This window comes from Pristiophorus japonicus, chromosome 9 (genome assembly GCF_044704955.1).
Source record: "Pristiophorus japonicus isolate sPriJap1 chromosome 9, sPriJap1.hap1, whole genome shotgun sequence".
NCBI classification, from domain to species: Eukaryota; Metazoa; Chordata; class Chondrichthyes; family Pristiophoridae; genus Pristiophorus; species Pristiophorus japonicus.
Genome location: NC_091985.1, coordinates 112,825,392 through 112,969,570, shown reverse-complemented (window position 1 = coordinate 112,969,570; position 144,179 = coordinate 112,825,392).

The following is a 144,179-nucleotide window of genomic DNA, read 5'->3' as shown; positions in this document are numbered from 1 at the left end:
TCACACACCTGTCCAAGAGCACAAGGAAACTAGCCACCATTCACACACCTGTCCCAAAGCACAAGGAAACTTGTGACCATTCACACACCTGTCCCAGAGCATAAGGAAATTAGCCACCATTTACAAACCTGTCCCAGAGCACAAGGAAACTGGTGCCCATTCACACACCTGTCCCAGAGCACAAGGAAACTGGTGACCATTCACACACCTGTCCCAGAGCACAAGGAAACTGGTGACCATTCACACACCTGTCCCAGAGCACAAGGAAAGTGGCCACCATTCACACACCTGTCCCAGAGCACAAGGAAACTGGTGGACATTTACACACCTGTCGCAGAGCACAAGGAAACTGGTGACCATTCACACACCTGTCCCAGAGCACAAGGAAACTGGTGACCATTCACACACCTGTCCCAGAGCAGAAGGAAACTAGCCACCATTCACACACCTGTCCCAAATCACAAGGAATCTGGTGACCATTCACACACCTGTCCAAGAGCACAAGGAAACTAGCCACCATTCACAAACCTGTCCCAGAACACAAGGAAACTGGTGACCATTCACACACATGTCCCAGAGCACAGGGAAACTGGTGACCATTCACACATCTGCCACGGAATACAGGGAAATTGGTGACCATTCACACACCTGTTCCACAGCTCAAGGAAACTGGTGACCATTCACACACCTGTCCCAGAGCAGAAGGAAACTAGCCACCATTCACACACCTGTCCCAGAGCACAAGGAAACTGGTGACCATTCACACACCTGTCCTTGAGCACAAGGAAACTAGCCACCATTCACACACCTGTCCCAAATCACAAGGACACTGGTGACCATTCACACACCTGTCCAAGAGCACAAGCAAACCAGCAACCATTCACACACCTGTCCCAAAGCACAAGGAAACTGGTGACCATTCACACACCTGTCCCAGAGCATAAGGAAATTAGCCACCATTTACAAACCTGTCCCAGAGCACAAGGAAACTGGTGCCCATTCACACATCTGTCCCAGAGCACAAGGAAACTCGTAACCATTCACACACCTGTCCCAGATCACAAGGAAAATGATGACCATTCACACACCTGTCCCAGAGCAAAAGGAAACTGGTGACCATTCACACACCTGTCCCAGAGCACAAGGAAACTGATGACCATTCACACACCTGTCCCAGATCACAAGGAAAATGATGACCATTCACACACCTGTCCCAGAGCACAAGGAAACTGGTAACCATTCACACACCTGTCCCAGAGCACAAGGAAACTGATGACCATTCACACACCTGTCCCAGAGCAAAAGGAAACTGGTGACCATTCACACACCTGTCCCAGAGTACAAGGAAACTAGCCACCATTCACACACCTGTCCCAGAGCACAAGTAAACTGGTGACCATTCACACACCTGTCCCAGAGCACAAGGAAAGTGGCCACCATTCACACACCTGTCCCAGAGCACAAGGAAACTGGTGGCCATTTACACACCTGTCCCAGAGTACAAGGAAATTAGCCACCATTCACAAACCTGTCCCAGAACACAAGGAAACTGGTGACCATTCACACACATGTCCCAGAGCACAGGAAAACTGGTGACCATTCACACATCTGCCACGGAATACAGGGAAATTGGTGACCATTCACACACCTGTTCCACAGCTAAAGGAAACTGGTGACCATTCACACACCTGTCCCAGAGCAGAAGGAAACTAGCCACCATTCACACACCTGTCCCAGAGCACAAGGCATCTGGTGACCATTCACACACCTGTCCTTGAGCACAAGGAAACTAGCCACCATTCGCACACCTGTCCCAAATCACAACGAAACTGGTGACCATTCACACACCTGTCCAAGAGCACAAGCAAACCAGCAACCATTCACACACCTGTCCCAAAGCACAAGGAAACTGGTGACCATTCACACACCTGTCCCAGAGCATAAGGAAATTAGCCACCATTTACAAACCTGTCCCAGAGCACAAGGAAACTGGTGCCCATTCACACACCTGTCCCAGAGCACAAGGAAACTGGTGACCATTCACACACCTGTCCCAAATCACAAGGAATCTTGTGACCATTCACACACCTGTCCAAGAGCACAAGGAAACTAGCCACCATTCACACACCTGTCCCAAAGCAAAAGGAAACTTGTGACCATTCACACACCTGTCCCAGAGCATAAGGAAATTAGCCACCATTTACAAACCTGTCCCAGAGCACAAGGAAACTGGTGCCCATTCACACACCTGTCCCAGAGCACAAGGAAACTGGTGACCATTCACACACCTGTCCCAGAGCACAAGGAAACTGGTGACCATTCACACACCTGTCCCAGAGCACAAGGAAAGTGGCCACCATTCACACACCTGTCCCAGAGCACAAGGAAACTGGTGGACATTTACACACCTGTCGCAGAGCACAAGGGAACTGGTGACCATTCACACACCTTTCCCAGAGCACAAGGAAACTGGTGACCATTCACACACCTGTCCCAGAGTACAAGGAAACTGATGACCATTCACACACCGGTCCCAGAGCACAAGGAAACTGGTGACCACTGACACACCTGTCCCAGAGCACAAGGAAACTGGTGACCATTCACACACCTGTCCCAGAGCACAAGGAAAGTGGCCACCATTCACACACCTGTCCCGGAGCAAAAGGAAACTGGTGGCCATTTACACACCTGTTGCAGAGCACAAGGAAACTTTTGCCCATCCACACACCTGTCCCAGAGCACAAAGAAACTGGTAACCATTCACACACCTGTCCCAGAGCACAAATAAACTGGTGGCCATTCACACACCTGTCCCAGAGCACAGAGAAACTGGTGACCATTCACACACATGCCACTGAATACAGGGAAATTGGTGACCATTCACACACCTGTCCCAGAGCACAAGGAAACTGGTAACCATTCACACACCTGTCCCAGAGCACAAGGAAACTAGCCACCATTCACACACCTGTCCCAAAGCTCAAGGAAACTGGTGATCATTCACACACCTGTCCCAGAGCACAAGAAAACTAGGCACCATTCACACACCTGTCCCAGAGTAAAAGGAAACTGGTGACCATTCTCACACCTGTCCTTGAGCACAAGGAAAATAGCCACCATTCACACACCTGTCCCAAAGCACAAGGAAACTGGTGACCATTCACACACCTGTCCCAGAGCACAAGTAAACTGGTGACATTTCACACACCTGTCCCAGAGCACAAGGAAACTGGTGACCATTCACACACCGGTCCCAGAGCACAAGGTAACTGGTGACCACTCACACACCTGTCCCAGAGCACAAGGAAACTGGTGATCATTCACACACCTGTCCCAGAGCACAAGGAAAGTGGCTACCATTCACACGCCTGTCCCAGAGCACAAGGAAACTGGTGGCCATTCACACACCTGTCGCAGAGCACAAGGGAACTGGTGACCATTCACACACCTGTCCCAGAGAACAAGGAAACTGGTGACCATTCACACACCTGTCCCAGAGCAAAAGGAAATTGGTGACCATTCACACACCTGTCCCAGAGCAAAAGGAAATTGGTGACCATTCACACACCTGTCCCAGAGCACAAGGAAACTAGCCACCATTCACGCACCTGTCCCAGAGCATAAGGAAACTGGTGACCATTCACATACCTGTCCCAGAGCACAATAAAACTGGTGACGGATCACACACCTGTCCCAGAGTACAAGGAAACTAGCCACCATTCACACACCTGTCCCAAAGCAAAAGGAAACTGGTGACGATTCACACAACTGCCACTGAATACAGGGAAATTGGTGACCATTCACACAGCTGTTCCACAGCACAAGAAAACTGGTGACCATTCACACACCTGTCCCAGAGCACAAGGAAACTAGCCACCATTCACACACCTGTCCCGGAGCACAAGGAAACTGTTGACCATTCACACACCTGTCGCAAAGCACAAGGAAACTGGTGACCATTCACATACCTGTCCCAGAGCACAGTTAAATTGGTGACCATTCACACAGCTGTTCCACAGCACAAGGAAACTGGTGACCATTCACACACCTGTCCCAGAGCACAAGGAAATTAGCCACCATTCACAAACCTGTCCCAGAGCAGAAGGACACTGATGACCATTCACACACCTGTCCCAGAGCACAAGGAAATTAGCCACCATTCGAAATCCTGTCCCAGAGCACAAGGAAACTGGTGACCATTCACATACCTGTCCCAGAGCACAAGGAAACTGGTGCCCATTCACACACCTCTCCCAGAGCACAAGGAAACTGGTGACCATTCACACACCTGTCGCAGAGCACAAGGAAACTGGTAACCATTCACACACCTGTCCCAGAGCACAAGGAAACTGGTGGCCATTCACATACCTGTCCCAGAGCACAGTTAAATTGGTGACCATTCACACACCTGCCACTGAATACAGGGAAATTGGTGACCATTCACACACCTGTTCCACAGCTCAAGGAAACAGGTGACCATTCACACACCTGTCCCAGAGCTTAAGGAAACTGGTGACCATTCACACACCTGTACCAGAGCACAGCAAAACTGGTGACGATTCACACACCTGTCCCAGAGCAGAGGGAAACTGGTGACCATTCACATACCTGTTCCAGAGCAAAAGGAAACTAGCCACCATTCACACACCTGTCCCAAAGCAAAAGGAAACTGGTGACCATTCACACACCTGCCACTGAATACAGGGAAATTGGTGAACATTCACACACCTGTTCAACAGCACAAGCAAACTGGTGACCATTCACACACCTGTCCCAGAGCAAAAGGAAACTAGCCAGCATTCACACACCTGTCCCAAAGCACAAGGAAACTGGTGACCATTCACACACCTGTCCCAGAGTACAAGGAAATTAGCCACCATTCACAAACCTGTCCCAGAACACAAGGAAACTGGTAACCATTCACACACATGTCCCAGAGCACAGGGAAACTGGTGACCATTCACACATCTGCCACGGAATACAGGGAAATTGGTGACCATTCACACAGCTGTTCCACAGCTCAAGGAAACTGGTGACCATTCACACACCTGTCCCAGAGCAGAAGGAAACTAGCCACCATTCACACACCTGTCCCAGAGCACAAATAAACTGGTGACCATTCACACACCTGTCCTTGAGCAAAAGGAAACTAGCCACCATTCACACACCTGTCCCAAATCACAAGGAAACTGGTGACCATTCACACACCTGTCCAAGAGCACAAGGAAACTAGCCACCATTCACACACCTGTCCCAAAGCACAAGGAAACTGGTGACCATTCACACACCTGACCCAGAGCACAAGGAAATTAGCCACCATTTACAAACCTGTCCCAGAGCACAAGGAAATTGGTGCCCATTCACACACCTGTCCCAGAGCACAAGGAAACTGGTGACCATTCACACACCTGTCCCATAGCAAAAGGAAACTGATGACCATTCACACACCTGTCCCAGAGCACAAGGAAACTGGTGACCACTGACACACCTGTCCCAGAGCACAAGGAAATTGGTGACCATTCACACACCTGTCCCAGAGCACAAGGAAACTAGCCACCATTCACACACCTGTCCCAGAGCATAAGGAAACTGGTGACCATTCACACACCTGTCCCAGAGCACAACAAAACTGGTGACGCTTCACACACCTGTCCCAGAGCACAGGGAAACTGGTGACCATTCACATACCTGTCCCAGAGCACAAGGAAAGTAGCCACCATTCACATACCTGTCCCAGAGCACAAGGAAACTGGTGACCATTCACACACCTGTCCCAGAGCACAAGGAAACTGGTGACCATTCACACACCTGTCCCAGAGTACAAGGAAATTAGCCACCATTCACAAACCTGTCCAAGAACACAAGGAAACTGGTGACCATTCACACACATGTCCCAGAGCACAAGGAAACTAGCCACCATTCACACTCCTGTCCCAGAGCACAAGGAAACCGGTGACCATTCACACACCTGTCCCAGAGCACAAGGCAACTGGTGACCATTCACACACCTGTCCCAGAGCACACGGAAATTAGCCACCATTCACACACCTGTCCCAGAGCACAAGGAAACTGGTGGCCATTCACACACCTGTCCCAGAGCACAGGGAAATTGGTGACCATTCACACAACTGCCACTAAATACAGGGAAACTGGTGCCCATTCACACACCTGTCCCAGAGCACAAGGAAACTGGTAACCATTCACACACCTGTCCCAGAGCACAAGGAAACTGGTGGCCATTCACACACCTGTCCCAGAGCACAGTTAAATTGGTGACCATTCACACACCTGCCACTGAATACAGGGAAATTGGTGACCATTCACACACCTGTCCCAGAGCACAAGGAAAGTAGCCACCATTCACACACCTGTCCCAGAGCACAAGGAAACTGGTGACCATTCTCACACCTGTCCTTGAGCACAAGGAAACTAGCCACCATTCATACACCTGTCCCAAAGCACAAGGAAACAGGTGACCATTCACACACCTGTCCCAGAGCACAAGGAAATTAGCCACCATTCACAAACCTGTCCCAGAGCATAAGGAAACTGTTGACCATTCACACACCTGTCCCAGAGCACAAGGTAACTGGTGACCATTCACACACCTGTCCCAAGCACAAGGAAACTGGTGACCATTCACACACCTGTCCCAGAGCAGAAGGAAACTAGCCACCATTCACACACCTGTCCCAAATCACAAGGAATCTGGTGACCATTCACACACCTGTCCAAGAGCACAAGGAAACTAGCCACCATTCACAAACCTGTCCCAGAACACAAGGAAACTGGTGACCATTCACACACATGTCCCAGAGCACAGGGAAACTGGTGACCATTCACACATCTGCCACGGAATACAGGGAAATTGGTGACCATTCACACACCTGTTCCACAGCTCAAGGAAACTGGTGACCATTCACACACCTGTCCCAGAGCAGAAGGAAACTAGCCACCATTCACACACCTGTCCCAGAGCAAAAGGAAACTGGTGACCATTCACACACCTGTCCTTGAGCACAAGGAAACTAGCCACCATTCACACACCTGTCCCAAATCACAAGGACACTGGAGACCATTCACACACCTGTCCAAGAGCACAAGCAAACCAGCAACAATTCACACACCTGTCCCAAAGCACAAGGAAACTGGTGACCATTCACACACCTGTCCCAGAGCATAAGGAAATTAGCCACCATTTACAAACCTGTCCCAGAGCACAAGGAAACTGGTGCCCATTCACACACCTGTCCCAGAGCACAAGGAAACTGGTAACCATTCACACACCTGTCCCAGAGCACAAGGAAACTGATGACCATTCACACACCTGTCCCAGAGCAAAAGGAAACTGGTGACCACTGACACACCTGTCCCAGAGCACAAGGAAACTGGTGACCATTCACACACCTGTCCCAGAGCACAAGGAAAGTGGCCACCATTCACACACCTGTCCCAGAGCACAAGGAAACTGGTGGCCATTTACACACCTGTCGCAGAGCACAAGGGAACTGGTGACCAGTCACACACCTGTCCCAGAGCACAAGGAAACTGGTGACCATTCACACACCTGTCCTAGAGCACAAGGAAATTGGTGACCATTCACACACCTGTCCCAGAGCACAAGGAAACTAGCCACCATTCACACACCTGTCCCAGAGCATAAGGAAACTGGTGACCATTCACACACCTGTCCCAGAGCACAACGAAACTGGTGACCATTCACACACCTGTCCCAGAGTACAAGGAAACTAGCCACCATTCACACACCTGTCCCAGAGCACAAGGAAACTGGTGACCATTCACACACCTGTCCCAGAGCACAAGGAAAGTGGCCACCATTCACACATCTGTCCCAGAGCACAAGGAAACTGGTGGCCATTTACACACCTGTCCCAGAGTACAAGGAAATTAGCCACCATTCACAAACCTGTCCCAGAACACAAGGAAACTGGTGACCATTCACACACATGTCCCAGAGCACAGGGAAACTGGTGACCATTCACACATCTGCCACGGAATACAGGGAAATTGGTGACCATTCACACACCTGTTCCACAGCTAAAGGAAACTGGTGACATTCACACACCTGTCGCAGAGCACAAGGAAACTGGTAACCATTCACAGACCTGTCCCAGAGCACAAGGAAACTGGTGGCCATTCACATACCTGTCCCAGAGCACAGTTAAATTGGTGACCATTCACACACCTGCCACTGAATACAGGGAAATTGGTGACCATTCACACACCTGTTCCACAGCTCAAGGAAACAGGTGACCATTCACACACCTGTCCCAGAGCATAAGGAAACTGGTGACCATTCACACACCTGTACCAGAGCACAACAAAACTGGTGACGATTCACACACCTGTCCCAAAGCACAGGGAAACTGGTGACCATTCACATACCTGTCCCAGAGCAAAAGGAAACTAGCCACCATTCACACACCTGTCCCAAAGCAAAAGGAAACTGGTGACCATTCACACACCTGCCACTGAATACAGGGAAATTGGTGAACATTCACACACCTGTTCAACAGCACAAGCAAACTGGTGACCATTCACACACCTGTCCCAGAGCAAAAGGAAACTAGCCAGCATTCACACACCTGTCCCAAAGCACAAGGAAACTGGTGACCATTCACACACCTGTCCCAGAGTACAAGGAAATTAGCCACCATTCACAAACCTGTCCCAGAACACAAGGAAACTGGTAACCATTCACACACATGTCCCAGAGCACAGGGAAACTGGTGACCATTCACACATCTGCCACGGAATACAGGGAAATTGGTGACCATTCACACAGCTGTTCCACAGCTCAAGGAAACTGGTGACCATTCACACACCTGTCCCAGAGCAGAAGGAAACTAGCCACCATTCACACACCTGTCCCAGAGCACAAATAAACTGGTGACCATTCACACACCTGTCCTTGAGCAAAAGTAAACTAGCCACCATTCACACACCTGTCCCAAATCACAAGGAAACTGGTGACCATTCACACACCTGTCCAAGAGCACAAGGAAACTAGCCACCATGCACACACCTGTCCCAAAGCACAAGGAAACTGGTGACCATTCACACACCTGACCCAGAACACAAGGAAATTAGCCACCATTTACAAACCTGTCCCAGAGCACAAGGAAATTGGTGCCCATTCACACACCTGTCCCAGAGCACAAGGAAACTGGTGACCATTCACACACCTGTCCCATAGCACAAGGAAACTGATGACCATTCACACACCTGTCCCAGAGCACAAGGAAACTGGTGACCACTGACACACCTGTCCCAGAGCACAAGGAAATTGGTGACCATTCACACACCTGTCCCAGAGCACAAGGAAACTAGCCACCATTCACACACCTGTCCCAGAGCATAAGGAAACTGGTGACCATTCACACACCTGTCCCAGAGCACAACAAAACTGGTGACGCTTCACACACCTGTCCCAGAGCACAAGGAAACTGGTGACCACTGACACACCTGTCCCAGAGCACAGGGAAACTGGTGACCATTCACATACCTGTCCCAGAAAACAAGGAAAGTAGCCACCATTCACACACCTGTCCCAGAGCACAAGGAAACTGGTGACCATTCACACACCTGTCCCAGAGCACAAGGAAACTGGTGACCATTCACACACATGTCCCAGAGCACAAGGAAACTAGCCACCATTCACACTCCTGTCCCAGAGCACAAGGAAACCGGTGACCATTCACACACCTGTCCCAGAGCACAAGGCAACTGGTGACCATTCACACACCTGTCCCAGAGCACACGGAAATTAGCCACCATTCACACACCTGTCCCAGAGCACAAGGAAACTGGTGGCCATTCACACACCTGTCCCAGAGCACAGGGAAATTGGTGACCATTCACACAACTGCCACTAAATACAGGGAAACTGGTGCCCATTCACACACCTGTCCCAGAGCACAAGGAAACTGGTAACCATTCACACACCTGTCCCAGAGCACAAGGAAACTGGTGGCCATTCACACACCTGTCCCAGAGCACAGTTAAATTGGTGACCATTCACACACCTGCCACTGAATACAGGGAAATTGGTGACCATTCACACACCTGTCCCAGAGCACAAGGAAACTAGCCACCATTCACACACCTGTCCCAGAGCACAAGGAAACTGGTGACCATTCTCACACCTGTCCTTGAGCACAAGGAAACTAGCCATCATTCATACACCTGTCCCAAAGCACAAGGAAACAGGTGACCATTCACACACCTGTCCCAGAGCACAAGGAAATTAGCCACCATTCACAAACCTGTCCCAGAGCATAAGGAAACTGTTGACCATTCACACACCTGTCCCAGAGCACAAGGAAACTGGTGACCATTCACACACCTGTCCCAGAGCACAAGGAAACTGGTGACCATTCACACACCTGTCCCAGAGCAGAAGGAAACTAGCCACCATTCACACACCTGTCCCAAATCACAAGGAATCTGGTGACCATTCACACACCTGTCCAAGAGCACAAGGAAACTAGCCACCATTCACAAACCTGTCCCAGAACACAAGGAAACTGGTGACCATTCACACACATGTCCCAGAGCACAGGGAAACTGGTGACCATTCACACATCTGCCACGGAATACAGGGAAATTGGTGACCATTCACACACCTGTTCCACAGCTCAAGGAAACTGGTGACCATTCACACACCTGTCCCAGAGCAGAAGGAAACTAGCCACCATTCACACACCTGTCCCAGAGCACAAGGAAACTGGTGACCATTCACACACCTGTCCTTGAGCACAAGGAAACTAGCCACCATTCACACACCTGTCCCAAATCACAAGGACACTGGTGACCATTCACACACCTGTCCAAGAGCACAAGCAAACCAGCAACCATTCACACACCTGTCCCAAAGCACAAGGAAACTGGTGACCATTCACACACCTGTCCCAGAGCATAAGGAAATTAGCCACCATTTACAAACCTGTCCCAGAGCACAAGGAAACTGGTGCCCATTCACACACCTGTCCCAGAGCACAAGGAAACTGGTAACCATTCACACACCTGTCCCAGAGCACAAGGAAACTGATGACCATTCACACACCTGTCCCAGAGCAAAAGGAAACTGGTGACCACTGACACACCTGTCCCAGAGCACAAGGAAACTGGTGACCATTCACACACCTGTCCCAGAGCACAAGGAAAGTGGCCACCATTCACACACCTGTCCCAGAGCACAAGGAAACTGGTGGCCATTTACACACCTGTCGCAGAGCACAAGGGAACTGGTGACCATTCACACACCTGTCCCAGAGCACAAGGAAACTGGTGACCATTCACACACCTGTCCTAGAGCACAAGGAAATTGGTGACCATTCACACACCTGTCCCAGAGCACAAGGAAACTAGCCACCATTCACACACCTGTCCCAGAGCATAAGGAAACTGGTGACCATTCACACACCTGTCCCAGAGCACAACGAAACTGGTGACCATTCACACACCTGTCCCAGAGTACAAGGAAACTAGCCACCATTCACACACCTGTCCCAGAGCACAAGGAAACTGGTGACCATTCACACACCTGTCCCAGAGCACAAGGAAAGTGGCCACCATTCACACACCTGTCCCAGAGCACAAGGAAACTGGTGGCCATTTACACACCTGTCCCAGAGTACAAGGAAATTAGCCACCATTCACAAACCTGTCCCAGAACACAAGGAAACTGGTGAGCATTCACACACATGTCCCAGAGCACAGGGAAACTGGTGACCATTCACACATCTGCCACGGAATACAGGGAAATTGGTGACCATTCACACACCTGTTCCACAGCTAAAGGAAACTGGTGACCATTCACACACCTGTCCCAGAGCAGAAGGAAACTAGCCACCATTCACACACCTGTCCCAGAGCACAAGGCATCTGGTGACCATTCACACACCTGTCCTTGAGCACAAGGAAACTAGCCACCATTCACACACCTGTCCCAAATCACAAGGAAACTGGTGACCATTCACACACCTGTCCAAGAGCACAAGCAAACCAGCCACCATTTACAAACCTGTCCCAGAGCACAAGGAAACTGGTGCCCATTCACACACCTGTCCCAGAGCACAAGGAAACTGGTGACCATTCACACACCTGTCCCAGAGCACAAGGAAACTGATGAACATTCACACACCTGTCCCAGAGCAAAAGGAAACTGGTGACCACTGACACACCTGTCCCAGAGCACAAGGAAACTGGTGACCATTCACACACCTGTCCCAGAGCACAAGGAAAGTGGCCACCATTCACACACCTGTCCCAGAGCACAAGGAAACTGGTGGCCATTTACAAACCTGTCGCAGAGCACAAGGGAACTGGTGACCATTCACACACCTGTCCCAGAGCACAAGGAAACTGGTGACCATTCACACACCTGTCCTAGAGCACAAGGAAATTGGTGACCATTCACACACCTGTCCCAGAGCACAAGGAAACTAGCCACCATTCACACACCTGTCCCAGAGCATAAGGAAACTGGTGACCATTCACACACCTGTCCCAGAGCACAAGGAAACTGGTGACCATTCACACACCTGTCCCAGAGCACAAGGAAACTGGTGACCATTCACACACCTGTCTCAGAGCACAAGGAAACTGGTGGCCTTTCACACACCTGTCCCAGAGCACAAGGAAACTGGTGACCACTCACACACCTGTCCCAGAGCACAAGGAAACTGGTGACCATTCACACACCTTTCCCAGAGCACAAGGAAACTGGTGGCCATTTACACAACTGTCGCAGAGCACAAGGGAACTGGTGACCATTCACGCACCTTTCCCAGAGCACAAGGAAACTGGTGACCATTCACACACCTGTCCCAGAGCACAAGGAAATTGGTGACCATTCACACACCTGTCCCAGAGCACAAGGAAACTAGCCACCATTCACACACCTGTCCCAGAGCATAAGGAAACTGGTTACCATTCACACACCTGTCCCAGAGCACAAGGAAATTAGCCACCATTCACAAACCTGTCCCAGAGCATAAGGAAACTGTTGACCATTCACACACCTGTCCCAGAGCACAAGGAAACTGGTGACCATTCACACACCTGTCCCAGAGCACAAGGAAACTGGTGACCATTCACATACCTGTCCCAGAGCAGAAGGAAACTAGCCACCATTCACACACCTGTCCCAAATCACAAGGAATCTGGTGACCATTCACACACCTGTCCAAGAGCACAAGGAAACTAGCCACCATTCACAAACCTGTCCCAGAACACAAGGAAACTGGTGACCATTCACACACATGTCCCAGAGCACAGGGAAACTGGTGACCATTCACACATCTGCCACGGAATACAGGGAAATTGGTGACCATTCACACACCTGTTCCACAGCTCAAGGAAACTGGTGACCATTCACACACCTGTCCCAGAGCAGAAGGAAACTAGCCACCATTCACACACCTGTCCCAGAGCACAAGGAAACTGGTGACCATTCACACACCTGTCCTTGAGCACAAGGAAACTAGCCACCATTCACACACCTGTCCCAAATCAAAAGGACACTGGTGACCATTCACACACCTGTCCAAGAGCACAAGCAAACCAGCAACCATTCACACACCTGTCCCAAAGCACAAGGAAACTGGTGACCATTCACACACCTGTCCCAGAGCATAAGGAAATTAGCCACCATTTACAAACCTGTCCCAGAGCACAAGGAAACTGGTGCCCATTCACACACCTGTCCCAGAGCACAAGGAAACTGGTAACCATTCACACACCTGTCCCAGAGCACAAGGAAACTGATGACCATTCACACACCTGTCCCAGAGCAAAAGGAAACTGGTGACCACTGACACACCTGTCCCAGAGCACAAGGAAACTGGTGACCATTCACACACCTGTCCCAGAGCACAAGGAAAGTGGCCACCATTCACACACCTGTCCCAGAGCACAAGGAAACTGGTGGCCATTTACACACCTGTCGCAGAGCACAAGGGAACTGGTGACCATTCACACACCTGTCCCAGAGCACAAGGAAACTGGTGACCATTCACACACCTGTCCTAGAGCACAAGGAAATTGGTGACCATTCACACACCTGTCCCAGAGCACAAGGAAACTAGCCACCATTCACACACCTGTCCCAGAGCATAAGGAAACTGGTGACCATTCACACACCTGTCCCAGAGTACAAGGAAACTAGCCACCATTCACACACCTGTCCCAGAGCACAAGGAAACTGGTGACCATTCACACACCTGTCCCAGAGCACAAGGAAAGTGGCCACCATTCACACACCTGTCCCAGAGCACAAGGAAACTGGTGGCCATTTACACACCTGTCCCAGAGTACAAGGAAATTAGCCACCATTCACAAACCTGTCCCAGAACACAAGGAAACTGGTGACCATTCACACACATGTCCCAGAGCACAGGGAAACTGGTGACCATTCACACATCTGCCACGGAATACAGGGAAATTGGTGACCATTCACACACCTGTTCCACAGCTAAAGGAAACTGGTGACCATTCACACACCTGTCCCAGAGCAGAAGGAAACTAGCCACCATTCACACACCTGTCCCAAATCACAAGGAATCTGGTGACCATTCACACACCTGTCCAAGAGCACAAGGAAACTAGCCACCATTCACAAACCTGTCCCAGAACACAAGGAAACTGGTGACCATTCACACACATGTCCCAGAGCACAGGGAAACTGGTGACCATTCACACATCTGCCACGGAATACAGGGAAATTGGTGACCATTCACACACCTGTTCCACAGCTCAAGGAAACTGGTGACCATTCACACACCTGTCCCAGAGCAGAAGGAAACTAGCCACCATTCACACACCTGTCCCAGAGCACAAGGAAACTGGTGACCATTCACACACCTGTCCTTGAGCACAAGGAAACTAGCCACCATTCACACACCTGTCCCAAATCAAAAGGACACTGGTGACCATTCACACACCTGTCCAAGAGCACAAGCAAACCAGCAACCATTCACACACCTGTCCCAAAGCACAAGGAAACTGGTGACCATTCACACACCTGTCCCAGAGCATAAGGAAATTAGCCACCATTTACAAACCTGTCCCAGAGCACAAGGAAACTGGTGCCCATTCACACACCTGTCCCAGAGCACAAGGAAACTGGTAACCATTCACACACCTGTCCCAGAGCACAAGGAAACTGATGACCATTCACACACCTGTCCCAGAGCAAAAGGAAACTGGTGACCACTGACACACCTGTCCCAGAGCACAAGGAAACTGGTGACCATTCACACACCTGTCCCAGAGCACAAGGAAAGTGGCCACCATTCACACACCTGTCCCAGAGCACAAGGAAACTGGTGGCCATTTACACACCTGTCACAGAGCACAAGGGAACTGGTGACCATTCACACACCTGTCCCAGAGCACAAGGAAACTGGTGACCATTCACACACCTGTCCTAGAGCACAAGGAAATTGGTGACCATTCACACACCTGTCCCAGAGCACAAGGAAACTAGCCACCATTCACACACCTGTCCCAGAGCATAAGGAAACTGGTGACCATTCACACACCTGTCCCAGAGTACAAGGAAACTAGCCACCATTCACACACCTGTCCCAGAGCACAAGGAAACTGGTGACCATTCACACACCTGTCCCAGAGCACAAGGAAAGTGGCCACCATTCACACACCTGTCCCAGAGCACAAGGAAACTGGTGGCCATTTACACACCTGTCCCAGAGTACAAGGAAATTAGCCACCATTCACAAACCTGTCCCAGAACACAAGGAAACTGGTGACCATTCACACACATGTCCCAGAGCACAGGGAAACTGGTGACCATTCACACATCTGCCACGGAATACAGGGAAATTGGTGACCATTCACACACCTGTTCCACAGCTAAAGGAAACTGGTGACCATTCACACACCTGTCCCAGAGCAGAAGGAAACTAGCCACCATTCACACACCTGTCCCAGAGCACAAGGCATCTGGTGACCATTCACACACCTGTCCTTGAGCACAAGGAAACTAGCCACCATTCACACACCTGTCCCAAATCACAAGGAAACTGGTGACCATTCACACACCTGTCCAAGAGCACAAGCAAACCAGCAACCATTCACACACCTGTCCCAAAGCACAAGGAAACTGGTGACCATTCACACACCTGTCCCAGAGCATAAGGAAATTAGCCACCATTTACAAACCTGTCCCAGAGCACAAGGAAACTGGTGCCCATTCACACACCTGTCCCAGAGCACAAGGAAACTGGTGACCATTCACACACCTGTCCCAGAGCACAAGGAAACTGATGAACATTCACACACCTGTCCCAGAGCAAAAGGAAACTGGTGACCACTGACACACCTGTCCCAGAGCACAAGGAAACTGGTGACCATTCACACACCTGTACCAGAGCACAAGGAAAGTGGCCACCATTCACACACCTGTCCCAGAGCACAAGGAAACTGGTGGCCATTTACAAACCTGTCGCAGAGCACAAGGGAACTGGTGACCATTCATCCACCTGTCCCAGAGCACAAGGAAACTGGTGACCATTCACACACCTGTCCTAGAGCACAAGGAAATTGGTGACCATTCACACACCTGTCCCAGAGCACAAGGAAACTAGCCACCATTCACACACCTGTCCCAGAGCATAAGGAAACTGGTGACCATTCACACACCTGTCCCAGAGCACAAGGAAACTGATGACCATTCACACACCTGTCCCAGAGCACAAGGAAACTGGTGACCACTGACACACCTGTCCCAGAGCACAAGGAAATTGGTGACCATTCACACACCTGTCCCAGAGCACAAGGAAACTAGCCACCATTCACACACCTGTCCCAGAGCATAAGGAAACTGGTGACCATTCACACACCTGTCCCAGAGCACAACAAAACTGGTGACGCTTCACACACCTGTCCCAGAGCACAAGGAAACTGGTGACCACTGACACACCTGTCCCAGAGCACAGGGAAACTGGTGACCATTCACATACCTGTCCCAGAAAACAAGGAAAGTAGCCACCATTCACACACCTGTCCCAGAGCACAAGGAAACTGGTGACCATTCACACACCTGTCCCAGAGCACAAGGAAACTGGTGACCATTCACACACATGTCCCAGAGCACAAGGAAACTAGCCACCATTCACACTCCTGTCCCAGAGCACAAGGAAACCGGTGACCATTCACACACCTGTCCCAGAGCACAAGGCAACTGGTGACCATTCACACACCTGTCCCAGAGCACACGGAAATTAGCCACCATTCACACACCTGTCCCAGAGCACAAGGAAACTGGTGGCCATTCACACACCTGTCCCAGAGCACAGGGAAATTGGTGACCATTCACACAACTGCCACTAAATACAGGGAAACTGGTGCCCATTCACACACCTGTCCCAGAGCACAAGGAAACTGGTAACCATTCACACACCTGTCCCAGAGCACAAGGAAACTGGTGGCCATTCACACACCTGTCCCAGAGCACAGTTAAATTGGTGACCATTCACACACCTGCCACTGAATACAGGGAAATTGGTGACCATTCACACACCTGTCCCAGAGCACAAGGAAACTAGCCACCATTCACACACCTGTCCCAGAGCACAAGGAAACTGGTGACCATTCTCACACCTGTCCTTGAGCACAAGGAAACTAGCCATCATTCATACACCTGTCCCAAAGCACAAGGAAACAGGTGACCATTCACACACCTGTCCCAGAGCACAAGGAAATTAGCCACCATTCACAAACCTGTCCCAGAGCATAAGGAAACTGTTGACCATTCACACACCTGTCCCAGAGCACAAGGAAACTGGTGACCATTCACACACCTGTCCCAGAGCACAAGGAAACTGGTGACCATTCACACACCTGTCCCAGAGCAGAAGGAAACTAGCCACCATTCACACACCTGTCCCAAATCACAAGGAATCTGGTGACCATTCACACACCTGTCCAAGAGCACAAGGAAACTAGCCACCATTCACAAACCTGTCCCAGAACACAAGGAAACTGGTGACCATTCACACACATGTCCCAGAGCACAGGGAAACTGGTGACCATTCACACATCTGCCACGGAATACAGGGAAATTGGTGACCATTCACACACCTGTTCCACAGCTCAAGGAAACTGGTGACCATTCACACACCTGTCCCAGAGCAGAAGGAAACTAGCCACCATTCACACACCTGTCCCAGAGCACAAGGAAACTGGTGACCATTCACACACCTGTCCTTGAGCACAAGGAAACTAGCCACCATTCACACACCTGTCCCAAATCACAAGGACACTGGTGACCATTCACACACCTGTCCAAGAGCACAAGCAAACCAGCAACCATTCACACACCTGTCCCAAAGCACAAGGAAACTGGTGACCATTCACACACCTGTCCCAGAGCATAAGGAAATTAGCCACCATTTACAAACCTGTCCCAGAGCACAAGGAAACTGGTGCCCATTCACACACCTGTCCCAGAGCACAAGGAAACTGGTAACCATTCACACACCTGTCCCAGAGCACAAGGAAACTGATGACCATTCACACACCTGTCCCAGAGCAAAAGGAAACTGGTGACCACTGACACACCTGTCCCAGAGCACAAGGAAACTGGTGACCATTCACACACCTGTCCCAGAGCACAAGGAAAGTGGCCACCATTCACACACCTGTCCCAGAGCACAAGGAAACTGGTGGCCATTTACACACCTGTCGCAGAGCACAAGGGAACTGGTGACCATTCACACACCTGTCCCAGAGCACAAGGAAACTGGTGACCATTCACACACCTGTCCTAGAGCACAAGGAAATTGGTGACCATTCACACACCTGTCCCAGAGCACAAGGAAACTAGCCACCATTCACACACCTGTCCCAGAGCATAAGGAAACTGGTGACCATTCACACACCTGTCCCAGAGCACAACGAAACTGGTGACCATTCACACACCTGTCCCAGAGTACAAGGAAACTAGCCACCATTCACACACCTGTCCCAGAGCACAAGGAAACTGGTGACCATTCACACACCTGTCCCAGAGCACAAGGAAAGTGGCCACCATTCACACACCTGTCCCAGAGCACAAGGAAACTGGTGACCATTCACACACCTGTCCCAGAGTACAAGGAAATTAGCCACCATTCACAAACCTGTCCCAGAACACAAGGAAACTGGTGAGCATTCACACACATGTCCCAGAGCACAGGGAAACTGGTGACCATTCACACATCTGCCACGGAATACAGGGAAATTGGTGACCATTCACACACCTGTTCCACAGCTAAAGGAAACTGGTGACCATTCACACACCTGTCCCAGAGCAGAAGGAAACTAGCCACCATTCACACACCTGTCCCAGAGCACAAGGCATCTGGTGACCATTCACACACCTGTCCTTGAGCACAAGGAAACTAGCCACCATTCACACACCTGTCCCAAATCACAAGGAAACTGGTGACCATTCACACACCTGTCCAAGAGCACAAGCAAACCAGCCACCATTTACAAACCTGTCCCAGAGCACAAGGAAACTGGTGCCCATTCACACACCTGTCCCAGAGCACAAGGAAACTGGTGACCATTCACACACCTGTCCCAGAGCACAAGGAAACTGATGAACATTCACACACCTGTCCCAGAGCAAAAGGAAACTGGTGACCACTGACACACCTGTCCCAGAGCACAAGGAAACTGGTGACCATTCACACACCTGTCCCAGAGCACAAGGAAAGTGGCCACCATTCACACACCTGTCCCAGAGCACAAGGAAACTGGTGGCCATTTACAAACCTGTCGCAGAGCACAAGGGAACTGGTGACCATTCACACACCTGTCCCAGAGCACAAGGAAACTGGTGACCATTCACACACCTGTCCTAGAGCACAAGGAAATTGGTGACCATTCACACACCTGTCCCAGAGCACAAGGAAACTAGCCACCATTCACACACCTGTCCCAGAGCATAAGGAAACTGGTGACCATTCACACACCTGTCCCAGAGCACAAGGAAACTGGTGACCATTCACACACCTGTCCCAGAGCACAAGGAAACTGGTGACCATTCACACACCTGTCTCAGAGCACAAGGAAACTGGTGGCCTTTCACACACCTGTCCCAGAGCACAAGGAAACTGGTGACCACTCACACACCTGTCCCAGAGCACAAGGAAACTGGTGACCATTCACACACCTTTCCCAGAGCACAAGGAAACTGGTGGCCATTTACACAACTGTCGCAGCGCACAAGGGAACTGGTGACCATTCACGCACCTTTCCCAGAGCACAAGGAAACTGGTGACCATTCACACACCTGTCCCAGAGCACAAGGAAATTGGTGACCATTCACACACCTGTCCCAGAGCACAAGGAAACTAGCCACCATTCACACACCTGTCCCAGAGCATAAGGAAACTGGTTACCATTCACACACCTGTCCCAGAGCACAAGGAAATTAGCCACCATTCACAAACCTGTCCCAGAGCATAAGGAAACTGTTGACCATTCACACACCTGTCCCAGAGCACAAGGAAACTGGTGACCATTCACACACCTGTCCCAGAGCACAAGGAAACTGGTGACCATTCACATACCTGTCCCAGAGCAGAAGGAAACTAGCCACCATTCACACACCTGTCCCAAATCACAAGGAATCTGGTGACCATTCACACACCTGTCCAAGAGCACAAGGAAACTAGCCACCATTCACAAACCTGTCCCAGAACACAAGGAAACTGGTGACCATTCACACACATGTCCCAGAGCACAGGGAAACTGGTGACCATTCACACATCTGCCACGGAATACAGGGAAATTGGTGACCATTCACACACCTGTTCCACAGCTCAAGGAAACTGGTGACCATTCACACACCTGTCCCAGAGCAGAAGGAAACTAGCCACCATTCACACACCTGTCCCAGAGCACAAGAAAACTGGTGACCATTCACACACCTGTCCTTGAGCACAAGGAAACTAGCCACCATTCACACACCTGTCCCAAATCACAAGGACACTGGTGACCATTCACACACCTGTCCAAGAGCACAAGCAAACCAGCAACCATTCACACACCTGTCCCAAAGCACAAGGAAACTGGTGACCATTCACACACCTGTCCCAGAGCATAAGGAAATTAGCCACCATTTACAAACCTGTCCCAGAGCACAAGGAAACTGGTGCCCATTCACACACCTGTCCCAGAGCACAAGGAAACTGGTAACCATTCACACACCTGTCCCAGAGCACAAGGAAACTGATGACCATTCACACACCTGTCCCAGAGCAAAAGGAAACTGGTGACCACTGACACACCTGTCCCAGAGCACAAGGAAACTGGTGACCATTCACACACCTGTCCCAGAGCACAAGGAAAGTGGCCACCATTCACACACCTGTCCCAGAGCACAAGGAAACTGGTGGCCATTTACACACCTGTCGCAGAGCACAAGGGAACTGGTGACCATTCACACACCTGTCCCAGAGCACAAGGAAACTGGTGACCATTCACACACCTGTCCTAGAGCACAAGGAAATTGGTGACCATTCACACACCTGTCCCAGAGCACAAGGAAACTAGCCACCATTCACACACCTGTCCCAGAGCATAAGGAAACTGGTGACCATTCACACACCTGTCCCAGAGTACAAGGAAACTAGCCACCATTCACACACCTGTCCCAGAGCACAAGGAAACTGGTGACCATTCACACACCTGTCCCAGAGCACAAGGAAAGTGGCCACCATTCACACACCTGTCCCAGAGCACAAGGAAACTGGTGGCCATTTACACACCTGTCCCAGAGTACAAGGAAATTAGCCACCATTCACAAACCTGTCCCAGAACACAAGGAAACTGGTGACCATTCACACACATGTCCCAGAGCACAGGGAAACTGGTGACCATTCACACATCTGCCACGGAATACAGGGAAATTGGTGACCATTCACACACCTGTTCCACAGCTAAAGGAAACTGGTGACCATTCACACACCTGTCCCAGAGCAGAAGGAAACTAGCCACCATTCACACACCTGTCCCAGAGCACAAGGCATCTGGTGACCATTCACACACCTGTCCTTGAGCACAAGGAAACTAGCCACCATTCACACACCTGTCCCAAATCACAAGGAAACTGGTGACCATTCACACACCTGTCCAAGAGCACAAGCAAACCAGCAACCATTCACACACCTGTCCCAAAGCACAAGGAAACTGGTGACCATTCACACACCTGTCCCAGAGCATAAGGAAATTAGCCACCATTTACAAACCTGTCCCAGAGCACAAGGAAACTGGTGCCCATTCACACACCTGTCCCAGAGCACAAGGAAACTGGTGACCATTCACACACCTGTCCCAGAGCACAAGGAAACTGATGAACATTCACACACCTGTCCCAGAGCAAAAGGAAACTGGTGACCACTGACACACCTGTCCCAGAGCACAAGGAAACTGGTGACCATTCACACACCTGTACCAGAGCACAAGGAAAGTGGCCACCATTCACACACCTGTCCCAGAGCACAAGGAAACTGGTGGCCATTTACAAACCTGTCGCAGAGCACAAGGGAACTGGTGACCATTCATCCACCTGTCCCAGAGCACAAGGAAACTGGTGACCATTCACACACCTGTCCTAGAGCACAAGGAAATTGGTGACCATTCACACACCTGTCCCAGAGCACAAGGAAACTAGCCACCATTCACACACCTGTCCCAGAGCATAAGGAAACTGGTGACCATTCACACACCTGTCCCAGAGCACAAGGAAACTGGTGACCATTCACACACCTGTCCCAGAGCACAAGGAAACTGGTGACCATTCACACACCTGTCTCAGAGCACAAGGAAACTGGTGGCCTTTCACACACCTGTCCCAGAGCACAAGGAAACTGGTGACCATTCACACACCTGTCTCAGAGCACAAGGAAACTGGTGGCCTTTCACACACCTGTCCCAGAGCACAAGCAAACTGGTGACCACTCACACACCTGTCCCAGAGCACAAGGAAACTGGTGACCATTCACACACCTTTCCCAGAGCACAAGGAAACTGGTGGCCATTTACACAACTGTCGCAGAGCACAAGGGAACTGGTGACCATTCACGCACCTTTCCCAGAGCACAAGGAAACTGGTGACCATTCACACACCTGTCCCAGAGCACAAGGAAATTGGTGACCATTCACACACCTGTCCCAGAGCACAAGGAAACTAGCCACCATTCACACACCTGTCCCAGAGCATAAGGAAACTGGTTACCATTCACACAACTGTCCCAGAGCACAACAAAACTGGTGACGATTCACACACCTGTCCCAGAGCACAGGGAAACTGGTGAACATTCACACACCTGTTCCAGAGCACAAGGAAACTAGCCACCATTCACACACCTGTCCCAAAGCAAAAGGAAATTGTTGACGATTCACACACCTGCCACTGTATACAGGGAAAATGGTGACCATTCACAGACCTGTTCCACAGCACAAGCAAACTGGTGACCATTCACACACCTGTCCCAGAGCACAAGGAAACTAGCCAGCATTCACACACCTGTCCCAGAGCACAAGGAAACAGGTGACCATTCACACACCTGTCCCAAAGCACAAGGAAACTGGTGACCATTCACACACCTGTCCCAGAGTACAAGGAAATTAGCCACCATTCACAAACCTGTCCCAGAACACAAGGAAACTGGTGACCATTCACACACATGTCCCAGAGCACAGGGAAACTGGTGACCATTCACACATCTGCCACGGAATACAGGGAAATTGGTGACCATTCACACACCTGTTCCACAGCTCAAGGAAACTGGTGACCATTCACACACCTGTCCCAGAGCAGAAGGAAACTAGCCACCATCCACACACCTGTCCCAGAGCACAAGGAAACTGGTGACCATTCACACACCTGTCCTTGAGCACAAGGAAACTAGCCACCATTCACACACCTGTCCCAAATCACAAGGAAACTGGTGACCATTCACACACCTGTCCAAGAGCACAAGGAAACTAGCCACCATTCACACACCTGTCCCAAAGCACAAGAAAACTTGTGACCATTCACACACCTGTCCCAGAGCATAAGGAAATTAGCCACCATTTACAAACCTGTCCCAGAGCACGAGGAAACTGGTGCCCATTCACACACCTGTCCCAGAGCACAAGGAAATTGGTGATCATTCACACACCTGTCCCAGAGCACAAGGAAACTGGTGACCATTCACACACCTGTCCCAGAGCACAAGGAAAGTGGCCACCATTCACACACCTGTCCCAGAGCACAAGGAAACTGGTGGACATTTACACACCTGTCGCAGAGCACAAGGGAACTGGTCACCATTCACACACCTTTCCCAGAGCACAAGGAAACTGGTGACCATTCACACACCTGTCCCAGAGCAAAAGGAAACTGGTGACGATTCACACACCTGCCACTGTATACAGGGAAATTGGTGACCATTCACACACCTGTTCCAAAGCACAAGCAAACTGGTGACCATTCACACACCTGTCCCAGAGCACAAGGAAACTAGCCAGCATTCACACACCTGTCCCAGAGCACAAGGAAACAGGTGACCATTCACACACCTGTCCCAAAGCACAAGGAAACTGGTGACCATTCACACACCTGTCCCAGAGTACAAGGAAATTAGCCACCATTCACAAACCTGTCCCAGAACACAAGGAAACTGGTGACCATTCACACACATGTCCCAGAGCACAAGGAAACTAGCCACCATTCACACTCCTGTCCCAGAGCACAAGGAAACCGGTGCCCATTCACACACCTGTCCCAGAGCACAAGGAAACTGGTGACCATTCACACACCTGTCCCAGAGCACACGGAAATTAGCCACCATTCGCAAACCTGTCCCAGAGCAGAAGGAAACTGATGACCATTCACACACCTGTCCCAGAGCACAAGGAAATTAGCCACCATTCGCAAACCTGTCCCAGAGCACAAGGAAACTGGTGACCAGTCACATACCTGTCCCAGAGAACAAGGAAACTTTTGCCCATCCACACACCTGTCCCAGAGCACAAGGAAACTGGTAACCATTCACACACCTGTCCCAGAGCACAAATAAACTGGTGGCCATTCACACACCTGTCCCAGAGCACAGGGAAACTGGTGACCATTCACACACCTGCCACTGAATACAGGGAAATTGGTGACCATTCACACACCTGTCCCAGAGCACAAGGAAACTGGTAACCATTCACACACCTGTCCAAGAGCACAAGGAAACTAGCCACCATTCACACACCTGTCCCAAAGCTCAAGGAAACTGGTGATCATTCACACACCTGTCCCAGAGCACAAGAAAACTAGGCACCATTCACACACCTGTCCCAGAGTAAAAGGAAACTGGTGACCATTCTCACACCTGTCCTTGAGCACAAGGCAAATAGCCACCATTCACACACCTGTCCCAAAGCACAAGGAAACTGGTGACCATTCACACACCTGTCCCAGAGCACAAGGAAACTGGTGACCATTCACACACCTGTCTCAGAGCACAAGGAAACTGGTGACCATTCACACACCGGTCCCAGAGCACAAGGAAACTGGTGACCACTCACACACCTGTCCCAGAGCACAAGGAAACTGGTGATCATTCACACACCTGTCCCAGAGCACAAGGAAAGTGGCTACCATTCGCACGCCTGTCCCAGAGCACAAGGAAACTGGTAACCATTCACACACCTGTCCTAGAGCACAAGGAAACTAGCCAGCATTCACACACCTGTCCCAGAGCACAAGGAAACAGGTGACCATTCACACACCTGTCCCAAAGCACAAGGAAACTGGTGACCATTCACACACCTGTCCCAGAGTACAAGGAAATTAGCCACCATTCACAAACCTGTCCCAGAACACAAGGAAACTGGTGACCATTCACACACATGTCCCAGAGTACAGGGAAACTGGTGACCATTCACACATCTGCCACGGAATACAGGGAAATTGGTGGCCATTCACACACCTGTTCCACAGCTCAAGGAAACTGGTGACCATTCACACACCTGTCCCAGAGCAGAAGGAAACTAGCCACCATCCACACACCTGTCCCAGAGCACAAGGAAACTGGTGACCATTCACACACCTGTCCCAGAGCACAAGGAAACTGGTGGCCTTTCACACACATGTCCCAGAGCACAAGGAAACTGGTGACCATTCACGCACCTTTCCCAGAGCACAAGGAAACTGGTGACCATTCACACACCTGTCCCAGAGCACAAGGAAATTGGTGACCATTCACACACCTGTCCCAGAGCATAAGGAAACTAGCCACCATTCACACACCTGTCCCAGAGCATAAGGAAACTGGTTACCATTCACACAACTGTCCCAGAGCACAACAAAACTGGTGACGATTCACACACCTGTCCCAGAGCACAGGGAAACTGGTGAACATTCACATACCTGTTCCAGAGCACAAGGAAACTAGCCACCATTCACACACCTGTCCCAAAGCAAAAGGAAATTGGTGACGATTCACACACCTGCCACTGTATACAGGGAAATTGGTGACCATTCACAGACCTGTTCCACAGCACAAGCAAACTGGTGACCATTCACACACCTGTCCCAGAGCACAAGGAAACTAGCCAGCATTCACACACCTGTCCCAGAGCACAAGGAAACTGGTGACCATTCACACACCTGTCCCAGAGTACAAGGAAATTAGCCACCATTCACAAACCTGTCCCAGAACACAAGGAAACTGGTGACCATTCACACACATGTCCCAGAGCACAGGGAAACTGGTGACCATTCACACATCTGCCACGGAATACAGGGAAATTGATGACGATTCACACACCTGTTCCACAGCTCAAGGAAACTGGTGACCATTCACACACCTGTCCCAGAGCAGAAGGAAACTAGCCACCATCCACACACCTGTCCCAGAGCACAAGGAAACTGATGACCATTCACACACCTGTCCTTGAGCACAAGGAAACTAGCCACCATTCACACACCTGTCCCAAATCACAAGGAAACTGGTGACCATTCACACACCTGCCCAAGAGCACAAGGAAACTAGCCACCATTCACACACCTGTCCCAAAGCACAAGAAAACTTGTGACCATTCACACACCTGTCCCAGAGCATAAGGAAATTAGCCACCATTTACAAACCTGTCCCAGAGCACAAGGAAACTGGTGCCCATTCACACACCTGTCCCAGAGCACAAGGAAAGTGGCCACCATTCACACACCTGTCCCAGAGCACAAGGAAACTGGTGGACATTTACACACCTGTCGCAGAGCACAAGGGAACTGGTCACCATTCACACACCTTTCCCAGAGCACAAGGAAACTGGTGACCATTCACACACCTGTCCCAGAGCAAAAGGAAACTGGTGACGATTCACAAACCTGCCACTGTATACAGGGAAATTGGTGACCATTCACACACCTGTTCCAAAGCACAAGCTAACTGGTGACCATTCACACACCTGTCCCAGAGCACAAGGAAACTAGCCAGCATTCACACACCTGTCCCAGAGCACAAGGAAACAGGTGACCATTCACAAACCTGTCCCAAAGCACAAGGAAACTGGTGACCATTCACACACCTGTCCCAGAGTACAAGGAAATTAGCCACCATTCACAAACCTGTCCCAGAACACAAGGAAACTGGTGACCATTCTCACACCTGTCCTTGAGCACAAGGAAACTAGCCATCATTCATACACCTGTCCCAAAGCACAAGGAAACAGGTGACCATTCACACACCTGTCCCAGAGCACAAGGAAATTAGCCACCATTCACAAACCTGTCCCAGAGCATAAGGAAACTGTTGACCATTCACACACCTGTCCCAGAGCACAAGGAAACTGGTGACCATTCACACACCTGTCCCAGAGCACAAGGAAACTGGTGACCATTCACACACCTGTCCCAGAGCAGAAGGAAACTAGCCACCATTCACACACCTGTCCCAAATCACAAGGAATCTGGTGACCATTCACACACCTGTCCAAGAGCACAAGGAAACTAGCCACCATTCACAAACCTGTCCCAGAACACAAGGAAACTGGTGACCATTCACACACATGTCCCAGAGCACAGGGAAACTGGTGACCATTCACACATCTGCCACGGAATACAGGGAAATTGGTGACCATTCACACACCTGTTCCACAGCTCAAGGAAACTGGTGACCATTCACACACCTGTCCCAGAGCAGAAGGAAACTAGCCACCATTCACACACCTGTCCCAGAGCACAAGGAAACTGGTGACCATTCACACACCTGTCCTTGAGCACAAGGAAACTAGCCACCATTCACACACCTGTCCCAAATCACAAGGACACTGGTGACCATTCACACACCTGTCCAAGAGCACAAGCAAACCAGCAACCATTCACACACCTGTCCCAAAGCACAAGGAAACTGGTGACCATTCACACACCTGTCCCAGAGCATAAGGAAATTAGCCACCATTTACAAACCTGTCCCAGAGCACAAGGAAACTGGTGCCCATTCACACACCTGTCCCAGAGCACAAGGAAACTGGTAACAATTCACACACCTGTCCCAGAGCACAAGGAAACTGATGACCATTCACACACCTGTCCCAGAGCAAAAGGAAACTGGTGACCACTGACACACCTGTCCCAGAGCACAAGGAAACTGGTGACCATTCACACACCTGTCCCAGAGCACAAGGAAAGTGGCCACCATTCACACACCTGTCCCAGAGCACAAGGAAACTGGTGGCCATTTACACACCTGTCGCAGAGCACAAGGGAACTGGTGACCATTCACACACCTGTCCCAGAGCACAAGGAAACTGGTGACCATTCACACACCTGTCCTAGAGCACAAGGAAATTGGTGACCATTCACACACCTGTCCCAGAGCACAAGGAAACTAGCCACCATTCACACACCTGTCCCAGAGCATAAGGAAACTGGTGACCATTCACACACCTGTCCCAGAGCACAACGAAACTGGTGACCATTCACACACCTGTCCCAGAGTACAAGGAAACTAGCCACCATTCACACACCTGTCCCAGAGCACAAGGAAACTGGTGACCATTCACACACCTGTCCCAGAGCACAAGGAAAGTGGCCACCATTCACACACCTGTCCCAGAGCACAAGGAAACTGGTGGCCATTTACACACCTGTCCCAGAGTACAAGGAAATTAGCCACCATTCACAAACCTGTCCCAGAACACAAGGAAACTGGTGAGCATTCACACACATGTCCCAGAGCACAGGGAAACTGGTGACCATTCACACATCTGCCACGGAATACAGGGAAATTGGTGACCATTCACACACCTGTTCCACAGCTAAAGGAAACTGGTGACCATTCACACACCTGTCCCAGAGCAGAAGGAAACTAGCCACCATTCACACACCTGTCCCAGAGCACAAGGCATCTGGTGACCATTCACACACCTGTCCTTGAGCACAAGGAAACTAGCCACCATTCACACACCTGTCCCAAATCACAAGGAAACTGGTGACCATTCACACACCTGTCCAAGAGCACAAGCAAACCAGCCACCATTTACAAACCTGTCCCAGAGCACAACGAAACTGGTGCCCATTCACACACCTGTCCCAGAGCACAAGGAAACTGGTGACCATTCACACACCTGTCCCAGAGCACAAGGAAACTGATGAACATTCACACACCTGTCCCAGAGCAAAAGGAAACTGGTGACCACTGACACACCTGTCCCAGAGCACAAGGAAACTGGTGACCATTCACACACCTGTCCCAGAGCACAAGGAAAGTGGCCACCATTCACACACCTGTCCCAGAGCACAAGGAAACTGGTGGCCATTTACAAACCTGTCGCAGAGCACAAGGGAACTGGTGACCATTCACACACCTGTCCCAGAGCACAAGGAAACTGGTGACCATTCACACACCTGTCCTAGAGCACAAGGAAATTGGTGACCATTCACACACCTGTCCCAGAGCACAAGGAAACTAGCCACCATTCACACACCTGTCCCAGAGCATAAGGAAACTGGTGACCATTCACACACCTGTCCCAGAGCACAAGGAAACTGGTGACCATTCACACACCTGTCCCAGAGCACAAGGAAACTGGTGACCATTCACACACCTGTCTCAGAGCACAAGGAAACTGGTGGCCTTTCACACACCTGTCCCAGAGCACAAGGAAACTGGTGACCACTCACACACCTGTCCCAGAGCACAAGGAAACTGGTGACCATTCACACACCTTTCCCAGAGCACAAGGAAACCGGTGGCCATTTACACAACTGTCGCAGAGCACAAGGGAACTGGTGACCATTCACGCACCTTTCCCAGAGCACAAGGAAACTGGTGACCATTCACACACCTGTCCCAGAGCACAAGGAAATTGGTGACCATTCACACACCTGTCCCAGAGCACAAGGAAACTAGCCACCATTCACACACCTGTCCCAGAGCATAAGGAAACTGGTTACCATTCACACACCTGTCCCAGAGCACAAGGAAATTAGCCACCATTCACAAACCTGTCCCAGAGCATAAGGAAACTGTTGACCATTCACACACCTGTCCCAGAGCATAAGGAAACTGGTGACCATTCACACACCTGTCCCAGAGCACAAGGAAACTGGTGACCATTCACATACCTGTCCCAGAGCAGAAGGAAACTAGCCACCATTCACACACCTGTCCCAAATCACAAGGAATCTGGTGACCATTCACACACCTGTCCAAGAGCACAAGGAAACTAGCCACCATTCACAAACCTGTCCCAGAACACAAGGAAACTGGTGACCATTCACACACATGTCCCAGAGCACAGGGAAACTGGTGACCATTCACACATCTGCCACGGAATACAGGGAAATTGGTGACCATTCACACACCTGTTCCACAGCTCAAGGAAACTGGTGACCATTCACACACCTGTCCCAGAGCAGAAGGAAACTAGCCACCATTCACACACCTGTCCCAGAGCACAAGGAAACTGGTGACCATTCACACACCTGTCCTTGAGCACAAGGAAACTAGCCACCATTCACACACCTGTCCCAAATCACAAGGACACTGGTGACCATTCACACACCTGTCCAAGAGGACAAGCAAACCAGCAACCATTCACACACCTGTCCCAAAGCACAAGGAAACTGGTGACCATTCACACACCTGTCCCAGAGCATAAGGAAATTAGCCACCATTTACAAACCTGTCCCAGAGCACAAGGAAACTGGTGCCCATTCACACACCTGTCCCAGAGCACAAGGAAACTGGTAACCATTCACACACCTGTCCCAGAGCACAAGGAAACTGATGACCATTCACACACCTGTCCCAGAGCAAAAGGAAACTGGTGACCACTGACACACCTGTCCCAGAGCACAAGGAAACTGGTGACCATTCACACACCTGTCCCAGAGCACAAGGAAAGTGGCCACCATTCACACACCTGTCCCAGAGCACAAGGAAACTGGTGGCCATTTACACACCTGTCGCAGAGCACAAGGGAACTGGTGACCATTCACACACCTGTCCCAGAGCACAAGGAAACTGGTGACCATTCACACACCTGTCCTAGAGCACAAGGAAATTGGTGACCATTCACACACCTGTCCCAGAGCACAAGGAAACTAGCCACCATTCACACACCTGTCCCAGAGCATAAGGAAACTGGTGACCATTCACACACCTGTCCCAGAGTACAAGGAAACTAGCCACCATTCACACACCTGTCCCAGAGCACAAGGAAACTGGTGACCATTCACACACCTGTCCCAGAGCACAAGGAAAGTGGCCACCATTCACACACCTGTCCCAGAGCACAAGGAAACTGGTGGCCATTTACACACCTGTCCCAGAGTACAAGGAAATTAGCCACCATTCACAAACCTGTCCCAGAACACAAGGAAACTGGTGACCATTCACACACATGTCCCAGAGCACAGGGAAACTGGTGACCATTCACACATCTGCCACGGAATACAGGGAAATTGGTGACCATTCACACACCTGTTCCACAGCTAAAGGAAACTGGTGACCATTCACACACCTGTCCCAGAGCAGAAGGAAACTAGCCACCATTCACACACCTGTCCCAGAGCACAAGGCATCTGGTGACCATTCACACACCTGTCCTTGAGCACAAGGAAACTAGCCACCATTCACACACCTGTCCCAAATCACAAGGAAACTGGTGACCATTCACACACCTGTCCAAGAGCACAAGCAAACCAGCAACCATTCACACACCTGTCCCAAAGCACAAGGAAACTGGTGACCATTCACACACCTGTCCCAGAGCATAAGGAAATTAGCCACCATTTACAAACCTGTCCCAGAGCACAAGGAAACTGGTGCCCATTCACACACCTGTCCCAGAGCACAAGGAAACTGGTGACCATTCACACACCTGTCCCAGAGCACAAGGAAACTGATGAACATTCACACACCTGTCCCAGAGCAAAAGGAAACTGGTGACCACTGACACACCTGTCCCAGAGCACAAGGAAACTGGTGACCATTCACACACCTGTACCAGAGCACAAGGAAAGTGGCCACCATTCACACACCTGTCCCAGAGCACAAGGAAACTGGTGGCCATTTACAAACCTGTCGCAGAGCACAAGGGAACTGGTGACCATTCATCCACCTGTCCCAGAGCACAAGGAAACTGGTGACCATTCACACACCTGTCCTAGAGCACAAGGAAATTGGTGACCATTCACACACCTGTCCCAGAGCACAAGGAAACTAGCCACCATTCACACACCTGTCCCAGAGCATAAGGAAACTGGTGACCATTCACACACCTGTCCCAGAGCACAAGGAAACTGGTGACCATTCACACACCTGTCCCAGAGCACAAGGAAACTGGTGACCATTCACACACCTGTCTCAGAGCACAAGGAAACTGGTGGCCTTTCACACACCTGTCCCAGAGCACAAGGAAACTGGTGACCATTCACACACCTGTCTCAGAGCACAAGGAAACTGGTGGCCTTTCACACACCTGTCCCAGAGCACAAGGAAACTGGTGACCACTCACACACCTGTCCCAGAGCACAAGGAAACTGGTGACCATTCACACACCTTTCCCAGAGCACAAGGAAACTGGTGGCCATTTACACAACTGTCGCAGAGCACAAGGGAACTGGTGACCATTCACGCACCTTTCCCAGAGCACAAGGAAACTGGTGACCATTCACACACCTGTCCCAGAGCACAAGGAAATTGGTGACCATTCACACACCTGTCCCAGAGCACAAGGAAACTAGCCACCATTCACACACCTGTCCCAGAGCATAAGGAAACTGGTTACCATTCACACAACTGTCCCAGAGCACAACAAAACTGGTGACGATTCACACACCTGTCCCAGAGCACAGGGAAACTGGTGAACATTCACACACCTGTTCCAGAGCACAAGGAAACTAGCCACCATTCACACACCTGTCCCAAAGCAAAAGGAAATTGTTGACGATTCACACACCTGCCACTGTATACAGGGAAAATGGTGACCATTCACAGACCTGTTCCACAGCACAAGCAAACTGGTGACCATTCACACACCTGTCCCAGAGCACAAGGAAACTAGCCAGCATTCACACACCTGTCCCAGAGCACAAGGAAACAGGTGACCATTCACACACCTGTCCCAAAGCACAAGGAAACTGGTGACCATTCACACACCTGTCCCAGAGTACAAGGAAATTAGCCACCATTCACAAACCTGTCCCAGAACACAAGGAAACTGGTGACCATTCACACACATGTCCCAGAGCACAGGGAAACTGGTGACCATTCACACATCTGCCACGGAATACAGGGAAATTGGTGACCATTCACACACCTGTTCCACAGCTCAAGGAAACTGGTGACCATTCACACACCTGTCCCAGAGCACAAGGAAAGTGGCCACCATCCACACACCTGTCCCAGAGCACAAGGAAACTGGTGACCATTCACACACCTGTCCTTGAGCACAAGGAAACTAGCCACCATTCACACACCTGTCCCAAATCACAAGGAAACTGGTGACCATTCACACACCTGTCCAAGAGCACAAGGAAACTAGCCACCATTCACACACCTGTCCCAAAGCACAAGAAAACTTGTGACCATTCACACACCTGTCCCAGAGCATAAGGAAATTAGCCACCATTTACAAACCTGTCCCAGAGCACGAGGAAACTGGTGCCCATTCACACACCTGTCCCAGAGCACAAGGAAATTGGTGATCATTCACACACCTGTCCCAGAGCACAAGGAAACTGGTGACCATTCACACACCTGTCCCAGAGCACAAGGAAAGTGGCCACCATTCACACACCTGTCCCAGAGCACAAGGAAACTGGTGGACATTTACACACCTGTCGCAGAGCACAAGGGAACTGGTCACCATTCACACACCTTTCCCAGAGCACAAGGAAACTGGTGACCATTCACACACCTGTCCCAGAGCAAAAGGAAACTGGTGACGATTCACACACCTGCCACTGTATACAGGGAAATTGGTGACCATTCACACACCTGTTCCAAAGCACAAGCAAACTGGTGACCATTCACACACCTGTCCCAGAGCACAAGGAAACTAGCCAGCATTCACACACCTGTCCCAGAGCACAAGGAAACAGGTGACCATTCACACACCTGTCCCAAAGCACAAGGAAACTGGTGACCATTCACACACCTGTCCCAGAGTACAAGGAAATTAGCCACCATTCACAAACCTGTCCCAGAACACAAGGAAACTGGTGACCATTCACACACATGTCCCAGAGCACAAGGAAACTAGCCACCATTCACACTCCTGTCCCAGAGCACAAGGAAACCGGTGCCCATTCACACACCTGTCCCAGAGCACAAGGAAACTGGTGACCATTCACACACCTGTCCCAGAGCACACGGAAATTAGCCACCATTCGCAAACCTGTCCCAGAGCAGAAGGAAACTGATGACCATTCACACACCTGTCCCAGAGCACAAGGAAATTAGCCACCATTCGCAAACCTGTCCCAGAGCACAAGGAAACTGGTGACCAGTCACATACCTGTCCCAGAGAACAAGGAAACTTTTGCCCATCCACACACCTGTCCCAGAGCACAAGGAAACTGGTAACCATTCACACACCTGTCCCAGAGCACAAATAAACTGGTGGCCATTCACACACCTGTCCCAGAGCACAGGGAAACTGGTGACCATTCACACACCTGCCACTGAATACAGGGAAATTGGTGACCATTCACACACCTGTCCCAGAGCACAAGGAAACTGGTAACCATTCACACACCTGTCCAAGAGCACAAGGAAACTAGCCACCATTCACACACCTGTCCCAAAGCTCAAGGAAACTGGTGATCATTCACACACCTGTCCCAGAGCACAAGAAAACTAGGCACCATTCACACACCTGTCCCAGAGTAAAAGGAAACTGGTGACCATTCTCACACCTGTCCTTGAGCACAAGGCAAATAGCCACCATTCACACACCTGTCCCAAAGCACAAGGAAACTGGTGACCATTCACACACCTGTCCCAGAGCACAAGGAAACTGGTGACCATTCACACACCTGTCTCAGAGCACAAGGAAACTGGTGACCATTCACACACCGGTCCCAGAGCACAAGGAAACTGGTGACCACTCACACACCTGTCCCAGAGCACAAGGAAACTGGTGATCATTCACACACCTGTCCCAGAGCACAAGGAAAGTGGCTACCATTCGCACGCCTGTCCCAGAGCACAAGGAAACTGGTGACCATTCACACACCTGTCCTAGAGCACAAGGAAACTAGCCAGCATTCACACACCTGTCCCAGAGCACAAGGAAACAGGTGACCATTCACACACCTGTCCCAAAGCACAAGGAAACTGGTGACCATTCACACACCTGTCCCAGAGTACAAGGAAATTAGCCACCATTCACAAACCTGTCCCAGAACACAAGGAAACTGGTGACCATTCACACACATGTCCCAGAGTACAGGGAAACTGGTGACCATTCACACATCTGCCACGGAATACAGGGAAATTGGTGGCCATTCACACACCTGTTCCACAGCTCAAGGAAACTGGTGACCATTCACACACCTGTCCCAGAGCAGAAGGAAACTAGCCACCATCCACACACCTGTCCCAGAGCACAAGGAAACTGGTGACCATTCACACACCTGTCCCAGAGCACAAGGAAACTGGTGGCCTTTCACACACATGTCCCAGAGCACAAGGAAACTGGTGACCATTCACGCACCTTTCCCAGAGCACAAGGAAACTGGTGACCATTCACACACCTGTCCCAGAGCACAAGGAAATTGGTGACCATTCACACACCTGTCCCAGAGCATAAGGAAACTAGCCACCATTCACACACCTGTCCCAGAGCATAAGGAAACTGGTTACCATTCACACAACTGTCCCAGAGCACAACAAAACTGGTGACGATTCACACACCTGTCCCAGAGCACAGGGAAACTGGTGAACATTCACATACCTGTTCCAGAGCACAAGGAAACTAGCCACCATTCACACACCTGTCCCAAAGCAAAAGGAAATTGGTGACGATTCACACACCTGCCACTGTATACAGGGAAATTGGTGACCATTCACAGACCTGTTCCACAGCACAAGCAAACTGGTGACCATTCACACACCTGTCCCAGAGCACAAGGAAACTAGCCAGCATTCACACACCTGTCCCAGAGCACAAGGAAACTGGTGACCATTCACACACCTGTCCCAGAGTACAAGGAAATTAGCCACCATTCACAAACCTGTCCCAGAACACAAGGAAACTGGTGACCATTCACACACATGTCCCAGAGCACAGGGAAACTGGTGACCATTCACACATCTGCCACGGAATACAGGGAAATTGATGACGATTCACACACCTGTTCCACAGCTCAAGGAAACTGGTGACCATTCACACACCTGTCCCAGAGCAGAAGGAAACTAGCCACCATCCACACACCTGTCCCAGAGCACAAGGAAACTGATGACCATTCACACACCTGTCCTTGAGCACAAGGAAACTAGCCACCATTCACACACCTGTCCCAAATCACAAGGAAACTGGTGACCATTCACACACCTGCCCAAGAGCACAAGGAAACTAGCCACCATTCACACACCTGTCCCAAAGCACAAGAAAACTTGTGACCATTCACACACCTGTCCCAGAGCATAAGGAAATTAGCCACCATTTACAAACCTGTCCCAGAGCACAAGGAAACTGGTGCCCATTCACACACCTGTCCCAGAGCACAAGGAAAGTGGCCACCATTCACACACCTGTCCCAGAGCACAAGGAAACTGGTGGACATTTACACACCTGTCGCAGAGCACAAGGGAACTGGTCACCATTCACACACCTTTCCCAGAGCACAAGGAAACTGGTGACCATTCACACACCTGTCCCAGAGCAAAAGGAAACTGGTGACGATTCACAAACCTGCCACTGTATACAGGGAAATTGGTGACCATTCACACACCTGTTCCAAAGCACAAGCTAACTGGTGACCATTCACACACCTGTCCCAGAGCACAAGGAAACTAGCCAGCATTCACACACCTGTCCCAGAGCACAAGGAAACAGGTGACCATTCACAAACCTGTCCCAAAGCACAAGGAAACTGGTGACCATTCACACACCTGTCCCAGAGTACAAGGAAATTAGCCACCATTCACAAACCTGTCCCAGAACACAAGGAAACTGGTGACCATTCTCACACCTGTCCTTGAGCACAAGGAAACTAGCCATCATTCATACACCTGTCCCAAAGCACAAGGAAACAGGTGACCATTCACACACCTGTCCCAGAGCACAAGGAAATTAGCCACCATTCACAAACCTGTCCCAGAGCATAAGGAAACTGTTGACCATTCACACACCTGTCCCAGAGCACAAGGAAACTGGTGACCATTCACACACCTGTCCCAGAGCACAAGGAAACTGGTGACCATTCACACACCTGTCCCAGAGCAGAAGGAAACTAGCCACCATTCACACACCTGTCCCAAATCACAAGGAATCTGGTGACCATTCACACACCTGTCCAAGAGCACAAGGAAACTAGCCACCATTCACAAACCTGTCCCAGAACACAAGGAAACTGGTGACCATTCACACACATGTCCCAGAGCACAGGGAAACTGGTGACCATTCACACATCTGCCACGGAATACAGGGAAATTGGTGACCATTCACACACCTGTTCCACAGCTCAAGGAAACTGGTGACCATTCACACACCTGTCCCAGAGCAGAAGGAAACTAGCCACCATTCACACACCTGTCCCAGAGCACAAGGAAACTGGTGACCATTCACACACCTGTCCTTGAGCACAAGGAAACTAGCCACCATTCACACACCTGTCCCAAATCACAAGGACACTGGTGACCATTCACACACCTGTCCAAGAGCACAAGCAAACCAGCAACCATTCACACACCTGTCCCAAAGCACAAGGAAACTGGTGACCATTCACACACCTGTCCCAGAGCATAAGGAAATTAGCCACCATTTACAAACCTGTCCCAGAGCACAAGGAAACTGGTGCCCATTCACACACCTGTCCCAGAGCACAAGGAAACTGGTAACAATTCACACACCTGTCCCAGAGCACAAGGAAACTGATGACCATTCACACACCTGTCCCAGAGCAAAAGGAAACTGGTGACCACTGACACACCTGTCCCAGAGCACAAGGAAACTGGTGACCATTCACACACCTGTCCCAGAGCACAAGGAAAGTGGCCACCATTCACACACCTGTCCCAGAGCACAAGGAAACTGGTGGCCATTTACACACCTGTCGCAGAGCACAAGGGAACTGGTGACCATTCACACACCTGTCCCAGAGCACAAGGAAACTGGTGACCATTCACACACCTGTCCTAGAGCACAAGGAAATTGGTGACCATTCACACACCTGTCCCAGAGCACAAGGAAACTAGCCACCATTCACACACCTGTCCCAGAGCATAAGGAAACTGGTGACCATTCACACACCTGTCCCAGAGCACAACGAAACTGGTGACCATTCACACACCTGTCCCAGAGTACAAGGAAACTAGCCACCATTCACACACCTGTCCCAGAGCACAAGGAAACTGGTGACCATTCACACACCTGTCCCAGAGCACAAGGAAAGTGGCCACCATTCACACACCTGTCCCAGAGCACAAGGAAACTGGTGGCCATTTACACACCTGTCCCAGAGTACAAGGAAATTAGCCACCATTCACAAACCTGTCCCAGAACACAAGGAAACTGGTGAGCATTCACACACATGTCCCAGAGCACAGGGAAACTGGTGACCATTCACACATCTGCCACGGAATACAGGGAAATTGGTGACCATTCACACACCTGTTCCACAGCTAAAGGAAACTGGTGACCATTCACACACCTGTCCCAGAGCAGAAGGAAACTAGCCACCATTCACACACCTGTCCCAGAGCACAAGGCATCTGGTGACCATTCACACACCTGTCCTTGAGCACAAGGAAACTAGCCACCATTCACACACCTGTCCCAAATCACAAGGAAACTGGTGACCATTCACACACCTGTCCAAGAGCACAAGCAAACCAGCCACCATTTACAAACCTGTCCCAGAGCACAACGAAACTGGTGCCCATTCACACACCTGTCCCAGAGCACAAGGAAACTGGTGACCATTCACACACCTGTCCCAGAGCACAAGGAAACTGATGAACATTCACACACCTGTCCCAGAGCAAAAGGAAACTGGTGACCACTGACACACCTGTCCCAGAGCACAAGGAAACTGGTGACCATTCACACACCTGTCCCAGAGCACAAGGAAAGTGGCCACCATTCACACACCTGTCCCAGAGCACAAGGAAACTGGTGGCCATTTACAAACCTGTCGCAGAGCACAAGGGAACTGGTGACCATTCACACACCTGTCCCAGAGCACAAGGAAACTGGTGACCATTCACACACCTGTCCTAGAGCACAAGGAAATTGGTGACCATTCACACACCTGTCCCAGAGCACAAGGAAACTAGCCACCATTCACACACCTGTCCCAGAGCATAAGGAAACTGGTGACCATTCACACACCTGTCCCAGAGCACAAGGAAACTGGTGACCATTCACACACCTGTCCCAGAGCACAAGGAAACTGGTGACCATTCACACACCTGTCTCAGAGCACAAGGAAACTGGTGGCCTTTCACACACCTGTCCCAGAGCACAAGGAAACTGGTGACCACTCACACACCTGTCCCAGAGCACAAGGAAACTGGTGACCATTCACACACCTTTCCCAGAGCACAAGGAAACCGGTGGCCATTTACACAACTGTCGCAGAGCACAAGGGAACTGGTGACCATTCACGCACCTTTCCCAGAGCACAAGGAAACTGGTGACCATTCACACACCTGTCCCAGAGCACAAGGAAATTGGTGACCATTCACACACCTGTCCCAGAGCACAAGGAAACTAGCCACCATTCACACACCTGTCCCAGAGCATAAGGAAACTGGTTACCATTCACACACCTGTCCCAGAGCACAAGGAAATTAGCCACCATTCACAAACCTGTCCCAGAGCATAAGGAAACTGTTGACCATTCACACACCTGTCCCAGAGCATAAGGAAACTGGTGACCATTCACACACCTGTCCCAGAGCACAAGGAAACTGGTGACCATTCACATACCTGTCCCAGAGCAGAAGGAAACTAGCCACCATTCACACACCTGTCCCAAATCACAAGGAATCTGGTGACCATTCACACACCTGTCCAAGAGCACAAGGAAACTAGCCACCATTCACAAACCTGTCCCAGAACACAAGGAAACTGGTGACCATTCACACACATGTCCCAGAGCACAGGGAAACTGGTGACCATTCACACATCTGCCACGGAATACAGGGAAATTGGTGACCATTCACACACCTGTTCCACAGCTCAAGGAAACTGGTGACCATTCACACACCTGTCCCAGAGCAGAAGGAAACTAGCCACCATTCACACACCTGTCCCAGAGCACAAGGAAACTGGTGACCATTCACACACCTGTCCTTGAGCACAAGGAAACTAGCCACCATTCACACACCTGTCCCAAATCACAAGGACACTGGTGACCATTCACACACCTGTCCAAGAGGACAAGCAAACCAGCAACCATTCACACACCTGTCCCAAAGCACAAGGAAACTGGTGACCATTCACACACCTGTCCCAGAGCATAAGGAAATTAGCCACCATTTACAAACCTGTCCCAGAGCACAAGGAAACTGGTGCCCATTCACACACCTGTCCCAGAGCACAAGGAAACTGGTAACCATTCACACACCTGTCCCAGAGCACAAGGAAACTGATGACCATTCACACACCTGTCCCAGAGCAAAAGGAAACTGGTGACCACTGACACACCTGTCCCAGAGCACAAGGAAACTGGTGACCATTCACACACCTGTCCCAGAGCACAAGGAAAGTGGCCACCATTCACACACCTGTCCCAGAGCACAAGGAAACTGGTGGCCATTTACACACCTGTCGCAGAGCACAAGGGAACTGGTGACCATTCACACACCTGTCCCAGAGCACAAGGAAACTGGTGACCATTCACACACCTGTCCTAGAGCACAAGGAAATTGGTGACCATTCACACACCTGTCCCAGAGCACAAGGAAACTAGCCACCATTCACACACCTGTCCCAGAGCATAAGGAAACTGGTGACCATTCACACACCTGTCCCAGAGTACAAGGAAACTAGCCACCATTCACACACCTGTCCCAGAGCACAAGGAAACTGGTGACCATTCACACACCTGTCCCAGAGCACAAGGAAAGTGGCCACCATTCACACACCTGTCCCAGAGCACAAGGAAACTGGTGGCCATTTACACACCTGTCCCAGAGTACAAGGAAATTAGCCACCATTCACAAACCTGTCCCAGAACACAAGGAAACTGGTGACCATTCACACACATGTCCCAGAGCACAGGGAAACTGGTGACCATTCACACATCTGCCACGGAATACAGGGAAATTGGTGACCATTCACACACCTGTTCCACAGCTAAAGGAAACTGGTGACCATTCACACACCTGTCCCAGAGCAGAAGGAAACTAGCCACCATTCACACACCTGTCCCAGAGCACAAGGCATCTGGTGACCATTCACACACCTGTCCTTGAGCACAAGGAAACTAGCCACCATTCACACACCTGTCCCAAATCACAAGGAAACTGGTGACCATTCACACACCTGTCCAAGAGCACAAGCAAACCAGCAACCATTCACACACCTGTCCCAAAGCACAAGGAAACTGGTGACCATTCACACACCTGTCCCAGAGCATAAGGAAATTAGCCACCATTTACAAACCTGTCCCAGAGCACAAGGAAACTGGTGCCCATTCACACACCTGTCCCAGAGCACAAGGAAACTGGTGACCATTCACACACCTGTCCCAGAGCACAAGGAAACTGATGAACATTCACACACCTGTCCCAGAGCAAAAGGAAACTGGTGACCACTGACACACCTGTCCCAGAGCACAAGGAAACTGGTGACCATTCACACACCTGTACCAGAGCACAAGGAAAGTGGCCACCATTCACACACCTGTCCCAGAGCACAAGGAAACTGGTGGCCATTTACAAACCTGTCGCAGAGCACAAGGGAACTGGTGACCATTCATCCACCTGTCCCAGAGCACAAGGAAACTGGTGACCATTCACACACCTGTCCTAGAGCACAAGGAAATTGGTGACCATTCACACACCTGTCCCAGAGCACAAGGAAACTAGCCACCATTCACACACCTGTCCCAGAGCATAAGGAAACTGGTGACCATTCACACACCTGTCCCAGAGCACAAGGAAACTGGTGACCATTCACACACCTGTCCCAGAGCACAAGGAAACTGGTGACCATTCACACACCTGTCTCAGAGCACAAGGAAACTGGTGGCCTTTCACACACCTGTCCCAGAGCACAAGGAAACTGGTGACCATTCACACACCTGTCTCAGAGCACAAGGAAACTGGTGGCCTTTCACACACCTGTCCCAGAGCACAAGGAAACTGGTGACCACTCACACACCTGTCCCAGAGCACAAGGAAACTGGTGACCATTCACACACCTTTCCCAGAGCACAAGGAAACTGGTGGCCATTTACACAACTGTCGCAGAGCACAAGGGAACTGGTGACCATTCACGCACCTTTCCCAGAGCACAAGGAAACTGGTGACCATTCACACACCTGTCCCAGAGCACAAGGAAATTGGTGACCATTCACACACCTGTCCCAGAGCACAAGGAAACTAGCCACCATTCACACACCTGTCCCAGAGCATAAGGAAACTGGTTACCATTCACACAACTGTCCCAGAGCACAACAAAACTGGTGACGATTCACACACCTGTCCCAGAGCACAGGGAAACTGGTGAACATTCACACACCTGTTCCAGAGCACAAGGAAACTAGCCACCATTCACACACCTGTCCCAAAGCAAAAGGAAATTGTTGACGATTCACACACCTGCCACTGTATACAGGGAAAATGGTGACCATTCACAGACCTGTTCCACAGCACAAGCAAACTGGTGACCATTCACACACCTGTCCCAGAGCACAAGGAAACTAGCCAGCATTCACACACCTGTCCCAGAGCACAAGGAAACAGGTGACCATTCACACACCTGTCCCAAAGCACAAGGAAACTGGTGACCATTCACACACCTGTCCCAGAGTACAAGGAAATTAGCCACCATTCACAAACCTGTCCCAGAACACAAGGAAACTGGTGACCATTCACACACATGTCCCAGAGCACAGGGAAACTGGTGACCATTCACACATCTGCCACGGAATACAGGGAAATTGGTGACCATTCACACACCTGTTCCACAGCTCAAGGAAACTGGTGACCATTCACACACCTGTCCCAGAGCAGAAGGAAACTAGCCACCATCCACACACCTGTCCCAGAGCACAAGGAAACTGGTGACCATTCACACACCTGTCCTTGAGCACAAGGAAACTAGCCACCATTCACACACCTGTCCCAAATCACAAGGAAACTGGTGACCATTCACACACCTGTCCAAGAGCACAAGGAAACTAGCCACCATTCACACACCTGTCCCAAAGCACAAGAAAACTTGTGACCATTCACACACCTGTCCCAGAGCATAAGGAAATTAGCCACCATTTACAAACCTGTCCCAGAGCACGAGGAAACTGGTGCCCATTCACACACCTGTCCCAGAGCACAAGGAAATTGGTGATCATTCACACACCTGTCCCAGAGCACAAGGAAACTGGTGACCATTCACACACCTGTCCCAGAGCACAAGGAAAGTGGCCACCATTCACACACCTGTCCCAGAGCACAAGGAAACTGGTGGACATTTACACACCTGTCGCAGAGCACAAGGGAACTGGTCACCATTCACACACCTTTCCAGAGCACAAGGAAACTGGTGACCATTCACACACCTGTCCCAGAGCAAAAGGAAACTGGTGACGATTCACACACCTGCCACTGTATACAGGGAAATTGGTGACCATTCACACACCTGTTCCAAAGCACAAGCAAACTGGTGACCATTCACACACCTGTCCCAGAGCACAAGGAAACTAGCCAGCATTCACACACCTGTCCCAGAGCACAAGGAAACAGGTGACCATTCACACACCTGTCCCAAAGCACAAGGAAACTGGTGACCATTCACACACCTGTCCCAGAGTACAAGGAAATTAGCCACCATTCACAAACCTGTCCCAGAACACAAGGAAACTGGTGACCATTCACACACATGTCCCAGAGCACAAGGAAACTAGCCACCATTCACACTCCTGTCCCAGAGCACAAGGAAACCGGTGCCCATTCACACACCTGTCCCAGAGCACAAGGAAACTGGTGACCATTCACACACCTGTCCCAGAGCACACGGAAATTAGCCACCATTCGCAAACCTGTCCCAGAGCAGAAGGAAACTGATGACCATTCACACACCTGTCCCAGAGCACAAGGAAATTAGCCACCATTCGCAAACCTGTCCCAGAGCACAAGGAAACTGGTGACCAGTCACATACCTGTCCCAGAGAACAAGGAAACTTTTGCCCATCCACACACCTGTCCCAGAGCACAAGGAAACTGGTAACCATTCACACACCTGTCCCAGAGCACAAATAAACTGGTGGCCATTCACACACCTGTCCCAGAGCACAGGGAAACTGGTGACCATTCACACACCTGCCACTGAATACAGGGAAATTGGTGACCATTCACACACCTGTCCCAGAGCACAAGGAAACTGGTAACCATTCACACACCTGTCCAAGAGCACAAGGAAACTAGCCACCATTCACACACCTGTCCCAAAGCTCAAGGAAACTGGTGATCATTCACACACCTGTCCCAGAGCACAAGAAAACTAGGCACCATTCACACACCTGTCCCAGAGTAAAAGGAAACTGGTGACCATTCTCACACCTGTCCTTGAGCACAAGGCAAATAGCCACCATTCACACACCTGTCCCAAAGCACAAGGAAACTGGTGACCATTCACACACCTGTCCCAGAGCACAAGGAAACTGGTGACCATTCACACACCTGTCTCAGAGCACAAGGAAACTGGTGACCATTCACACACCGGTCCCAGAGCACAAGGAAACTGGTGACCACTCACACACCTGTCCCAGAGCACAAGGAAACTGGTGATCATTGACACACCTGTCCCAGAGCACAAGGAAAGTGGCTACCATTCGCACGCCTGTCCCAGAGCACAAGGAAACTGGTGACCATTCACACACCTGTCCTAGAGCACAAGGAAACTAGCCAGCATTCACACACCTGTCCCAGAGCACAAGGAAATAGGTGACCATTCACACACCTGTCCCAAAGCACAAGGAAACTGGTGACCATTCACACACCTGTCCCAGAGTACAAGGAAATTAGCCACCATTCACAAACCTGTCCCAGAACACAAGGAAACTGGTGACCATTCACACACATGTCCCAGAGTACAGGGAAACTGGTGACCATTCACACATCTGCCACGGAATACAGGGAAATTGGTGGCCATTCACACACCTGTTCCACAGCTCAAGGAAACTGGTGACCATTCACACACCTGTCCCAGAGCAGAAGGAAACTAGCCACCATCCACACACCTGTCCCAGAGCACAAGGAAACTGGTGACCATTCACACACCTGTCCCAGAGCACAAGGAAACTGGTGGCCTTTCACACACATGTCCCAGAGCACAAGGAAACTGGTGACCACTCACACACCTTTCCCAGAGCACAAGGAAACTGGTGACCATTCACACACCTTTCCCAGAGCACAAGGAAACTGGTGGCCATTTACACAACTGTCGCAGAGCACAAGGGAACTGGTGACCATTCACGCACCTTTCCCAGAGCACAAGGAAACTGGTGACCATTCACACACCTGTCCCAGAGCACAAGGAAATTGGTGACCATTCACACACCTGTCCCAGAGCATAAGGAAACTAGCCACCATTCACACACCTGTCCCAGAGCATAAGGAAACTGGTTACCATTCACACAACTGTCCCAGAGCACAACAAAACTGGTGACGATTCACACACCTGTCCCAGAGCACAGGGAAACTGGTGAACATTCACATACCTGTTCCAGAGCACAAGGAAACTAGCCACCATTCACACACCTGTCCCAAAGCAAAAGGAAATTGGTGACGATTCACACACCTGCCACTGTATACAGGGAAATTGGTGACCATTCACAGACCTGTTCCACAGCACAAGCAAACTGGTGACCATTCACACACCTGTCCCAGAGCACAAGGAAACTAGCCAGCATTCACACACCTGTCCCAGAGCACAAGGAAACTGGTGACCATTCACACACCTGTCCCAGAGTACAAGGAAATTAGCCACCATTCACAAACCTGTCCCAGAACACAAGGAAACTGGTGACCATTCACACACATGTCCCAGAGCACAGGGAAACTGGTGACCATTCACACATCTGCCACGGAATACAGGGAAATTGATGACGATTCACACACCTGTTCCACAGCTCAAGGAAACTGGTGACCATTCACACACCTGTCCCAGAGCAGAAGGAAACTAGCCACCATCCACACACCTGTCCCAGAGCACAAGGAAACTGATGACCATTCACACACCTGTCCTTGAGCACAAGGAAACTAGCCACCATTCACACACCTGTCCCAAATCACAAGGAAACTGGTGACCATTCACACACCTGCCCAAGAGCACAAGGAAACTAGCCACCATTCACACACCTGTCCCAAAGCACAAGAAAACTTGTGACCATTCACACACCTGTCCCAGAGCATAAGGAAATTAGCCACCATTTACAAACCTGTCCCAGAGCACAAGGAAACTGGTGCCCATTCACACACCTGTCCCAGAGCACAAGGAAACTGGTGACCATTCACACACCTGTCCCAGAGCACAAGGAAACTGGTGACCATTCACACACCTGTCCCAGAGCACAAGGAAAGTGGCCACCATTCACACACCTGTCCCAGAGCACAAGGAAACTGGTGGACATTTACACACCTGTCGCAGAGCACAAGGGAACTGGTCACCATTCACACACCTTTCCCAGAGCACAAGGAAACTGGTGACCATTCACACACCTGTCCCAGAGCAAAAGGAAACTGGTGACGATTCACAAACCTGCCACTGTATACAGGGAAATTGGTGACCATTCACACACCTGTTCCAAAGCACAAGCTAACTGGTGACCATTCACACACCTGTCCCAGAGCACAAGGAAACTAGCCAGCATTCACACACCTGTCCCAGAGCACAAGGAAACAGGTGACCATTCACAAACCTGTCCCAAAGCACAAGGAAACTGGTGACCATTCACACACCTGTCCCAGAGTACAAGGAAATTAGCCACCATTCACAAACCTGTCCCAGAACACAAGGAAACTGGTGACCATTCACACACATGTCCCAGAGCACAAGCAAACTAGCCACCATTCACACTCCTGTCCCAGAGCACAAGGAAACCGGTGCCCATTCACACACCTGTCCCAGAGCACACGGAAATTAGCCACCATTCGCAAACCTGTCCCAGAGCAGAAGGAAACTGGTGACCATTCACACACCTGTCCCAGAGCACAAGGAAACTGGTGACCATTCACACACCTGTCCCAGAGCACACGGAAATTAGCCACCATTCGCAAACCTGTCCCAGAGCAGAAGGAAACTGATGACCATTCACACACCTGTCCCAGAGCACAAGGAAATTAGCCACCATTCGCAAACCTGTCCCAGAGCACAAGGAAACTGGTGACCAGTCACATACCTGTCCCAGAGAACAAGGAAACTTTTGCCCATCCACACACCTGTCCCAGAGCACAAGGAAACTGGTAACCATTCACACACCTGTCCCAGAGCACAAATAAACTGGTGGCCATTCACACACCTGTCCCAGAGCACAGGGAAACTGGTGACCATTCACACACCTGCCACTGAATACAGGGAAATTGGTGACCATTCACACACCTGTCCCAGAGCACAAGGAAACTGGTAACCATTCACACACCTGTCCAAGAGCACAAGGAAACTAGCCACCATTCACACACCTGTCCCAAAGCTCAAGGAAACTGGTGATCATTCACACACGTGTCCCAGAGCACAAGAAAACTAGGCACCATTCACACACCTGTCCCAGAGTAAAAGGAAATTGGTGACCATTCTCACACCTGTCCTTGAGCACAAGGCAAATAGCCACCATTCACACACCTGTCCCAAAGCACAAGGAAACTGGTGACCATTCACACACCTGTCCCAGAGCACAAGGAATCTGGTGACCATTCACACACCTGTCTCAGAGCACAAGGAAACTGGTGGCCATTTACACACCTGTCCCAGAGCACAAGGAAACTGGTGGCCATTTACACACCTGTCGCAGAGCACAAGGGAACTGGTGACCATTCACACACCTGTCCCAGAGCACAAGGAAACTGGTGACCATTCACACACCTGTCCTAGAGCACAAGGAAATTGGTGACCATTCACACACCTGTCCCAGAGCACATGGAAACTAGCCACCATTCACACACCTGTCCCAGAGCATAAGGAAACTGGTGACCATTCACACACCTGTCCCAGAGCACAACGAAACTGGTGACCATTCACACACCTGTCCCAGAGTACAAGGAAACTAGCCACCATTCACACACCTGTCCCAGAGCACAAGGAAACTGGTGACCATTCACACACCTGTCCCAGAGCACAAGGAAAGTGGCCACCATTCACACACCTGTCCCAGAGCACAAGGAAACTGGTGGCCATTTACACACCTGTCCCAGAGTACAAGGAAATTAGCCACCATTCACAAACCTGTCCCAGAACACAAGGAAACTGGTGACCATTCACACACATGTCCCAGAGCACAGGGAAACTGGTGACCATTCACACATCTGCCACGGAATACAGGGAAATTGGTGACCATTCACACACCTGTTCCACAGCTAAAGGAAACTGGTGACCATTCACACACCTGTCCCAGAGCAGAAGGAAACTAGCCACCATTCACACACCTGTCCCAGAGCACAAGGCATCTGGTGACCATTCACACACCTGTCCTTGAGCACAAGGAAACTAGCCACCATTCACACACCTGTCCCAAATCACAAGGAAACTGGTGACCATTCACACACCTGTCCAAGAGCACAAGCAAACCAGCAACTTTCACACACCTGTCCCAAAGCACAAGGAAACTGGTGACCATTCACACACCTGTCCCAGAGCATAAGGAAATTAGCCACCATTTACAAACCTGTCCCAGAGCACAAGGAAACTGGTGCCCATTCACACACCTGTCCCAGAGCACAAGGAAACTGGTGACCATTCACACACCTGTCCCAGAGCACAAGGAAACTGATGAACATTCACACACCTGTCCCAGAGCAAAAGGAAACTGGTGACCACTGACACACCTGTCCCAGAGCACAAGGAAACTGGTGACCATTCACACACCTGTCCCAGAGCACAAGGAAAGTGGCCACCATTCACACACCTGTCCCAGAGCACAAGGAAACTGGTGGCCATTTACAAACCTGTCGCAGAGCACAAGGGAACTGGTGACCATTCACACACCTGTCCCAGAGCACAAGGAAACTGGTGACCATTCACACACATGTCTCAGAGCACAAGGAAACTGGTGGCCTTTCACACACCTGTCCCAGAGCACAAGGAAACTGGTGACCATTCTCACACCTGTCCCAGAGTACAAGGAAACTGGTGGCCATTTACACAACTGTCGCAGAGCACAAGGGAACTGGTGACCATTCACGCACCTTTCCCAGAGCACAAGGAAACTGGTGACCATTCACACACCTGTCCCAGAGAACAAGGAAATTGGTGACCATTCACACACCTGTCCCAGAGCACAAGGAAACTCGCCACCATTCACACACCTGTCCCAGAGCATAAGGAAACTGGTTACCATTCACACAACTGTCCCAGAGCACAACAAAACTGGTGACGATTCACACACCTGTCCCAGAGCACAGGGAAACTGGTGACCATTCACATACCTGTTCCAGAGCACAAAGAAACTAGCCACCATTCACACACCTGTCCCAAAGCAAAAGGAAACTGGTGACCATTCACACACCTGTCCCAGAGCACAAGGAAACTAGCCAGCATTCACACACCTGTCCCAGAGCACAAGGAAACAGGTGACCATTCACACACCTGTCCCAAAGCACAAGGAAACTGGTGACCATTCACACACCTGTCCCAGAGTACAAGGAAATTAGCCACCATTCACAAACCTGTCCCAGAACACAAGGAAACTGGTGACCATTCACACACATGTCCCAGAGCACAAGGAAACTAGCCACCATTCACACTCCTGTCCCAGAGCACAAGGAAACCGTTGCCCATTCACACACCTGTCCCAGAGCACAAGGAAACTGGTGACCATTCACACACCTGTCCCAGAGCACACGGAAATTAGCCACCATTCGCAAACCTGTCCCAGAGCAGAAGGAAACTGATGACCATTCACACACCTGTCCCAGAGCACAAGGAAATTTGCCACCATTCGCAAACCTGTCCCAGAGCACAAGGAAACTGGTGACCAGTCACATACCTGTCTCAGAGAACAAGGAAACTTTTGCCCATCCACACACCTGTCCCAGAGCACAAGGAAACTGGTAACCATTCAAACACCTGTCCCAGAGCACAAATAAACTGGTGGCCATTCACACACCTGTCCCAGAGCACAGGGAAACTGGTGACCATTCACACACCTGCCACTGAATACAGGGAAATTGGTGACCATTCACACACCTGTCCCAGAGCACAAGGAAACTGGTAACCATTCACACACCTGTCCAAGAGCACAAGGAAACTAGCCACCATTCACACACCTGTCCCAAAGCTCAAGGAAACTGGTGATCATTCACACACGTGTCCCAGAGCACAAGAAAACTAGGCACCATTCACACACCTGTCCCAGAGTAAAAGGAAACTGGTGACCATTCTCACACCTGTCCTTGAGCACAAGGCAAATAGCCACCATTCACACACCTGTCCCAAAGCACAAGGAAACTGGTGACCATTCACACACCTGTCCCAGAGCACAAGGAAACTGGTGGCCATTTACACACCTGTCCCAGAGCACAAGGAAACTGGTGGCCATTTACACACCTGTCCTAGAGCACAAGGAAATTGGTGACCATTCACACACCTGTCCCAGAGCACAAGGAAACTAGCCACCATTCACACACCTGTCCCAGAGCATAAGGAAACTGGTGACCATTCACACACCTGTCCCAGAGCACAACGAAACTGGTGACCATTCACACACCTGTCCCAGAGTACAAGGAAACTAGCCACCATTCACACACCTGTCCCAGAGCACAAGGAAACTAGCCACCATTCACACACCTGTCCCAGAGCATAAGGAAACTGGTGACCATTCACACACCTGTCCCAGAGCACAACGAAACTGGTGACCATTCACACACCTGTCCCAGAGTACAAGGAAACTAGCCACCATTCACACACCTGTCCCAGAGCACAAGGAAACTGGTGACCATTCACACACCTGTCCCAGAGCACAAGGAAAGTGGCCACCATTCACACACCTGTCCCAGAGCACAAGGAAACTGGTGGCCATTTACACACCTGTCCCAGAGTACAAGGAAATTAGCCACCATTCACAAACCTGTCCCAGAACACAAGGAAACTGGTGACCATTCACACACATGTCCCAGAGCACAGGGAAACTGGTAACCATTCACACATCTGCCACGGAATACAGGGAAATTGGTGACCATTCACACACCTGTTCCACAGCTAAAGGAAACTGGTGACCATTCACACACCTGTCCCAGAGCAGAAGGAAACTAGCCACCATTCACACACCTGTCCCAGAGCACAAGGCATCTGGTGACCATTCACACACCTGTCCTTGAGCACAAGGAAACTAGCCACCATTCACACACCTGTCCCAAATCACAAGGAAACTGGTGACCATTCACACACCTGTCCAAGAGCACAAGCAAACCAGCAACTTTCACACACCTGTCCCAAAGCACAAGGAAACTGGTGACCATTCACACACCTGTCCCAGAGCATAAGGAAATTAGCCACCATTTACAAACCTGTCCCAGAGCACAAGGAAACTGGTGCCATTCACACACCTGTCCCAGAGCACAAGGAAACTGGTGACCATTCACACACCTGTCCCAGAGCACAAGGAAACTGATGAACATTCACACACCTGTCCCAGAGCAAAAGGAAACTGGTGACCACTGACACACCTGTCCCAGAGCACAAGGAAACTGGTGACCATTCACACACCTGTCCCAGAGCACAAGGAAAGTGGCCACCATTCACACACCTGTCCCAGAGCACAAGGAAACTGGTGGCCATTTACAAACCTGTCGCAGAGCACAAGGGAACTGGTGACCATTCACACACCTGTCCCAGAGCACAAGGAAACTGGTGACCATTCACACACCTGTCCTAGAGCACAAGGAAATTGGTGACCATTCACACACCTGTCCCAGAGCACAAGGAAACTAGCCACCATTCACACACCTGTCTCAGAGCACAAGGAAACTGGTGGCCTTTCACACACCTGTCCCAGAGCACAAGGAAACTGGTGACCACTCACACACCTGTCCCAGAGCACAAGGAAACTGGTGACCATTCACACACCTTTCCCAGAGCCCAAGGAAACTGGTGGCCATTTACACAACTGTCGCAGAGCACAAGGGAACTGGTGACCATTCACGCACCTTTCCCAGAGCACAAGGAAACTGGTGACCATTCACACACCTGTCCCAGAGCATAAGGAAATTAGCCACCATTTACAAACCTGTCCCAGAGCATAAGGAAACTGGTGACCATTCACACACCTGTCCCAGAGCACAAGGAAACTGGTGACCATTCACACACCTGTCCCAGAGCACAAGGAAACTGGTGACCATTCACACACCTGTCTCAGAGCACAAGGAAACTGGTGGCCTTTCACACACCTGTCCCAGAGCACAAGGAAACTGGTGACCACTCACACACCTGTCCCAGAGCACAAGGAAACTGGTGACCATTCACACACCTTTCCCAGAGCCCAAGGAAACTGGTGGCCATTTACACAACTGTCGCAGAGCACAAGGGAACTGGTGACCATTCACGCACCTTTCCCAGAGCACAAGGAAACTGGTGACCATTCACACACCTGTCCCAGAGCACAAGGAAATTGGTGACCATTCACACACCTGTCCCAGAGCACAAGGAAACTAGCCACCATTCACACACCTGTCCCAGAGCATAAGGAAACTGGTTACCATTCACACAACTGTCCCAGAGCACAACAAAACTGGTGACGATTCACACACCTGTCCCAGAGCACAGGGAAACTGGTGAACATTCACATACCTGTTCCAGAGCACAAGGAAACTAGCCACCATTCACACACCTGTCCCAAAGCAAAAGGAAATTGTTGACGATTCACACACCTGCCACTGTATACAGGGAAATTGGTGACCATTCACAGACCTGTTCCACAGCACAAGCAAACTGGTGACCATTCACACACCTGTCCCAGAGCACAAGGAAACTAGCCAGCATTCACACACCTGTCCCAGAGCACAAGGAAACAGGTGACCATTCACACACCTGTCCCAAAGCACAAGGAAACTGGTGACCATTCACACACCTGTCCCAGAGTACAAGGAAATTAGCCACCATTCACAAACCTGTCCCAGAACACAAGGAAACTGGTGACCATTCACACACATGTCCCAGAGCACAGGGAAACTGGTGACCATTCACACATCTGCCACGGAATACAGGGAAATTGGTGACCATTCACACACCTGTTCCACAGCTCAAGGAGACTGGTGACCATTCACACACCTGTCCCAGAGCAGAAGGAAACTAGCCACCATCCACACACCTGTCCCAGAGCACAAGGAAACTGGTGACCATTCACACACCTGTCCTTGAGCACAAGGAAACTAGCCACCATTCACACACCTGTCCCAAATCACAAGGAAACTGGTGACCATTCACACACCTGTCCAAGAGCACAAGGAAACTAGCCACCATTCACACACCTGTCCCAAAGCATAAGAAAACTTGTGACCATTCACACACCTGTCCCAGAGCATAAGGAAATTAGCCACCATTTACAAACCTGTCCCAGAGCACAAGGAAACTGGTGCCCATTCACACACCTGTCCCAGAGCACAAGGAAATTGGTGACCATTCATACACCTGTCCCAGAGCACAAGGAAACTGGTGACCATTCACACACCTGTCCCAGAGCACAAGGAAAGTGGCCACCATTCACACACCTGTCCCAGAGCACAAGGAAACTGGTGGACATTTACACACCTGTCGCAGAGCACAAGGGAACTGGTCACCATTCACACACCTTTCCCAGAGCACAAGGAAACTGGTGACCATTCACACACCTGTCCCAGAGCAAAAGGAAACTGGTGACGATTCACACACCTGCCACTGTATACAGGGAAATTGGTGACCATTCACACACCTGTTCCAAAGCACAAGCAAACTGGTGACCATTCACACACCTGTCCCAGAGCACAAGGAAACTAGCCAGCATTCACACACCTGTCCCAGAGCACAAGGAAACAGGTGACCATTCACACACCTGTCCCAAAGCACAAGGAAACTGGTGACCATTCACACACCTGTCCCAGAGTACAAGGAAATTAGCCACCATTCACAAACCTGTCCCAGAACACAAGGAAACTGGTGACCATTCACACACATGTCCCAGAGCACAAGGAAACTAGCCACCATTCACACTCCTGTCCCAGAGCACAAGGAAACCGGTGCCCATTCACACACCTGTCCCAGAGCACAAGGAAACTGGTGACCATTCGCACACCTGTCCCAGAGCACACGGAAATTAGCCACCATTCGCAAACCTGTCCCAGAGCAGAAGGAAACTGATGACCATTCACACACCTGTCCCAGAGCACAAGGAAATTAGCCACCATTCGCAAACCTGTCCCAGAGCACAAGGAAACTGGTGACCAGTCACATACCTGTCCCAGAGAACAAGGAAACTTTTGCCCATCCACACACCTGTCCCAGAGCACAAGGAAACTGGTAACCATTCACACACCTGTCCCAGAGCACAAATAAACTGGTGGCCATTCACACACCTGTCCCAGAGCACAGGGAAACTGGTGACCATTCACACACCTGCCACTGAATACAGGGAAATTGGTGACCATTCACACACCTGTCCCAGAGCACAAGGAAACTGGTAACCATTCACACACCTGTCCAAGAGCACAAGGAAACTAGCCACCATTCACACACCTGTCCCAAAGCTCAAGGAAACTGGTGACCACTCACACACCTGTCCCAGAGCACAAGGAAACTGGTGATCATTCACACACGTGTCCCAGAGCACAAGAAAACTAGGCACCATTCACACACCTGTCCCAGAGTAAAAGGAAACTGGTGACCATTCTCACACCTGTCCTTGAGCACAAGGCAAATAGCCACCATTCACACACCTGTCCCAAAGCACAAGGAAACTGGTGACCATTCACACACCTGTCCCAGAGCACAAGGAAACTGGTGACCATTCACACACCTGTCTCAGAGCACAAGGAAACTGGTGACCATTCACACACCGGTCCCAGAGCACAAGGAAACTGGTGACCACTCACACACCTGTCCCAGAGCACAAGGAAACTGGTGATCATTCACACACCTGTCCCAGAGCACAAGGAAAGTGGCTACCATTCGCACGCCTGTCCCAGAGCACAAGGAAACTGGTGACCATTCACACACCTGTCCTAGAGCACAAGGAAACTAGCCAGCATTCACACACCTGTCCCAGAGCACAAGGAAACAGGTGACCATTCACACACCTGTCCCAAAGCACAAGGAAACTGGTGACCATTCACACACCTGTCCCAGAGTACAAGGAAATTAGCCACCATTCACAAACCTGTCCCAGAACACAAGGAAACTGGTGACCATTCACACACATGTCCCAGAGCACAGGGAAACTGGTGACCATTCACACATCTGCCACGGAATACAGGGAAATTGGTGGCCATTCACACACCTGTTCCACAGCTCAAGGAAACTGGTGACCATTCACACACCTGTCCCAGAGCAGAAGGAAACTAGCCACCATCCACACACCTGTCCCAGAGCACAAGGAAACTGGTGACCATTCACACACCTGTCCCAGAGCACAAGGAAACTGGTGACCATTCACACACCTGTCTCAGAGCACAAGGAAACTGGTGGCCTTTCACACACCTGTCCCAGAGCACAAGGAAACTGGTGACCACTCACACACCTGTCGCAGAGCACAAGGGAACTGGTGACCATTCACACACCTGTCCCAGAGCACAAGGAAACTGGTGACCATTCACACACCTGTCCTAGAGCACAAGGAAATTGGTGACCATTCACACACCTGTCCCAGAGCACAAGGAAACTAGCCACCATTCACACACCTGTCCCAGAGCATAAGGAAACTGGTGACCATTCACACACCTGTCCCAGAGCACAACGAAACTGGTGACCATTCACACACCTGTCCCAGAGTACAAGGAAACTAGCCACCATTCACACACCTGTCCCAGAGCACAAGGAAACTGGTGACCATTCACACACCTGTCCCAGAGCACAAGGAAATTAGCCACCATTCACACACCTGTCCCAGAGCACAAGGAAACTGGTGGCCATTTACACACCTGTCCCAGAGTACAAGGAAATTAGCCACCATTCACAAACCTGTCCCAGAACACAAGGAAACTGGTGACCATTCACACACATGTCCCAGAGCACAGGGAAACTGGTGACCATTCACACATCTGCCACGGAATACAGGGAAATTGGTGACCATTCACACACCTGTTCCACAGCTAAAGGAAACTGGTGACCATTCACACACCTGTCCCAGAGCAGAAGGAAACTGGCCACCATTCACACACCTGTCCCAGAGCACAAGGCATCTGGTGACCATTCACACACCTGTCCTTGAGCACAAGGAAACTAGCCACCATTCACACACCTGTCCCAAATCACAAGGAAACTGGTGACCATTCACACACCTGTCCAAGAGCACAAGCAAACCAGCAACTTTCACACACCTGTCCCAAAGCACAAGGAAACTGGTGACCATTCACACACCTGTCCCAGAGCATAAGGAAATTAGCCACCATTTACAAACCTGTCCCAGAGCACAAGGAAACTGGTGCCCATTCACACACCTGTCCCAGAGCACAAGGAAACTGGTGACCATTCACACACCTGTCCCAGAGCACAAGGAAACTGATGAACATTCACACACCTGTCCCAGAGCAAAAGGAAACTGGTGACCACTGACACACCTGTCCCAGAGCACAAGGAAACTGCTGACCATTCACACACCTGTCCCAGAGCACAAGGAAAGTGGCCACCATTCACACACCTGTCCCAGAGCACAAGGAAACTGGTGGCCATTTACAAACCTGTCGCAGAGCACAAGGGAACTGGTGACCATTCACACACCTGTCCCAGAGCACAAGGAAACTGGTGACCATTCACACACCTGTCCTAGAGCACAAGGAAATTGGTGACCATTCACACACCTGTCCCAGAGCACAAGGAAACTGGTGCCCATTCACACACCTGTCCCAGAGCATAAGGAAACTGGTGACCATTCACACACCTGTCCCAGAGCACAAGGAAACTGGTGACCATTCACACACCTGTCCCAGAGCACAAGGAAACTGGTGACCATTCACACACCTGTCTCAGAGCACAAGGAAACTGGTGGCCTTTCACACACCTGTCCCAGAGCACAAGGAAACTGGTGACCACTCACACACCTTTCCCAGAGCACAAGGAAACTGGTGACCATTCACACACCTGTCCCAAAGCACAAGGAAACTGGTGACCATTCACACACCTGTCCCAGAGCACAAGGAAACTGGTGACCATTCACACACCTGTCTCAGAGCACAAGGAAACTGGTGGCCATTTACACACCTGTCCCAGAGCACAAGGAAACTGGTGGCCATTTACACACCTGTCGCAGAGCACAAGGGAACTGGTGACCATTCACACACCTGTACCAGAGCACAAGGAAACTGGTGACCATTCACACACCTGTCTCAGAGCACAAGGAAACTGGTGGCCTTTCACACACCTGTCCCAGAGCACAAGGAAACTGGTGACCACTCACACACCTTTCCCAGAGCACAAGGAAACTGGTGACCATTCACACACCTGTCCCAAAGCACAAGGAAACTGGTGACCATTCACACACCTGTCCCAGAGCACAAGGAAACTGGTGACCATTCACACACCTGTCTCAGAGCACAAGGAAACTGGTGGCCATTTACACACCTGTCCCAGAGCACAAGGAAACTGGTGGCCATTTACACACCTGTCGCAGAGCACAAGGGAACTGGTGACCATTCACACACCTGTCCCAGAGCACAAGGAAACTGGTGACCATTCACACACCTGTCCTAGAGCACAAGGAAATTGGTGACCATTCACACACCTGTCCCAGAGCACAAGGAAACTAGCCACCATTCACACACCTGTCCCAGAGCATAAGGAAACTGGTGACCATTCACACACCTGTCCCAGAGCACAACGAAACTGGTGACCATTCACACACCTGTCCCAGAGTACAAGGAAACTAGCCACCATTCACACACCTGTCCCAGAGCACAAGGAAACTGGTGACCATTCACACACCTGTCCCAGAGCACAAGGAAATTAGCCACCATTCACACACCTGTCCCAGAGCACAAGGAAACTGGTGGCCATTTACACACCTGTCCCAGAGTACAAGGAAATTAGCCACCATTCACAAACCTGTCCCAGAACACAAGGAAACTGGTGACCATTCACACACATGTCCCAGAGCACAGGGAAACTGGTGACCATTCACACATCTGCCACGGAATACAGGGAAATTGGTGACCATTCACACACCTGTTCCACAGCTAAAGGAAACTGGTGACCATTCACACACCTGTCCCAGAGCAGAAGGAAACTGGCCACCATTCACACACCTGTCCCAGAGCACAAGGCATCTGGTGACCATTCACACACCTGTCCTTGAGCACAAGGAAACTAGCCACCATTCACACACCTGTCCCAAATCACAAGGAAACTGGTGACCATTCACACACCTGTCCAAGAGCACAAGCAAACCAGCAACTTTCACACACCTGTCCCAAAGCACAAGGAAACTGGTGACCATTCACACACCTGTCCCAGAGCATAAGGAAATTAGCCACCATTTACAAACCTGTCCCAGAGCACAAGGAAACTGGTGCCCATTCACACACCTGTCCCAGAGCACAAGGAAACTGGTGACCATTCACACACCTGTCCCAGAGCACAAGGAAACTGATGAACATTCACACACCTGTCCCAGAGCAAAAGGAAACTGGTGACCACTGACACACCTGTCCCAGAGCACAAGGAAACTGGTGACCATTCACACACCTGTCCCAGAGCACAAGGAAAGTGGCCACCATTCACACACCTGTCCCAGAGCACAAGGAAACTGGTGGCCATTTACAAACCTGTCGCAGAGCACAAGGGAACTGGTGACCATTCACACACCTGTCCCAGAGCACAAGGAAACTGGTGACCATTCACACACCTGTCCTAGAGCACAAGGAAATTGGTGACCATTCACACACCTGTCCCAGAGCACAAGGAAACTGGTGCCCATTCACACACCTGTCCCAGAGCATAAGGAAACTGGTGACCATTCACACACCTGTCCCAGAGCACAAGGAAACTGGTGACCATTCACACACCTGTCCCAGAGCACAAGGAAACTGGTGACCATTCACACACCTGTCTCAGAGCACAAGGAAACTGGTGGCCTTTCACACACCTGTCCCAGAGCACAAGGAAACTGGTGACCACTCACACACCTTTCCCAGAGCACAAGGAAACTGGTGACCATTCACACACCTGTCCCAAAGCACAAGGAAACTGGTGACCATTCACACACCTGTCCCAGAGCACAAGGAAACTGGTGACCATTCACACACCTGTCTCAGAGCACAAGGAAACTGGTGGCCATTTACACACCTGTCCCAGAGCACAAGGAAACTGGTGGCCATTTACACACCTGTCGCAGAGCACAAGGGAACTGGTGACCATTCACACACCTGTACCAGAGCACAAGGAAACTGGTGACCATTCACACACCTGTCCTAGAGCACAAGGAAATTGGTGACCATTCACACACCTGTCCCAGAGCACAAGGAAACTAGCCACCATTCACACACCTGTCCCAGAGCATAAGGAAACTGGTGACCATTCACACACCTGTCCCAGAGCACAACGAAACTGGTGACCATTCACACACCTGTCCCAGAGTACAAGGAAACTAGCCACCATTCACACACCTGTCCCAGAGCACAAGGAAACTGGTGACCATTCACACACCTGTCCCAGAGCACAAGGAAATTAGCCACCATTCACACACCTGTCCCAGAGCACAAGGAAACTTGTGGCCATTTACACACCTGTCCCAGAGTACAAGGAAATTAGCCACCATTCACAAACCTGTCCCAGAACACAAGGAAACTGGTGACCATTCACACACATGTCCCAGAGCACAGGGAAACTGGTGACCATTCACACATCTGCCACGGAATACAGGGAAATTGGTGACCATTCACACACCTGTTCCACAGCTAAAGGAAACTGGTGACCATTCACACACCTGTCCCAGAGCAGAAGGAAACTGGCCACCATTCACACACCTGTCCCAGAGCACAAGGCATCTGGTGACCATTCACACACCTGTCCTTGAGCACAAGGAAACTAGCCACCATTCACACACCTGTCCCAAATCACAAGGAAACTGGTGACCATTCACACACCTGTCCAAGAGCACAAGCAAACCAGCAACTTTCACACACCTGTCCCAAAGCACAAGGAAACTGGTGACCATTCACACACCTGTCCCAGAGCATAAGGAAATTAGCCACCATTTACAAACCTGTCCCAGAGCACAAGGAAACTGGTGCCCATTCACACACCTGTCCCAGAGCACAAGGAAACTGGTGACCATTCACACACCTGTCCCAGAGCACAAGGAAACTGATGAACATTCACACACCTGTCCCAGAGCAAAAGGAAACTGGTGACCACTGACACACCTGTCCCAGAGCACAAGGAAAGTGGTGACCATTCACACACCTGTCCCAGAGCACAAGGAAAGTGGCCACCATTCACACACCTGTCCCAGAGCACAAGGAAACTGGTGGCCATTTACAAACCTGTCGCAGAGCACAAGGGAACTGGTGACCATTCACACACCTGTCCCAGAGCACAAGGAAACTTGGTGACCATTCACACACCTGTCCTAGAGCACAAGGAAATTGGTGACCATTCACACACCTGTCCCAGAGCACAAGGAAACTAGCCACCATTCACACACCTGTCCCAGAGCATAAGGAAACTGGTGACCATTCACACACCTGTCCCGGAGCACAAGGAAACTGGTGACCATTCACACACCTGTCCCAGAGCACAAGGAAACTGGTGACCATTCACACACCTGTCTCAGAGCACAAGGAAACTGGTGGCCTTTCACACACCTGTCCCAGAGCACAAGGAAACTGGTGACCACTCACACACCTGTCCCAGAGCACAAGGAAACTGGTGACCATTCACACACCTTTCCCAGAGCACAAGGAAACTGGTGGCCATTTACACAACTGTCGCAGAGCACAAGGGAACTGGTGACCATTCACGCACCTTTCCCAGAGCACAAGGAAACTGGTGACCATTCACACACCTGTCCCAGAGCACAAGGAAATTGGTGACCATTCACACACCTGTCACAGAGCACAAGGAAACTAGCTACCATTCACACACCTGTCCCAGAGCATAAGGAAACTGGTTACCATTCACACAACTGTCCCAGAGCACAACAAAACTGGTGACGATTCACACACCTGTCCCAGAGCACAGGGAAACTGGTGAACATTCACATACCTGTTCCAGAGCACAAGGAAACTAGCCACCATTCACACACCTGTCCCAAAGCAAAAGGAAATTGTTGACGATTCACACACCTGCCACTGTATACAGGGAAATTGGTGACCATTCACAGACCTGTTCCACAGCACAAGCAAACTGGTGACCATTCACACACCTGTCCCAGAGCACAAGGAAACTAGCCAGCATTCACACACCTGTCCAGAGCACAAGGAAACAGGTGACCATTCACACACCTGTCCCAAAGCACAAGGAAACTGGTGACCATTCACACACCTGTCCCAGAGTACAAGGAAATTAGCCACCATTCACAAACCTGTCCCAGAACACAAGGAAACTGGTGACCATTCACACACATGTCCCAGAGCACAGGGAAACTGGTGACCATTCACACATCTGCCACGGAATACAGGGAAATTGGTGACCATTCACACACCTGTCCCAGAGTACAAGGAAATTAGCCACCATTCACACACCTGTCCCAGAGCAGAAGGAAACTAGCCACCATCCACACACCTGTCCCAGAGCACAAGGAAACTGGTGACCATTCACACACCTGTCCTTGAGCACAAGGAAACTAGCCACCATTCACACACCTGTCCCAAATCACAAGGAAACTGGTGACCATTCACACACCTGTCCAAGAGCACAAGGAAACTAGCCACCATTCACACACCTGTCCCAAAGCACAAGAAAACTTGTGACCATTCACACACCTGTCCCAGAGCATAAGGAAATTAGCCACCATTTACAAACCTGTCCCAGAGCACAAGGAAACTGGTGCCCATTCACACACCTGTCCCAGAGCACAAGGAAATTGGTGACCATTCACACACCTGTCCCAGAGCACAAGGAAACTGGTGACCATTCACACACCTGTCCCAGAGCACAAGGAAAGTGGCCACCATTCACACACCTGTCCCAGAGCACAAGGAAACTGGTGGACATTTACACACCTGTCGCAGAGCACAAGGGAACTGGTCACCATTCACACACCTTTCCCAGAGCACAAGGAAACTGGTGACCATTCACACACCTGTCCCAGAGCAAAAGGAAACTGGTGACGATTCACACACCTGCCACTGTATACAGGGAAATTGGTGACCATTCACACACCTGTTCCAAAGCACAAGCAAACTGGTGACCATTCACACACCTGTCCCAGAGCACAAGGAAACTAGCCAGCATTCACACACCTGTCCCAGAGCACAAGGAAACAGGTGACCATTCACACACCTGTCCCAAAGCACAAGGAAACTGGTGACCATTCACACACCTGTCCCAGAGTACAAGGAAATTAGCCACCATTCACAAACCTGTCCCAGAACACAAGGAAACTGGTGACCATTCACACACATGTCCCAGAGCACAAGGAAACTAGCCACCATTCACACTCCTGTCCCAGAGCACAAGGAAACCGGTGCCCATTCACACACCTGTCCCAGAGCACAAGGAAACTGGTGACCATTCACACACCTGTCCCAGAGCACACGGAAATTAGCCACCATTCGCAAACCTGTCCCAGAGCAGAAGGAAACTGATGACCATTCACACACCTGTCCCAGAGCACAAGGAAATTAGCCACCATTCGCAAACCTGTCCCAGAGCACAAGGAAACTGGTGACCAGTCACATACCTGTCCCAGAGAACAAGGAAACTTTTGCCCATCCACACACCTGTCCCAGAGCACAAGGAAACTGGTAACCATTCACACACCTGTCCCAGAGCACAAATAAACTGGTGGCCATTCACACACCTGTCCCAGAGCACAGGGAAACTGGTGACCATTCACACACCTGCCACTGAATACAGGGAAATTGGTGACCATTCACACACCTGTCCCAGAGCACAAGGAAACTGGTAACCATTCACACACCTGTCCAAAAGCACAAGGAAACTAGCCACCATTCACACACCTGTCCCAAAGCTCAAGGAAACTGGTGATCATTCACACACGTGTCCCAGAGCACAAGAAAACTAGGCACCATTCACACACCTGTCCCAGAGTAAAAGGAAACTGGTGACCATTCTCACACCTGTCCTTGAGCACAAGGCAAATAGCCACCATTCACACACCTGTCCCAAAGCACAAGGAAACTGGTGACCATTCACACACCTGTCCCAGAGCACAAGGAAACTGGTGACCATTCACACACCTGTCTCAGAGCACAAGGAAACTGGTGACCATTCACACACCGGTCCCAGAGCACAAGGAAACTGGTGACCACTCACACACCTGTCCCAGAGCACAAGGAAACTGGTGATCATTCACACACCTGTCCCAGAGCACAAGGAAAGTGGCTACCATTCGCACGCCTGTCCCAGAGCACAAGGAAACTGGTGACCATTCACACACCTGTCCTAGAGCACAAGGAAACTAGCCAGCATTCACACACCTGTCCCAGAGCACAAGGAAACAGGTGACCATTCACACACCTGTCCCAAAGCACAAGGAAACTGGTGACCATTCACACACCTGTCCCAGAGTACAAGGAAATTAGCCACCATTCACAAACCTGTCCCAGAACACAAGGAAACTGGTGACCATTCAAACACATGTCCCAGAGCACAGGGAAACTGGTGACCATTCACACATCTGCCACGGAATACAGGGAAATTGGAGGCCATTCACACACCTGTTCCACAGCTCAAGGAAACTGGTGACCATTCACACACTTGTCCCAGAGCAGAAGGAAACTAGCCACCATCCACACACCTGTCCCAGAGCACAAGGAAACTGGTGACCATTCACACACCTGTCCCAGAGCACAAGGAAACTGGTGACCATTCACACACCTGTCTCAGAGCACAAGGAAACTGGTGGCCTTTCACACACCTGTCCCAGAGCACAAGGAAACTGGTGACCACTCACACACCTTTCCCAGAGCACAAGGAAACTGGTGACCATTCACACACCTTTCCCAGAGCACAAGGAAACTGGTGGCCATTTACACAACTGTCGCAGAGCACAAGGGAACTGGTGACCATTCACGCACCTTTCCCAGAGCACAAGGAAACTGGTGACCATTCACACACCTGTCCCAGAGCACAAGGAAATTGGTGACCATTCACACACCTGTCCCAGAGCACAAGGAAACTAGCCACCATTCACACACCTGTCCCAGAGCATAAGGAAACTGGTTACCATTCACACAACTGTCCCAGAGCACAACAAAACTGGTGACGATTCACACACCTGTCCCAGAGCACAGGGAAACTGGTGAACATTCACATACCTGTTCCAGAGCACAACGAAACTAGCCACCATTCACACACCTGTCCCAAAGCAAAAGGAAATTGGTGACGATTCACACACCTGCCACTGTATACAGGGAAATTGGTGACCATTCACAGACCTGTTCCACAGCACAAGCAAACTGGTGACCATTCACACACCTGTCCCAGAGCACAAGGAAACTAGCCAGCATTCACACACCTGTCCCAGAGCACAAGGAAACTGGTGACCATTCACACACCTGTCCCAGAGTACAAGGAAATTAGCCACCATTCACAAACCTGTCCCAGAACACAAGGAAACTGGTGACCATTCACACACATGTCCCAGAGCACAGGGAAACTGGTGACCATTCACACATCTGCCACGGAATACAGGGAAATTGGTGACCATTCACACACCTGTTCCACAGCTCAAGGAAACTGGTGACCATTCACACACCTGTCCCAGAGCAGAAGGAAACTAGCCACCATCCACACACCTGTCCCAGAGCACAAGGAAACTGGTGACCATTCACACACCTGTCCCAGAGCACAAGGAAAGTGGCCACCATTCACACACCTGTCCCAGAGCACAAGGAAACTGGTGGACATTTACACACCTGTCCCAGAGCAGAAGGAAACTAGCCACCATCCACACACCTGTCCCAGAGCACAAGGAAACTGGTGACCATTCACACACCTGTCCTTGAGCACAAGGAAACTAGCCACCAATCACACACCTGTCCCAAATCACAAGGAAACTGGTGACCATTCACACACCTGTCCAAGAGCACAAGGAAACTAGCCACCATTCACACACCTGTCCCAAAGCACAAGGAAACTTGTGACCATTCACACACCTGTCCCAGAGCATAAGGAAATTAGCCACCATTTACAAACCTGTCCCAGAGCACAAGGAAACTGGTGCCCATTCACACACCTGTCCCAGAGCACAAGGAAACTGGTGACCATTCACACACCTGTCCCAGAGCACAAGGAAACTGGTGACCATTCACACACCTGTCGCAGAGCACAAGGAAAGTGGCCACCATTCACACACCTGTCCCAGAGCACAAGGAAACTGGTTGACATTTACACACCTGTCGCAGAGCACAAGGGAACTGGTCACCATTCACACACCTTTCCCAGAGCACAATGAAACTGGTGACCATTCACACACCTGTCCCAGAGCACAAGGAAACAGGTGACCATTCACACACCTGTCCCAAAGCACAAGGAAACTGGTGACCATTCACACACCTGTCCCAGAGTACAAGGAAATTAGCCACCATTCACAAACCTGTCCCAGAACACAAGGAAACTGGTTACCATTCACACACATGTCCCAGAGCACAGGGAAACTGGTGACCATTCACACATCTGCCACGGAATACAGGGAAATTGGTGACCATTCACACACCTGTTCCACAGCTCAAGGAAACTGGTGACCATTCACACACCTGTCCCAGAGCAGAAGGAAACTAGCCACCATCCACACACCTGTCCCAGAGCACAAGGAAACTGGTGACCATTCACACACCTGTTCTTGAGCACAAGGAAACTAGCCACCATTCACACACCTGTCCCAGAGTACAAGGAAATTAGCCACCATTCACAAACCTGTCCCAGAACACAAGGAAACTGGTGACCATTCACACACATGTCCCAGAGCACAGGGAAACTGGTGACCATTCACACACCTGTCCCAGAGCACAAGGAAACTAGCCACCATTCACACACCTGTCCCAGAGCACAAGGAAACTGGTGACCATTCACACACCTGTCCCAGAGCACAAGGAAACTGGTGACCATTCACACACCTGTCTCAGAGCACAAGGAAACTGGTGGCCTTTCACACACCTGTCCCAGAGCACAAGGAAACTGGTGACCACTCACACACCTTTCCCAGAGCACAAGGAAACTGGTGACCATTCACACACCTTTCCCAGAGCACAAGGAAACTGGTGGCCATTTACACAACTGTCGCAGAGCACAAGGGAACTGGTGACCATTCACGCACCTTTCCCAGAGCACAAGGAAACTGGTGACCATTCACACACCTGTCCCAGAGCACAAGGAAATTGGTGACCATTCACACACCTGTCCCAGAGCACAAGGAAACTAGCCACCATTCACACACCTGTCCCAGAGCATAAGGAAACTGGTTACCATTCACACAACTGTCCCAGAGCACAACAAAACTGGTGACGATTCACACACCTGTCCCAGAGCACAGGGAAACTGGTGAACATTCACATACCTGTTCCAGAGCACAACGAAACTAGCCACCATTCACACACCTGTCCCAAAGCAAAAGGAAATTGGTGACGATTCACACACCTGCCACTGTATACAGGGAAATTGGTGACCATTCACAGACCTGTTCCACAGCACAAGCAAACTGGTGACCATTCACACACCTGTCCCAGAGCACAAGGAAACTAGCCAGCATTCACACACCTGTCCCAGAGCACAAGGAAACTGGTGACCATTCACACACCTGTCCCAGAGTACAAGGAAATTAGCCACCATTCACAAACCTGTCCCAGAACACAAGGAAACTGGTGACCATTCACACACATGTCCCAGAGCACAGGGAAACTGGTGACCATTCACACATCTGCCACGGAATACAGGGAAATTGGTGACCATTCACACACCTGTTCCACAGCTCAAGGAAACTGGTGACCATTCACACACCTGTCCCAGAGCAGAAGGAAACTAGCCACCATCCACACACCTGTCCCAGAGCACAAGGAAACTGGTGACCATTCACACACCTGTCCCAGAGCACAAGGAAAGTGGCCACCATTCACACACCTGTCCCAGAGCACAAGGAAACTGGTGGACATTTACACACCTGTCCCAGAGCAGAAGGAAACTAGCCACCATCCACACACCTGTCCCAGAGCACAAGGAAACTGGTGACCATTCACACACCTGTCCTTGAGCACAAGGAAACTAGCCACCAATCACACACCTGTCCCAAATCACAAGGAAACTGGTGACCATTCACACACCTGTCCAAGAGCACAAGGAAACTAGCCACCATTCACACACCTGTCCCAAAGCACAAGGAAACTTGTGACCATTCACACACCTGTCCCAGAGCATAAGGAAATTAGCCACCATTTACAAACCTGTCCCAGAGCACAAGGAAACTGGTGCCCATTCACACACCTGTCCCAGAGCACAAGGAAACTGGTGACCATTCACACACCTGTCCCAGAGCACAAGGAAACTGGTGACCATTCACACACCTGTCGCAGAGCACAAGGAAAGTGGCCACCATTCACACACCTGTCCCAGAGCACAAGGAAACTGGTTGACATTTACACACCTGTCGCAGAGCACAAGGGAACTGGTCACCATTCACACACCTTTCCCAGAGCACAATGAAACTGGTGACCATTCACACACCTGTCCCAGAGCACAAGGAAACAGGTGACCATTCACACACCTGTCCCAAAGCACAAGGAAACTGGTGACCATTCACACACCTGTCCCAGAGTACAAGGAAATTAGCCACCATTCACAAACCTGTCCCAGAACACAAGGAAACTGGTTACCATTCACACACATGTCCCAGAGCACAGGGAAACTGGTGACCATTCACACATCTGCCACGGAATACAGGGAAATTGGTGACCATTCACACACCTGTTCCACAGCTCAAGGAAACTGGTGACCATTCACACACCTGTCCCAGAGCAGAAGGAAACTAGCCACCATCCACACACCTGTCCCAGAGCACAAGGAAACTGGTGACCATTCACACACCTGTTCTTGAGCACAAGGAAACTAGCCACCATTCACACACCTGTCCCAGAGTACAAGGAAATTAGCCACCATTCACAAACCTGTCCCAGAACACAAGGAAACTGGTGACCATTCACACACATGTCCCAGAGCTCAAGGAAACTGGTGACCATTCACACACCTGTCCCAGAGCAAAAGGAAACTGGTGACCATTCACACATCTGCCACGGAATACAGGGAAATTGGTGACCATTCACACACCTGTTCCACAGCACAAGCAAACTGGTGACCATTCACACACCTGTCCCAGAGCACAAGGAAACTAGCCAGCATTCACACACCTGTCCCAGAGCACAAGGAAACAGGTGACCATTCACACACATGTCCCAGAGCACAGGGAAACTGGTGACCATTCACACATCTGCCACGGAATACAGGGAAATTGGTGACCATTCACACACCTGTTCCACAGCTCAAGGAAACTGGTGACCATTCACACACCTGTCCCAGAGCAGAAGGAAACTAGCCACCATCCACACACCTGTCCCAGAGCACAAGGAAACTGGTGACCATTCACACACCTGTTCTTGAGCACAAGGAAACTAGCCACCATTCACACACCTGTCCCAAATCACAAGGAAACTGGTGACCATTCACACACCTGTCCAAGCGCACAAGTAAACTAGCCACCATTCACACACCTGTCCCAAAGCACAAGGAAACTTGTGACCATTCACACACCTGTCCCAGAGCATAAGGAAATTAGCCACCATTTACAAACCTCTCCCAGAGCACAAGGAAACTGGTGCCCATTCACACACCTGTCCCAGAGCACAAGGAAACTGGTGACCATTCACACACCTGTCGCAGAGCACAAGGAAAGTGGCCACCATTCACACACCTGTCCCAGAGCACAAGGAAACTGGTGGACATTTACACACCTGTCGCAGAGCACAAGGGAACTGGTGACCATTCACACACCTTTCCCAGAGCGCAAGGAAACTGGTGACCATTCACACACCTGTCCCAGAGCACAAGGAAACTGGTGACCACTGACACACCTGTCCCAGAGCACAAGGAAACTGGTGACCATTCACACACCTGTCCCAGAGCACAAGGAAAGTGGCCACCATTCACACACCTGTCCCAGAGCACAAGGAAACTGGTTGCCATTTACACACCTGTCGCGGAGCCCAAGGGAACTGGTGACCATTCACACACCTGTCCCAGAGCACAAGAAAACTGGTGACCATTCACACACCTGTCCTAGAGCACAAGGAAATTGGTGACCATTCACACACCTGTCCCAGAGCACTAGGAAACTAGCCACCATTCACACACCTGTCCCAGAGCATAAGGAAACTGGTGACCATTCACACACCTGTCCCAGAGCACAACAAAACTGGTGACGATTCACACACCTGTCCCAGAGCACAGGGAAACTGGTGACCATTCACATACCTGTCCCAGAGCACAAGGTACGTAGCCACCATTCACACACCTGTCCCAGAGCACAAGGAAACTGGTGACCATTCACACACCTGTCCCAGAGCACAAGGAAACTGGTGACCATTCACACACCTGTCCCAGAGTACAAGGAAATTAGCCACCATTCACAAACCTGTCCCAGAACACAAGGAAACTGGTGACCATTCACACACATGTCCCAGAGCACAAGGAAACTAGGCACCATTCACACTCCTGTCCCAGAGCACAAGGAAACCGGTGCCCATTCACACACCTGTCCCAGAGCACAAGGAAACTGGTGACCATTCACACACCTGTCCCAGAGCACACGGAAATTAGCCACCATTCGCAAACCTGTCCCAGAGCAGAAGGAAACTGATGACCATTCACACACCTGTCCCAGAGCACAAGGAAATTAGCCACCATTCGCAAACCTGTCCCAGAGCACAAGGAAACTGGTGACCAGTCACATACCTGTCCCAGAGAACAAGGAAACTTTTGCCCATCCACACACCTGTCCCAGAGCACAAGGAAACTGGTAACCATTCACACACCTGTCCCAGAGCACAAATAAACTGGTGGCCATTCACACACCTGTCCCAGAGCACAGGGAAACTGGTGACCATTCACACACCTGCCACTGAATACAGGGAAATTGGTGACCATTCACACACCTGTCCCAGAGCACAAGGAAACTGGTAACCATTCACACACCTGTCCAAGAGCACAAGGAAACTAGCCACCATTCACACACCTGTCCCAAAGCTCAAGGAAACTGGTGATCATTCACACACCTGTCCCAGAGCACAAGAAAACTAGGCACCATTCACACACCTGTCCCAGAGTAAAAGGAAACTGGTGACCATTCTCACACCTGTCCTTGAGCACAAGGAAAATAGCCACCATTCACACACCTGTCCCAAAGCACAAGGAAACTGGTGACCATTCACACACCTGTCCCAGAGCACAAGGAAACTGGTGACCATTCACACACCTGTCCCAGAGCACAAGGAAACTGGTGACCATTCACACACCGGTCCCAGAGCACAAGGAAACTGGTGACCACTCACACACCTGTCCCAGAGCACAAGGAAACTGGTGATCATTCACACACCTGTCCCAGAGCACAAGGAAAGTGGCTACCATTCGCACGCCTGTCCCAGAGCACAAGGAAACTGGTGGCCATTCACACACCTGTCGCAGAGCACAAGGGAACTGGTGACCATTCACACACCTGTCCCAGAGAACAAGGAAACTGGTGACCATTCACACACCTGTCCCAGAGCAAAAGGAAATTGGTGACCATTCACACACCTGTCCCAGAGCACAAGGAAACTAGCCACCATTCACACACCTGTCCCAGAGCACAAGGAAACTGGTGACCATTCACACACCTGTCCCAGAGCAAAAGGAAATTGGTGACCATTCACACACCTGTCCCAGAGCACAAGGAAACTAGCCACCATTCACGCACCTGTCCCAGAGCATAAGGAAACTGGTGACCATTCACACACATGTCCCAGAGCAGAAGGAAACTGGTGACCATTCACACACCTGTCCCAAAGCACAAGGAAACTGGTGACCATTCACATATCTGTCCCAGAGCACAAGGAAATTAGCCACCATTCACAAACCTGTCCCAGAGCACAAGGAAACTGGTGGCCATTCACACAACTGCCACTGAATACAGGGAAATTGGTGACCATTCACACATCTGTTCCACAGCACAAGGAAGCTGGTGATCATTCACACACCTGTCCCAGAGCACAAGGAAATTAGCCACCATTCACAAACCTGTCCCAGAGCACAAGGAAACTGGTGGCCATTCACACACCTGTCGCAGAGCACAAGGGAACTGGTGACCATTCACACACCTGTCCCAGAGAACAAGGAAACTGGTGACCATTCACACACCTGTCCCAGAGCAAAAGGAAATTGGTGACCATTCACACACCTGTCCCAGAGCACAAGGAAACTAGCCACCATTCACACACCTGTCCCAAAGCACAAGTAAACTGGTGACCATTCACACACCTGTCACAGAGCACAAGGAAATTAGCCACCATTCACAAACCTGTCCCAGAGCATGAGGAAACTGGTGACCATTCACACACCTGTCCCAGAGCACAAGGAAACTGGTGACCATTCACACACCTGTCCCAGAGCACAAGGAAACTGGTGACCATTCACACACCTGTCCCAGAGCACAAGGAAACTGGTGACCACTCACACACCTGTCCCAGAGCACAAGGAAACTGGTGATCATTAACACACCTGTCCCAGAGCACAAGGAAAGTGGCCAGCATTCACACACCTGCCCCAGAGCACAAGGAAACTGGTGACCATTCACACACCTGTCGCAGAGCACAAGGGAACTGGTGACCATTCACACACCTGTCCCAGAGAACAAGGAAACTGGTGACCATTCACACACCTGTCCCAGAGCAAAAGGAAATTGGTGACCATTCACACACCTGTCCCAGAGCACAAGGAAATTAGCCACCTTTCACACAGCTGTTCCACAGCACAAGGAAGCTGGTGACCATTCACACACCTGTCCCAGAGCACAAGGAAACTAGCCACCATTCACACACCTGTCCCAGAGCACAAGGCAACTGGTGACGATTCACACTCCTGTCCCAGAGCACAAGGAAATTAGCCACCATTCGCAAACCTATCCCAGAGCAGAAGGAAACTGATGACCATTCACACAACTGTCCCAGACCACAAGGAAATTAGCCACCATTCGCAAACCTGTCCCAGAGCACAAGGAAACGGTGACCATTCACATACCTGTCCCAGAGCACACGGAAACTGGTGACCATTCACATACCTGTCCCAGAGCACCAGGGAACTGGTGGCCATTCACACACCTGTCCCAGAGCACAGGGAAACTGGTGACCATTCACACACCTGCCACTGAATACAGGGAAATTGGTGACCATTCACACACCTGTTCCACAGCTCAAGGAAACTGGTGACCATTCACACACATGTCCCAGAGCAGAAGGAAACTAGCCACCATTCACACACCTGTCCCAAAGCTCAAGGAAACTGGTGACCATTCACACACCTGTCCCAGAGCACAAGAAAACTAGCCACCATTCACACACCTGTCCCAGAGTACAAGGAAACTGGTGACCATTCTCACACCTGTCCTTGAGCACAAGGAAAATAGCCACCATTCACAAACCTGTCCCAAAGCACAAGGAAACTGGTGACCATTCACACACCTGTCCCAGAGCATAAGGAAACTGGTGACCATTCACACACCTGTCCCAGAGCACAAGGAAACTGGTGACCATTCACACACCTGTCCCAGAGCACAAGGAAACTGGTGACCACTCACACACCTGTCCCAGAGCACAACGAAACTGGTGGTCATTCACACACCTGTCCCAGAGCAAAAGGAAACTGGTGACCATTCACACAGAGGTCCCAGAGCACAAGGAAACTGGTGGCCATTCACACACCTGTCACAGAGCACAAGGGAACTGGTGACCATTCACACACCTGTCCCAGAGCACAAGGAAACTGGTGACCATTCACACACCTGTCCCAGAGCAAAAGGAAATTGGTGACCATTCACACACCTGTTCCACAGCTCAAGGAAACTGGTGACCATTCACACACCTGTCCCAGAGCAGAAGGAAACTAGCCACCATCCACACACCTGTCCCAGAGCACAAGGAAACTGGTGACCATTCACACACCTGTCCCAGAGCACAAGGAAAGTGGCCACCATTCACACACCTGTCCCAGAGCACAAGGAAACTGGTGGACATTTACACACCTGTCCCAGAGCAGAAGGAAACTAGCCACCATCCACACACCTGTCCCAGAGCACAAGGAAACTGGTGACCATTCACACACCTGTCCTTGAGCACAAGGAAACTAGCCACCAATCACACACCTGTCCCAAATCACAAGGAAACTGGTGACCATTCACACACCTGTCCAAGAGCACAAGGAAACTAGCCACCATTCACACACCTGTCTCAAAGCACAAGGAAACTTGTGACCATTCACACACCTGTCCCAGAGCATAAGGAAATTAGCCACCATTTACAAACCTGTCCCAGAGCACAAGGAAACTGGTGCCCATTCACACACCTGTCCCAGAGCACAAGGAAACTGGTGACCATTCACACACCTGTCCCAGAGCACAAGGAAACTGGTGACCATTCACACACCTGTTGCAGAGCACAAGGAAAGTGGCCACCATTCACACACCTGTCCCAGAGCACAAGGAAACTGGTTGACATTTACACACCTGTCGCAGAGCACAAGGGAACTGGTCACCATTCACACACCTTTCCCAGAGCACAATGAAACTGGTGACCATTCACACACCTGTCCCAGAGCACAAGGAAACAGGTGACCATTCACACACCTGTCCCAAAGCACAAGGAAACTGGTGACCATTCACACACCTGTCCCAGAGTACAAGGAAATTAGCCACCATTCACAAACCTGTCCCAGAACACAAGGAAACTGGTTACCATTCACACACATGTCCCAGAGCACAGGGAAACTGGTGACCATTCACACATCTGCCACGGAATACAGGGAAATTGGTGACCATTCACACACCTGTTCCACAGCTCAAGGAAACTGGTGACCATTCACACACCTGTCCCAGAGCAGAAGGAAACTAGCCACCATCCACACACCTGTCCCAGAGCACAAGGAAACTGGTGACCATTCAAACACCTGTTCTTGAGCACAAGGAAACTAGCCACCATTCACACACCTGTCCCAGAGTACAAGGAAATTAGCCACCATTCACAAACCTGTCCCAGAACACAAGGAAACTGGTGACCATTCACACACATGTCCCAGAGCTCAAGGAAACTGGTGACCATTCACACACCTGTCCCAGAGCAAAAGGAAACTGGTGACCATTCACACATCTGCCACGGAATACAGGGAAATTGGTGACCATTCACACACCTGTTCCACAGCACAAGCAAACTGGTGACCATTCACACACCTGTCCCAGAGCACAAGGAAACTAGCCAGCATTCACACACCTGTCCCAGAGCACAAGGAAACAGGTGACCATTCACACACATGTCCCAGAGCACAGGGAAACTGGTGACCATTCACACATCTGCCACGGAATACAGGGAAATTGGTGACCATTCACACACCTGTTCCACAGCTCAAGGAAACTGGTGACCATTCACACACCTGTCCCAGAGCAGAAGGAAACTAGCCACCATCCACACACCTGTCCCAGAGCACAAGGAAACTGGTGACCATTCACACACCTGTTCTTGAGCACAAGGAAACTAGCCACCATTCACACACCTGTCCCAAATCACAAGGAAACTGGTGACCATTCACACACCTGTCCAAGCGCACAAGTAAACTAGCCACCATTCACACACCTGTCCCAAAGCACAAGGAAACTTGTGACCATTCACACACCTGTCCCAGAGCATAAGGAAATTAGCCACCATTTACAAACCTCTCCCAGAGCACAAGGAAACTGGTGCCCATTCACACACCTGTCCCAGAGCACAAGGAAACTGGTGACCATTCACACACCTGTCCCAGAGCACAAGGAAACTGGTGACCATTCACACACCTGTCGCAGAGCACAAGGAAAGTGGCCACCATTCACACACCTGTCCCAGAGCACAAGGAAACTGGTGGACATTTACACACCTGTCGCAGAGCACAAGGGAACTGGTGACCATTCACACACCTTTCCCAGAGCACAAGGAAACTGGTGACCATTCACACACCTGTCCCAGAGCACAAGGAAACTGGTGACCACTGACACACCTGTCCCAGAGCACAAGGAAACTGGTGACCATTCACACACCTGTCCCAGAGCATAAGGAAAGTGGCCACCATTCACACACCTGTCCCAGAGCACAAGGAAACTGGTTGCCATTTACACACCTGTCGCGGAGCCCAAGGGAACTGGTGACCATTCACACACCTGTCCCAGAGCACAAGAAAACTGGTGACCATTCACACACCTGTCCTAGAGCACAAGGAAATTGGTGACCATTCACACACCTGTCCCAGAGCACTAGGAAACTAGCCACCATTCACACACCTGTCCCAGAGCATAAGGAAACTGGTGACCATTCACACACCTGTCCCAGAGCACAACAAAACTGGTGACGATTCACAGACCTGTCCCAGAGCACAGGGAAACTGGTGACCATTCACATACCTGTCCCAGAGCACAAGGTACGTAGCCAGCATTCACACACCTGTCCCAGAGCACAAGGAAACTGGTGACCATTCACACACCTGTCCCAGAGCACAAGGAAACTGGTGACCATTCACACACCTGTCCCAGAGTACAAGGAAATTAGCCACCATTCACAAACCTGTCCCAGAACACAAGGAAACTGGTGACCATTCACACACATGTCCCAGAGCACAAGGAAACTAGCCACCATTCACACTCCTGTCCCAGAGCACAAGGAAACCGGTGCCCATTCACACACCTGTCCCAGAGCACAAGGAAACTGGTGACCATTCACACACCTGTCCCAGAGCACACGGAAATTAGCCACCATTCGCAAACCTGTCCCAGAGCAGAAGGAAACTGATGACCATTCACACACCTGTCCCAGAGCACAAGGAAATTAGCCACCATTCGCAAACCTGTCCCAGAGCACAAGGAAACTGGTGACCAGTCACATACCTGTCCCAGAGAACAAGGAAACTTTTGCCCATCCACACACCTGTCCCAGAGCACAAGGAAACTGGTAACCATTCATACACCTGTCCCAGAGCACAAATAAACTGGTGGCCATTCACACACCTGTCCCAGAGCACAGGGAAACTGGTGACCATTCACACACCTGCCACTGAATACAGGGAAATTGGTGACCATTCACACACCTGTCCCAGAGCACAAGGAAACTGGTAACCATTCACACACCTGTCCAAGAGCACAAGGAAACTAGCCACCATTCACACACCTGTCCCAAAGCTCAAGGAAACTGGTGATCATTCACACACCTGTCCCAGACCACAAGAAAACTAGGCACCATTCACACACCTGTCCCAGAGTAAAAGGAAACTGGTGACCATTCTCACACCTGTCCTTGAGCACAAGGCAAATAGCCACCATTCACACACCTGTCCCAAAGCACAAGGAAACTGGTGACCATTCACACACCTGTCCCAGAGCACAAGGAAACTGGTGACCATTCACACACCTGTCCCAGAGCACAAGGAAACTGGTGACCATTCACACACCGGTCCCAGAGCACAAGGAAACTGGTGACCACTCACACACCTGTCCCAGAGCACAAGGAAACTGGTGATCATTCACACACCTGTCCCAGAGCACAAGGAAAGTGGCTACCATTCGCACGCCTGTCCCAGAGCACAAGGAAACTGGTGGCCATTCACACACCTGTCGCAGAGCACAAGGGAACTGGTGACCATTCACACACCTGTCCCAGAGAACAAGGAAACTGGTGACCATTCACACACCTGTCCCAGAGCAAAAGGAAATTGGTGACCATTCACACACCTGTCCCAGAGCACAAGGAAACTAGCCACCATTCACACACCTGTCCCAGAGCACAAGGAAACTGGTGACCATTCACACACCGGTCCCAGAGCACAAGGAAACTGGTGACCACTCACACACCTGTCCCAGAGTAAAAGGAAACTGGTGACCATTCTCACACCTGTCCTTGAGCACAAGGAAAATAGCCACCATTCACACACCTGTCCCAAAGCACAAGGAAACTGGTGACCATTCACACACCTGTCCCAGAGCACAAGGAAACTGGTGATCATTCACACACCTGTCCCAGAGCACAAGGAAAGTGGCTACCATTCGCACGCCTGTCCCAGAGCAAAAGGAAACTGGTGGCCATTCACACACCTGTCGCAGAGCACAAGGGAACTGGTGACCATTCACACACCTGTCCCAGAGAACAAGGAAACTGGTGACCATTCACACACCTGTCCCAGAGCAAAAGGACATTGGTGACCATTCACACACCTGTCCCAGAGCACAAGGAAACTAGCCACCATTCACACACCTGTCCCAGAGCATAAGGAAACTGGTGACCATTCACACACATGTCCCAGAGCACAAGGAAACTGGTGACCATTCACACACCTGTCCCAAAGCACAAGGAAACTGGTGACCATTCACATATCTGTCCCAGAGCACAAGGAAATTAGCCACCATTCACAAACCTGTCCCAGAGCACAAGGAAACTGGTGGCCATTCACACAACTGCCACTGAATACAGGGAAATTGGTGACCATTCACACATCTGTTCCACAGCACAAGGAAGCTGGTGATCATTCACACACCTGTCCCAGAGCACAAGGAAATTAGCCACCATTCACAAACCTGTCCCAGAGCACAAGGAAACTGGTGGCCATTCACACACCTGTCGCAGAGCACAAGGGAACTGGTGACCATTCACACACCTGTCCCAGAGAACAAGGAAACTGGTGACCATTCACACACCTGTCCCAGAGCAAAAGGAAATTGGTGACCATTCACACACCTGTCCCAGAGCACAAGGAAACTAGCCACCATTCACACACCTGTCCCAAAGCACAAGTAAACTGGTGACCATTCACACACCTGTCACAGAGCACAAGGAAATTAGCCACCATTCACAAACCTGTCCCAGAGCATGAGGAAACTGGTGACCATTCACACACCTGTCCCAGAGCACAAGGAAACTGGTGACCATTCACACACCTGTCCCAGAGCACAAGGAAACTGGTGACCATTCACACACCTGTCCCAGAGCACAAGGAAACTGGTGACCACTCACACACCTGTCCCAGAGCACAAGGAAACTGGTGATCATTAACACACCTGTCCCAGAGCACAAGGAAAGTGGCCAGCATTCACACACCTGCCCCAGAGCACAAGGAAACTGGTGGCCATTCACACACCTGTCGCAGAGCACAAGGGAACTGGTGACCATTCACACACCTGTCCCAGAGAACAAGGAAACTGGTGACCATTCACACACCTGTCCCAGAGCAAAAGGAAATTGGTGACCATTCACACACCTGTCCCAGAGCACAAGGAAATTAGCCACCTTTCACACAGCTGTTCCACAGCACAAGGAAGCTGGTGACCATTCACACACCTGTCCCAGAGCACAAGGAAACTAGCCACCATTCACACACCTGTCCCAGAGCACAAGGCAACTGGTGACGATTCACACTCCTGTCCCAGAGCACAAGGAAATTAGCCACCATTCGCAAACCTATCCCAGAGCAGAAGGAAACTGATGACCATTCACACAACTGTCCCAGACCACAAGGAAATTAGCCACCATTCGCAAACCTGTCCCAGAGCACAAGGAAACGGTGACCATTCACATACCTGTCCCAGAGCACACGGAAACTGGTGACCATTCACATACCTGTCCCAGAGCACCAGGGAACTGGTGGCCATTCACACACCTGTCCCAGAGCACAGGGAAACTGGTGACCATTCACACACCTGCCACTGAATACAGGGAAATTGGTGACCATTCACACATCTGTTCCACAGCTCAAGGAAACTGGTGACCATTCACACACATGTCCCAGAGCAGAAGGAAACTAGCCACCATTCACACACCTGTCCCAAAGCTCAAGGAAACTGGTGACCATTCACACACCTGTCCCAGAGCACAAGAAAACTAGCCACCATTCACACACCTGTCCCAGAGTACAAGGAAACTGGTGACCATTCTCACACCTGTCCTTGAGCACAAGGAAAATAGCCACCATTCACAAACCTGTCCCAAAGCACAAGGAAACTGGTGACCATTCACACACCTGTCCCAGAGCATAAGGAAACTGGTGACCATTCACACACCTGTCCCAGAGCACAAAGAAACTAGCCACCATTCACACACCTGTCCCAGAGCACAAGGAAACTGGTGACCACTCACACACCTGTCCCAGAGCACAACGAAACTGGTGGTCATTCACACACCTGTCCCAGAGCAAAAGGAAACTGGTGACCATTCACACAGAGGTCCCAGAGCACAAGGAAACTGGTGGCCATTCACACACCTGTCACAGAGCACAAGGGAACTGGTGACCATTCACACACCTGTCCCAGAGCACAAGGAAACTGGTGACCATTCACACACCTGTCCCAGAGCAAAAGGAAATTGGTGACCATTCACACACCTGTCCCAGAGCACAAGGCAACTGGTGACCATTCACACATCTGTCCCAGAGTACAAGGAAATTAGACACCATTCGCAAACCTGTCCCAGAGCAGAAGGAAACTGATGACCATTCACACACCTGTCCCAGAGCACAAGGAAATTAGCCACCATTCGCAAACCTGTCCCAGAGCACAAGGAAACTGGTGACCATTCACACACCTGTCCCAGAGCACAAGGAAACTGGTGACCACTCACACACCTGTCCCAGAGCACAAGGAAACTGGTGATCATTCACACACCTGTCCCAGAGCACAAGGAATGTGGCCTCCATTCACACGCCTGTCCTGGAGCACAAGGAAACTGGTGGCCATTCACACACCTGTCCCAGAGCACAACAAAACTGGTGACGATTCACACACCTGTCCCAGAGCACAGGGAAACTGGTGACCATTCACACACCTGTCCCAGAGTACAAGGAAACTAGCCACCATTCACACACCTGTCCCAAAGCAAAAGGAAACTGGTGACGATTCACACAACTGCCACTGAATACAGGGAAATTGGTGACCATTCACACAGCTGTTCCACAGCACAAGGAAACTGGTGACTATTCACACACCTGTCCCAGAGCACAAGGAAACCAGCCACCATTCACACACCTGTCCCAGAGCACAAGGAATCTGTTGACTATTCACACACCTGTCCCAAAGCACAAGGAAACTGGTGACCATTCACATACCTGTCCCAGAGCACAAGGAAATTAGCCACCATTCACAAACCTGCCCCAGAGCAGAAGGAAATTGGCCACCATTCGCAAACCTGTCCCAGAGCATAAGGAAACTGGTGACCATTCACATACCTGTCCCAGAGCACAAGGAAAGTGGCCTCCATTCCCACGCCTGTCCTGGAGCACAAGGAAACTGGTGCCGATTCACACACCTGTCGCAGAGCACAAGGAAACTGGTGACCATTCACACACCTGTCCCAGAGCACAAGGAAACTGGTGACCATTCACACAACTGCCACTGAATACAGGGAAACTGGTGGCCATTCACACACCTGTCCCAGAGCACAAGGAAACTGGTGACCATTCACACAACTGCCACTGAATACAGGGAAACTGGTGCCCATTCACACACCTGTCCCAGAGCACAAGGAAACTGGTGGCCATTCACACACCTGTCCCAGAGCACAGTTAAATTGGTGACCATTCACAGACCTGCCACTGAATACAGGGAAATTGGTGACCATTCACACACCTGTCCCAGAGCACAAGGAAACTGGTGACCATTCACACACTTGTCCAAGTGCACAAGGAAACTAGCCACCATTCACACACCTGTCCCAAAGCACAAGGAAACTGGTGACCATTCACACACCTGTCCCAGAGCACAAAGAAACTAGCCACCATTCACACACCTGTCCCAGAGCACAAGGAAACTGGTGACCATTCTCACACCTGTCCTTGAGCACAAGGAAACTAGCCACCATTCATACACCTGTCCCAGAGCACAAGGAAATTAGCCACCATTCACAAACCTGTCCCAGAGCATAAGGAAACTGGTGACCATTCACACACCTGTCCCAGAGCACAAGGAAACTGGTGACCATTCACACACCTGTCCCAGAGCACAAGGAAACTGGTGACCATTCACACACCTGTGCCAGAGCACAAGGTAACTGGTGACCACTCACACACCTGTCCCAGAGTACAAGGAAACTGGTGATCATTCACACACCTGTCCCAGAGCACAAGGAAACTGGTGACCATTCACACACTTGTCCAAGTGCACAAGGAAACTAGCCACCATTCACACACCTGTCCCAAAGCACAAGGAAACTGGTGACCATTCACACACCTGTCCCAGAGCACAAAGAAACTAGCCACCATTCACACACCTGTCCCAGAGCACAAGGAAACTGGTGACCATTCTCACACCTGTCCTTGAGCACAAGGAAACTAGCCACCATTCATACACCTGTCCCAGAGCACAAGGAAATTAGCCACCATTCGCAAACCTATCCCAGAGCAGAAGGAAACTGATGACCATTCACACAACTGTCCCAGACCACAAGGAAATTAGCCACCATTCGCAAACCTGTCCCAGAGCACAAGGAAACGGTGACCATTCACATACCTGTCCCAGAGCACACGGAAACTGGTGACCATTCACATACCTGTCCCAGAGCACCAGGGAACTGGTGGCCATTCACACACCTGTCCCAGAGCACAGGGAAACTGGTGACCATTCACACACCTGCCACTGAATACAGGGAAATTGGTGACCATTCACACATCTGTTCCACAGCTCAAGGAAACTGGTGACCATTCACACACATGTCCCAGAGCAGAAGGAAACTAGCCACCATTCACACACCTGTCCCAAAGCTCAAGGAAACTGGTGACCATTCACACACCTGTCCCAGAGCACAAGAAAACTAGCCACCATTCACACACCTGTCCCAGAGTACAAGGAAACTGGTGACCATTCTCACACCTGTCCTTGAGCACAAGGAAAATAGCCACCATTCACAAACCTGTCCCAAAGCACAAGGAAACTGGTGACCATTCACACACCTGTCCCAGAGCATAAGGAAACTGGTGACCATTCACACACCTGTCCCAGAGCACAAAGAAACTAGCCACCATTCACACACCTGTCCCAGAGCACAAGGAAACTGGTGACCACTCACACACCTGTCCCAGAGCACAACGAAACTGGTGGTCATTCACACACCTGTCCCAGAGCAAAAGGAAACTGGTGACCATTCACACAGAGGTCCCAGAGCACAAGGAAACTGGTGGCCATTCACACACCTGTCCCAGAGCACAAGGGAACTGGTGACCATTCACACACCTGTCCCAGAGCACAAGGAAACTGGTGACCATTCACACACCTGTCCCAGAGCAAAAGGAAATTGGTGACCATTCACACACCTGTCCCAGAGCACAAGGCAACTGGTGACCATTCACACATCTGTCCCAGAGTACAAGGAAATTAGACACCATTCGCAAACCTGTCCCAGAGCAGAAGGAAACTGATGACCATTCACACACCTGTCCCAGAGCACAAGGAAATTAGCCACCATTCGCAAACCTGTCCCAGAGCACAAGGAAACTGGTGACCATTCACACACCTGTCCCAGAGCACAAGGAAACTGGTGACCACTCACACACCTGTCCCAGAGCACAAGGAAACTGGTGATCATTCACACACCTGTCCCAGAGCACAAGGAATGTGGCCTCCATTCACACGCCTGTCCTGGAGCACAAGGAAACTGGTGGCCATTCACACACCTGTCCCAGAGCACAGGGAAACTGGTGACCATTCACACACCTGTCCCAGAGTACAAGGAAACTAGCCACCATTCACACACCTGTCCCAAAGCAAAAGGAAACTGGTGACGATTCACACAACTGCCACTGAATACAGGGAAATTGGTGACCATTCACACAGCTGTTCCACAGCACAAGGAAACTGGTGACTATTCACACACCTGTCCCAGAGCACAAGGAAACCAGCCACCATTCACACACCTGTCCCAGAGCACAAGGAATCTGTTGACTATTCACACACCTGTCCCAAAGCACAAGGAAACTGGTGACCATTCACACACCTGTCCCAGAGCAGAAGGAAATTGGCCACCATTCGCAAACCTGTCCCAGAGCATAAGGAAACTGGTGACCATTCACATACCTGTCCCAGAGCACAAGGAAAGTGGCCTCCATTCCCACGCCTGTCCTGGAGCACAAGGAAACTGGTGCCGATTCACACACCTGTCCCAGAGCACAAGGAAACTGGTGGCCATTCACACACCTGTCCCAGAGCACAGGGAAATTGGTGACCATTCACACAACTGCCACTGAATACAGGGAAACTGGTGCCCATTCACACACCTGTCCCAGAGCACAAGGAAACTGGTGGCCATTCACACACCTGTCCCAGAGCACAGTTAAATTGGTGACCATTCACAGACCTGCCACTGAATACAGGGAAATTGGTGACCATTCACACACCTGTCCCAGAGCACAAGGAAACTGGTGACCATTCACACACTTGTCCAAGTGCACAAGGAAACTAGCCACCATTCACACACCTGTCCCAAAGCACAAGGAAACTGGTGACCATTCACACACCTGTCCCAGAGCACAAAGAAACTAGCCACCATTCACACACCTGTCCCAGAGCACAAGGAAACTGGTGACCATTCTCACACCTGTCCTTGAGCACAAGGAAACTAGCCACCATTCATACACCTGTCCCAGAGCACAAGGAAATTAGCCACCATTCACAAACCTGTCCCAGAGCATAAGGAAACTGGTGACCATTCACACACCTGTCCCAGAGCACAAGGAAACTGGTGACCATTCACACACCTGTCCCAGAGCACAAGGAAACTGGTGACCATTCACACACCTGTGCCAGAGCACAAGGTAACTGGTGACCACTCACACACCTGTCCCAGAGTACAAGGAAACTGGTGATCATTCACACACATGTCCCAGAGCATAAGGAAACTGGTGACCATTCACACAGATGTCCCAGAGCACAAGGAAACTGGTGACCATTCACACACCTGTCCCAGAGTACAAGGAAAATAGCCACCATTCACACACCTGTCCCAAAGCATAAGGAAACTGGTGACCATTCACACACCTGTCCCAGAGCACAATGAAACTGGTGACCATTCACACACCTGTCCCAGAGCACAGTTAAATTGGTGACCATTCACACACCTGCCACTGAATGCAGGAAATTGGTGACCATTCACACACCTGTCCCAGAGCACAAGGAAACTAGCCACCAATCACACACCTGTCCCAGAGCACAAGGAAACTGGTGACCATTCTCACACCTGTCCTTGAGCACAAGGAAACTAGCCACCATTCATACACCTGTCCCAAAGCACAAGGAAACAGGTGACCATTCACACAACTGTCCCAGAGCACAAGGAAATTAGCCACCATTCACAAACCTGTCCCAGAGCATAAGGAAAGTGGTGACCATTCACACACCTGTCTAAGAGCACAAGGAAACTGGTGACCATTCACTCACCTGTCCCAGAGCACAAGGAAACTGGTGACCACTCACACACCTGTCCCAGAGTACAAGGAAACTGGTGATCATTCACACACATGTCCCAGAGCACAAGGAAACTGGTGACCTTTCACACAGATGTCCCAGAGCACAAGGAAACTGGTGACCATTCACACACCTGTCCCAGAGCACAGTTAAATTGGTGACCATTCACACACCTGCCACTGAATACAGGGAAATTGGTGACCATTCACACACCTGTCCCAAAGCACAAGGAAACTGGTGACCATTCACACACCTGTCCCAGAGCACAAGGAAATTAGCCACCATTCACAAACCTGTCCCAGAGCATAAGGAAACTGGTGACCATTCACACACCTGTCCCAAAGCACAAGGAAACTGGTGACCATTCACACACCTGTCACAGAGCACAAGGAAATTAGCCACCATTCACAAACCTGTCCCAGAGCATAAGGAAACTGGTGACCATTCACACACCTGTCCCAGAGCACAAGGAAACTGGTGGCCATTCACACACCTGTCGCAGAGCACAAGGGAACTGGTGACCATTCACACACCTGTCCCAGAGTACAAGGAAACTGGTGACCATTCACACACCTGTCCCAGAGCAAAAGGAAATTGGTGACAATTCACACACCTGTCCCAGAGCACAAGGAAACTAGCCACCATTCACAAACCTGTCCCAGAGCATAAGGAAACTGGTGACCATTCACACACCTGTCGCAGAGCACAAGGGAACTGGTGACCATTCACACACCTGTCCCAGAGCACAAGGAAACTGGTGACCATTCACACACCTGTCCTAGAGCACAAGGAAATTGGTGACCATTCACACACCTGTCCCAGAGCACAAGGAAACTAGCCACCATTCACACACCTGTCCCAGAGCATAAGGAAACTGGTGACCATTCACACACCTGTCCCAGAGCACAAGGAAACTGGTGACCATTCACACACCTGTCCCAGAGCACAAGGAAACTGGTGACCATTCACACACCTGTCTCAGAGCACAAGGAAACTGGTGGCCTTTCACACACCTGTCCCAGAGCACAAGGAAACTGGTGACCACTCACACACCTGTCCCAGACCACAAGGAAACTGGTGACCATTCACACACCTTTCCCAGAGCACAAGGAAACTGGTGGCCATTTACACAACTGTCGCAGAGCACAAGGGAACTGGTGACCATTCACGCACCTTTCCCAGAGCACAAGGAAACTGGTGACCATTCACACACCTGTCCCAGAGCACAAGGAAATTGGTGACCATTCACACACCTGTCACAGAGCACAAGGAAACTAGCCACCATTCACACACCTGTCCCAGAGCATAAGGAAACTGGTTACCATTCACACAACTGTCCCAGAGCACAACAAAACTGGTGACGATTCACACACCTCTCCCAGAGCACAGGGAAACTGGTGAACATTCACATACCTGTTCCAGAGCACAAGGAAACTAGCCACCATTCACACACCTGTCCCAAAGCAAAAGGAAATTGTTGACGATTCACACACCTGCCACTGTATACAGGGAAATTGGTGACCATTCACAGACCTGTTCCACAGCACAACCAAACTGGTGACCATTCACACACCTGTCCCAGAGCACAAGGAAACTAGCCAGCATTCACACACCTGTCCAGAGCACAAGGAAACAGGTGACCATTCACACACCTGTCCCAAAGCACAAGGAAACTGGTGACCATTCACACACCTGTCCCAGAGTACAAGGAAATTAGCCACCATTCACAAACCTGTCCCAGAACACAAGGAAACTGGTGACCATTCACACACATGTCCCAGAGCACAGGGAAACTGGTGACCATTCACACATCTGCCACGGAATACAGGGAAATTGGTGACCATTCACACACCTGTTCCACAGCTCAAGGAAACTGGTGACCATTCACACACCTGTCCCAGAGCAGAAGGAAACTAGCCACCATCCACACACCTGTCCCAGAGCACAAGGAAACTGGTGACCATTCACACACCTGTCCTTGAGCACAAGGAAACTAGCCACCATTCACACACCTGTCCCAAATCACAAGGAAACTGGTGACCATTCACACACCTGTCCAAGAGCACAAGGAAACTAGCCACCATTCACACACCTGTCCCAAAGCACAAGAAAACTTGTGACCATTCACACACCTGTCCCAGAGCATAAGGAAATTAGCCACCATTTACAAACCTGTCCCAGAGCACAAGGAAACTGGTGCCCATTCACACACCTGTCCCAGAGCACAAGGATATTGGTGACCATTCACACACCTGTCCCAGAGCACAAGGAAACTGGTGACCATTCACACACCTGTCCCAGAGCACAAGGAAAGTGGCCACCATTCACACACCTGTCCCAGAGCACAAGGAAACTGGTGGACATTTACACACCTGTCGCAGAGCACAAGGGAACTGGTCACCATTCACACACCTTTCCCAGAGCACAAGGAAACTGGTGACCATTCACACACCTGTCCCAGAGCAAAAGGAAACTGGTGACGATTCACACACCTGCCACTGTATACAGGGAAATTGGTGACCATTCACACACCTGTTCCAAAGCACAAGCAAACTGGTGACCATTCACACACCTGTCCCAGAGCACAAGGAAACTAGCCAGCATTCACACACCTGTCCCAGAGCACAAGGAAACAGGTGACCATTCACACACCTGTCCCAAAGCACAAGGAAACTGGTGACCATTCACACACCTGTCCCAGAGTACAAGGAAATTAGCCACCATTCACAAACCTGTCCCAGAACACAAGGAAACTGGTGACCATTCACACACATGTCCCAGAGCACAAGGAAACTAGCCACCATTCACACTCCTGTCCCAGAGCACAAGGAAACCGGTGCCCATTCACACACCTGTCCCAGAGCACAAGGAAACTGGTGACCATTCACACACCTGTCCCAGAGCACACGGAAATTAGCCACCATTCGCAAACCTGTCCCAGAGCAGAAGGAAACTGATGACCATTCACACACCTGTCCCAGAGCACAAGGAAATTAGCCACCATTCGCAAACCTGTCCCAGAGCACAAGGAAACTGGTGACCAGTCACATACCTGTCCCAGAGAACAAGGAAACTTTTGCCCATCCACACACCTGTCCCAGAGCACAAGGAAACTGGTAACCATTCACACACCTGTCCCAGAGCACAAATAAACTGGTGGCCATTCACACACCTGTCCCAGAGCACAGGGAAACTGGTGACCATTCACACACCTGCCACTGAATACAGGGAAATTGGTGACCATTCACACACCTGTCCCAGAGCACAAGGAAACTGGTAACCATTCACACACCTGTCCAAGAGCACAAGGAAACTAGCCACCATTCACACACCTGTCCCAAAGCTCAAGGAAACTGGTGATCATTCACACACGTGTCCCAGAGCACAAGAAAACTAGGCACCATTCACACACCTGTCCCAGAGTAAAAGGAAACTGGTGACCATTCTCACACCTGTCCTTGAGCACAAGGCAAATAGCCACCATTCACACACCTGTCCCAAAGCACAAGGAAACTGGTGACCATTCACACACCTGTCCCAGAGCACAAGGAAACTGGTGACCATTCACACACCTGTCTCAGAGCACAAGGAAACTGGTGACCATTCACACACCGGTCCCAGAGCACAAGGAAACTGGTGACCACTCACACACCTGTCCCAGAGCACAAGGAAACTGGTGATCATTCACACACCTGTCCCAGAGCACAAGGAAAGTGGCTACCATTCGCACGCCTGTCCCAGAGCACAAGGAAACTGGTGACCATTCACACACCTGTCCTAGAGCACAAGGAAACTAGCCAGCATTCACACACCTGTCCCAGAGCACAAGGAAACAGGTGACCATTCACACACCTGTCCCAAAGCACAAGGAAACTGGTGACCATTCACACACCTGTCCCAGAGTACAAGGAAATTAGCCACCATTCACAAACCTGTCCCAGAACACAAGGAAACTGGTGACCATTCAAACACATGTCCCAGAGCACAGGGAAACTGGTGACCATTCACACATCTGCCACGGAATACAGGGAAATTGGTGGCCATTCACACACCTGTTCTACAGCTCAAGGAAACTGGTGACCATTCACACACCTGTCCCAGAGCAGAAGGAAACTAGCCACCATCCACACACCTGTCCCAGAGCACAAGGAAACTGGTGACCATTCACACACCTGTCCCAGAGCACAAGGAAACTGGTGACCATTCACACACCTGTCTCAGAGCACAAGGAAACTGGTGGCCTTTCACACACCTGTCCCAGAGCACAAGGAAACTGGTGACCACTCACACACCTTTCCCAGAGCACAAGGAAACTGGTGACCATTCACACACCTTTCCCAGAGCACAAGGAAACTGGTGGCCATTTACACAACTGTCGCAGAGCACAAGGGAACTGGTGACCATTCACGCACCTTTCCCAGAGCACAAGGAAACTGGTGACCATTCACACACCTGTCCCAGAGCACAAGGAAATTGGTGACCATTCACACACCTGTCCCAGAGCACAAGGAAACTAGCCACCATTCACACACCTGTCCCAGAGCATAAGGAAACTGGTTACCATTCACACAACTGTCCCAGAGCACAACAAAACTGGTGACGATTCACACACCTGTCCCAGAGCACAGGGAAACTGGTGAACATTCACATACCTGTTCCAGAGCACAACGAAACTAGCCACCATTCACACACCTGTCCCAAAGCAAAAGGAAATTGGTGACGATTCACACACCTGCCACTGTATACAGGGAAATTGGTGACCATTCACAGACCTGTTCCACAGCACAAGCAAACTGGTGACCATTCACACACCTGTCCCAGAGCACAAGGAAACTAGCCAGCATTCACACACCTGTCCCAGAGCACAAGGAAACTGGTGACCATTCACACACCTGTCCCAGAGTACAAGGAAATTAGCCACCATTCACAAACCTGTCCCAGAACACAAGGAAACTGGTGACCATTCACACACATGTCCCAGAGCACAGGGAAACTGGTGACCATTCACACATCTGCCACGGAATACAGGGAAATTGGTGACCATTCACACACCTGTTCCACAGCTCAAGGAAACTGGTGACCATTCACACACCTGTCCCAGAGCAGAAGGAAACTAGCCACCATCCACACACCTGTCCCAGAGCACAAGGAAACTGGTGACCATTCACACACCTGTCCCAGAGCACAAGGAAAGTGGCCACCATTCACACACCTGTCCCAGAGCACAAGGAAACTGGTGGACATTTACACACCTGTCCCAGAGCAGAAGGAAACTAGCCACCATCCACACACCTGTCCCAGAGCACAAGGAAACTGGTGACCATTCACACACCTGTCCTTGAGCACAAGGAAACTAGCCACCAATCACACACCTGTCCCAAATCACAAGGAAACTGGTGACCATTCACACACCTGTCCAAGAGCACAAGGAAACTAGCCACCATTCACACACCTGTCCCAAAGCACAAGGAAACTTGTGACCATTCACACACCTGTCCCAGAGCATAAGGAAATTAGCCACCATTTACAAACCTGTCCCAGAGCACAAGGAAACTGGTGCCCATTCACACACCTGTCCCAGAGCACAAGGAAACTGGTGACCATTCACACACCTGTCCCAGAGCACAAGGAAACTGGTGACCATTCACACACCTGTCGCAGAGCACAAGGAAAGTGGCCACCATTCACACACCTGTCCCAGAGCACAAGGAAACTGGTTGACATTTACACACCTGTCGCAGAGCACAAGGGAACTGGTCACCATTCACACACCTTTCCCAGAGCACAATGAAACTGGTGACCATTCACACACCTGTCCCAGAGCACAAGGAAACAGGTGACCATTCACACACCTGTCCCAAAGCACAAGGAAACTGGTGACCATTCACACACCTGTCCCAGAGTACAAGGAAATTAGCCACCATTCACAAACCTGTCCCAGAACACAAGGAAACTGGTTACCATTCACACACATGTCCTAGAGCACAGGGAAACTGGTGACCATTCACACATCTGCCACGGAATACAGGGAAATTGGTGACCATTCACACACCTGTTCCACAGCTCAAGGAAACTGGTGACCATTCACACACCTGTCCCAGAGCAGAAGGAAACTAGCCACCATCCACACACCTGTCCCAGAGCACAAGGAAACTGGTGACCATTCACACACCTGTTCTTGAGCACAAGGAAACTAGCCACCATTCACACACCTGTCCCAGAGTACAAGGAAATTAGCCACCATTCACAAACCTGTCCCAGAACACAAGGAAACTGGTGACCATTCACACACATGTCCCAGAGCTCAAGGAAACTGGTGACCATTCACACACCTGTCCCAGAGCAAAAGGAAACTGGTGACCATTCACACATCTGCACGGAATACAGGGAAATTGGTGACCATTCACACACCTGTCCCAGAGCACAAGGAAACTGGTGGCCATTCACACACCTGTCGCAGAGCACAAGGGAACTGGTGACCATTCACACACCTGTCCCAGAGTACAAGGAAACTGGTGACCATTCACACACCTGTCCCAGAGCAAAAGGAAATTGGTGACAATTCACACACCTGTCCCAGAGCACAAGGAAACTAGCCACCATTCACAAACCTGTCCCAGAGCATAAGGAAACTGGTGACCATTCACACACCTGTCGCAGAGCACAAGGGAACTGGTGACCATTCACACACCTGTCCCAGAGCACAAGGAAACTGGTGACCATTCACACACCTGTCCTAGAGCACAAGGAAATTGGTGACCATTCACACACCTGTCCCAGAGCACAAGGAAACTAGCCACCATTCACACACCTGTCCCAGAGCATAAGGAAACTGGTGACCATTCACACACCTGTCCCAGAGCACAAGGAAACTGGTGACCATTCACACACCTGTCCCAGAGCACAAGGAAACTGGTGACCATTCACACACCTGTCTCAGAGCACAAGGAAACTGGTGGCCTTTCACACACCTGTCCCAGAGCACAAGGAAACTGGTGACCACTCACACACCTGTCCCAGACCACAAGGAAACTGGTGACCATTCACACACCTTTCCCAGAGCACAAGGAAACTGGTGGCCATTTACACAACTGTCGCAGAGCACAAGGGAACTGGTGACCATTCACGCACCTTTCCCAGAGCACAAGGAAACTGGTGACCATTCACACACCTGTCCCAGAGCACAAGGAAATTGGTGACCATTCACACACCTGTCACAGAGCACAAGGAAACTAGCCACCATTCACACACCTGTCCCAGAGCATAAGGAAACTGGTTACCATTCACACAACTGTCCCAGAGCACAACAAAACTGGTGACGATTCACACACCTCTCCCAGAGCACAGGGAAACTGGTGAACATTCACAAAACTGTTCCAGAGCACAAGGAAACTAGCCACCATTCACACACCTGTCCCAAAGCAAAAGGAAATTGTTGACGATTCACACACCTGCCACTGTATACAGGGAAATTGGTGACCATTCACAGACCTGTTCCACAGCACAAGCAAACTGGTGACCATTCACACACCTGTCCCAGAGCACAAGGAAACTAGCCAGCATTCACACACCTGTCCAGAGCACAAGGAAACAGGTGACCATTCACACACCTGTCCCAAAGCACAAGGAAACTGGTGACCATTCACACACCTGTCCCAGAGTACAAGGAAATTAGCCACCATTCACAAACCTGTCCCAGAACACAAGGAAACTGGTGACCATTCACACACATGTCCCAGAGCACAGGGAAACTGGTGACCATTCACACATCTGCCACGGAATACAGGGAAATTGGTGACCATTCACACACCTGTTCCACAGCTCAAGGAAACTGGTGACCATTCACACACCTGTCCCAGAGCAGAAGGAAACTAGCCACCATCCACACACCTGTCCCAGAGCACAAGGAAACTGGTGACCATTCACACACCTGTCCTTGAGCACAAGGAAACTAGCCACCATTCACACACCTGTCCCAAATCACAAGGAAACTGGTGACCATTCACACACCTGTCCAAGAGCACAAGGAAACTAGCCACCATTCACACACCTGTCCCAAAGCACAAGAAAACTTGTGACCATTCACACACCTGTCCCAGAGCATAAGGAAATTAGCCACCATTTACAAACCTGTCCCAGAGCACAAGGAAACTGGTGCCCATTCACACACCTGTCCCAGAGCACAAGGATATTGGTGACCATTCACACACCTGTCCCAGAGCACAAGGAAACTGGTGACCATTCACACACCTGTCCCAGAGCACAAGGAAAGTGGCCACCATTCACACACCTGTCCCAGAGCACAAGGAAACTGGTGGACATTTACACACCTGTCGCAGAGCACAAGGGAACTGGTCACCATTCACACACCTTTCCCAGAGCACAAGGAAACTGGTGACCATTCACACACCTGTCCCAGAGCAAAAGGAAACTGGTGACGATTCACACACCTGCCACTGTATACAGGGAAATTGGTGACCATTCACACACCTGTTCCAAAGCACAAGCAAACTGGTGACCATTCACACACCTGTCCCAGAGCACAAGGAAACTAGCCAGCATTCACACACCTGTCCCAGAGCACAAGGAAACAGGTGACCATTCACACACCTGTCCCAAAGCACAAGGAAACTGGTGACCATTCACACACCTGTCCCAGAGTACAAGGAAATTAGCCACCATTCACAAACCTGTCCCAGAACACAAGGAAACTGGTGACCATTCACACACATGTCCCAGAGCACAAGGAAACTAGCCACCATTCACACTCCTGTCCCAGAGCACAAGGAAACCGGTGCCCATTCACACACCTGTCCCAGAGCACAAGGAAACTGGTGACCATTCACACACCTGTCCCAGAGCACACGGAAATTAGCCACCATTCGCAAACCTGTCCCAGAGCAGAAGGAAACTGATGACCATTCACACACCTGTCCCAGAGCACAAGGAAATTAGCCACCATTCGCAAACCTGTCCCAGAGCACAAGGAAACTGGTGACCAGTCACATACCTGTCCCAGAGAACAAGGAAACTTTTGCCCATCCACACACCTGTCCCAGAGCACAAGGAAACTGGTAACCATTCACACACCTGTCCCAGAGCACAAATAAACTGGTGGCCATTCACACACCTGTCCCAGAGCACAGGGAAACTGGTGACCATTCACACACCTGCCACTGAATACAGGGAAATTGGTGACCATTCACACACCTGTCCCAGAGCACAAGGAAACTGGTAACCATTCACACACCTGTCCAAGAGCACAAGGAAACTAGCCACCATTCACACACCTGTCCCAAAGCTCAAGGAAACTGGTGATCATTCACACACGTGTCCCAGAGCACAAGAAAACTAGGCACCATTCACACACCTGTCCCAGAGTAAAAGGAAACTGGTGACCATTCTCACACCTGTCCTTGAGCACAAGGCAAATAGCCACCATTCACACACCTGTCCCAAAGCACAAGGAAACTGGTGACCATTCACACACCTGTCCCAGAGCACAAGGAAACTGGTGACCATTCACACACCTGTCTCAGAGCACAAGGAAACTGGTGACCATTCACACACCGGTCCCAGAGCACAAGGAAACTGGTGACCACTCACACACCTGTCCCAGAGCACAAGGAAACTGGTGATCATTCACACACCTGTCCCAGAGCACATGGAAAGTGGCTACCATTCGCACGCCTGTCCCAGAGCACAAGGAAACTGGTGACCATTCACACACCTGTCCTAGAGCACAAGGAAACTAGCCAGCATTCACACACCTGTCCCAGAGCACAAGGAAACAGGTGACCATTCACACACCTGTCCCAAAGCACAAGGAAACTGGTGACCATTCACACACCTGTCCCAGAGTACAAGGAAATTAGCCACCATTCACAAACCTGTCCCAGAACACAAGGAAACTGGTGACCATTCAAACACATGTCCCAGAGCACAGGGAAACTGGTGACCATTCACACATCTGCCACGGAATACAGGGAAATTGGTGGCCATTCACACACCTGTTCTACAGCTCAAGGAAACTGGTGACCATTCACACACCTGTCCCAGAGCAGAAGGAAACTAGCCACCATCCACACACCTGTCCCAGAGCACAAGGAAACTGGTGACCATTCACACACCTGTCCCAGAGCACAAGGAAACTGGTGACCATTCACACACCTGTCTCAGAGCACAAGGAAACTGGTGGCCTTTCACACACCTGTCCCAGAGCACAAGGAAACTGGTGACCACTCACACACCTTTCCCAGAGCACAAGGAAACTGGTGACCATTCACACACCTTTCCCAGAGCACAAGGAAACTGGTGGCCATTTACACAACTGTCGCAGAGCACAAGGGAACTGGTGACCATTCACGCACCTTTCCCAGAGCACAAGGAAACTGGTGACCATTCACACACCTGTCCCAGAGCACAAGGAAATTGGTGACCATTCACACACCTGTCCCAGAGCACAAGGAAACTAGCCACCATTCACACACCTGTCCCAGAGCATAAGGAAACTGGTTACCATTCACACAACTGTCCCAGAGCACAACAAAACTGGTGACGATTCACACACCTGTCCCAGAGCACAGGGAAACTGGTGAACATTCACATACCTGTTCCAGAGCACAACGAAACTAGCCACCATTCACACACCTGTCCCAAAGCAAAAGGAAATTGGTGACGATTCACACACCTGCCACTGTATACAGGGAAATTGGTGACCATTCACAGACCTGTTCCACAGCACAAGCAAACTGGTGACCATTCACACACCTGTCCCAGAGCACAAGGAAACTAGCCAGCATTCACACACCTGTCCCAGAGCACAAGGAAACTGGTGACCATTCACACACCTGTCCCAGAGTACAAGGAAATTAGCCACCATTCACAAACCTGTCCCAGAACACAAGGAAACTGGTGACCATTCACACACATGTCCCAGAGCACAGGGAAACTGGTGACCATTCACACATCTGCCACGGAATACAGGGAAATTGGTGACCATTCACACACCTGTTCCACAGCTCAAGGAAACTGGTGACCATTCACACACCTGTCCCAGAGCAGAAGGAAACTAGCCACCATCCACACACCTGTCCCAGAGCACAAGGAAACTGGTGACCATTCACACACCTGTCCCAGAGCACAAGGAAAGTGGCCACCATTCACACACCTGTCCCAGAGCACAAGGAAACTGGTGGACATTTACACACCTGTCCCAGAGCAGAAGGAAACTAGCCACCATCCACACACCTGTCCCAGAGCACAAGGAAACTGGTGACCATTCACACACCTGTCCTTGAGCACAAGGAAACTAGCCACCAATCACACACCTGTCCCAAATCACAAGGAAACTGGTGACCATTCACACACCTGTCCAAGAGCACAAGGAAACTAGCCACCATTCACACACCTGTCCCAAAGCACAAGCAAACTTGTGACCATTCACACACCTGTCCCAGAGCATAAGGAAATTAGCCACCATTTACAAACCTGTCCCAGAGCACAAGGAAACTGGTGCCCATTCACACACCTGTCCCAGAGCACAAGGAAACTGGTGACCATTCACACACCTGTCCCAGAGCACAAGGAAACTGGTGACCATCCACACACCTGTCGCAGAGTACAAGGAAAGTGGCCACCATTCACACACCTGTCCCAGAGCACAAGGAAACTGGTTGACATTTACACACCTGTCGCAGAGCACAAGGGAACTGGTGACCATTCACACACCTTTCCCAGAGCGCAAGGAAACTGGTGACCATTCACACACCTGTCCCAGAGCACAAGGAAACAGGTGACCATTCACACACCTGTCCCAAAGCACAAGGAAACTGGTGACCATTCACACACCTGTCCCAGAGTACAAGGAAATTAGCCACCATTCACAAACCTGTCCCAGAACACAAGGAAACTGGTTACCATTCACACACATGTCCCAGAGCACAGGGAAACTGGTGACCATTCACACATCTGCCACGGAATACAGGGAAATTGGTGACCATTCACACACCTGTTCCACAGCTCAAGGAAACTGGTGACCATTCACACACCTGTCCCAGAGCAGAAGGAAACTAGCCACCATCCACACACCTGTCCCAGAGCACAAGGAAACTGGTGACCATTCACACACCTGTTCTTGAGCACAAGGAAACTAGCCACCATTCACACACCTGTCCCAGAGTACAAGGAAATTAGCCACCATTCACAAACCTGTCCCAGAACACAAGGAAACTGGTGACCATTCACACACATGTCCTAGAGCTCAAGGAAACTGGTGACCATTCACACACCTGTCCCAGAGCAAAAGGAAACTGGTGACCATTCACACATCTGCACGGAATACAGGGAAGTTGGTGACCATTCACACACCTGTTCCACAGCACAAGCAAACTGGTGACCATTCACACACCTGTCCCAGAGCACAAGGAAACTAGCCAGCATTCACACACCTGTCCCAGAGCACAAGGAAACAGGTGACCATTCACACACCTGTCCCAAAGCACAAGGAAACTGGTGACCATTCACACACCTGTCCCAGAGTACAAGGAAATTAGCCACCATTCACAAACCTGTCCCAGAACACAAGGAAACTGGTGACCATTCACACACATGTCCCAGAGCACAGCGAAACTGGTGACCATTCACACATCTGCCACGGAATACAGGGAAATTGGTGACCATTCACACACCTGTTCCACAGCTCAAGGAAACTGGTGACCATTCACACACCTGTCCCAGAGCAGAAGGAAACTAGCCACCATCCACACACCTGTCCCAGAGCACAAGGAAACTGGTGACCATTCACACACCTGTTCTTGAGCACAAGGAAACTAGCCACCATTCACACACCTGTCCCAAATCACAAGGAAACTGGTGACCATTCACACACCTGTCCAAGCGCAAAAGTAAACTAGCCACCATTCACACACCTGTCCCAAAGCACAAGGAAACTTGTGACCATTCACACACCTGTCCCAGAGCATAAGGAAATTAGCCACCATTTACAAACCTCTCCCAGAGCACAAGGAAACTGGTGCCCATTCACACACCTGTCCCAGAGCACAAGGAAACTGGTGACCATTCACACACCTGTCCCAGAGCACAAGGAAACTGGTGACCATTCACACACCTGTCGCAGAGCATTAGGAAAGTGGCCACCATTCACACACCTGTCCCAGAGCACAAGGAAACTGGTGGACATTTACACACCTGTCGCAGAGCACAAGGGAACTGGTGACCATTCACACACCTTTCCCAGAGCACAAGGAAACTGGTGACCATTCACACACCTGTCCCAGAGCACAAGGAAACTGGTGACCACTGACACACCTGTCCCAGAGCACAAGGAAACTGGTGACCATTCACACACCTGTCCCAGAGCACAAGGAAAGTGGCCACCATTCACACACCTGTCCCAGAGCACAAGGAAACTGGTGGCCATTTACACACCTGTCGCGGAGCCCAAGGGAACTGGTGACCATTCACACACCTGTCCCAGAGCACAAGAAAACTGGTGACCATTCACACACCTGTCCTAGAGCACAAGGAAATTGGTGACCATTCACACACCTGTCCCAGAGCACTAGGAAACTAGCCACCATTCACACACCTGTCCCAGAGCATAAGGAAACTGGTGACCATTCACACACCTGTCCCAGAGCACAACAAAACTGGTGACGATTCACACACCTGTCCCAGAGCACAGGGAAACTGGTGACCATTCACATACCTGTCCCAGAGCACAAGGTACGTAGCCACCATTCACACACCTGTCCCAGAGCACAAGGAAACTGGTGACCATTCACACACCTGTCCCAGAGCACAAGGAAACTGGTGACCATTCACACACCTGTCCCAGAGTACAAGGAAATTAGCCACCATTCACAAACCTGTCCCAGAACACAAGGAAACTGGTGACCATTCACACACATGTCCCAGAGCACAAGGAAACTAGCCACCATTCACACTCCTGTCCCAGAGCACAAGGAAACCGGTGCCCATTCACACACCTGTCCCAGAGCACAAGGAAACTGGTGACCATTCACACACCTGTCCCAGAGCACACGGAAATTAGCCACCATTCGCAAACCTGTCCCAGAGCAGAAGGAAACTGATGACCATTCACACACCTGTCCCAGAGCACAAGGAAATTAGCCACCATTCGCAAACCTGTCCCAGAGCACAAGGAAACTGGTGACCAGTCACATACCTGTCCCAGAGAACAAGGAAACTTTTGCCCATCCACACACCTGTCCCAGAGCACAAGGAAACTGGTAACCATTCACACACCTGTCCCAGAGCACAAATAAACTGGTGGCCATTCACACACCTGTCCCAGAGCACAGGGAAACTGGTGACCATTCACACACCTGCCACTGAATACAGGGAAATTGGTGACCATTCACACACCTGTCCCAGAGCACAAGGAAACTGGTAACCATTCACACACCTGTCCAAGAGCACAAGGAAACTAGCCACCATTCACACACCTGTCCCAAAGCTCAAGGAAACTGGTGATCATTCACACACCTGTCCCAGAGCACAAGAAAACTAGGCACCATTCACACACCTGTCCCAGAGTAAAAGGAAACTGGTGACCATTCTCACACCTGTCCTTGAGCACAAGGAAAATAGCCACCATTCACACACCTGTCCCAAAGCACAAGGAAACTAGTGACCATTCACACACCTGTCCCAGAGCACAAGGAAACTGGTGACCATTCACACACCTGTCCCAGAGCACAAGGAAACTGGTGACCATTCACACACCGGTCCCAGAGCACAAGGAAACTGGTGACCACTCACACACCTGTCCCAGAGCACAAGGAAACTGGTGATCATTCACACACCTGTCCCAGAGCACAAGGAAAGTGGCTACCATTCACACGCCTGTCCCAGAGCACAAGGAAACTGGTGGCCATTCACACACCTGTCGCAGAGCACAAGGGAACTGGTGACCATTCACACACCTGTCCCAGAGAACAAGGAAACTAGCCACCATTCACACACCTGTCCCAGAGCACAAGGAAACTGGTGACCATTAACACACCTGTCCCAGAGCACAAGGAAACTGGTGACCACTCACACACCTGTCCCAGAGTAAAAGGAAACTGGTGACCATTCTCACACCTGTCCTTGAGCACAAGGAAAATAGCCACCATTCACACACCTGTCCCAAAGCACAAGGAAACTGGTGACCATTCACACACCTGTCCCAGAGCACAAGGAAACTGGTGATCATTCACACACCTGTCCCAGAGCACAAGGAAAGTGGCTACCATTCGCACGCCTGTCCCAGAGCAAAAGGAAACTGGTGGCCATTCACACACCTGTCGCAGAGCACAAGGGAACTGGTGACCATTCACACACCTGTCCCAGAGAACAAGGAAACTGGTGACCATTCACACACCTGTCCCAGAGCAAAAGGAAATTGGTGACCATTCACACACCTGTCCCAGAGCACAAGGAAACTAGCCACCATTCACACACCTGTCCCAGAGCATAAGGAAACTGGTGACCATTCACACACATGTCCCAGAGCACAAGGAAACTGGTGACCATTCACACACCTGTCCCAAAGCACAAGGAAACTGGTGACCATTCACATATCTGTCCCAGAGCACAAGGAAATTAGCCACCATTCACAAACCTGTCCCAGAGCACAAGGAAACTGGTGGCCATTCACACAACTGCCACTGAATACAGGGAAATTGGTGACCATTCACACATCTGTTCCACAGCACAAGGAAGCTGGTGATCATTCACACACCTGTCCCAGAGCACAAGGAAATTAGCCACCATTCACAAACCTGTCCCAGAGCACAAGGAAACTGGTGGCCATTCACACACCTGTCGCAGAGCAAAAGGGAACTGGTGACCATTCACAAACCTGTCCCAGAGAACAAGGAAACTGGTGACCATTCACACACCTGTCACAGAGCACAAGGAAATTAGCCACCATTCACAAACCTGTCCCAGAGCATGAGGAAACTGGTGACCATTCACACACCTGTCCCAGAGCACAAGGAAACTGGTGACCATTCACACACCTGTCCCAGAGCACAAGGAAACTGGTGACCATTCACACACCTGTCCCAGAGCACAAGGAAACTGGTGACCACTCACACACCTGTCCCAGAGCACAAGGAAACTGGTGATCATTAACACACCTGTCCCAGAGCACAAGGAAAGTGGCCAGCATTCACACACCTGCCCCAGAGCACAAGGAAACTGGTGGCCATTCACACACCTGTCGCAGAGCACAAGGGAACTTGTGACCATTCACACACCTGTCCCAGAGAACAAGGAAACTGGTGACCATTCACACACCTGTCCCAGAGCAAAAGGAAATTGGTGACCATTCACACACCTGTCCCAGAGCACAAGGAAATTAGCCACCTTTCACACAGCTGTTCCACAGCACAAGGAAGCTGGTGACCATTCACACACCTGTCCCAGAGCACAAGGAAACTAGCCACCATTCACACACCTGTCCCAGAGCACAAGGCAACTGGTGACGATTCACACTCCTGTCCCAGAGCACAAGGAAATTAGCCACCATTCGCAAACCTATCCCAGAGCAGAAGGAAACTGATGACCATTCACACAACTGTCCCAGACCACAAGGAAATTAGCCACCATTCGCAAACCTGTCCCAGAGCACAAGGAAACGGTGACCATTCACATACCTGTCCCAGAGCACACGGAAACTGGTGACCATTCACATACCTGTCCCAGAGCACCAGGGAACTGGTGGCCATTCACACACCTGTCCCAGAGCACAGGGAAACTGGTGACCATTCACACACCTGCCACTGAATACAGGGAAATTGGTGACCATTCACACATCTGTTCCACAGCTCAAGGAAACTGGTGACCATTCACACACATGTCCCAGAGCAGAAGGAAACTAGCCACCATTCACACACCTGTCCCAAAGCTCAAGGAAACTGGTGACCATTCACACACCTGTCCCAGAGCACAAGAAAACTAGCCACCATTCACACACCTGTCCCAGAGTACAAGGAAACTGGTGACCATTCTCACACCTGTCCTTGAGCACAAGGAAAATAGCCACCATTCACAAACCTGTCCCAAAGCACAAGGAAACTGGTGACCATTCACACACCTGTCCCAGAGCATAAGGAAACTGGTGACCATTCACACACCTGTCCCAGAGCACAAGGAAACTGGTGACCATTCACACACCTGTCCCAGAGCACAAGGAAACTGGTGACCACTCACACACCTGTCCCAGAGCACAACGAAACTGGTGGTCATTCACACACCTGTCCCAGAGCAAAAGGAAACTGGTGACCATTCACACAGAGGTCCCAGAGCACAAGGAAACTGGTGGCCATTCACACACCTGTCACAGAGCACAAGGGAACTGGTGACCATTCACACACCTGTCCCAGAGCACAAGGAAACTGGTGACCATTCACACACCTGTCCCAGAGCAAAAGGAAATTGGTGACCATTCACACACCTGTCCCAGAGCACAAGGCAACTGGTGACCATTCACACATCTGTCCCAGAGTACAAGGAAATTAGACACCACACGCAAACCTGTCCCAGAGCAGAAGGAAACTGATGACCATTCACACACCTGTCCCAGAGCACAAGGAAATTAGCCACCATTCGCAAACCTGTCCCAGAGCACAAGGAAACTGGTGACCATTCACACACCTGTCCCAGAGCACAAGGAAACTGGTGACCACTCACACACCTGTCCCAGAGCACAAGGAAACTGGTGATCATTCACACACCTGTCCCAGAGCACAAGGAATGTGGCCTCCATTCACACACCTGTCCCAGAGCACAAGGAAACTGGTGACCACTCACACACCTGTCCCAGAGCACAAGGAAACTGGTGATCATTCACACACCTGTCCCAGAGCACAAGGAATGTGGCCTCCATTCACACACCTGTCCCAGAGCACAAGGAAATTAGCCACCATTCGCAAACCTGTCCCAGAGCACAAGGAAACTGGTGACCATTCACACACCTGTCCCAGAGCACAAGGAAACTGGTGACCACTCACACACCTGTCCCAGAGCACAAGGAAACTGGTGATCATTCACACACCTGTCCCAGAGCACAAGGAATGTGGCCTCCATTCACACGCCTGTCCTGGAGCACAAGGAAACTGGTGACGATTCACACAACTGCCACTGAATACAGGGAAATTGGTGACCATTCACACAGCTGTTCCACAGCACAAGGAAACTGGTGACTATTCACACACCTGTCCCAGAGCACAAGGAAACCAGCCACCATTCACACACCTGTCCCAGAGCACAAGGAATCTGTTGACTATTCACACACCTGTCCCAAAGCACAAGGAAACTGGTGACCATTCACATACCTGTCCCAGAGCACAAGGAAATTAGCCACCATTCACAAACCTGCCCCAGAGCAGAAGGAAATTGGCCACCATTCGCAAACCTGTCCCAGAGCATAAGGAAACTGGTGACCATTCACATACCTGTCCCAGAGCACAAGGAAAGTGGCCTCCATTCCCACGCCTGTCCTGGAGCACAAGGAAACTGGTGCCAATTCACACACCTGTCGCAGAGCACAAGGAAACTGGTAACCATTCACACACCTGTCCCAGAGCACAAGGAAACTGGTGGCCATTCACACACCTGTCCCAGAGCACAGGGAAATTGGTGACCATTCACACAACTGCCACTGAATACAGGGAAACTGGTGCCCATTCACACACCTGTCCCAGAGCTCAAGGAAACTGGTGGCCATTCACACACCTGTCCCAGAGCACAAGGAAACTGGTGGCCATTCACACAACTGCCACTGAATACAGGGAAATTGGTGACCATTCACACATCTGTTCCACAGCACAAGGAAGCTGGTGATCATTCACACACCTGTCCCAGAGCACAAGGAAATTAGCCACCATTCACAAACCTGTCCCAGAGCACAAGGAAACTGGTGGCCATTCACACACCTGTCGCAGAGCAAAAGGGAACTGGTGACCATTCACAAACCTGTCCCAGAGAACAAGGAAACTGGTGACCATTCACACACCTGTCACAGAGCACAAGGAAATTAGCCACCATTCACAAACCTGTCCCAGAGCATGAGGAAACTGGTGACCATTCACACACCTGTCCCAGAGCACAAGGAAACTGGTGACCATTCACACACCTGTCCCAGAGCACAAGGAAACTGGTGACCATTCACACACCTGTCCCAGAGCACAAGGAAACTGGTGACCACTCACACACCTGTCCCAGAGCACAAGGAAACTGGTGATCATTAACACACCTGTCCCAGAGCACAAGGAAAGTGGCCAGCATTCACACACCTGCCCCAGAGCACAAGGAAACTGGTGGCCATTCACACACCTGTCGCAGAGCACAAGGGAACTTGTGACCATTCACACACCTGTCCCAGAGAACAAGGAAACTGGTGACCATTCACACACCTGTCCCAGAGCAAAAGGAAATTGGTGACCATTCACACACCTGTCCCAGAGCACAAGGAAATTAGCCACCTTTCACACAGCTGTTCCACAGCACAAGGAAGCTGGTGACCATTCACACACCTGTCCCAGAGCACAAGGAAACTAGCCACCATTCACACACCTGTCCCAGAGCACAAGGCAACTGGTGACGATTCACACTCCTGTCCCAGAGCACAAGGAAATTAGCCACCATTCGCAAACCTATCCCAGAGCAGAAGGAAACTGATGACCATTCACACAACTGTCCCAGACCACAAGGAAATTAGCCACCATTCGCAAACCTGTCCCAGAGCACAAGGAAACGGTGACCATTCACATACCTGTCCCAGAGCACACGGAAACTGGTGACCATTCACATACCTGTCCCAGAGCACCAGGGAACTGGTGGCCATTCACACACCTGTCCCAGAGCACAGGGAAACTGGTGACCATTCACACACCTGCCACTGAATACAGGGAAATTGGTGACCATTCACACATCTGTTCCACAGCTCAAGGAAACTGGTGACCATTCACACACATGTCCCAGAGCAGAAGGAAACTAGCCACCATTCACACACCTGTCCCAAAGCTCAAGGAAACTGGTGACCATTCACACACCTGTCCCAGAGCACAAGAAAACTAGCCACCATTCACACACCTGTCCCAGAGTACAAGGAAACTGGTGACCATTCTCACACCTGTCCTTGAGCACAAGGAAAATAGCCACCATTCACAAACCTGTCCCAAAGCACAAGGAAACTGGTGACCATTCACACACCTGTCCCAGAGCATAAGGAAACTGGTGACCATTCACACACCTGTCCCAGAGCACAAGGAAACTGGTGACCATTCACACACCTGTCCCAGAGCACAAGGAAACTGGTGACCACTCACACACCTGTCCCAGAGCACAACGAAACTGGTGGTCATTCACACACCTGTCCCAGAGCAAAAGGAAACTGGTGACCATTCACACAGAGGTCCCAGAGCACAAGGAAACTGGTGGCCATTCACACACCTGTCACAGAGCACAAGGGAACTGGTGACCATTCACACACCTGTCCCAGAGCACAAGGAAACTGGTGACCATTCACACACCTGTCCCAGAGCAAAAGGAAATTGGTGACCATTCACACACCTGTCCCAGAGCACAAGGCAACTGGTGACCATTCACACATCTGTCCCAGAGTACAAGGAAATTAGACACCACACGCAAACCTGTCCCAGAGCAGAAGGAAACTGATGACCATTCACACACCTGTCCCAGAGCACAAGGAAATTAGCCACCATTCGCAAACCTGTCCCAGAGCACAAGGAAACTGGTGACCATTCACACACCTGTCCCAGAGCACAAGGAAACTGGTGACCACTCACACACCTGTCCCAGAGCACAAGGAAACTGGTGATCATTCACACACCTGTCCCAGAGCACAAGGAATGTGGCCTCCATTCACACGCCTGTCCTGGAGCACAAGGAAACTGGTGACGATTCACACAACTGCCACTGAATACAGGGAAATTGGTGACCATTCACACAGCTGTTCCACAGCACAAGGAAACTGGTGACTATTCACACACCTGTCCCAGAGCACAAGGAAACCAGCCACCATTCACACACCTGTCCCAGAGCACAAGGAATCTGTTGACTATTCACACACCTGTCCCAAAGCACAAGGAAACTGGTGACCATTCACATACCTGTCCCAGAGCACAAGGAAATTAGCCACCATTCACAAACCTGCCCCAGAGCAGAAGGAAATTGGCCACCATTCGCAAACCTGTCCCAGAGCATAAGGAAACTGGTGACCATTCACATACCTGTCCCAGAGCACAAGGAAAGTGGCCTCCATTCCCACGCCTGTCCTGGAGCACAAGGAAACTGGTGCCAATTCACACACCTGTCGCAGAGCACAAGGAAACTGGTAACCATTCACACACCTGTCCCAGAGCACAAGGAAACTGGTGGCCATTCACACACCTGTCCCAGAGCACAGGGAAATTGGTGACCATTCACACAACTGCCACTGAATACAGGGAAACTGGTGCCCATTCACACACCTGTCCCAGAGCTCAAGGAAACTGGTGGCCATTCACACACCTGTCCCAGAGCACAGTTAAATTGGTGACCATTCACAGACCTGCCACTGAATACAGGGAAATTGGTGACCATTCACACACCTGTCCCAGAGCACAAGGAAACTGGTAACCATTCACACACTTGTCCAAGTGCACAAGGAAACTAGCCACCATTCACACACCTGTCCCAAAGCACAAGGAAACTGGTGACCATTCACACACCTGTCCCAGAGCACAAGGAAACTAGCCACCATTCACACACCTGTCCCAGAGCACAAGGAAACTGGTGACCATTCTCACACCTGTCCTTGAGCACAAGGAAACTAGCCACCATTCATACACCTGTCCCAGAGCACAAGGAAATTAGCCACCATTCACAAACCTGTCCCAGAGCATAAGGAAACTGGTGACCATTCACACACCTGTCCCAGAGCACAAGGAAACTGGTGACCATTCACACACCTGTCCCAGAGCACAAGGAAACTGGTGACCATTCACACACCTGTCCCAGAGCACAAGGAAACTGGTGACCACTCACACACCTGTCCCAGAGTACAAGGAAACTGGTGATCATTCACACACATGTCCCAGAGCATAAGGAAACTGGTGACCATTCACACAGATGTCCCAGAGCACAAGGAAACTGGTGACCATTCACACACCTGTCCCAGAGTACAAGGAAAATAGCCACCATTCACACACCTGTCCCAAAGCATAAGGAAACTGGTGACCATTCACACACCTGTCCCAGAGCACAATGAAACTGGTGACCATTCACACACCTGTCCCAGAGCACAGTTAAATTGGTGACCATTCACACACCTGCCACTGAATTCAGGAAATTGGTGACCATTCACACACCTGTCCCAGAGCACAAGGAAACTAGCCACCAATCACACACCTGTCCCAGAGCACAAGGAAACTGGTGACCATTCTCACACCTGTCCTTGAGCACAAGGAAACTAGCCACCATTCATACACCTGTCCCAAAGCACAAGGAAACAGGTGACCATTCACACAACTGTCCCAGAGCACAAGGAAATTAGCCACCATTCACAAACCTGTCCCAGAGCATAAGGAAAGTGGTGACCATTCACACACCTGTCTAAGAGCACAAGGAAACTGGTGACCATTCACTCACCTGTCCCAGAGCACAAGGAAACTGGTGACCACTCACACACCTGTCCCAGAGTACAAGGAAACTGGTGATCATTCACACACATGTCCCAGAGCACAAGGAAACTGGTGACCATTCACACAGATGTCCCAGAGCACAAGGAAACTGGTGACCATTCACACACCTGTCCCAGAGCACAGTTAAATTGGTGACCATTCACACACCTGCCACTGAATACAGGGAAATTGGTGACCATTCACACACCTGTCCCAAAGCACAAGGAAACTGGTGACCATTCACACACCTGTCCCAGAGCACAAGGAAATTAGCCACCATTCACAAACCTGTCCCAGAGCATAAGGAAACTGGTGACCATTCACACACCTGTCCCAAAGCACAAGGAAACTGGTGACCATTCACACACCTGTCACAGAGCACAAGGAAATTAGCCACCATTCACAAACCTGTCCCAGAGCATAAGGAAACTGGTGACCATTCACACACCTGTCCCAGAGCACAAGGAAACTGGTGGCCATTCACACACCTGTCGCAGAGCACAAGGGAACTGGTGACCATTCACACACCTGTCCCAGAGTATAAGGAAACTGGTGACCATTCACACACCTGTCCCAGAGCAAAAGGAAATTGGTGACAATTCACACACCTGTCCCAGAGCACAAGGAAACTAGCCACCATTCACAAACCTGTCCCAGAGCATAAGGAAACTGGTGACCATTCACACACCTGTCCCAGAGCACAGGAAAACTGGTGACCATTCACACACCTGTCCCAGAGTACAAGGAAACTAGCCACCATTCACACACCTGTCCCAAAGCAAAAGAAAACTAGTGACGATTCACACAACTGCCACTGAATACAGGGAAATTGGTGACCATTCACACACCTGTTCCACAGCACAAGGAAACTGGTGACCATTCACACACCTGTCCCAGAGCACAAGGAAACTAGCCACCATTCACACACCTGTCCCAGAGCACAAGGCAACTGGTGACGATTCACACTCCTGTCCCAGAGCACAAGGAAATTAGCCACCATTCGCAAACATATCCCAGAGCAGAAGGAAACTGATGACCATTCACACACCTGTCCCAGAGCACAAGGAAATTAGCCACCATTCGCAAACCTGTCCCAGAGCACAAGGAAACTGGTGACCATTCACATACCTGTCCCAGAGCACAAGGAAACTGGTGCCCATTCACAGACCTGTCCCAGAGCACAAGATGAACTGGTGGCCATTCACACACCTGTCCCAGAGCACAGGGAAACTGGTGACCATTCACACACCTGCCACTGAATACAGGGAAATTGGTGACCTTTCACACACCTGTCCCAGAGCACAAGGAAACTGGTGACCATTCACACACATGTCCCAGAGCAGAAGGAAACTAGCCACCATTCACACACCTGTCGCAGAGCACAAGGGAACTGGTGACCATTCACACACCTGTCCCAGAGAACAAGGAAACTGGTGACCATTCACACACCTGTCCCAGAGCAAAAGGAAATTGGTGACCATTCACACACCTGTCCCAGAGCACAAGGAAACTAGCCACCATTCACACACCTGTCCCAGAGCATAAGGAAACTGGTGACCATTCACATACCTGTCCCAGAGCACAACAAAACTGGTGACCATTCACACACCTGTCCCAGAGCACAGGAAAACTGGTGACCATTCACACACCTGTCCCAGAGTACAAGGAAACTAGCCACCATTCACACACCTGTCCCAAAGGACAAGGAAACTGGTGACCATTCACACACATGTCCCAGAGCAGAAGGAAACTAGCCAGCATTCACACACCTGTCCCAGAGCACAAGGAAACTGGTGACCATTCACACACCTGTCCCAAAGCACAAGGAAACTGGTGACCATTCACATATCTGTCCCAGAGCACAAGGAAATTAGCCACCATTCACAAACCTGTCCCAGAGCACAAGGAAACTGGTGGCCATTCACACACCTGTCGCAGAGCACAAGGGAACTGGTGACCATTCACACACCTGTCCCAGAGAACAAGGAAACTGGTGACCATTCACACACCTGTCCCAGAGCAAAAGGAAATTGGTGACCATTCACACACCTGTCCCAGAGCACAAGGAAACTAGCCACCATTCACACACCTGTCCCAGAGCATAAGGAAACTGGTGACCATTCACATACCTGTCCCAGAGCACAACAAAACTGGTGACGATTCACACACCTGTCCCAGAGCACAGGAAAACTGGTGACCATTCACACACCTGTCCCAGAGTACAAGGAAACTAGCCACCATTCACACACCTGTCCCAAAGCAAAAAGAAACTGGTGACGATTCACACAACTGCCACTGAATACAGGGAAATTGGTGACCATTCACACAGCTGTTCCACAGCACAAGGAAACTGGTGACCATTCACACACCTGTCCCAGAGCACAAGGAAACTATCCACCATTCACACAGCTGTCCCAGAGCACAAGGAAACTGTTGACCATTCACACACCTGTCCCAAAGCACAAGGAAACTTGTGACCATTCACATACCTGTCCCAGAGCACAAGGAAATTAGCCACCATTCACAAACCTGTCCCAGAGCAGAAGGAAACTGATGACCATTCACACACCTGTCCCAGAGCACAAGGAAATTAGCCACCATTCGCAATCCTGTCCCAGAGCACAAGGAAACTGGTGACCATTCACATACCTGTCCCAGAGCACAAGGAAACTGGTGCCCATTCACACACCTCTCCCAGAGCACAAGGAAATTGGTGACCATTCACACACCTGTCGCAGAGCACAAGGAAACTGGTAACCATTCACACACCTGTCCCAGAGCACAAGGAAACTGGTGGCCATTCACACACCTGTCCCAGAGCACAGTTAAATTGGTGACCATTCACACACCTGCCACTGAATACAGGGAAATTGGTGACCATTCACACACCTGTCCCAGAGCACAAGGAAACTGGTAACCATTCACACAACTCTCCAAGTGCACAAGGAAACTAGCCACCATTCACACACCTGTCCCAAAGCACAAGGAAACTGGTGACCATTCACACACCTGTCCCAGAGCACAAGGAAACTAGCCACCATTCACACACCTGTCCCAGGGCACAAGGAAAATGGTAACCATTCACACAACTCTCCAAGTGCACAAGGAAACTAGCCACCATTCACACACCTGTCCCAAAGCACAAGGAAATTGGTGACCATTCACACACCTGTCCCAGAGCACAAGGAAACTAGCCACCATTCACACCCCTGTCCCAGAGCACAAGGAAACTGTTGTCCATTCTCACACCTGTTCTTGAGCACAAGGAAACTAGCCACCATTCATACACCTGTCCCAAAGCACAAGGAAACAGGTGACCATTCACACACCTGTCTCAGAGCACAAGGAAATTAGCCACCATTCACAAACCTGTCCCAGAGCATATGGAAACTGGTGACCATTCACACACCTGTCCCAGAGCACAAGGAAACTGGTGACCATTCACACACCTGTCCCAGAGCAAAAGGAAACTGGTGACCATTCACACACCTGTCCCAGAGCACAAGGAAACTAGCCACCATTCACACACCTGTCCCAGAGCATAAGGAAACTGGTGACCATTCACACACCTGTCCCAGAGCAAAACAAAACCGGTGATGATTCACACACCTGTCCTAAAGCACAAGGAAACTGGTGACCATTCACATATCTGTCCCTAAGCACAAGGAAATTAGCCACCATTCACAAACCTGTCCCAGAACACAAGGAAATTGGTGACCATTCACACACATGTCCCAGAGCACAAGGAAACTAGCCACCATTCACACTCCTGTCCCAGAGCACAAGGAAACCGGTGACCATTCACACACCTGTCCCAGAGCACAAGGCAACTGGTGACGATTCACACTCCTGTCCCAGAGCACAAGGAAATTAGCCACCATTCGCAAACCTGTCCCAGAGCACAAGGAAACTGGTGACCATTCACATACCTGTCCCAGAGCACAAGGAAACTGGTGCCCATTCACAGACCTGTCCCAGAGCACAAGGGAACTGGTGGCCATTCACACACCTGTCCCAGAGCACAGGGAAACTGGTGACCATTCACACACCTGCCACTGAATACAGGAAAATTGGTGACCATTCACACACCTGTCCCAGAGCACAAGGAAACTAGACACCATTCACACTCCTGTCCCAGAGCACAAGGAAACTGGTGACCATTCACACACCTGTCCCAGAGCACAAGGCAACTGGTGACCATTCACACACCTGTCCCAGAGCACAAGGAAATTAGCCACCATTCGCAAACCTGTCCCAGAGCAGAAGGAAACTGATGACCATTCACACACCTGTCCCAGAGCACAAGGAAATTAGCCACCATTCGCAAACCTGTCCCAGAGCACAAGTAAACTGGTGACCATTCACAGACCTGTCCCAGAGCACAAGGAAACTGGTGACCATTCACACATCTGTCCCAAAGCACAAGGAAACTGGTGACCATTCACACACCTGTCACAGAGCAAAAGGAAATTAGCCACCATTCACAAACCTGTCCCAGAGCATAAGGAAACTGGTGACCATTCACACACCTGTCCCAGAGCACAAGGAAACTGGTGACCATTCACACACCTGTCCCAGAGCACAAGGAAACTGGTGACCATTCACACACCTGTCCCAGAGCACAAGGAAACTGGTGACCACTTACACACCTGTCCCAGAGCACAAGGAAACTGGTGATCATTCACACACCTGTCCCAGAGCACAAGGAATGTGGCCACCATTCACACGCCTGTCCCAGAGCACAAGGAAACTGGTGGCCATTCACACACCTGTCGCAGAGCACAAGGGAACTGGTGACCATTCACACACCTGTCCCAGAGTATAAGGAAACTGGTGACCATTCACACACCTGTCCCAGAGCAAAAGGAAATTGGTGACAATTCACACACCTGTCCCAGAGCACAAGGAAACTAGCCACCATTCACAAACCTGTCCCAGAGCATAAGGAAACTGGTGACCATTCACACACCTGTCCCAGAGCACAGGAAAACTGGTGACCATTCACACACCTGTCCCAGAGTACAAGGAAACTAGCCACCATTCACACACCTGTCCCAAAGCAAAAGAAAACTAGTGACGATTCACACAACTGCCACTGAATACAGGGAAATTGGTGACCATTCACACACCTGTTCCACAGCACAAGGAAACTGGTGACCATTCACACACCTGTCCCAGAGCACAAGGAAATTGGCCACCATTCACACACCTGTCCCAGAGCACAAGGCAACTGGTGACGATTCACACTCCTGTCCCAGAGCACAAGGAAATTAGCCACCATTCGCAAACATATCCCAGAGCAGAAGGAAACTGATGACCATTCACACACCTGTCCCAGAGCACAAGGAAATTAGCCACCATTCGCAACCTGTCCCAGAGCACAAGGAAACTGGTGACCATTCACATACCTGTCCCAGAGCACAAGGAAACTGGTGCCCATTCACAGACCTGTCCCAGAGCACAAGGGAACTGGTGGCCATTCACACACCTGTCCCAGAGCACAGGGAAACTGGTGACCATTCACACACCTGCCACTGAATACAGGGAAATTGGTGACCTTTCACACACCTGTCCCAGAGCACAAGGAAACTGGTGACCATTCACACACCTGTCGCAGAGCACAAGGGAACTGGTGACCATTCACACACCTGTCCCAGAGAACAAGGAAACTGGTGACCATTCACACACCTGTCCCAGAGCAAAAGGAAATTGGTGACCATTCACACACCTGTCCCAGAGCACAAGGAAACTAGCCACCATTCACACACCTGTCCCAGAGCATAAGGAAACTGGTGACCATTCACATACCTGTCCCAGAGCACAACAAAACTGGTGACGATTCACACACCTGTCCCAGAGCACAGGAAAACTGGTGACCATTCACACACCTGTCCCAGAGTACAAGGAAACTAGCCACCATTCACACACCTGTCCCAAAGCACAAGGAAACTGGTGACCATTCACACACATGTCCCAGAGCAGAAGGAAACTAGCCAGCATTCACAAACCTGTCCCAGAGCACAAGGAAACTGGTGGCCATTCACACACCTGTCGCAGAGCACAAGGGAACTGGTGACCATTCACACACCTGTCCCAGAGAACAAGGAAACTGGTGACCATTCACACACCTGTCCCAGAGCATAAGGAAACTGGTGACCATTCACATACCTGTCCCAGAGCACAACAAAACTGGTGACCATTCACACACCTGTCCCAGAGCACAGGAAAACTGGTGACCATTCACACACCTGTCCCAGAGCACAAGGAAACTGGTGACCATTCACACACCTGTCCCAAAGCACAAGGAAACTGGTGACCATTCACATATCTGTCCCAGAGCACAAGGAAATTAGCCACCATTCACAAACCTGTCCCAGAGCACAAGGAAACTGGTGGCCATTCACACACCTGTCGCAGAGCACAAGGGAACTGGTGACCATTCACACACCTGTCCCAGAGAACAAGGAAACTGGTGACCATTCACACACCTGTCCCAGAGCAAAAGGAAATTGGTGACCATTCACACACCTGTCCCAGAGCACAAGGAAACTAGCCACCATTCACACACCTGTCCCAGAGCATAAGGAAACTGGTGACCATTCACATACCTGTCCCAGAGCACAACAAAACTGGTGACGATTCACACACCTGTCCCAGAGCACAGGAAAACTGGTGACCATTCACACACCTGTCCCAGAGTACAAGGAAACTAGCCACCATTCACACACCTGTCCCAAAGCAAAAGGAAACTGGTGACGATTCACACAACTGCCACTGCATACAGGGAAATTGGTGACCATTCACACAGCTGTTCCACAGCACAAGGAAACTGGTGACCATTCACACACCTGTCCCAGAGCACAAGGAAACATTCCACCATTCACACAGCTGTCCCAGAGCACAAGGAAACTGTTGACCATTCACACACCTGTCCCAAAGCACAAGGAAACTGGTGACCATTCACATACCTGTCCCAGAGCACAAGGAAATTAGCCACCATTCACAAACCTGTCCCAGAGCAGAAGGAAACTGATGACCATTCACACACCTGTCCCAGAGCACAAGGAAATTAGCCACCATTCACAAACCTGTCCCAGAGCAGAAGGGAACTGGTGACCATTCACACACCTGTCCCAGAGAACAAGGAAACTGGTGACCATTCACACACCTGTCCCAGAGCATAAGGAAACTGGTGACCATTCACATACCTGTCCCAGAGCACAACAAAACTGGTGACCATTCACACACCTGTCCCAGAGCACAGGAAAACTGGTGACCATTCACACACCTGTCCCAGAGCACAAGGAAACTGGTGACCATTCACACACCTGTCCCAAAGCACAAGGAAACTGGTGACCATTCACATATCTGTCCCAGAGCACAAGGAAATTAGCCACCATTCACAAACCTGTCCCAGAGCACAAGGAAACTGGTGACCATTCACACACCTGTCCCAGAGCAAAAGGAAATTGGTGACCATTCACACACCTGTCCCAGAGCACAAGGAAACTAGCCACCATTCACACACCTGTCCCAGAGCATAAGGAAACTGGTGACCATTCACATACCTGTCCCAGAGCACAACAAAACTGGTGACGATTCACACACCTGTCCCAGAGCACAGGAAAACTGGTGACCATTCACACACCTGTCCCAGAGTACAAGGAAACTAGCCACCATTCACAAACCTGTCCCAGAGCAGAAGGAAACTGATGACCATTCACACACCTGTCCCAGAGCACAAGGAAATTAGCCACCATTCGCAATCCTGTCCCAGAGCACAAGGAAACTGGTGACCATTCACATACCTGTCCCAGAGCACAAGGAAACTGGTGCCCATTCACACACCTCTCCCAGAGCACAAGGAAATTGGTGACCATTCACACACCTGTCGCAGAGCACAAGGAAACTGGTAACCATTCACACACCTGTCCCAGAGCACAAGGAAACTGGTGGCCATTCACACACCTGTCCCAGAGCACAGTTAAATTGGTGACCATTCACACACCTGCCACTGAATACAGGGAAATTGGTGACCATTCACACACCTGTCCCAGAGCACAAGGAAACTGGTGACCATTCACACACCTGTCCCAGAGCACAAGGAAACTAGCCACCATTCACACACCTGTCCCAGGGCACAAGGAAAATGGTAACCATTCACACAACTCTCCAAGTGCACAAGGAAACTAGCCACCATTCACACACCTGTCCCAAAGCACAAGGAAACTGGTGACCATTCACACACCTGTCCCAGAGCACAAGGAAACTAGCCACCATTCACACCCCTGTCCCAGAGCACAAGGAAACTGTTGTCCATTCTCACACCTGTTCTTGAGCACAAGGAAACTAGCCACCATTCATACACCTGTGCCAAAGCACAAGGAAACAGGTGACCATTCACACACCTGTCTCAGAGCACAAGGAAATTAGCCACCATTCACAAACCTGTCCCAGAGCATATGGAAACTGGTGACCATTCACACACCTGTCCCAGAGCACAAGGAAACTGGTGACCATTCACACACCTGTCCCAGAGCAAAAGGAAACTGGTGACCATTCACACACCTGTCCCAGAGCACAAGGAAACTAGCCACCATTCACACACCTGTCCCAGAGCATAAGGAAACTGGTGACCATTCACACACCTGTCCCAGAGCAAAACAAAACCGGTGATGATTCACACACCTGTCCTAAAGCACAAGGAAACTGGTGACCATTCACATATCTGTCCCTAAGCACAAGGAAATTAGCCACCATTCACAAACCTGTCCCAGAACACAAGGAAATTGGTGACCATTCACACACATGTCCCAGAGCACAAGGAAACTAGCCACCATTCACACTCCTGTCCCAGAGCACAAGGAAACCGGTGACCATTCACACACCTGTCCCAGAGCACAAGGCAACTGGTGACGATTCACACTCCTGTCCCAGAGCACAAGGAAATTAGCCACCATTCGCAAACCTGTCCCAGAGCACAAGGAAACTGGTGACCATTCACATACCTGTCCCAGAGCACAAGGAAACTGGTGCCCATTCACAGACCTGTCCCAGAGCACAAGGGAACTGGTGGCCATTCACACACCTGTCCCAGAGCACAGGGAAACTGGTGACCATTCACACACCTGCCACTGAATACAGGGAAATTGGTGACCATTCACACACCTGTCCCAGAGTACAAGGAAACTAGCCACCATTCACACACCTGTCCCAAAGCAAAAGAAAACTAGTGACGATTCACACAACTGCCACTGAATACGGGGAAATTGGTGACCATTCACACACCTGTTCCACAGCACAAGGAAACTGGTGACCATTCACACACCTGTCCCAGAGCACAAGGAAACTAGCCACCATTCACACACCTGTCCCAGAGCACAAGGCAACTGGTGACGATTCACACTCCTGTCCCAGAGCACAAGGAAATTAGCCACCATTCGCAAACATATCCCAGAGCAGAAGGAAACTGATGACCATTCACACACCTGTCCCAGAGCACAAGGAAATTAGCCACCATTCGCAAACCTGTCCCAGAGCACAAGGAAACTGGTGACCATTCACATACCTGTCCCAGAGCACAAGGAAACTGGTGCCCATTCACAGACCTGTCCCAGAGCACAAGGGAACTGGTGGCCATTCACACACCTGTCCCAGAGCACAGGGAAACTGGTGACCATTCACACACCTGCCACTGAATACAGGGAAATTGGTGACCTTTCACACACCTGTCCCAGAGCACAAGGAAACTGGTGACCATTCACACACATGTCCCAGAGCAGAAGGAAACTAGCCACCATTCACACACCTGTCGCAGAGCACAAGGGAACTGGTGACCATTCACACACCTGTCCCAGAGAACAAGGAAACTGGTGACCATTCACACACCTGTCGCAGAGCAAAAGGAAATTGGTGACCATTCACACACCTGTCCCAGAGCACAAGGAAACTAGCCACCATTCACACACCTGTCGCAGAGCATAAGGAAACTGGTGACCATTCACATATCTGTCCCAGAGCACAACAAAACTGGTGACCATTCACACACAAGTCCCAGAGCACAGGAAAACTGGTGACCATTCACACACCTGTCCCAGAGTACAAGGAAACTAGCCACCATTCACACACCTGTCCCAAAGGACAAGGAAACTGGTGACCATTCACACACATGTCCCAGAGCAGAAGGAAACTAGCCAGCATTCACACACCTGTCCCAGAGCACAAGGAAACTGGTGACCATTCACACACCTGTCCCAAAGCACAAGGAAACTGGTGACCATTCACATATCTGTCCCAGAGCACAAGGAAATTAGCCACCATTCACAAACCTGTCCCAGAGCACAAGGAAACTGGTGGCCATTCACACACCTGTCGCAGAGCACAAGGGAACTGGTGACCATTCACACACCTGTCCCAGAGAACAAGGAAACTGGTGACCATTCACACACCTGTCCCAGAGCAAAAGGAAATTGGTGACCATTCACACACCTGTCCCAGAGCACAAGGAAACTAGCCACCATTCACACACCTGTCCCAGAGCATAAGGAAACTGGTGACCATTCACATACCTGTCCCAGAGCACAACAAAACTGGTGACGATTCACACACCTGTCCCAGAGCACAGGAAAACTGGTGACCATTCACACACCTGTCCCAGAGTACAAGGAAACTAGCCACCATTCACACACCTGTCCCAAAGCAAAAGGAAACTGGTGACGATTCACACAACTGCCACTGAATACAGGGAAATTGGTGACCATTCACACAGCTGTTCCACAGCACAAGGAAACTGGTGACCATTCACACACCTGTCCCAGAGCACAAGGAAACTATCCACCATTCACACAGCTGTCCCAGAGCACAAGGAAACTGTTGACCATTCACACACCTGTCCCAAAGCACAAGGAAACTTGTGACCATTCACACACCTGTCCCAAAGCACAAGGAAACTGGTGACCATTCACATACCTGTCCCAGAGCACAAGGAAATTAGCCACCATTCACAAACCTGTCCCAGAGCAGAAGGAAACTGATGACCATTCACACACCTGTCCCAGAGCACAAGGAAATTAGCCACCATTCGCAATCCTGTCCCAGAGCACAAGGAAACTGGTGACCATTCACATACCTGTCCCAGAGCACAAGGAAACTGGTGCCCATTCACACACCTCTCCCAGAGCACAAGGAAATTGGTGACCATTCACACACCTGTCGCAGAGCACAAGGAAACTGGTAACCATTCACACACCTGTCCCAGAGCACAAGGAAACTGGTGGCCATTCACACACCTGTCCCAGAGCACAGTTAAATTGGTGACCATTCACACACCTGCCACTGAATACAGGGAAATTGGTGACCATTCACACACCTGTCCCAGAGCACAAGGAAACTGGTAACCATTCACACAACTCTCCAAGTGCACAAGGAAACTAGCCACCATTCACACACCTGTCCCAAAGCACAAGGAAACTGGTGACCATTCACACACCTGTCCCAGAGCACAAGGAAACTAGCCACCATTCACACACCTGTCCCAGGGCACAAGGAAAATGGTAACCATTCACACAACTCTCCAAGTGCACAAGGAAACTAGCCACCATTCACACACCTGTCCCAAAGCACAAGGAAACTGGTGACCATTCACACACCTGTCCCAGAGCACAAGGAAACTAGCCACCATTCACACCCCTGTCCCAGAGCACAAGGAAACTGTTGTCCATTCTCACACCTGTTCTTGAGCACAAGGAAACTAGCCACCATTCATACACCTGTCCCAAAGCACAAGGAAACAGGTGACCATTCACACACCTGTCTCAGAGCACAAGGAAATTAGCCACCATTCACAAACCTGTCCCAGAGCATATGGAAACTGGTGACCATTCACACACCTGTCCCAGAGCACAAGGAAACTGGTGACCATTCACACACCTGTCCCAGAGCAAAAGGAAACTGGTGACCATTCACACACCTGTCCCAGAGCACAAGGAAACTAGCCACCATTCACACACCTGTCCCAGAGCATAAGGAAACTGGTGACCATTCACACACCTGTCCCAGAGCAAAACAAAACCGGTGATGATTCACACACCTGTCCTAAAGCACAAGGAAACTGGTGACCATTCACATATCTGTCCCTAAGCACAAGGAAATTAGCCACCATTCACAAACCTGTCCCAGAACACAAGGAAATTGGTGACCATTCACACACATGTCCCAGAGCACAAGGAAACTAGCCACCATTCACACTCCTGTCCCAGAGCACAAGGAAACCGGTGACCATTCACACACCTGTCCCAGAGCAAAAGGCAACTGGAGACGATTCACACTCCTGTCCCAGAGCACAAGGAAATTAGCCACCATTCGCAAACCTGTCCCAGAGCACAAGGAAACTGGTGACCATTCACATACCTGTCCCAGAGCACAAGGAAACTGGTGCCCATTCACAGACCTGTCCCAGAGCACAAGGGAACTGGTGGCCATTCACACACCTGTCCCAGAGCACAGGGAAACTGGTGACCATTCACACACCTGCCACTGAATACAGGGAAATTGGTGACCATTCACATACCTGTCCCAGAGCACAAGGAAACTAGACACCATTCACACTCCTGTCCCAGAGCACAAGGAAACTGGTGACCATTCACACACCTGTCCCAGAGCACAAGGCAACTGGTGACCATTCACACACCTGTCCCAGAGCACAAGGAAATTAGCCACCATTCGCAAACCTGTCCCAGAGCAGAAGGAAACTGATGACCATTCACACACCTGTCCCAGAGCACAAGGAAATTAGCCACCATTCGCAAACCTGTCCCAGAGCACAAGGAAACTGGTGACCATTCACAGACCTGTCCCAGAGCACAAGGAAACTGGTGACCATTCACACATCTGTCCCAAAGCACAAGGAAACTGGTGACCATTCACACACCTGTCACAGAGCAAAAGGAAAGTAGCCACCATTCACAAACCTGTCCCAGAGCATAAGGAAACTGGTGACCATTCACACACTTGTCCCAGAGCACAAGGAAACTGGTGACCATTCACACACCTGTCCCAGAGCACAAGGAAACTGGTGACCATTCACACACCTGTCCCAGAGCACAAGGAAACTGGTGACCACTTACACACCTGTCCCAGAGCACAAGGAAACTGGTGATCATTCACACACCTGTCCCAGAGCACAAGGAATGTGGCCACCATTCACACGCCTGTCCCAGAGCACAAGGAAACTGGTGGCCATTCACACACCTGTCGCAGAGCACAAGGGAACTGGTGACCATTCACACACCTGTCCCAGAGTACAAGGAAACTGGTGACCATTCACACACCTGTCCCAGAGCAAAAGGAAATTGGTGACAATTCACACACCTGTCCCAGAGCACAAGGAAACTAGCCACCATTCACAAACCTGTCCCAGAGCATAAGGAAACTGGTGACCATTCACACACCTGTCCCAGAGCACAGGAAAACTGGTGACCATTCACACACCTGTCCCAGAGTACAAGGAAACTAGCCACCATTCACACACCTGTCCCAAAGCAAAAGAAAACTAGTGACGATTCACACAACTGCCACTGAATACAGGGAAATTGGTGACCATTCACACACCTGTTCCACAGCACAAGGAAACTGGTGACCATTCACACACCTGTCCCAGAGCACAAGGAAATTGGCCACCATTCACACACCTGTCCCAGAGCACAAGGCAACTGGTGACGATTCACACTCCTGTCCCAGAGCACAAGGAAATTAGCCACCATTCGCAAACATATCCCAGAGCAGAAGGAAACTGATGACCATTCACACACCTGTCCCAGAGCACAAGGAAATTAGCCACCATTCGCAAACCTGTCCCAGAGCACAAGGAAATTAGCCACCATTCGCAAACCTGTCCCAGAGCACAAGGAAACTGGTGACCATTCACAGACCTGTCCCAGAGCACAAGGAAACTGGTGACCATTCACACATCTGTCCCAAAGCACAAGGAAACTGGTGACCATTCACACACCTGTCACAGAGCAAAAGGAAATTAGCCACCATTCACAAACCTGTCCCAGAGCATAAGGAAACTGGTGACCATTCACACACCTGTCCAAGAGCACAAGGAAACTGTTGACCATTCACACACCTGTCCCAGAGCACAAGGAAACTGGTGACCATTCACACACCTGTCCCAGAGCACAAGGAAACTGGTGACCACTTACACACCTGTCCCAGAGCACAAGGAAACTGGTGATCATTCACACACCTGTCCCAGAGCACAAGGAATGTGGCCACCATTCACACGCCTGTCCCAGAGCACAAGGAAACTGGTGGCCATTCACACACCTGTCGCAGAGCACAAGGGAACTGGTGACCATTCACACACCTGTCCCAGAGTACAAGGAAACTGGTGACCATTCACACACCTGTCCCAGAGCAAAAGGAAATTGGTGACAATTCACACACCTGTCCCAGAGCACAAGGAAACTAGCCACCATTCACAAACCTGTCCCAGAGCATAAGGAAACTGGTGACCATTCACACACCTGTCCCAGAGCACAGGAAAACTGGTGACCATTCACACACCTGTCCCAGAGTACAAGGAAACTAGCCACCATTCACACACCTGTCCCAAAGCAAAAGAAAACTAGTGACGATTCACACAACTGCCACTGAATACAGGGAAATTGGTGACCATTCACACACCTTTTCCACAGCACAAGGAAACTGGTGACCATTCACACACCTGTCCCAGAGCACAAGGAAATTGGCCACCATTCACACACCTGTCCCAGAGCACAAGGCAACTGGTGACGATTCACACTCCTGTCCCAGAGCACAAGGAAATTAGCCACCATTCGCAAACATATCCCAGAGCAGAAGGAAACTGATGACCATTCACACACCTGTCCCAGAGCACAAGGAAATTAGCCACCATTCGCAAACCTGTCCCAGAGCACAAGGAAACTGGTGACCATTCACATACGTGTCCCAGAGCACAAGGAAACTGGTGCCCATTCACAGACCTGTCCCAGAGCACAAGGGAACTGGTGGCCATTCACACACCTGTCCCAGAGCACAGGGAAACTGGTGACCATTCACACACCTGCCACTGAATACAGGGAAATTGGTGACCTTTCACACACCTGTCCCAGAGCACAAGGAAACTGGTGACCATTCACACACATGTCCCAGAGCAGAAGGAAACTAGCCACCATTCACACACCTGTCGCAGAGCACAAGGGAACTGGTGACCATTCACACACCTGTCCCAGAGAACAAGGAAACTGGTGACCATTCACACACCTGTCCCAGAGCAAAAGGAAATTGGTGACCATTCACACACCTGTCCCAGAGCACAAGGAAACTAGCCACCATTCACACACCTGTCCCAGAGCATAAGGAAACTGGTGACCATTCACATACCTGTCCCAGAGCACAACAAAACTGGTGACGATTCACACACCTGTCCCAGAGCACAGGAAAACTGGTGACCATTCACACACCTGTCCCAGAGTACAAGGAAACTAGCCACCATTCACACACCTGTCCCAAAGCACAAGGAAACTGGTGACCATTCACACACATGTCCCAGAGCAGAAGGAAACTAGCCAGCATTCACAAACCTGTCCCAGAGCACAAGGAAACTGGTGGCCATTCACACACCTGTCGCAGAGCACAAGGGAACTGGTGACCATTCACACACCTGTCCCAGAGAACAAGGAAACTGGTGACCATTCACACACCTGTCCCAGAGCATAAGGAAACTGGTGACCATTCACATACCTGTCCCAGAGCACAACAAAACTGGTGACCATTCACACACCTGTCCCAGAGCACAGGAAAACTGGTGACCATTCACACACCTGTCCCAGAGAACAAGGAAACTGGTGACCATTCACACACCTGTCCCAGAGCAAAAGGAAATTGGTGACCATTCACACACCTGTCCCAGAGCACAAGGAAACTAGCCACCATTCACACACCTGTCCCAGAGCATAAGGAAACTGGTGACCATTCACATACCTGTCCCAGAGCACAACAAAACTGGTGACGATTCACACACCTGTCCCAGAGCACAGGAAAACTGGTGACCATTCACACACCTGTCCCAGAGTACAAGGAAACTAGCCACCATTCACACACCTGTCCCAAAGCAAAAGGAAACTGGTGACGATTCACACAACTGCCACTGAATACAGGGAAATTGGTGACCATTCACACAGCTGTTCCACAGCACAAGGAAACTGGTGACCATTCACACACCTGTCCCAGAGCACAAGGAAACTATCCACCATTCACACAGCTGTCCCAGAGCACAAGGAAACTGTTGACCATTCACACACCTGTCCCAAAGCACAAGGAAACTGGTGACCATTCACATACCTGTCCCAGAGCACAAGGAAATTAGCCACCATTCACAAACCTGTCCCAGAGCAGAAGGAAACTGATGACCATTCACACACCTGTCCCAGAGCACAAGGAAATTAGCCACCATTCAAAAACCTGTCCCAGAGCAGAAGGGAACTGGTGACCATTCACACACCTGTCCCAGAGAACAAGGAAACTGGTGACCATTCACACACCTGTCCCAGAGCATAAGGAAACTGGTGACCATTCACATACCTGTCCCAGAGCACAACAAAACTGGTGACCATTCACACACCTGTCCCAGAGCACAGGAAAACTGGTGACCATTCACACGCCTGTCCCAGAGCACAAGGAAACTGGTGACCATTCACACACCTGTCCCAAAGCACAAGGAAACTGGTGACCATTCACATATCTGTCCCAGAGCACAAGGAAATTAGCCACCATTCACAAACCTGTCCCAGAGCACAAGGAAACTGGTGGCCATTCACACACCTGTCGCAGAGCACAAGGGAACTGGTGACCATTCACACACCTGTCCCAGAGAACAAGGAAACTGGTGACCATTCACACACCTGTCCCAGAGCAAAAGGAAATTGGTGACCATTCACACACCTGTCCCAGAGCACAAGGAAACTAGCCACCATTCGCACACCTGTCCCAGAGCATAAGGAAACTGGTGACCATTCACATACCTGTCCCAGAGCACAACAAAACTGGTGACGATTCACACACCTGTCCCAGAGCACAGGAAAACTGGTGACCATTCACACACCTGTCCCAGAGTACAAGGAAACTAGCCACCATTCACAAACCTGTCCCAGAGCAGAAGGAAACTGATGACCATTCACACACCTGTCCCAGAGCACAAGGAAATTAGCCACCATTCGCAATCCTGTCCCAGAGCACAAGGAAACTGGTGACCATTCACATACCTGTCCCAGAGCACAAGGAAACTGGTGCCCATTCACACACCTCTCCCAGAGCACAAGGAAATTGGTGACCATTCACACACCTGTCGCATAGCACAAGGAAACTGGTAACCATTCACACACCTGTCCCAGAGCACAAGGAAACTGGTGGCCATTCACACACCTGTCCCAGAGCACAGTTAAATTGGTGACCATTCACACACCTGCCACTGAATACAGGGAAATTGGTGACCATTCACACACCTGTCCCAGAGCACAAGGAAACTGGTGACCATTCACACACCTGTCCCAGAGCACAAGGAAACTAGCCACCATTCACACACCTGTCCCAGGGCACAAGGAAAATGGTAACCATTCACACAACTCTCCAAGTGCACAAGGAAACTAGCCACCATTCACACACCTGTCCCAAAGCACAAGGAAACTGGTGACCATTCACACACCTGTCCCAGAGCACAAGGAAACTAGCCACCATTCACACCCCTGTCCCAGAGCACAAGGAAACTGTTGTCCATTCTCACACCTGTTCTTGAGCACAAGGAAACTAGCCACCATTCATACACCTGTCCCAAAGCACAAGGAAACAGGTGACCATTCACACACCTGTCTCAGAGCACAAGGAAATTAGCCACCATTCACAAACCTGTCCCAGAGCATATGGAAACTGGTGACCATTCACACACCTGTCCCTGAGCACAACGAAATTAGCCACCATTCACAAACCTGTCCCAGAGCACAAGGCAACTGGTGACCATTCACACACCTGTCCCAGAGCACAAGGAAATTTGCCACCATTCACACTCCTGTCCCAGAGCACAAGGAAAGTAGCCACCATTCACAAACCTGTCCCAGAACACAAGGAAATTGGTGACCATTCACACACCTGTCCCAGAGCACAAGGAAATTAGCCACCATTCGCAAACCTGTCCCAGAGCAGAAGGAAACTGATGCCCATTCACACACCTGTCCCAGAGCACAAGGAAATTAGCCACCATTCGCAAACCTGTCCCAGAGCACAAGGAAACTGGTGACCATTCACAGACCTGTCCCAGAGCACAAGGAAACTGGTGCCCATTCACACACCTGTCCCAGAGAAAAAGGAAACTGGTAACCATGCACACACCTGTCCCAGAGCACAAGGAAACTGGTGGCCATTCACACACCTGTTCCAGAGCACAAGGAAACTGGTGACCATTCACACACCTGTCCCAGAGCACAAGGAAACTAGCCACCATTCACACACCTGTCCCAGAACACAAGGAAAATGGTGACCATTCACACACCTGTCCTTGAGCACAAGGAAATTAGCCACCATTCACAAACCTGTCCCAGAGCACAAGGAAATTTGCCACCATTCACACTCCTGTCCCAGAGCACAAGGAAAGTAGCCACCATTCACAAACCTGTCCCAAAGCACAAGGAAACTGGTGACTATTCACATACCTGTCCCAGAGCACAAGGAAACTGGTGACCATTCACACACATGTCCCAGAGCACAAGGAAACTAGCCACCATTCACACTCCTGTCCCAGAGCACAAGGAAAGTAGCCACCATTCACAAACCTGTCCCAGAACACAAGGAAACTGGTGACCATTCACACACCTGTCCCAGAGCACAAGGCAACTGGTGACCATTCACACAGAGGTCCCAGAGCACAAGGAAACTGGTGGCCATTCACACACTTGTCACAGAGCACAAGGGAACTGGTGACCATTCACACACCTGTCCCAGAGCACAAGGAAACTGGTGACCATACACACACCTGTCCCAGAGCTAAAGGAAATTGGTGACCATTCACACACCTGTCCCAGAGCACAAGGAAACTAGCCACCATTCACACACCTGTCCCAGAGCATAAGGAAACTGGTGACCATTCACAAACCTGTCCCAGAGCAAAACAAAACTGGTGACGATTCACACACCTGTCCCAGAGCACAGGAAAACTGGTGACCATTCACACACCTGTCCCAGAGCACAAGGAAACTAGCCACCATTCACACAGCTGTCCCAGAGCACAAGGAAACTGGTGGCCATTCACACACCTGTCGCAGAGCACAAGGGAACTGGTGACCATTCACACACCTGTCCCAGAGAACAAGGAAACTGGTGACCATTCACACACCTGTCCCAGAACAAAAGGAAATTGGTGACCATTCACACACCTGTCCCAGAGCACAAGGAAACTAGCCATCATTCACACACTTGTCCCAGAGCATAAGGAAACTGGTGACCATTCACATACCTGTCCCAGAGCACAACAAAACTGGTGACGATTCACACACCTGTCCCAGAGCACAGGAAAACTGGTGACCATTCACACACCTGTCCCAGAGTACAAGGAAACTAGCCACCATTCACACACCTGTCCCAAAGCAAAAGGAAACTGGTGACGATTCACACAACTGCCACTGAATACAGGGAAATTGGTGACCATTCACACACCTGTCCCAGAGCACAAGGAAACTGGTGACCATTCACACACATGTCCCTGAGCACAAGGAAACTAGCCACCATTCACACAGCTGTCCCAGAGCACAAGGAAACTGTTGACCATTCACACACCTGTCCCAAAGCACAAGGAAACTGGTGACCATTCACATACCTGTCCCAGAGCACAAGGAAATTAGCCACCATTCACAAACCTGTCCCAGAGCAGAAGGAAACTGATGACCATTCACACACCTGTCCCAGAGCACAAGGAAATTAGCCACCATTCGCAATCCTGTCCCAGAGCACAAGGAAACTGGTGATTCATTCACATACCTGTCCCAGAGCACAAGGAAACTGGTGCCCATTCACACACCTCTCCCAGAGCACAAGGAAATTGGTGACCATTCACACACCTGTCGCAGAGCACAAGGAAACTGGTAACCATTCACACACCTGTCCCAGAGCACAGTTAAATTGGTGACCATTCACACACCTGCCACTGAATACAGGGAAATTGGTGACCATTCACACACCTGTCCCAGAGCACAAGGAAACTGGTAACCATTCACACAACTCTCCAAGTGCACAAGGAAACTAGCCACCATTCACACACCTGTCCCAAAGCACAAGGAAACTGGTGACCATTCACACACCTGTCCCAGAGCACAAGGACACTAGCCACCATTCACACACCTGTCCCAGAGCACAAGGAAACTGGTGTCCATTCTCACACCTGTTCTTGAGCACAAGGAAACTAGCCACCATTCACACACCTGTCCCAGAGCACAAGGAAACTGGTGACCATTCACACACCTGTCCCAGAGCACAAGGAAACTGGTGACCACTCACACACCTGTCCCAGAGCACAACAAAACTGGTGATCATTCACACACCTGTCCCAGAGCAAAAGGAAACTGGTGACCATTCACACAGAGGTCCCAGAGCACAAGGAAACTGGTGGCCATTCACACACCTGTCACAGAGCACAAGGAAACTAGCCACCATTCACACACCTGTCCCAGAGCACAAGGAAACTGTTGACCATTCACACACCTGTCCCAAAGCACAAGGAAACTGGTGACCATTCACATATCTGTCCCAGAGCACAAGGAAATTAGCCACCATTCACAAACCTGTCCCAGAACACAAGGAAACTGGTGACCATTCACTCACATGTCCCAGAGCACAAGGAAACTAGCCACCATTCACACTCCTGTCCCAGAGCACAAGGAAACCGGTGACCATTCACACACCTGTCCTTGAGCACAAGGAAACTGGTGACCATTCACACACCTGTCCCAGAGCACAAGGCAACTGGTGACGATTCACACACCTGTCCCAGAGCACAAGGAAATTAGCCACCATTCGCAAACCTGTCCCAGAGCAGAAGGAAACTGATGACCATTCACACACCTGTCCCAGAGCACAAGGAAATTAGCCACCATTCGCAAACCTGTCCCAGAGCACAAGGAAACTGGTGACCATTCACATACCTGTCCCAGAGCAAAGGAAACTGGTGCCCATTCACACACCTGTCCCAGAGCACAAGGGAACTGGTGGCCATTCACACACCTGTCCCAGAGCACAGGGAAACTTGTGACCATTCACACACCTGCCACTGAATACAGGGAAATTGGTGACCATTCACACACCTGTCCCAGAGCACAAGGAAACTGGTGACCATTCACACACATGTCCCAGAGCAGAAGGAAACTAGCCACCATTCACACACCTGTCCCAGAGCACAAGGAAACTGGTGACCATTCACACACCTGTCCCAAAGCACAAGGAAACTGGTGACCATTCACACTCCTGTCCCAGAGCACAAGGAAACTGGTGACCATTCACACACCTGTCCCAGAGCACAAGGCAACTGGTGACCGTTCACACATCTGTCCCAGAGCACAAGGAAATTAGCCACCATTCGCAAACCTGTCCCAGAGCAGAAGGAAACTGATGACCATTCACACACCTGTCCCAGAGCACAAGGAAATTAGCCACCATTCGCAAACCTGTCCCAGAGCACAAGGAAACTGGTGACCATTCACAGACCTGTCCCAGAGCACAAGGAAACTGGTGCCCATTCACACCCCTGTCCCAGAGCACAAGGAAACTGGTGACCATTCACACACCTGTCCCAAAGCACAAGGAAACTGGTGACCATTCACACACCTGTCCCAGAGCACAAGGAAACTAGCCACCATTCACACAGCTGTCCCAGAGCACAAGGAAACTGGTGACCATTCACATACCTGTCCCAGAGCACAACAAAACTGGTGACGATTCACACACCTGTCCCAGAGTACAGGAAAACTGGTGACCATTCACACACCTGTCCCAGAGTACAAGGAAACTAGCCACCATTCACACACCTGTCCCAAAGCAAAAGGAAACTGGTGACGATTCACACAACTGCCACTGAATACAGGGAAATTGGTGACCATTCACACACCTGTCCCAGAGCACAAGGAAACTGGTGACCATTCACACACATGTCCCAGAGCACAAGGAAACTAGCCACCATTCACACAGCTGTCCCAGAGCACAAGGAAACTGTTGACCATTCACACACCTGTCCCAAAGCACAAGGAAACTGGTGACCATTCACATACCTGTCCCAGAGCACAAGGAAATTAGCCACCATTCACAAACCTGTCCCAGAGCAGAAGGAAACTGATGACCATTCACACACCTGTCCCAGAGCACAAGGAAATTAGCCACCATTCGCAATCCTGTCCCAGAGCACAAGGAAACTGGTGATTCATTCACATACCTGTCCCAGAGCACAAGGAAACTGGTGCCCATTCACACACCTCTCCCAGAGCACAAGGAAATTGGTGACCATTCACACACCTGTCGCAGAGCACAAGGAAACTGGTAACCATTCACACACCTGTCCCAGAGCACAAGGAAACTGGTGGCCATTCACACACCTGTCCCAGAGCACAGTTAAATTGGTGACCATTCACACACCTGCCACTGAATACAGGGAAATTGGTGACCATTCACACACCTGTCCCAGAGCACAAGGAAACTGGTAACCATTCACACAACTCTCCAAGTGCACAAGGAAACTAGCCACCATTCACACACCTGTCCCAAAGCACAAGGAAACTGGTGACCATTCACACACCTGTCCCAGAGCACAAGGAAACTAGCCACCATTCACACACCTGTCCCAGAGCACAAGGAAACTGGTGTCCATTCTCACACCTGTTCTTGAGCACAAGGAAACTAGCCACCATTCACACACCTGTCCCAGAGCACAAGGAAACTGGTGACCATTCACACACCTGTCCCAGAGCACAAGGAAACTGGTGACCACTCACACACCTGTCCCAGAGCACAACAAAACTGGTGATCATTCACACACCTGTCCCAGAGCAAAAGGAAACTGGTGACCATTCACACAGAGGTCCCAGAGCACAAGGAAACTGGTGGCCATTCACACACCTGTCACAGAGCACAAGGGAACTGATGACCATTCACACACCTGTCCCAGAGCACAAGGAAACTGGTGACCATACACACACCTATCCCAGAGCTAAAGGAAATTGGTGACCATTCACACACCTGTCCCAGAGCACAAGGAAACTAGCCACCATTCACACACCTGTCCCAGAGCATAAGGAAACTAGTGACCATTCACAAACCTGTCCCAGAGCAAAACAAAACTGGTGACGATTCACACACCTGTCCCAGAGCACAGGGAAACTGGTGACCATTCACACACCTGTCCCAGAGTACAAGGAGACTAGCCACCATTCACACACATGTCCCAAAGCAAAAGGAAAGTGGTGACGATTCACACACCTGCCATGAATACAGGGAAATTGGTGACCATTCACACACCTGTTCCACAGCACAAGGAAACTGGTGACCATTCACACACCTGTCCCAGAGCACAAGGAAACTAGCCACCATTCACACACCTGTCCCAGAGCACAAGGAAACTGTTGACCATTCACACATCTGTCCCAAAGCACAAGGAAACTGGTGACCATTCACATATCTGTCCCAGAGCACAAGGAAATTAGCCACCATTCACAAACCTGTCCCAGAACACAAGGAAACTGGTGACCATTCACACACATGTCCCAGAGCACAAGGAAACTAGCCACCATTCACACTCCTGTCCCAGAGCACAAGGAAACCGGTGACCATTCACACACCTGTCCTTGAGCACAAGGAAACTGGTGACCATTCACACACCTGTCCCAGAGCACAAGGCAACTGGTGACGATTCACACACCTGTCCCAGAGCACAAGGAAATTAGCCACCATTCGCAAACCTGTCCCAGAGCAGAAGGAAACTGATGACCATTCACACACCTGTCCCAGAGCACAAGGAAATTAGCCACCATTCGCAAACCTGTCCCAGAGCACAAGGAAACTGGTGACCATTCACATACCTGTCCCAGAGCAAAGGAAACTGGTGCCCATTCACACACCTGTCCCAGAGCACAAGGGAACTGGTGGCCATTCACACACCTGTCCCAGAGCACAGGGAAACTTGTGACCATTCACACACCTGCCACTGAATACAGGGAAATTGGTGACCATTCACACACCTGTCCCAGAGCACAAGGAAACTGGTGACCATTCACACACATGTCCCAGAGCAGAAGGAAACTAGCCACCATTCACACACCTGTCCCAGAGCACAAGGAAACTGGTGACCATTCACACACCTGTCCCAAAGCACAAGGAAACTGGTGACCATTCACACTCCTGTCCCAGAGCACAAGGAAACTGGTGACCATTCACACACCTGTCCCAGAGCACAAGGCAACTGGTGACCGTTCACACATCTGTCCCAGAGCACAAGGAAATTAGCCACCATTCGCAAACCTGTCCCAGAGCAGAAGGAAACTGATGACCATTCACACACCTGTCCCAGAGCACAAGGAAATTAGCCACCATTCGCAAACCTGTCCCAGAGCACAAGGAAACTGGTGACCATTCACAGACCTGTCCCAGAGCACAAGGAAACTGGTGCCCATTCACACCCCTGTCCCAGAGCACAAGGAAACTGGTGACCATTCACACACCTGTCCCAAAGCACAAGGAAACTGGTGACCATTCACACACCTGTCCCAGAGCACAAGGAAACTAGCCACCATTCACACAGCTGTCCCAGAGCACAAGGAAACTGGTGACCATTCACACACCTGTCCCAAAGCACAAGGAAACTGGTGACCATTCACATACCTGTCCCAGAGCACAAGGAAATTAGCCACCATTCACAAACCTGTCCCAGAGCAGAAGGAAACTGATGACCATTCACACACCTGTCCCAGAGCACAAGGAAATTAGCCACCATTCGCAATCCTGTCCCAGAGCACAAGGAAACTGGTGACCATTCACATACCTGTCCCAGAGCACAAGGAAACTGGTGCCCATTCACACACCACTCCCAGAGCACAAGGAAATTGGTGACCATTCACACACCTGTCGCAGAGCACAAGGAAACTGGTAACCATTCACACACCTGTCCCAGAGCACAAGGAAACTGGTGGCCATTCACACACCTGTCCCAGAGCACAGTTAAATTGGTGACCATTCACACACCTGCCACTGAATACAGGGAAATTGGTGACCATTCACACACCTGTCCCAGAGCACAAGGAAACTGGTAACCATTCACACAACTCTCCAAGTGCACAAGGAAACTAGCCACCATTCACACACCTGTCCCAAAGCACAAGGAAACTGGTGACCATTCACACACCTGTCCCAGAGCACAAGGAAACTAGCCACCATTCACACACCTGTCCCAGAGCATAAGGAAACTGGTGTCCATTCTCACACCTGTTCTTGAGCACAAGGAAACTAACCACCATTCATAAACCTGTCCCAAAGCACAAGGAAACAGGTGACCATTCACACACCTGTCTCAGAGCACAAGGAAATTAGCAACCTTCACAAACCTGTCCCAGAGCATGTGGAAAGTGGTGACCATTCACACACCTGTCCCAGAGCACAAGGAAACTGGTGACGATTCACACTCCTGTCCCAGAGCACAAGGAAATTAGCCACCATTCGCAAACCTATCCCAGAGCAGAAGGAAACTGATGACCATTCACACACCTGTCCCAGAGCACAAGGAAACTGGTAACCATTCACACAACTCTCCAAGTGCACAAGGAAACTAGCCACCATTCACACACCTGTCCCAAAGCACAAGGAAACTGGTGACCATTCACACACATGTCCCAGAGCACAAGGAAACTAGCCACCATTCACACACCTGTCCCAGAGCACAAGGAAACTGGTGTCCATTCTCACACCTGTTCTTGAGCACAAGGAAACTAGCCACCATTCATACACCTGTCCCAAAGCACAAGGAAACAGGTGACCATTCACACACCTGTCTCAGAGCACAAGGAAATTAGCAACCTTCACAAACCTGTCCCAGAGCATATGGAAAGTGGTGACCATTCACACACCTGTCCCAGAGCACAAGGAAACTGGTGACCATTCACACACCTGTCCCAGAGCACAAGGAAACTGGTGACCACTCACACACCTGTCCCAGAGCACAACAAAACTGGTGATCATTCACACACCTGTCCCAGAGCAAAAGGAAACTGGTGACCATTCACACAGAGGTCCCAGAGCACAAGGAAACTGGTGGCCATTCACACACCTGTCACAGAGCACAAGGGAACTGGTGACCATTCACACACCTGTCCCAGAGCACAAGGAAACTGGTGACCATTCACACACCTGTCCCAGAGCACAAGGAAACTGGTGACCACTCACACACCTGTCCCAGAGCACAACAAAACTGGTGATCATTCACACACCTGTCCCAGAGCAAAAGGAAACTGGTGACCATTCACACAGAGGTCCCAGAGCACAAGGAAACTGGTGGCCATTCACACACCTGTCACAGAGCACAAGGGAACTGGTGACCATTCACACACCTGTCCCAGAGCACAAGGAAACTGGTGACCATTCACAAACCTGTCCCAGAGCAAAACAAAACTGGTGACGATTCACACACCTGTCCCAGAGCACAGGGAAACTGGTGACCATTCACACACCTGTCCCAGAGTACAAGGAGACTAGCCACCATTCACACACATGTCCCAAAGCAAAAGGAAAGTGGTGACGATTCACACACCTGCCATGAATACAGGGAAATTGGTGACCATTCACACACCTGTTCCACAGCACAAGGAAACTGGTGACCATTCACACACCTGTCCCAGAGCACAAGGAAACTAGCCACCATTCACACACCTGTCCCAGAGCACAAGGAAACTGTTGACCATTCACACACCTGTCCCAAAGCACAAGGAAACTGGTGACCATTCACATATCTGTCCCAGAGCACAAGGAAATTAGCCACCATTCACAAACCTGTCCCAGAACACAAGGAAACTGGTGACCATTCACACACATGTCCCAGAGCACAAGGAAACTAGCCACCATTCACACTCCTGTCCCAGAGCACAAGGAAACCGGTGACCATTCACACACCTGTCCTTGAGCACAAGGAAACTGGTGACCATTCACACACCTGTCCCAGAGCACAAGGCAACTGGTGACGATTCACACACCTGTCCCAGAGCACAAGGAAATTAGCCACCATTCGCAAACCTGTCCCAGAGCACAAGGAAACTGGTGACCATTCACATACCTGTCCGAGAGCAAAGGAAACTGGTGCCCATTCACACACCTGTCCCAGAGCACAAGGGAACTGGTGGCCATTCACACACCTGTCCCAGAGCACAGGGAAACTTGTGACCATTCACACACCTGCCACTGAATACAGGGAAATTGGTGACCATTCACACACCTGTCCCAGAGCACAAGGAAACTGGTGACCATTCACACACATGTCCCAGAGCAGAAGGAAACTAGCCACCATTCACACACCTGTCCCAGAGCACAAGGAAACTGGTGACCATTCACACACCTGTCCCAAAGCACAAGGAAACTGGTGACCATTCACACTCCTGTCCCAGAGCACAAGGAAACTGGTGACCATTCACACACCTGTCCCAGAGCACAAGGCAACTGGTGACCGTTCACACATCTGTCCCAGAGCACAAGGAAATTAGCCACCATTCGCAAACCTGTCCCAGAGCAGAAGGAAACTGATGACCATTCACACACCTGTCCCAGAGCACAAGGAAATTAGCCACCATTCGCAAACCTGTCCCAGAGCACAAGGAAACTGGTGACCATTCACAGACCTGTCCCAGAGCACAAGGAAACTGGTGCCCATTCACACTCCTGTCCCAGAGCACAAGGAAACTGGTGACCATTCACAGACCTGTCCCAAAGCACAAGGAAACTGGTGACCATTCACACACCTGTCCCAGAGCACAAGGAAACTAGCCACCATTCACACAGCTGTCCCAGAGCACAAGGAAACTGGTGACCATTCACACACCTGTCCCAAATCACAAGGAAACTGGTGACCATTCACATACCTGTCCCAGAGCACAAGGAAATTAGCCACCATTCACAAACCTGTCCCAGAGCAGAAGGAAACTGATGACCATTCACACACCTGTCCCAGAGCACAAGGAAATTAGCCACCATTCGCAATCCTGTCCCAGAGCACAAGGAAACTGGTGACCATTCACATACCTGTCCCAGAGCACAAGGAAACTGGTGCCCATTCACACACCACTCCCAGAGCACAAGGAAATTGGTGACCATTCACACACCTGTCGCAGAGCACAAGGAAACTGGTAACCATTCACACACCTGTCCCAGAGCACATTGAAACTGGTGGCCATTCACACACCTGTCCCAGAGCACAGTTAAATTGGTGACCATTCACACACCTGCCACTGAATACAGGGAAATTGGTGACCATTCACACACCTGTCCCAGAGCACAAGGAAACTGGTAACCATTCACACAACTCTCCAAGTGCACAAGGAAACTAGCCACCATTCACACACCTGTCCCAAAGCACAAGGAAACTGGTGACCATTCACACACCTGTCCCAGAGCACAAGGAAACTAGCCACCATTCACACACCTGTCCCGGAGCACAAGGAAACTGGTGTCCATTCTCACACCTGTTCTTGAGCACAAGGAAACTAGCCACCATTCATACACCTGTCCCAAAGCACAAGGAAACAGGTGACCATTCACACACCTGTCTCAGAGCACAAGGAAATTAGCAACCTTCACAAACCTGTCCCAGAGCATATGGAAAGTGGTGACCATTCACACACCTGTCCCAGAGCACAAGGAAACTGGTGACCATTCACACACCTGTCCCAGAGCACAAGGAAACTGGTGACCACTCACACACCTGTCCCAGAGCACAACAAAACTGGTGATCATTCACACACCTGTCCCAGAGCAAAAGGAAACTGGTGACCATTCACACAGAGGTCCCAGAGCACAAGGAAACTGGTGGCCATTCACACACCTGTCACAGAGCACAAGGGAACTGGTGACCATTCACACACCTGTCCCAGAGCACAAGGAAACTGGTGACCATACACACACCTGTCCCAGAGCTAAAGGAAATTGGTGACCATTCACACACCTGTCCCAGAGCACAAGGAAACTAGCCACCATTCACACACCTGTCCCAGAGCATAAGGAAACTGGTGACCATTCACAAACCTGTCCCAGCGCAAAACAAAACTGGTGACGATTCACACACCTGCCATGAATACAGGGAAATTGGTGACCATTCACACACCTGTTCCACAGCACAAGGAAACTGGTGACCATTCACACACCTGTCCCAGAGCACAAGGAAACTAGCCACCATTCACACACCTGTCCCAGAGCACAAGGAAACTGTTGACCATTCACACACCTGTCCCAAAGCACAAGGAAACTGGTGACCATTCACATATCTGTCCCAGAGCACAAGGAAATTAGCCACCATTCACAAACCTGTCCCAGAACACAAGGAAACTGGTGACCATTCACACACATGTCCCAGAGCACAAGGAAACTAGCCACCATTCACACTCCTGTCCCAGAGCACAAGGAAACCGGTGACCATTCACACACCTGTCCTTGAGCACAAGGAAACTGGTGACCATTCACACACCTGTCCCAGAGCACAAGGCAACTGGTGACGATTCACACACCTGTCCCAGAGCACAAGGAAATTAGCCACCATTCGCAAACCTGTCCCAGAGCAGAAGGAAACTGATGACCATTCACACACCTGTCCCAGAGCACAAGGAAATTAGCCACCATTCGCAAACCTGTCCCAGAGCACAAGGAAACTGGTGACCATTCACATACCTGTCCCAGAGCAAAGGAAACTGGTGCCCATTCACACACCTGTCCCAGAGCACAAGGGAACTGGTGGCCATTCACACAGCTGTCCCAGAGCACAGGGAAACTTGTGACCATTCACACACCTGCCACTGAATACAGGGAAATTGGTGACCATTCACACACCTGTCCCAGAGCACAAGGAAACTGGTGACCATTCACACACATGTCCCAGAGCAGAAGGAAACTAGCCACCATTCACACACCTGTCCCAGAGCACAAGGAAACTGGTGACCATTCACACACCTGTCCCAAAGCACAAGGAAACTGGTGACCATTCACACTCCTGTCCCAGAGCACAAGGAAACTGGTGACCATTCACACACCTGTCCCAGAGCACAAGGCAACTGGTGACCATTCACACATCTGTCCCAGAGCACAAGGAAATTAGCCACCATTCGCAAACCTGTCCCAGAGCAGAAGGAAACTGATGACCATTGACACACCTGTCCCAGAGCACAAGGAAATTAGCCACCATTCGCAAACCTGTCCCAGAGCACAAGGAAACTGGTGACCATTCACACACATGTCCCAGAGCACAAGGAAACTGATAACCATTCACAGACTTGTCCCAGAGCACAAGGGAACTGGTGGCCATTCACACACCTGTCCCAAAGCACAATGAAACTGGTGACCATTCACACACCTGTCCCAAAGCACAAGGAAACTGGTGACCATTCACACACCTGTCCCAGAGCACAAGGAAACTAGCCACCATTCACACAGCTGTCCCAGAGCACAAGGAAACTGGTGACCATTCACACACCTGTCCCAAAGCACAAGGAAACTCGTGACCATTCACATACCTGTCCCAGAGCACAAGGAAATTAGCCACCATTCACAAACCTGTCCCAGAGCAGAAGGAAACTGATGACCATTCACACACCTGTCCCAGAGCACAAGGAAATTAGCCACCATTCGCAATCCTGTCCCAGAGCACAAGGAAACTGGTGACCATTCACATACCTGTCCCAGAGCACAAGGAAACTGGTGCCCATTCACACACCTCTCCCAGAGCACAAGGAAATTGGTGACCATTCACACACCTGTCGCAGAGCACAAGGAAACTGGTAACCATTCACACACCTGTCCCAGAGCACAAGGAAACTGGTGGCCATTCACACACCTGTCCCAGAGCACAGTTAAATTGGTGACCATTCACACACCTGCCACTGAATACAGGGAAATTGGTGACCATTCACACACCTGTCCCAGAGCACAAGGAAACTGGTAACCATTCACACAACTCTCCAAGTGCACAAGGAAACTAGCCACCATTCACACACCTGTCCCAAAGCACAAGGAAACTGGTGATCATTCACACACCTGTCCCAGAGCACAAGGAAACTAGCCACCATTCACACACCTGTCCCAGAGCACAAGGAAACTGGTGTCCATTCTCACACCTGTTCTTGAGCACAAGGAAACTAGCCACCATTCATACACCTGTCCCAAAGCACAAGGAAACAGGTGACCATTCACACACCTGTCTCAGAGCACAAGGAAATTAGCAACCTTCACAAACCTGTCCCAGAGCATATGGAAAGTGGTGACCATTCACACACCTGTCCCAGAGCACAAGGAAACTGGTGACCATTCACACACCTGTCCCAGAGCACAAGGAAACTGGTGACCACTCACACACCTGTCCCAGAGCACAACAAAACTGGTGATCATTCACACACCTGTCCCAGAGCAAAAGGAAACTGGTGACCATTCACACAGAGGTCCCAGAGCACAAGGAAACTGGTGGCCATTCACACACCTGTCACAGAGCACAAGGGAACTGGTGACCATTCACACACCTGTCCCAGAGCACAAGGAAACTGGTGACCATACACACACCTGTCCCAGAGCTAAAGGAAATTGGTGACCATTCACACACCTGTCCCAGAGCACAAGGAAACTAGCCACCATTCACACACCTGTCCCAGAGCATAATGAAACTGGTGACCATTCACAAACCTGTCCCAGAGCAAAACAAAACTGGTGACGATTCACACACCTGTCCCAGAGCACAGGGAAACTGGTGACCATTCACACACCTGTCCCAGAGTACAAGGAGACTAGCCACCATTCACACACATGTCCCAAAGCAAAAGGAAAGTGGTGACGATTCACACACCTGCCATGAATACAGGGAAATTGGTGACCATTCACACACCTGTTCCACAGCACAAGGAAACTGGTGACCATTCACACACCTGTCCCAGAGCACAAGGAAACTAGCCACCATTCACACACCTGTCCCAGAGCACAAGGAAACTGTTGACCATTCACACACCTGTCCCAAAGCACAAGGAAACTGGTGACCATTCACATATCTGTCCCAGAGCACAAGGAAATTAGCCACCATTCACAAACCTGTCCCAGAACACAAGGAAACTGGTGACCATTCACACACATGTCCCAGAGCACAAGGAAACTAGCCACCATTCACACTCCTGTCCCAGAGCACAAGGAAACCGGTGACCATTCACACACCTGTCCTTGAGCACAAGGAAACTGGTGACCATTCACACACCTGTCCCAGAGCACAAGGCAACTGGTGACGATTCACACACCTGTCCCAGAGCACAAGGAAATTAGCCACCATTCGCAAACCTGTCCCAGAGCAGAAGGAAACTGATGACCATTCACACACCTGTCCCAGAGCACAAGGAAATTAGCCACCATTCGCAAACCTGTCCCAGAGCACAAGGAAACTGGTGACCATTCACACACCTGTCCCAGAGCACAAGGAAACTAGCCACCATTCACACACCTGTCCCAGAGCACAATGAAACTGTTGACCATTCACACACCTGTCCCAGAGCACAGGGAAACTTGTGACCATTCACACACCTGCCACTGAATACAGGGAAATTGGTGACCATTCACACACCTGTCCCAGAGCACAAGGAAACTGGTGACCATTCACACACATGTCCCAGAGCAGAAGGAAACTAGCCACCATTCACACACCTGTCCCAGAGCACAAGGAAACTGGTGACCATTCACACACCTGTCCCAAAGCACAAGGAAACTGGTGACCATTCACACTCCTGTCCCAGAGCACAAGGAAACTGGTGACCATTCACACACCTGTCCCAGAGCACAAGGCAACTGGTGACCATTCACACATCTGTCCCAGAGCACAAGGAAATTAGCCACCATTCGCAAACCTGTCCCAGAGCAGAAGGAAACTGATGACCATTGACACACCTGTCCCAGAGCACAAGGAAATTAGCCACCATTCGCAAACCTGTCCCAGAGCACAAGGAAACTGGTGACCATTCACAGACCTGTCCCAGAGCACAAGGAAACTGGTGCCCATTCACACTCCTGTCCCAGAGCACAAGGAAACTGGTGACCATTCACACACATGTCCCAGAGCACAAGGAAACTGATAACCATTCACAGACTTGTCCCAGAGCACAAGGGAACTGGTGGCCATTCACACACCTGTCCCAAAGCACAATGAAACTGGTGACCATTCACACACCTGTCCCAAAGCACAAGGAAACTGGTGACCATTCACACACATGTCCCAGAGCACAAGGAAACTAGCCACCATTCACACAGCTGTCCCAGAGCACAAGGAAACTGGTGACCATTCACACACCTGTCCCAAAGCACAAGGAAACTGGTGACCATTCACATACCTGTCCCAGAGCACAAGGAAATTAGCCACCATTCACAAACCTGTCCCAGAGCAGAAGGAAACTGATGACCATTCACACACCTGTCCCAGAGCACAAGGAAATTAGCCACCATTCGCAATTCTGTCCCAGAGCACAAGGAAACTGGTGACCATTCACATACCTGTCCCAGAGCACAAGGAAACTGGTGCCCATTCACACACCACTCCCAGAGCACAAGGAAATTGGTGACCATTCACACACCTGTCGCAGAGCACAAGGAAACTGGTAACCATTCACACACCTGTCCCAGAGCACAAGGAAACTGGTGGCCATTCACACACCTGTCCCAGAGCACAGTTAAATTGGTGACCATTCACACACCTGCCACTGAATACAGGGAAATTGGTGACCATTCACACACCTGTCCCAGAGCACAAGGAAACTGGTAACCATTCACACAACTCTCCAAGTGCACAAGGAAACTAGCCACCATTCACACACCTGTCCCAAAGCACAAGGAAACTGGTGACCATTCACACACCTGTCCCAGAGCACAAGGCAACTGGTGACGATTCACACACCTGTCCCAGAGCACAAGGAAATTAGCCACCATTCGCAAACCTGTCCCAGAGCAGAAGGAAACTGATGACCATTCACACACCTGTCCCAGAGCACAAGGAAATTAGCCACCATTCGCAAACCTGTCCCAGAGCACAAGGAAACTGGTGACCATTCACACACCTGTCCCAGAGCACAAGGAAACTAGCCACCATTCACACACCTGTCCCAGAGCACAATGAAACTGTTGACCATTCACACACCTGTCCCAGAGCACAGGGAAACTTGTGACCATTCACACACCTGCCACTGAATACAGGGAAATTGGTGACCATTCACACACCTGTCCCAGAGCACAAGGAAACTGGTGACCATTCACACACATGTCCCAGAGCAGAAGGAAACTAGCCACCATTCACACACCTGTCCCAGAGCACAAGGAAACTGGTGACCATTCACACACCTGTCCCAAAGCACAAGGAAACTGGTGACCATTCACACTCCTGTCCCAGAGCACAAGGAAACTGGTGACCATTCACACACCTGTCCCAGAGCACAAGGCAACTGGTGACCATTCACACATCTGTCCCAGAGCACAAGGAAATTAGCCACCATTCGCAAACCTGTCCCAGAGCAGAAGGAAACTGATGACCATTGACACACCTGTCCCAGAGCACAAGGAAATTAGCCACCATTCGCAAACCTGTCCCAGAGCACAAGGAAACTGGTGACCATTCACAGACCTGTCCCAGAGCACAAGGAAACTGGTGCCCATTCACACTCCTGTCCCAGAGCACAAGGAAACTGGTGACCATTCACACACATGTCCCAGAGCACAAGGAAACTGATAACCATTCACAGACTTGTCCCAGAGCACAAGGGAACTGGTGGCCATTCACACACCTGTCCCAAAGCACAATGAAACTGGTGACCATTCACACACCTGTCCCAAAGCACAAGGAAACTGGTGACCATTCACACACATGTCCCAGAGCACAAGGAAACTAGCCACCATTCACACAGCTGTCCCAGAGCACAAGGAAACTGGTGACCATTCACACACCTGTCCCAAAGCACAAGGAAACTGGTGACCATTCACATACC